Source organism: Euleptes europaea, chromosome 18 (genome assembly GCF_029931775.1).
Source record: "Euleptes europaea isolate rEulEur1 chromosome 18, rEulEur1.hap1, whole genome shotgun sequence".
Lineage (NCBI taxonomy): Eukaryota > Metazoa > Chordata > Lepidosauria > Squamata > Sphaerodactylidae > Euleptes > Euleptes europaea.
Genome location: NC_079329.1, coordinates 24,142,919 through 24,268,961, shown reverse-complemented (window position 1 = coordinate 24,268,961; position 126,043 = coordinate 24,142,919). Strand labels below are relative to the sequence as shown.

Here is a 126,043-nt window from a genome sequence, read left to right as displayed (position 1 = left end):
CGCTTAACCTTGAACTAGAGTTGCCAGCTCTGGGTTGGGAAGTACCTGGAGATTTTGCAGGTGAAGCCTAGAGAGGGCGGGTGAGGGGAGGGACTTCTGCAGGGTATAATGCCATAGAGTTACGGTTGCCAGGTCCCTCTTCACCACCAGCAGGAGGTTTTGGGGGCAGAGCCTGAGGAGGGCGGGGTTTGGGGAGGGGAGGGACTTCGACGCCATAGTGTCCAATGGCCAAAGCAGCCATTTTCTCCAGGTGAACTGATCTCTATTGGCTGGAGATCCGTTGAAATCCCTGGAGATCGCCAGCCACCACCTGGAGGCTGGCAATCTGACCTTGAACATATCCAATAATAAGTCAGGCCAAAGGCTACTGGGGTGCTTTTAACTCCAGCTACTACCTGGAGGTTGGCCACCCTACATAGAGTCCACCTTCCAAAGCAGCTGTTTTCTCCAGGTGAACTGATCTCTGTCGCCTGGAGATCAGTTGAAATCCCAGGAGATCTCCAGCCACCACCTGGAGGCTGGCAATCTTACCTTGAACATGTCCAAATAATAAGTCAGGACAAAGGCTACTACGGTGCTTTTAACTTTTGGAAGAAAAAAAAAGGAAAGAAAGAAAAAAGAATGTCTGCTTGTGGAGCCTGTCGTACAGGGAAAGAAAACTTATATCTGCCACTATTCTCTCTTTATACAATTACTAAACATGAAGGTACTCTGTCCTCCTTTACAGTGCAATTCTAAGAACACTTTCTTGCGTAGGAGTCTGAGTAGACTTGTTGAGGATTGCACTGACAGTCACAGGAGCTGAGCCTTTTGGCCTTACTGAATTTGTCCCTCCAATCAGTGAGTGCTTACCTGCATCGAACAGCCAGGCACATACACAAAACAAGCAAGCAACATTTTTATTTTTATTTTAATTATGGTCGACAAAGAGGGAACTTGGTGTGAAGAAAAGGCTGTGTAAATAAGGTGAAGCGGGTCGTGCTGTTCAGATGACAGGCTCTTAGAATGTATCACTTACTGAGAAGTGAAGTTATCTTATTCAGCCAGTCATCGAGTAAGCAGGACTCAACAACTTTACCTACTTTTAAAAAGCAAGTCTTTTTATTGATATACTTCTAGTAAAATATGTGTAAATGCAGATTATCAAGTCTTTAACACTTCTATAAAAACTCTTATCAAAGTACAATGTATGTATTTACAATGTATGAAGTAAAAGCAAGCAAGTCTTACATACTATTCAGTTTCAAAATCCAACTTCTAAAATATAACAGTCAAATTATTCTGATTCAGTTCAAAGTATCTAATTCATAAAGTCTAGAGTAATGTATTCAAGCCATACATACCAGTCAGCCTTTTCTTGAGAGCCTTTGGAAGGTTCTGATTCTCTGGGCTTACTGTGGCTGTATTTATACTGTTTCAGACTCATTAAGAGTGTTGATTTTACCATCAGGAGGGATATCTTCCTCCCCACTTTCAAATAACATGAGCAGGGCAATAATGTACAGTTGCAGCTGTTCAGGTTATTAGCTTCTCCCCATGACCAAATATGGGCTTCCTTTCCTTTCAGTCTATTTTGCTTAAAGTATAAACAATTATTTCTGAGCTCCATGATCACTCCATATACTCAATTTCCATACCATTCTCATCTTCAGTACATTACGCATTAAATGAGACTATTTAGAAATTTACAATACAATATATAACTATATAAACCATAAAACACAATTATTGCTCACATTGTAACATGTAACCATCCGGTCAGTAGGAAACATAGCCTTCAGCAAGGTTATAGAAAGCAAGAAGCTTACTGCACTTATAGCCTTGAGGTCTTTGAGTAGGCCTTCTCAAGGTTTGAGGATAGCAGGACTTTTCTGCTCTTGAGATATGAGCAGCTGACAGCTGGCAGCTGAATCAGGAAGGGTAATTTCAGATACACCTTTCTGGCAGATAGTGAAGAATGACTCTGTTCTTCTCCCTTCAAGGACAAGACCAGGGTAAATTAGTTAGCTCTTGAAAGAATTCAGACCTTGAAAGAATTCAGTCAGCCTGTTCTAAGGACATTTGCATTTTGCAAGCTGTTGCCAGGCTCTTCATTACACAAACCTCTGCAGTTTGTGGTTCAGTTTGTATGTTGTGTTCAAGCTCTACATGGAATTAATTCTGCACATGTACACAAAATACCATAATTATGTCAGAGACCGTGACAAAGGATATTGCTGTGACTTGATGACAGCTTTTGATGAGGGGGAATAACTACAAATGTTATGCATCCCCAGGTCTATTATAACTACATTTATAAACATTTTAGATTTTTTTACATACATACAGTCATTATTAATCATGCATTTCACAACTGTCATTTTATTCTTTCTCCAACAGCCACAAAAACAGTATACATTGATTTATTAATTAGAAGTGAAGCCCAAAGACTCAACTTATGAAAACCCTTACAAAGAATAAATAGAGTTGCCAACCTCCAGGTGAGAGTACAGAGAGAAAATGGCTGCTTTGGAGGTTGGACTCTAGGGCATTACAATTTATACCCTGCTGAAGTCCCGCCCCTCCTCAAACCGTACCTTCCCCAGGCTCCACCCCCAAATCTACAGGAATTCCCCAACCCAAAGTTAGAAGCATAACGATAAATGACAACTCCCCACACACAAACATGAGAAGTTTTACATCAGTCTTAGCATACTCCAGTTGTTCCTAGATTTTTTTTTATTTAGACATGACCTAGCCCCCACAAAGTACTTTTTATTTCATTCTTGTCAGTGAGACAAATACACCTTTCCAAACCCACTGACTTCAATGGGTGTAACTCTATTTAGGATGGCACTGCAGTGCTTAACACTGGTTGGGTCAGGCCCTTTTTGTTGAGTTTGAAAATATTTTCTACAGAAATGTAAGCTATATATACACACACATCGGAATAATATAGATTTAAACAAGGCGATCCCTTCCCCTACTACCCACAAAAATCAATAAAGAAAATTATCTGATGGTAGGCTATTTTTAGTTCAGTGAAAATGAATCTGTGTAAGCATACCGTTTCCTAAAGCTGTAATCTTATGAACACTTGGGAATAAGCCTTACTGTAGGGCTTGCTCTTGAATAAACACATTGTCAAGTCCCTTTTTCCTATGTAGTAATAATAATTGTGTGCCCTTAGGTTAGGGTTGCCAGTTCCCTCTTCGCCACCGGCGGGAGATTTGGGGGGAGCAAGATCTCCAGGTAGTACCTGGAGGTTCAGCAAAAAAACAGTATAAGGCTTAAACAACAATATCAAACTTAAGCATTTATACTGAAACAAAATATTCTTTTTGTAAGGAATAAGTAAAGAATATTTTGTTTCAATATAAATGCTTAAGTTTGATATAGTTGTTTGAGCCTTATACTGTTTTTTTGATGAACCACTGTATAGGTGATGATTTACTTTGTAGTACCTGGAGGTTGGCAACCCTAGGTTAGGAAGCTGCCTAAAGGCAGCTCTGCCCCCAGGAACACCCCAGGAATGCCTCCCAGGACGCTGACATGAGGAGATATGCCAGGGAAACGTCTGAGAGCCACGCTGCCACAGCGGTCCAGGGGGGGTCAGTGTAAGTCGCCCTACGCTGGCATCCATGCCAGTTTGCACAGCGCAAGTGGCATGGACGCCAGCGTAGGGATCACAACGGCTCCTATGGGCATACACCCCCCTTTAGGATTGCATGGTTAATCGCCTACAAGATTTAATACAATTTTTGTTTATAATTCCAGAGTATAGCCAGTTATATTTATAATAATATCCAAGCTCTCCGCATGTACAGAGAGAATGCGGGGTGCTCCCTTACATCCTGCATAAACTCTGCAGAAAACATGGGAATGGGAGGCTGGAATGTGCAGTTGTTTTTAAGACTTTTCTGCTATTTTAAAACATAGACTGCTGCTGCCTGGCTGGTTCCCCCCTCCCCACTCACCCCAATTTTTCACTTTATCTGATATTCGATTCTGGTTGGAATGTATTTTAACAATGATGCTATAAGGCAACATGGGCCCTTTTAATGGAGAGTGCAGGGTACAGGTATTTTAAATAGACTGATTTGTCTTTCTCGACCATTGAACCACACCTTTGAAAAATCTTAGTGTCTTGCTAAACCAGAGAACTGCAAGAGTAGCAGAAGGCCCTGCTTACGCTGCAGGACACACAGATAAATAGTGCCTTGGGCACAAATTGGGTCGCATGGGGATCCCTATAAGGGAAAAGCGTGCAGCATGTGTTGCCACATTGATGGATGTGGTCATTTGTTCCCCATGCAACAATCCTACTTGCAGAAAGCTGTTTCTGGCTGTATTCCTCAGAGAAGCATCCTAATGCTAGACCAGCGTGTAGGACATTCTGAGACTTGTCTAAAGGTATCTGTGCTTGATTTTTGCTTAGATTACCTGGAGGTTGGCAACCCTATTTATTTACTGCATTTATTTCCTGCCTTGCTCATTGGTACTCAAGGCGGAATGCAGAGTTATAAGAACAATGGGGGTGGGGGAAACCCCACCCATATAATATAAACAACGCAATAAAACTACATTATACAAGCCTGTTGAATAGACTTTTACAGGATTCTGTGTCGACCTGATTAGGGTTGCTCTCCCGTTTCCTCTCTTCATGTGGCCCTGATCCAGATTGGGGCTGCACACGTGCACAATTTACCTTTCACAGACAGGTAGAGTTCTGTGCTCTTCATTTCATCTATTTTGGCACCAAGAAAAGTTGATTAAAAAGATTACTTCTTCCCCTCCCCAAGCATTCTAAATTGGCTCATATTTTCCTTTTTTTAACACATGTATGTTCTCACACTGCCCCTTGGGAATTGTAATACGGGAGCCAGATAAGGAAGGCAGCTCATTGCCTAATTAACTATACAATAATCCCAGAGTCACAATGTGCTTTTTTCTTAAAGGTCATATTTTCATTAAGTGTGCCCTACTCCTGTGCCTACATGACCCTCCACCCCACCTCAACTTGGCAATTCCCAACCTGCTAAATTGATTGCTAGAGTCTACAGCCGGGTTATTTGCTTTGTAAATTACAATCTCAACTTTAAAAGTTCCAGTCAGTTTCAGCAATCAATGACCCTTTCATAGAAACGGAATAAAGTGTTTAAATTAATCAGCTTCTAAGCAGGTGCCAACACAGGCTGTCAGCTTTGGGCACCTACCACACAGGCATAAAATAAAATGTGCTCATAATATATCTTGATTTTAACTATGAGTCGACTAAGAATTTCAGGACAAGGCTGCCCAGTGTACAGTATGTTTCCTATATTGCGAGCTGAGATCTTTCTTGTTTCCAATCCATTGTGTTCAAACTTTGGCACTGCTGTTAGCTCAAGAAATTATTTTAGTAGTTATTCTTATGAAAGATAATAGGTTGGATCCACTTTTTTTGCTCAGTTCTGTTTCTTATTGCAGCCCCCATCCCACAAGGCTCCCATATGTGCAGATTTTGTTATCCACAGCAAAGCCTTTTTAGGTGGTCAGATGGGACTTCTCCTTCATTTTTCACTAGCAGAGAAGTTGGATGGATCCAACCCAGAACTGTGAATGTTGTACATTAACTGGTAGATATCCCTGGTGACTAATCATGCTCTAACACAAGGGAGGGGAGGGACTTCAATGCCATAGAGTCCAATTGCCAACGTGGCCATTTTCTCCAGGTGAATTGATCTCTGTCGGCTGAAGATCAGTTGTAATAGCAGGAGATCTCCTGCTAGTACCTGAAGCTTACTCAAAACAAGCTACAGCACACACAATACTTAAGCAAACACAATTTTATATATGACAAGAATAGAGCAACAAAACAGCTAACTATCTAATAACATGCAATAAGTGTATAAGAACAAAGTGTGGTCCTGAACAACAATATATACAAATATATACAATGAACGAATTTCACAAAATAGTCCCACAGCAGGTATGCAAGCTCAGTCAGTCTTGAGAATATGGCGAATCTCTTCCGTTTCACTCGTAACGCCGTAGCTAGCAAAGATCCCTTAAAAGGGTAACATCTAACATCTAGTGGGACTCACAGGTAGAAATTGATCAGGACTGCATAAAAGGATGCAAATCCCAGGTATTAATTGCGTTTCACCAACGAGGCTTCATCAGCCTTGCATGTCTCAAAGAAATTCACAGTGCCTTGAATAAAGGTCCAACCTTTCCAAGAGAAGAAACGTTTCTGAAGGTTGGCAACCCTACCTGGCACCCACCAGGTATCTTTGAAAGTCAGTGGGGTGGGGCCAATATGATTCCTATCCTGCAGTAGTTCTGATTGGCCAAGGAAGATCTGATTGGCTGGGCAGATTAAAATAACTTTGTTTCAGCAGATGCTTCCACCACCGTGTTGGTTTTATTCTCTTGCACGTCTCTTTCCCAGTGTATTTTAAAAATTACTCCACATGTCCCGTGCACTTGGGCTTTCTGTGTATGTGTGGCACTCTGCCTCCCACAATGGCCATTTTGTGGTTGTGCCCACTGTCTTTTGTCAGATTTCTAAAGACACCTGTAGGCTCAAAAAGGTTGGGGACACCTGATCTAACAGAAAGTAATCAGCAGTGAACAACATTGGGTGAAGATATGTTAAACTGAGAAAGTCAAACACTTTCTCTGCCCATGACAAGGCAAGTTAGCTCAGATCAGCCTCAATGGTCCTCAGAGGCTTAGGGGATAAATGTTAACCATGACACATTTTTCCTAAAATGCTTCTGGGTCCGAAGGCATGTCCCTAGGTAATAACAGTGGAGGCCACAGAGGGGCTGTGGCTCAGTGGCAGAACATCTGCTTGACATGCAGAAGGTCCCAGGTTCAATCCCTGGCATCTCCAGTTAAAGGGACTAGGCAAGTAGGTGATGTGAAAGACCTCTGCCTGAGACCCTGGAGAACCGCTGCCGGTTTGAGTAGACAGTACTGACTTTGATGGACCAAGGGGCTGGTTCAGTAGAAGGCAGCTTCATGTGTTCACAGTCTTCGGAAGTGATCCTCACAATACATAACTACTGTAGACATTTTCGAACTGGTGTCCCTGCGCAACCCCCAGAAAACCTCCGTTGCCCTAGCACGAGGTTTAAATCCTTACTGAGCACTTAAAGAATGACAGACAGGTTGGGTCCCCCCCTATCCGAAAATCTGCAGCAAGCCTTGTGAGCATCAACATGTCTTTGGAGATGTCATTTCCACAGCCTTTTATTTCTAAACCAATGTCATTGAAAGCAGATGCGTGTATGGATTTTTAACAGCACCGGCTTTTAAAAAATATTCACTTCCTCTTCAGTTTTTAATTATTTTTTGTTCCTCTGTTTTTCCCTTTCAATTTACTAAAAACCTAGAAATGTAATTAGAGGGAGGCCGGGCTGCAAGAAAGCTGCCAGCATTTCTACATCATGATTAAATATATCAGCCGTTTCTTTAGTGAGAGAATGGAAGGGGGTGGGGGGAGAACCAGGATTCTTGTAATTATCTCTCCGTTATCCAGAGAAGAATCGGTAACACGTACAGATAGACTTATTGAAAATGCAACACTAATTAAAAACTCATATAAGCTCCTGACGATCAAGACAGTACCGGGGAAAAAAACCCACAGTTATTTAATTATTTCCCTCTATTTGCTTACCTTTGTTTTAGCAAAACAAACAAAAAAGTATTCCAAACAAAACCCCACCACTGGTACACTGGAACGACTTAATAGGACTTTTATCTATGCAACCGTCAGAAACAGACAATGGAAACTCAATTTGATTCACCTCCCCTTATGCCAGTGGGAAATCTTCACAACTGGTTTTCCGAAGGTAATCTAAAAAGGAATGTGTCCAAAAGCAATGCTTAGCTACATCCAGAATTCTCTTTTATTTCTAAATTCCATTTGTTTATTTGTTATTCACTTACTGCTTAATTTCTTAATTAAAAAAAGGTCTTCTCCTGAGCCCAGAGGCACTGGCTTATCTTTTATTGTTTTACATGTTGTCAAACTGACCTCTAGAGAGCTCATCCCAGTGTAACCCATGTTTTCCCCTGTCTCCATGTGGGGTTGGAGGGAAAGTGGCATGGTATAGCCTGTTCTGGTCGGATCTTGGAAGCGAAGCAGGGTCAGTACTTGGATGGGAGACCACCAAAAAGACTCTAAAGAGCAAGGTAATGGCAAACCACATCTGCTTCTCACTTGCCTTGAAAGCCCCTTGCTGGGATCACCACGCATCGGTTGCAACTTGACCACACTTACGTATGTATGTGTGGTTAAGTCAGAATCAAAACAGCCATCAAGGTGAGATGCTAATAACACTCTCCCTACAGCAGGAGTTCCCAGCCTTGATGAACATGTGACATTTTGAATCGGGTAGTAGGCATGATCACATTAGGGTTGCCAGGTCCCTCTTCGCCACCTGCAGGAGGTTTTTGGGGTGGAGCCTGCGGAGGGCAGGGTTTGGGGAGGGACTTCAATGCCATAGAGTCCGATTGCCAAAGTGGACATTTTCTCCAGGTGAACTGATCTCTATCGGCTGGAGATCAGTTGTAATAGCAAGAGATCTCCAGCTAGTACCTGGAGGTTGGCAATCCTACTTAATTGCCTTAGCAAAACTATGGAGTTTCATAGTTCATCGCTTTTGCAAATGGCCTCTGTACTTTTCTACATCCCATCTGAATTTTAGTCCCTGCATTTCATGGCCCTTTGACCCTGCTGTTTTAAACTTTTTTTCTTCATTATTATATAATGAATTATAAACTTTTTTTCTTCATCATTATATACACACACACACACACACACACACACACACACACACACACGTTTTTTCTTCATCATTACATAAAGAATTATATAAGCCTGATACGTGGGGATTTGCCTCGTGCATTTGATGAAATAGGCTCTAGTCCAGGGGTGTCAAACATAAGGCCCTGGAGCCGGATTTGGCCCCTTGAGAGCTTTTATCCAGCCCGCAAGTCAGCCAAGGCACACACACCCCATTCCGATCTGGGCTGGTAAGCCCGTTGCAGGCTTGCCAGCTGGGGCAGCCTCCCCACCCCCACTCCCGAAGTATTGTAGTGCTCCCCCCATTCTCGTAGAGTCCAATGAGCAATGAGGGCAGGAGGTTGGTTTCATTACAGCTTGCTTTACTGGCCAAGAAGTCATAACTGGGTGAGCCAGGATACAGACAACCAGCTCTGCGATCCTGTCACACCGAAGCAGGGCAAATGCAAGAGGTTTTATAGATATTTGACATTCCAATACAACAATGATACATTTTCTTGACATCTGATTTTAGCTTGTCAATGCAACGTCATTAGTTTCTTCAGTGCATGCGCGAGCCTTGCTACATTAATGAATGGAGCCTATCTTATTGAGCAGTTCAGAGTGTTCCCTTGCAGGGTGAAGCGAAAGTATCAAAAAGGAGGAATAGGTGGGAGGGAGGCTGTTGGAGCATTTCCTTATGTGAGGGGAAAGTTTCCAGACTTTGGAATGTGTGTGTGCCTACGTGCTTGGTGCTAAAGGAAAGGTGGGGCCACTGGGAAGCGGCTTCTGCCAGCTAATGGCTTTTGCGAGTCAGTGGCTTATGCGTGTATCTTGCATGTATATCATACCTGTGATGCAGGTATGATTACTCAGGCACTACAGTATCACTTATCAAGGACTGTTAAATAAAATAAAATACTGTAAGAGTGTTATTATCTGTATTTTAAGTAAAAAATAAAGTTTAAAAAAACCATTAATTGGCTTTGCCTTAGGGTTGCCAACCTCCAGGTACAAGCTGGAGATTTCCTGCTATTACAAGTGATCTCCACCCGATAGAGATCAGTTCATCTGGAGAAAATGTCCGCTTTGGCCATTGGCATTGAAGTCCCTCCCCAAACCCCGCCCTCCTCAGGCTCCGCCCCAAAAACCTCCCGCTGGTGGCGAAGAGGGACCTCGCAACCCTGCTTTGCCTGTGCCTTCTATAAAGTTTGTATCGCTGGTACCTGGCATTAAATTTTATGGTACACATGGCCCGGCCCGACCAAGTGACATTTATGTCATATCCGGCCCTCGTAACAAATGAGTTCGACTCCCCTACTCTAGCCCAACCAAACTTAACACTAGAATAACCATTTGTTCATCTTTAAGATGTAACAAGACTCCTGTTAATGTCACGAAGGTGTCGTGGGAATAAAAGACGACCCCGGGGGCAGGCTTCTAATATAAGGAGCAGTGTTTCTCCGAGGCAACCCTCCAAGCGGGATTCAACCCTGTCCCCTCTCTGACAAATTACACTAAGCCACAGGTATTGATGAGAGGGTGGAGAACTCACTCAGGAAACCTCTTACTAAACTATCAGAATGTGCGTTTCCAGCTGTGGAAGGTCTACACAATGCTACCCCCAGGAGCATGGATGCTGAGATTGTAATCGTTGCAAGGGGTCTGGCCTTGTTCAGTTGACCTTTAGTTTTTTTTTTATTTTTAATACCTTTCCACGAGATCTAGAGATTTTAATTGTATTCCATTTGTGTGATGCCCTGTATATAACATTTCTTGGGGCAGGGGGAAGGGCCTCATAGTTAATTTCTTAAAGAGGCAGAAATTATACTTTAAAATATGCAGTTGTGGGGAATCAACTCCCTGGTGCCTTTGAGTCCGTTCTTTGTTTCTCATTAGAAGCATCGCCGTCCTCTCTTCCCTGGTGAGACTCCCTCTTGTTTTCCGCGACTGGTTGCCTTGAAGATGCTTTTGATCCTGGATTCATTAAAAGTTGGTCCTGCCGCTTCCCAACAGCCGTAATGGTGTGTGAAATTATTTCCCCCTTCTCGGAGACGCCGCTAATTCAGTTGGTGTCCGTACAGTTTGGGGAGTTTTTTGGGTTTTTTTTTTAAATGGTCAGAGCCTCTCTCAGTTATTCTGATCTGCTCCCCTCTCCAGGAGAGAAATTAATCTTCATCGTTATCTTGGCAATCTGCTTTTACAAAGGAGAAATGGGGAACTGACGAAGCCGTTGGAGGGGGGAAAAATCTTTTATTGGTGTGTTTTCCTTCTAGCTTCAGGTAAGCACGGAGGGATAATTGGCCGAAGGGCATAGTAGAAGGAAAGGAGGGTGATCTATCTAGTATGACAAGTGGTGAGCAACCATTAAAAAAAAAAACCCTCCACAAATAAATGCAAGAAGAAAGGATGCCTTTATGGAAAGACTGAGAAACGAAACAGGGGTGGCAAAAATATTGTGCAGCTATTGATTTGCCAATGCCTGAGAAATATGAAATTTGGTTAAAGGACCAGCCACTATTAAAAGGGTTCACATACAGAACGTTCTTGGGAAGGATCTGCAACAGTGAATGAATTTCACCCACATTACCTGCAGGGTAATAGTCATCCTTCCTTGCTAGTAGGGTTGCCAACCTCCAGGTACTAGCTGGAGTTCTCCTGCTGTTATAACTGATCTCCAGCCGATAGAGATCAGTTCACCTGGAGAAAATGGCCACTTTGGAAGGTGAGCTCTATGGCATTATACCCCACTGAAGTCCCTCCTCTCCCCAAACCCCACTCCCCAAACTCACAGGTGCTGCTTGATAAGGTGTGCCTCCTTATTAGGAAGTTGCACATAACATTGTTTTAATTCTAGAAAATAAAGCACAGGAGACCCCAGAAAAGTGCTTTGTCACGTGGGCTCCTGGCTGCTTAGGGTTGCCATCCTCCAGGTGACAGAGATCAGTTCACCTGGAGAAAATGGCCACTTTGTCAATTGAACTCTATGGCATTGAAGTCCCTTCCCTCCCCAAACCCCTCCCTTCTCAGGCTCTGCCCCCGAAACCTCCCGCCAGTGGCAAAGAGGGACCTGGCAACCCTACTTGCTAGGTGGGGCTGCAAGGGTTCCAGGAAGCACCAGACCCTCCCTGACAAATTGAGGGAAGGGAGCAGTGTTGTCATGAGTGAGGAACTCCATCTCCCAAACAACCAGGACAAGGAGGATTTAGCCCCCAGACTTGGGGGTGGGAGCACGAAGCTGAGGTCATTGGTAGGGATGCCAGGTCCCTCTTCGCCACCGGTGGGAGATTTTGGGGGTGGAGCCTGAGGAGGGCAGGGTTTGGGGTGGGTAGGGACTTCACTGACATAGAGTCCAATTGCCAAAGCGGCCATTTTCTCCAGGTGAACTGATCTCTTATTGGGTGATCAGTTGTAATAGCAGGAGATCTCCAGCTACTACCTGGAGGTTGGCAACCCTAGTCATTGGATTTAATATAAACAGATCCCAGTTAAGTAATGAAAATCTCTTACATAAATGAAGGTGGGATATGCATTTTTCTTGGTATTTGGGTATTCAAATCACCAAAAAGGTTAGGCTCTGTATCAAAATATATTTGATCCTTCAGTGAGAAGGATTAACTGATTTGGGTATGTGGTTTGCATTAAGATTATATATTGTTTAGGATGTATAAACACTATTAACATGTCTACTCTTCCAGTATTGTTGTTCTTTTTTTGAATTTTTACAACAGAAGAATTCTAAAGAGGTGGCAAAATATTATTTCCAACTTGGTTTGGCTTGGTAAGAAAACCTAGGATTGATGGAAGGCTTGGCCAAGATAAATGGGAAAGGGGAGGGTTGCAGAACAAAAAGATTATTAAAATCCTGCCACCAACCTGCTCTGCAGGGAGAAAAGTAATTTTTGCCCTTGTAGTACAAACAGATGGCAGGGGCGCAGCAATTATTTCATGACATGCTCAGCTAGCCTCTTGAGCCACACGTGCCACATTCCTGCCCACGTTCACTTCTGACACCTTTGGGAGGTCATGATAAATGCACAATCAGTTGTACACTGGCTGTGTGTTGAAGCAATGGCATAACAGCAGCAACGGCACAGCAGCTGAACTCTGTACAAACCTCACCACCAACATCTCAGTCCATCTTTCATGGCACAACACCCCCCCCCCCCACACACACACACTGATTTCAAGGGAACTACCACCTATTGTCTTGAGGTATAGGGTTGCCAGCTCTGGGTTGGGAAATACCTGCCGATGTTGGGGGTGCAGCCTGAGGAGGGCTGGGCTTGGGGAGGGACCGTGGCAGGGTATAATGCTATAGAGTCCCCTCCAAAGCAGCCATTTTATCCAGGGGACCTGATCTTGGTCATCTGGAGATTAGTTGTAATTACGAGATGATGAAGAAGAGTTGGTTTTTATATGCTGACTTTCTCTACCACTTAAGGAAGAATCGAACCGGCTTACAATCACCTTCCCCTCCCCTCAACAGGCACCTTGTGAGGTAGGTGGGGTTGAGAGAGTTCTGAGAGAACTGTGACTAGCCCAAGGTCACTCAGCTGGCTTCGTGTGTAGGAGTGGGGAAACCAACCCGGTTCACCAGATTAGCGTCCACCGCTCATGTGGAGGAGTGGGGAATCAAACCCGGTTCTCCAGATCAGACTCCACCCCTCCAAACCACCGCTGTTAACCACTACACCATGCAGGTTCTCAAGGTGGCTGGAGGTCTCTAGGTACCTGGAGGCTAGCACCCTAATTGAGAACCAGCCTTGGATTTCCCCGTGCCATGGTGCTGGCAAGGAAGAAACATTTCCTGCTTCCCAGACTGGATAGGAAAACTCAAAAATTTCCCAGTATTCAGTGTGAAATCATGCCAACCTCCCCTTGCCCAGCGTAGCACTGCCACACACACATGCTCTTTCCAAAAAAAATTATTTATTAAGAATTTGAAGCTGCATCAGGGACCAGCCAAGACAGGGTAGGATGAAAGGCAGAAGAGAACACGCTGCCAAGCGCTTCCCTCCGTAGAGACCCCATCGTAGTTGGCTAACTGATAAAGCTTCACCTTTCATAGCAGATCTATCGGACAGTTCCTTCCCCTAGAAAGGGCCTGCTGACCCAGAAGCATCACAATCTGCCGTTTGGTTCGGTATCCATGAGCACAGTCCACTCCTGACTCTGGAACGGCCGAGAACTGACAAGGGTCCTCCGAGGGTTCAAGCTGAAGCGTGTGTGTTTTTCCCAGAAACGAAACCAGCTCACGCCATCTTGACAGCAGGCATGGCGTCTCCTGTCCAGCTCCTGTCCAGGTAAACCTTCCATTTTTGTTACGCAGACCTCAGCTGAGCCCGTAGCGGTGGGTGTTTGTACACAAAAGAGCATCTGAAGAGGTCAACACGCCATCTTCCTCACGGAGAGGTCTAATAACCGTCAACTTGGACCACTAGGAGACTGGCTGAATTGCAGTCAGGGCTGAAGACCAAGGGCTGATCCCTCAATAGCCACCAGACCCTCCTGCAGCCCCCAGTGTTAGGGTTGCCAGGTCCCTCTTTGGCACCGGTGGGAGGTTTTGGGGGCAGAGCCTGAGAAGGGCGGGGTTTGGGGAGGGACTTCAATGCCATAGAGTCCAACTGCCAAAGTGGCCATTTTGTTCAGGTGAACTGATCTCTATCAGCTGGAGATCAGTTGTAATAGCAGATCTCCAGCTAGTACCTGGAGATTTGGAAAACTCAGCAGCAAAAAAAGCAAAGCCAATAAAGATTATAACATATATTCAACAATCATACCAAAGACATGTGCATAGAAATTTTGTGTACAGACACGTGCCTAGAAATCTTGTGTATCACATATAGAACAATAATACAGACAATATACATACAATAAATATACAAAGTTAACGAAGTCACATTAACAGTGTGTGTTATATAGGCTGGATCCTCTTATTTAGTAGAAAATGTCCTTAAAGTGCTTCAGTTGTAATAAAATACTGTTTATTCTAGCAAATAAACACGGGAGCCCCGTGGTGCAGAGTGGCAAGCTGCAGTACTGCAGTCCAAGCTCTGCTTACGACCTGAGTTCGGTCCCGACTGAGGTTGGCTTCAGGTTGCCGGCTCAAGGTTGACTCAGCCTTCCATCCTTCCGAGGTTGGTAAAATGAGTACCCAGCTTGCTGGGGGTGAAGGGAAGATGACTGGGGAAGGCACTGACAAACCACCCCGCAAACAAAAAAGTCTGCCTAGTAAACGTCGGGATGTGACGTCACCCCATGGGTCAGGAATGACTCGGTGCTTGCACAGGAGACCTTTACCTTTTTATTCTAGCAAAACAAAACCCAGTGGCACCTTAAGCTACCATGTGTGTGTAAAGTGCCTTCAAGTCGCAGCTACCATAGCTGCCCCTTAATACAAAGTCCTGGCAGGGTCACACAGACTTAATGATGCTGGGTGCAAAAGAGATTTCAAGTTGGGCTACAGATGGACCACCACTCCAGGACTGCTCTCCCTGGGAAAATATCCACTCCCCTCTTTTTAATTAAGCACTGGCTGGATCCAAAATGGGGAAGGCACCAGTTGAAACAGCCTCCATCGAGATTCTCTTTCTTCCCCAATCCTGCTTTCAAACCAATCAGCTCCTTTGCTCTTCCTGCCTGGCTCCAGGAGGAAACAGTTCCAAATTTTTGCCGCCGGCATTCCCTGGAGGAAGGAGAACTTTCATTGAAGAGAAGCCTATTTTCCCATTGGCTGACCTTTAGGAAAATAAGACCAGGGTTTTTTGGGGGGGATTATAGCAATGCCGCCCAGTTTAATTCCTTCCTCAAAAAAATCTCCTTGTCCTTTAGAAAAAGGAAAGCCTAAGGGGGGGAAGGGGAGAATAGTGTTCTTGGGGTAAAGATCAGGGACAGCTTAACATAAAAGTCAGTCGAAAAACTGGAGAGGGATCGGAGAGGGTGGGGAGCGCAGGGGAAAGTCAGCTTGGAACAGCCACCAAGGAAGGGAGATCAAGGTCCCATCTGGAGGGGCGAGAGGCCAAAGGCACAGAGCAGATGGAGGCAGGCAGCAACAGCTGGTGGAGACGGGCTTTCATGTGTAAAGTTTGCTCCGCAGAGAGCTCTGGCACTTTGACTTCGAAGGCATCCTTATGTTAACAGCCCCTCCCTGTGCCGGTGCCAGGGAAGGGGGCCTGAGGGGGTGCAGAGAAACAGCCCCCCCGCAGTTCTCAGGGGCTGCTAGTTAATTAAAAAGGGACTCCTTTCGAAGGCGCTGTAATGTCAGCCTTGGCCCGAAGTTTGGTGGCGAGCAGGAGGGAGCTGAGCTGGTTTTTCTTCCACGGCACGGTGGAGCAAAGCCGGCTGAAAGCGAACTCCGTCTGCCTTCATTTCCTCTGCCGCAAGAGAGTTGGACGGCCAAGTGTAAGATGCAGATGCACGCCATAAACCAGGAGGCAACCTGTTACGGGTGATTATACACAGCGCAGGATCCCTTTAGTGGTTTAAGGCAGGGATGCTCGAACACCCGTCCGCTTCGCTCACGGCCCATTTGCTGGCTGCAAGCAGAGTTCCTTTCTCATCAGTCGGTTTGGTTGCCTGCGAACAGTTCAGGCCTGTTCATCAGGCTACTTCCCTTGTATTCTGACAATACAGAGAAATGGCAGTTTTATACATCTATATTCTCACACCAGGAAAGGGGAGCCCCACTTTCCCCCATCAAGCTGTTTGGTTGCCACATCATATGGTGGAAAGTGCCGTCAAGTCACTGCTGATTTATGGCGACCTCATACGGTTTTCAAGGCAAGAATCAGAGGTGCTTTGCCATTGCTTGCCTAGCAACCCTGGACTTCCAAGTACTACCAGGGCTTAGCCTCCAAGATCTCATAGTTGGAAGGGACCACTAGGATCATCTAGTCCAACCCCCTGCACCATGCAGGAAATTCACAACTACCTCCCCCTGCACCCCCAGCTCCATGCCCAGAAGATGGCCAAGATGCCCTCCCTCTCGTAATTTGCCTAAGGTCATAGCATTGCTGACAGATGGCCATCTAGCCTCTGCTTAAAAACCTTCAGGGAAGGAGCGCTTACCACCTCTCGAGGAAGCCTGTTCCACTGAGGAACCACGCTGTTAGAAAATTATTCCTAATGTCTAGATGGAAATTCTTTTGATTTAATTTCAGCCTGTTGGTTCTGGTCCGACCTTCTGGGGCAACAGAAAAAAACTCGGCACCATCCTCTATATGACAGCCCTTCCAAGTACTTGAAGATGGTTATCATATCCCCTCTCAGTGTTCTTCTCTTCAGGCTACCCAGCTCCTTCAACCTTTCCTCATAGGACTTGGTCTCCAGACCCCTCACCATCTTTGTTGCCCTCCTCTGGACACGTTCCAGCTTGTCTACATCTTTCTTAAATTGCGGTGCCCAAAACTGAACACAATACTCTAGGTGAGGTCCAACCAGAGCAAAGAGAGATCATCACTTTGCGTGATCTGGACACTATACTTCTGTCGATGCAGCAGAACACTATACTTCTGTTGTGGTTTTGGAAAACTCTCAGCCTTTCAGTTTCCTATGTGGGAGCTACGGAGACCTTATCTTTCTGGGACCAATAAAACCACAAGCTCTTTTGAATGCTTGGCTGTTTTTGTATGTCGAATTTGGTTATGCTGAGGTTTTTATATCAGTCTAGTTCTCACTACAGGTTGAGTATCCCTTATCCAGACATCCGATATCCAGACTGGTCTAAAAACCGGACCTTTTCAGCGAGCATGCAGGCATCACTCACAGGCCCTCAGCAGTGCCAATGATGGTTTAATGTACACAAAATTATTAAAAATATTGTTTCAAATTACATTTAGGCTGTGTGTGTGTGTGTGTGTATAGATAGATAGATAGATATAGATATGTAGATATTCCACAATATTCCCAAATACAGAAAGATCCAAAATAAGGACCACTTCTGGTCCCAAGCAGTCCGGATAAGGGATACACAACCTGTAGTACGTTAACGGTGAGGCGGTATCATTTCAGACTGCAGGAAAGAGCTTGCATGATTGAATATTCCTCCACACAAAAAATCCAACCCCTTCCCTGTTGACATCAAACCGGGCTTAGAATCCTTCTCCCTGGTGCTGTTTCCTTTCTCCCAGGATTTTTTTTTCTTGTAAGGAGGAAGATTTAACCATATGAACTGGTATTTTCAGCCTGCAGGAGAACATCCTTGGTTTTATCACCTTGCTAAAAACCGTTTGTTGTTCAGTAGTTTTTTTATGCCTTTCTGGTGGGGAGGAGAGAACAAGGCAGGATTGGAGCTGGAGGCCCCGGGGACAAGTAACGTGCCTCAGGTCAAGTACAGGAGCTGAAGGAATGTTTCCTCTTGTGTCTCCTTGCCTGTGTTTTCATCGAAGCGACCCGCACACCGACTGGGGCTAAATACTCATCTGTTTCATAAATTACCCGTGAGACACTCGGGAAATTCTTCTCCATATACCAAATCCCATACTTGCCTCTCATTGCACAAAAATAAGCAGGAGCTTCAGGGCAGGGCAAAGGAATTGTCAAAAGAGTAGTAATTTTCTGGGTATAATCACAAGGCAATCGTGGAGGAAGACTTAAGTATATGCCCTCCCCCTATTTTTTTGCTTAGCCCACAGCCTGTTAGGAAAATCTGGTGCTCCTTATAAGAACAGCATAATCCTTAGTGCCCGTAAAGAAAGCAAAACATGAAAAGATTGTGCCAAGAAAAGCCACCAAATTCTGAAACGGCGAAACCCAAATCCTGTATGTGTCTTGTCATTAACAATTTCACCGCTTCCTTAAAGCAGTTTTGCTATTCAAGCCACTGTTTGTTTGTCTCTGGACACGATCTTTCCCTGCCTACACAGAGGAACTGCCCATATAAATTGGGCTATAGGGGGTGGGATTGGGATGTTTTTTGCATAAAACTACAATAAAGGACAACCAAGAAAACTGAGAGGAAGAAAGTAGATTCCTTTGAAATGTGGTGTTGGAGTAGAGTGTTACGAATACCGTGGACTGCCCAAAAAAACAAATCAGTGGGTTATAGATCAAATCAACGCTGATCTGACCCTAGACGCTACAATGACTAAACTGAGGCTACCGTACTTTGGTCACATTATGAGAAGACATGAGTCACTGGAAAAGACAATCATTCTAGGAAAAGTTGAAGGCAGCAGGAAAAAAGGAAGACCCAACAAGAGATGGATTGACCCTCAATTTGCAAGTCATGAGCAAGGCTGTAAAAGATAGAACATTTTGGAAGACATTGACTCATAGGGTCGCCATGAGTCGGAAACAACTTGACGGCACTTAACACATGCACAATAAAGGCCCTTTTAAGGAAAGCGCGCCACTGCGCCACTTTTGAAACCGATGCTTTTGAAAGCAGGGAGGGAGCAATCTCTGCACTGAAGCGGCTGCCCCGGGGAACTCGACTCCCTTGCCATGTTAAACTAGGGATGCTGTGAATCCTGCAGCAAATATACCATGTTCATCATTTGAGCTGAACCTTTAGACTGGCTGTGTGGTACTTGCAGTGGTGGGGTTCCATTTTTTAACATTATGGAGGCTCTTTGTCATCTCTATGGTAGCTGAGATGATTCTACTGAGTGGCATGCTCAGGACAGGTAATTAAATGACATGGAGGGGGGAACTATGTTCTCATTTTTGTACGTGTGGGCCATCAAGTCACAGCTGACCTATGGCGACCCTGTAAGGCAGGGTGTCAAACATAAGGCCCGGGGCCCAGATCTGGCCCCTTGAGAGCTCTTATCTGGGCCACATGGCAGCCACCCTTCCACTCTTGATCTGGATTGGGGAGCCTGCTGTGGGCTCGCCAGTGGAGGCAGCTACCAGCATCCCGGATCTAGACTGGCAAGCCCAGGCAAACCTCTCCCCCCACCCACCCACCCACTCCTGATCTGGACTGGCAAGGCACGGTCCAGGCCGACCAACTGACATCTATGTTCATATCCGGCCCTCGTAACAAATGGCTGCGACACCTCTGCTGTAAAGTTTTCAAGGCAAGAGGTGTTCAGAGGTGGTTTGCCATTGCCTGCCTCCGCATCACAACTCTGGGTTTCCTTGGTGGTCACTCATCCAAATACTAACTGGGGCTGACCCTGCTTAGCTTCTGAGATCTGACAAGACGAAGCTAGCCTGGGGCTATCTATCTCATGCTTTCCATCAGGCTGTACAAAAATATGCATGTATGGAATGATGTCTGTAATATGTACTTAAGCAAATAGAAAATGATTCATTTCTCACTGTTTATATGCTGTTGCCCTGACCTGGGTGGTCAGGCTAGCCCAAGCTTAGCAGAGCTCGGCACCGCAATTTAAGAAGGATGTAGACAAGCTGGAATGTGTCCAGAGGAGGGCAACGAAGATGGTGGGGGGGTGACCTTGATGGTCCATTCCAACTGTATGATTCTACGATTCTAATTCGGCCGGCTATTAGTTTCAGCATCCCAAATGAAGCCCGACTGTCAAGCTCCGCCAGGGCAAAACGATCTCCTCGGAAAAGGGTAAAAAGACTGCCTTGGAGAGGGAGTGCAGCTCAGGGGTAGAGCATCTGCTTGGCACGCAGAAGGCCCCAGGTTCAATCCCCGGCAACTCCAGTTAAAGGGACTAGGCAAGTAGGTGATGTGAAAGACCTCTGCCTAAGACCCTGGAGAGCTGCTGCTGGTCTGAGTAGACAGTACTGACTTTGATGGACCAAGGGTCTGATTCAGTATAAGGCAGCTTCATATGTTCATATGAAAGCCCAAGGGAAAAAAAGACTCCTTAAAGGTATGGAAAAAGCGGGGTATAAAAACCAACTCTTCTTCTTTTCCTTCTAACACCCAATTCACAAGACAGTACAACATTTCTTGCTGCAAGAAGAAGAGTTGGTTTTCCTCTACCTTTTAAGGAGAATCAAACTAGCTTACAATCGCCTTCCCTTCCTCTCCCCACACCAGACACCTTGTGAGGTAGGTGGGGCTGAGAGAGTTTGGAGAGAACTGTGAGTAACCAAAGGTCACCAGGCTGGCTTCATGTGGGGGAGTGGGGAATCAAACCCCCTTCTCCAGATTAGAGTCCACCGCTTTTAACCACTATACCACGCTGGCTCTCAAGATGGCTCACTGTGCACAAACCCTGTACAGATGACCCCATGGGGAGGGAGGCGCAAGTGTGTTGGCCCCACCCTCTCGCTGGCTAGTGAGCACAGTGCCTACATGAATGGGAAGTGTCAGTGCATTATGCTCCGTTCCCGTGATCACAAATAAAATCAAAACTTGTGCTGCACAGGTAAAGTTATACACAATTCGCAGCCACTATGCCCAAAATACCTTATGCAATCCTACTGTTCAATGTAGCTACAATAAACATAACATCAAAAAGCTCCAAGTTGTGCGTTGTGTATGGTAGTGTATTCACATCCTATCCACAAAACTAAACATCATTATATAACCATTTCACAGTCAAATTAGAGAGTCCACCTCTCAGGATTAGTGGTACGAGGTGGAGTCTCTAATTTGACTGTGGAATTGTTATATATTGATGTTTAGTTTTGTGGATAGGATGTGAATACACTACCATACATAACACTCAACTTGGAGCTTTTTGATGTTATGTTTATTGTAGTTACATTGAACGATAGGATTGCATAAGGTATTTTGACCACAGTGGCTGCGAATTGTGTATAACCATTCCTGTGATCAGCAAACACTGCTCTTCATGGGGAAGAAGATGAGCAGACGCTTCCTTCACACAGTGCAGACGATCGCGCAGAGGCAGGCATAGGGCCAGCACACTTGCGCCGGCTCTCCCACCCTGCGCATTCAGTCAACGTGCACGCGGGGGTGGGGGAATCATCTGTACAGGGCCACAGCCCGCCCCCCCCAAAGAAAAACAGGAAAAACACACCAGGGAGCACCGAAACGGAGGACCAGCTCTTGTTCCCCTCTTTTTAATTTGTTTCAAAGCATTCCTCCCATTCTGTCCCAAATTTCTTCTCCTTGTTGCCATCCACGAACCCCGACTCTGATTCCAGGGAGTGCAGAGTAGGCACAGCAAGTGGCCAAAAAAAAAAAAAAAAAAAAAATCACCTCCTTGATTGTAATTAAAACAAAAACAACAACCCCAAAACATTAAAAAAAACACACACAACAGTTTGGAATTTAAAAAAGCAAGAAACAAAAAGCGCACATTCACACCTAATAAAACCCCATCCCCTTTCCCCAAGCACTCATCCTGAGTCCGTTCCAACAACGGTCACTGAGAAATAAGACAATAAGTTAACAGTTTGTTATGCTTGAGGTTCTGAAGAGAGAGCTACCCAGCCAACTTCTTAATGTGAGGTTTTCTTGGAAGCTTTCCCAAATTTGGCATCCAGTCCAAGTCCTGCAAAGAAACCAAGGGAAAACGTTGTTTGAAGGTTGAACAGAAAGGTTGAATGAAGAACGAAGACCTTAGGAGCCCAGCTGGATCAGACCAGCGGTCCATGTAGGCCAGCATGTGGCTCAGTGGTAGAGCCTCTGCTTGGCATGCAGAAGGTCCCAGGTTCAATCCCCGGCCTCTCCAGTTAAAGGGACTAGGCAAGTAGGTGATGTGAAAGACCTCTGCTGGAGACCCTGGAGAGCCGCTGCCGGTCTGAGTAGACAATATTGACTTTGATGGACCTTGATGGTCTGATTCAGCATAAGGCAGTTTCACGTGTTCAAGCATCCTGTTTCATACAGCGGCCTGGAAGGCCAACGAACAGGGCACGGAGGCCCAGGCCTTTCCCTCCACGTCATCCCCAAGTGCTGGGTTTCAGAGGTTTATTGCCTCTGGATGTGAAGGTTCCCTTTAGTAACCTAGCTAGTAGCCATTGATGGACCTCTCCTCCATGAATCTGCCTAACCTCCCTTGAAAGCCATCTTTGCTTGTGACCATCACTATGTTCTCTGACAGTGAATCCCACAACTGAATCACTCAATTAGTACAGAAGTACTTCCTGAATCTATGGCCGATGACCTTCACTGGGTACCCCGAGTTCTAGGATTACGGGAGTGGGGGGGGGGAACTCTCTCTAGCCACCCTCTCCAACTCATGCATAATTTTATAGACCTCTATTATGCCCCTATTAATGGTAAAGGTAGTCCCCATGGGGTGACATCACATCCTGACAATTACTAAGCAAACTAACACCAGTGTGCGATTTCCGGGCGCCGGCGGTAGGCCCTTGCGCCGGCGGAGGCATTCGTCGGCCTAAGGCCTTTGGGTCAGGCCGCCGGCGTATTTCAGGAATGGGCGGTCAGTCACCTTTTAGCAGGCAGAAACTTTAAAAGCTTCTAAACATTCTCCTGGTGTGCCCCCCCCTTCCCAGGACACCCAATCAAACCAGTTTCCCCTTCCCACCCTCTTGTGTTCTCACTCCTCCATTGCTCTGAACAGCAGTCCTCATCTGGATGCTTTAGTTCCCTCACCCCCTGCCTTCCTTTTAATTTACAAAGTAGTGTTTTCCCTGCGTATACGGGAGTACCTTTGAGCATGCCCAACCCCTGACTGCGGGCAGCTCCGTTTCATGGCCCTACTGAAAGGCAATGGGGGCCATCAAGCCTGCTATTAGGGTGATGGCAAGCTGGGTCTCCACAAGGAACTGCAGGGAAAAGATAAATAAATTCTCTCCTTCCATGTCCCCAAATCTCCCCCTACAGAATTGCACAAGCTCCCTGGAACCCGAGCATGTTCATTTCTCAGTTTCCTCCCTCACTCTGAAGTGGTTTTACAGCTGCTCTGAACATCCTGGGCCTCCTGAAGCATGCTCAGTCCTCATCAGACTAATTTACAAAGTTGGATTTCTCCGCAGACCCAGAGAGTCATCCAAGGAAGCAGAAACCTCTATCTTGTCAGTGGGTGGCTAGGTTTTACTGCTTCTGCGACTGGGGCAGGGGTCTGGGGCTAACCCCTTTACTAGCAGAGGTAGCAATAGTAAAAAGCGATAGAAAAATGTAGACAAGCTGGAATGTGTCCAGAGGAGGGCAACAAAGATGGTGAGGGGTCTGGAGACCAAGTCCTATGAGGAAAGGTTGAAGGAGCTGGGTGTGTTTAGCCTGAAGAGGAGAAGACTGAGGGGATATGATAACCATCTTCAAGTACTTGAAGGGCTGTCATATAGAGGATGGTGCCGAGTTGTTTTCTGTTGCCCCAGAAGGTGGGACCAGAACCAACGGGATGAAATTAAATCAAAAGAGTTTCCATCTAGACATTAGGAAGAATTTTCTAACAGAGCGGTTCCGCAGTGGAACAGGCTTCTTCGGGAGGTGGTAAGCTCTCCTTCCCTGGAGGTTTTTAAGCAGAGGCTAGATGGTCATCTGTCAGCAATGCTGATTTTATGAACTGGGACAGTTCATGAGAGGGAGGGCATCTTGGCCATCTTCTGGGCACTGGGTGTGTGTGTGGGGGGAGGTAGTTGTGAATTTCCTGCATTGTGCAGGGGGTTGGACTAGATGACCCTGGTGGTCCCTTCCAACTCTATGATTCTAGTTAGTGCGCCTAAACATCTTTCCGTCGGAAACCCTTTGGGGGAGATTTAAGAACACCCCAGTCTGTAATCGGACTTGCTCCATGTTTGCAGAGCCTATCAGAGACATTGACCCATGCGCTGCTCTATTTTGTCTATTATGAGTGTTTACAGGAAGTTCATATTGAACCGCTGATAAAAGATATTTCATCTCTCTCTGCAAAAGACAAAGTGGCTTTCCTTTTGGCTGACCGGTACTCTTGTACCATGGAGAAGGTAGTAAAGTTTCTTCTAGCTGCCATGAGCATTCGAGGAACTAAGCATAACTTACCTGATGAATGAATTTTATTTACTGTGGTTTACTTTATTCATTGGATATCCTTTTATACGATTACTTTTGTAACCAATACGCCAATAAAGGTATTGATTGGTTGACTGTCTATGAAACAGTTACAGCCCCAAACCAGGGGCAACTAGTTAGTATCTTACATTTGGCCTGCTGGGCCTCCTTACTTTCTGAACACGGCGATATGGCAAACTGGTCCCTGTTTTGTGGGCAGGGATTGTTAGAGAGAACATGGGCATGGAGTATGGGTCACTGGGGGTGGGGTGGGGAGGTAGTTGTGAATTGCCTGCATTGTGCACGGGGTTGGACTAGATGACCCTGGTGGTCCCTCCCAACTCTATGATTCTATGATAACAATCTCCTTCCCACTGAAGGGTGCAGGGAGGTCCTAACCAGACTGCCCTACAATGGGAAGCCCCAACACGACTATTAGACTTCTGTCTCGAGCGAGGTTTTCTGGGAAGTGGGATGCAAATCCCCAAAGACAATATGAACAGGGGAAGACAAGCCAGGATTCTGAAACTTACCCAGGAACACCAGGATGGTGCCTACCCACTGCAAGTTGGTGATAGGATTGGCAAATAAGATGACCGAAGCCAAGATGGTGAAGAACTTGCGGGTGGTGGTGACGATCGAGCAGGTCAGGGGTCCAAAGGAGACCACTGTCATGAAGATGAAACTCTGGAACAAAGAGGGAGAAATAAGTTAAGGAGGCAGCTAAGGACCGGCAATGAGGAAACAAACCCCCACCAAGCTTCTGGGAAGGGCTGGAGATAACGGCGCTAGAGGTGCGAAGGCCTGTGTTGTTTCCCCCTCAGTTTTTCCAATCTGAAACAAAGGAAATGTTAGGAGACCAAAAAACAACCACCACCCTCCTAGGAAATATTCTCTGGTTTGGAATAAATGAAATGCTCTTTAAGGCAATGTTTTACTAACTCAAGACATGTAGTGTGAAATGTTTTATCTAAAACCAACAGCATTACAGAATCGTTATTCTTGCATAGACTATATACAACATAGTTGCAAGGATAGTTGGGGAGGGGCCATGGCTCAGTGGTAGAGCATCTGCTTGGCATGCAGAAGGTCCCAGGTTCAATCCCTACCATCTCCAGTTAAAAGGACTAGGCGAGTAGGTGTTGTGAAAGACCTCTGCCTGAGATCCTGGAGAGCTGCTGCCGGTCTGAGCAGACAATACTGACTTTGATGGACCAAGGGTCTGATAAGGCAGCTTCATGTGTTCCTATGGATATATTGTTTAAATGGGACTTATTTTTTCCACAGTGAGAAGGCCATACATGATTAAACATGACTGAAGAGGTCAATGTTTTCACTGCTGATACACTCAACTCAAATCCAAATCTGCAAACAGTCTTCAAGACAGTGACTCTATTAAGCCTGTTCAAGTCCAAGTAATGCCTTTTCTTTGCCACAAAATGTATTGTTTTTATTTTCAACTTCTATTTTTTCCTATATTCCAGATGGCAAAAAGCTATGTGTTCAGGTAGCTGTTTGCACCTCTTTCTCGAGTATTTCCAGTTTTATTTGAACAAAACTCTGGCACGGATACTTGCTTACCAAGCCTACCTTAATCTTGCTGCTTTAAGATCATAAAATCAATCATTTGTCACTTCTGTTAGCATGTAAAGCTGTCCTATTTGGAATACTGATGAAATTTAAGCGAGGATTGCATATATTTACCCCCACCCCAGCCCAATTTCCCTTGTTTTGGTGGGGGTGGGGAAATCCAGGGTTTCCACAATTCTGGAAAATGTAGATTTCTAGTTGGGTACCTGCCTTGCGTGCAGAAGCTCCAAATCCAGTCCTGAACATCTAAACTGGGGTATCAAGCTCATTTGTTAGGCGGGCCGGATATGACATAAATGTCACTTGGTCAGGCCAGGCCACGTGTACCATAAAATTTAATGCCAGGTACCGGAGATACAAACTTTATAGAAGACGCAGGCAAAACCAATTACTGATATTACTTTCACTTTATTTTTTACTTAAAATACAAATATGTTTAAAACAATAATACTCTTACAGTATTTTCTTTTATTTAACAGTCTGATAATTGACACCTTGGGACTGGGGGAGGCAGCTGTCTCGGCTGGCGAGTCCACAGCTGGCTGGCCAGCCCAGATTGGGACTGGGGGATGGGGGGGTGGTGGCCACCTTGGCTGGCTTGTGGGCTGGATAAGAGCCCTCAAGGGGCCGGATCCAGCCCCCGGGACTTATGTTTATCACCCATGCCTCTCACAACTTGAAGCCCACTGAATTAGGAGAGCCTTCACTCTGGCAAGATGGGAGGCTTTGCCCTCGGCATTACTGGATGGCAAATACAAAACACACACACACAAAAAAACACCCATATCTAGAGAGACACTGCCCATGTCCCATGGGAGAGGTGGAGACAATGAAGCATGTCTTTTTTCGATGCCCACATTATAGTGGTCTGAGGGTTAGATTTGTCCATCCTATAATAGTTCAATTCGCAGAAAGTCCAGAGCAGGTATGGCTGGATAAATTATTAATTGACGAAAACCCCATGATCTCAAAACAAGTGGCCAATTTTTGTGCAGGTGTGATTAAAGCTTGGAGCAAGAAAAGGACTGATGGAAAGGATAAGGAAACTTAATAAGCATAGTAACTCTGCTCCAAGTGTTACACTGCTGATAGTATTTTATCTGCATTTTATTTGTCCGGTTACCAATATTTTAAAATGTAAGGTTTTAGATTTTGGATTTGTAGCATAGCAATGCAATATGATATTTACTGGTCTATGACTGCAATAAATTATTATTATTTAACACCCATGATCTATAAGTTAAAAGGCTCAGAGGTGCTGAGACCTTTGTGTTGCCTGGTTCTAATCAAGGTACTAAGCTTGATGGACCAACAGTCCCATCAAGGCAGCTTCGTGTGTTCATTCAAGGAGGAGATGGGTTAGAGCTACCTGCTTTGTACGCAGAAGACTCCAGGTTCAGTCCCTGGCATCTCCGAGTAAAGGGCCTCAGATAGCAGGTATGGAGACCTGTGACCCTGAAGAGCCAATCAGAGAGGAGCAAGTACCAAGCTAGATGGACCAGTGGTTGAACTTTGCAAAAGATTGCTTCATAAGTTCTTGAGAGCTTCCGCCCTTTAGGGTGCCTTCTCCCAGGCGGTTCACTTCAGCGTCGCTAAACCTGGATGTTACTCAGGTGCAACCAAATATCATTTACTACTATTTCTTCCCCTGAGATGTTTAAAAGGCGCAAGGCAGATGGCTCTGGAGCGCAAAGTAAGTCCACCTCCTCTTGGTCCAAGATAGTTGGGCAGAGACTCCTTTCCCAAGACAAAATCTTCCTGTCCTTCCTTCACTGCATGGAAACCTACTTTCCTCCAACACAGGCTATGTGGCTGAAGCAACCCTCAGCAAGTTAATAGGCTGCTCACCTGGCCCAGAGCGCTGGTGAGGCCAAAGAGAAGGATGTTGTATATGATACTGGGATAACGTTCCGTGAAGCTCAAGAACTCCCAAAGCTCTCCTGTGAATAAGATGCCTGCAAGGGGAGGGAAAAAAGAAAAGAAACCAAGAGCACAATAAACTTCTTCGCTGTTTTAGTAAACCAGGTGCCAGGCTCTCAAACCTGCATTGGCCACATATGTGCAAAAAACCTCCCCCAACAGAACTGAAGGAGAAGCATTAGCAACACTAACAGTCATATGCTTCTCAACCTTCCCCTTCCTCCAATGGTTCAAAACAAGACACAGGAATGAAGTCATCTATGTGGCGAGGGAGGGAGGGAAGGTGACATGGTATAGCCCGATCTAGTAGGCTCAGTACATGGAGGGGAGACCACCAAGGAGGACTCTGCAGAGGAAGGCAACAGCACACCACCTCGGCTTAATCACTTGTCTTGAAAGGCCCTTGCTGAGATCTCCATAAGTCAGCTGTGACTTGACAGCCCTTTACACACATGGGACAAAGGGGAACGGCCATGCTGGATCAGGCCAACAAGGCACCAGGCTCAGCATCCTCAGTTTGGTTCTCTCTTTTCCTTGCTGGCTGGGGTGAACCCCTTATAGGTAAGAAGCTGCCTTCTGCTCCACCTCTTACTCCTGTGTACTGGGCTCGCATGCGTGGACAGAACATGCAAAGCAGGGTCCACACACACTGATGCATTATTATTGTCATTTAGCGAGCTCCATCAAGCACCTGTGACACTATACCCAGAAAAATAAGCAATCAATCAAGTGATTGTTCGATGGGGTTATTGTGAACAGAGGTTACCAAAATCCAGTTTTGCAAAAACATTCTGGTGCACTTTTGAATGTTGCTGATGGTTTGGGCAAACCCTTTTCAGAACTGTTTTGTAATTCCAAATTCACCTCTCAGTCTTGTATTTTTCTTGATAGTTCCCCGACAACCAAGACACTCACTCCTTGGATAAAACTTTATTCTCAAGATAGGCTATGTGCTTGTGCATCAGGAGCTTGTGCATCAGGAGCAATCGAGACGATAGATCACCTTCTATTATTTTGTGATCAATGGCCTGCATCCAGGGCCCTATGGACTGCTCCTATTCTATCAAAACATCATCTTCCTGCTGACCCCTGGGTGGTTTCAATACTGATGTGAGACTCGGACCAGAAATAACTAGAGGTGTCGCCAAATATTTGACAATAGTACTGTCTTTAAAGACACGATAAAGTTAAAGTATGTGCTGAACAGAGATATTAGCAACGTACTGTTTATACCGCGATCCCTTTTAAGCTATTTATTTACTGTTTTTTATTTGTGATTTTAAAATGATTTATGAATCCCAAGATTTTAAAGTTATATTGTCTACAATATTTTAACATTCTACAATGTTGTGAACTTTGTTTTTATCTTATGTATGTTGCGCTCAAGATCTTTGGTCAGATCAGCTTGAAATAAAAGGCAAGGATAAAACTTTTAAGCTTAAAACTCTCCCTTCATTCAGAGTTGCTGGTATTTACCCAACAGGTGCCATTTGGATGCAGGCACGTCTATTTCCTTAAAGAACAGCTGCACTCAGATGTTGAGGCAAGTGCAATTTGAACCAATCCAGCTCTGTGCAGTAACGTGATTTGTTGCCGCATTCTCACAGTTCTGCCTCTCCTCCCGCCTCGCTCGGGCAGGCTGAGCTTGACGAGGGAGATTCAAGTGGAGGTGTTTGGCAGAACTGAAGTTCTGGGATGGGACCAAGGCTCAGTGGCAGAACAATGGCTTTGCAAACAGAAGATCCCGGGTTCAGTTCACAGCATCCCCAATTTAAAAAGGATCAGGGAGCAGGTGATGTGAAAGACTTCTATCCGAGACCCTGGAGAGCCGCTGCCAGTCAGAGCAGGCAACACTGACCTTGATGGACCTGAATCAGTATAAGGCAGCTTCATGTGACATTAGATCCAGTGTGGTGTGGTGGTTAAGCGTGGTGGAGCGGTGGATTCTGATCTGGAGAACCAGGTTCGATTCCCCACTCCTCCCTCCACATGAGCAGCGGAGGCTAATCTGGTGAACTGGATTTGTTTCCCCACTCCTACACACGAATCCAGCTGGGTGACCTTGGGCTAGTCACACTCTCTCAGCCCCATCTACCTCACAGGGTGTCTGTTGTGGGGAGGGGAAGGTGATTGTAAGCCGGTTTGATTCTTCCTTAAGTGGTAGAGAAAGTCAGCATATAAAAACCAACTCATCTTCTTCTATTACTACATGGCAGATGTGATTCTAAAATCTAGTTTAATCAATTTAGAGTCTCAGCTTGTGGGAAGTGAACATACTTCACAGTTCTCTAAAACGGCCACCCTTGGAGCATGCAACTTAGCTATTTATATCCTGCTTTCCTCTCCAACAGGGACCTAAAGTGGCTTGCGCAATTCGCCGCCGCTCCACTTTATCCTTACTACGACTATCCTGTGACTGGCCGAGGACACCCAGGGAGCTTCCGTGGCAGAAGTCGAACCCAAGCCTCCCAGATCCTAGTCCAGCACTCTCAACCACTGCATCACGCTGGTACCCTTGCATGAAGGGAGGTGGAAAGAGGGAGGGACGCCTGCAAGTTACAGCTAAATTAGCATCAGTGCCTGTTCAGAGCTGGGCTACATTCAGACAATACAACAAGCTCCAGTTAATGTGGTTGTTTTCTTCGTTGTTAAGCAGGTTTTGTGGGTGGGCAAGTCGTTGAAGAGCTGGCAGCCTTACGCAGCATCCGTAAGAAATTAATTTAATGGCCCATGATCTAGCCTGATCTCAGCAATGCAGGGTCAGCCCTAGTTAGATGGGAAACCACCTAGGAAATTCAGGGTTGCTACGCAAAGGCAGGCAATGGCAAACTACCCCTGTTGGTCTCTCGTATTGAAAAACCCATAAGGGATCTCCCTAAGTCGGCTGCAACTTGAGGCCACTTCCCACCACAATCAGCAGCGTACAGCTCCAATTCTGCTCTCCAATAACATGTGTGAGAAAGCAGGCGGGCAGGCTGTTTGCTCGTGTGCACTCCTAAAAGCCAGCACAGTATAGTGGTTAAGAGCAGGGGTTTGGAGCGATGGACACTGTTCTGGAGAACTGGGTTTGATTCCCCACTCCTCCACATGAGCGGCGGAGGCTAATCTGGTGAACCGGGTTGGTTTCCCCACTCCTACGCATGAAGCCAGCTGGGTGACCTTGGGCTAGTCACACTCTCTCAGCCCCACCTACCCCACAGGGTGGCTGTTGTGGGCAGGGGGAAGGGAAGGTGATTGTAAGATGGTTTGATTCTTCCTTAAGGGGCAGAGGAAGTCGGCATATAAAAACCAACTCTTCTTCTTTAGTCATGTGAATATGAATGGCGTAAGGGCTCTCTCCCACTTCCCAGGGACGGGGAGCTCTAGGACAGCCTCCCTTTCATCCACAGACCCACAATCCTGCTTGCAAAATGCACCCCAGGCTCTTCTCTCCGTCTCACTAACTCTACAACCGCCCCAGCCTCATTCTCCAGCAGCCCACAAACCCTCCCAAATCTTTCTATTCCGTCTCCTCTCTCAGCTCATATTCCTTGCCTTCAGCCACATCCTGTTCCACAGGGCAAACTGGTCCTAATCCAGCCTAATCTAGAGGCTGCTTGCCAGGGGAGCCCGGAAGGAGACGTAGCATCCTTTCTGCTCTCAGCATGTGCCAATTTGGCCTGCCTGGGCGAAGGCATGCTCACACATTAGGTAGGCGTGTTCTGTGCCGGACACATTCCTTCTAGCACACGTGGCGTTTCGGTAGCACACCCGAGCCATAAGCCGCTTCCAAACAGGCACAAATGGAATAAAGAGGCAGTGTGGCGTAGTGCTAATAGCCAAGAGTCAGACCCGGGTACAAATCCCCACTCTGCCAGGAAGCTTGCTGCGTGACTTTGGCCCAGTCGTTCTCTAACCTACTCACAGGGTTGTTGCAAGGATAATATGAGAAGGTGGAAGAAAACCACATACCCCACCTTGAACTCTGATCTGGAGAACTGGGCTGGATTCCCCGCTCCTCCATATGAGTGGCGGAGGCTAATCTGGTGAACTGGATTTGTTTCCCCACTCCTACAGGTGAAGCCGGCTGGGTGACCTTGGGCTAGTCACAGCTCTCTTAGAGCTCTCTCAGCCCCACCTACCTCACAGGGTGTCGGTTGTAGGAAGGGGAAGGGAAGATGATTGTAAGCCAGTTTGATTCTTCCTTGAGTGGTAGAGAAAGTCGGCATATAAAAACCAACTCTTCTTCTTCTACAGGGCTGAGGGTTTTTTTTTTCCGGGGGGGGGGTTGCCTACCCCTGTGATTCAAGCCACACTTTATGGGGAACAGGAGTCTGACACACTCCTGTTCTGGGGGGTTCTGTCGTGGAAGTTTGCAGGCAAGGAGCCTCTCGACACAAAAGCCTCTTTTGGAACTTCAAGTGGAATTCGGCTCAGTGCTTTTCAAATCTTTGTGTTTTTTTTTTTTAAATACTACAGAGAGAAACAATCATCGTCCAAATTACTTTGGCTGCGAGGGACCGCTCCTTTGCATTAATTATCCAACCCTTTCTCCTAGGGCGGCCTCAACAGAGAGGTTTTAACAATGGCACACAAAAATAAATTACGAGGGTTTAACTCCTGCAAATCGAGCGGAATGAAAAAGTGGGAGGGGCCCCCCCCGCCCCATTTGCCAGTGCAAGGGAGACCCCAAACGGCGGAACAGACTGCAAACGCTGGGGTAATGCCAGGCTTCTGCCAGCCTCTGAGCAAAACTGGATTGTGTACAGGAGCGGCATTTTGAGAGGGCGACGGCAGCACCGCTCCGTGGCTGTTTGAAGAATTGAAAAGCGGCTACAGTCCGGAAGGGGTAAGAGATGCTTGCTCGGGGGTTTCCACTTGTTAGAAATGGTGGGGCAGAGCTGAACTGGGGCCGAACGCAAGCAGCATCTGGCTGGGTTTCACAACGCCCTAGTGGCCAAGCTTATTGCCCATCAAGGAAAAAAATCTGCCCTGACCCACGAAATGCGATTCATGCGGGGGAAGCACGTTTCTGCACTGAGCACAAGGGGCGGGGGGAAGATGATCCTCTTTTTTGTAACGACTGGTGTTTTATACAAGGTAAAGGAAGTCCCCTGTGCAAGCATCGGGCCATTCCTGACCCATGGGGTAACATCACATCTTAACGTTTACTAGGCAGACTCTGTATACAGGGTGGTTTGCCAGTGCCTTCCCCAGTCATCTTCCCTTTATTCCCAGCAACCTGGGTACTCATTTTGCCGACCTCGGAAGGATGGAAGGCTGAGTCAACCTTGAGCCGGCTACCTGAAACCCACCTCCGTCGGGATCGAACTCAGGTCGTGAGCAGAGCTTGGACTTCAGCACAGCAGCTTACCAGTCTATGCCATGGGGTGTTTTATACTGTGGTTTTTAACTGCAAAGTGCCTCAAGCAGGACTCTGAAGAGGCAACATAGAAATATTCTGAATAAATAAATCCATTAATGGAGTAACACAGGCAGAAGCGTTTTATGACCTTGTATTATAGGGATTCTTCCAAGTCCTGCCTGAGGCATCTCGCAGTTTAAAACTGTTTTGAGATAGACTGTGATACATCGTGATCTTGTGGATCATAAATTATACACACACACAAAGTTCAAGACACATTATTTTCTTTCGGTAAATATAGAAGTTTACTGTATCAAAAAGAGGATAAACTTGGAATATAAATTAATAACTCATATCTACAATTCGTTTCCTAAACTCTTGCCAGCGTATGGCTAACAGGCTCTAAGGCTTAAAACACGGTAAAGAATATAGTTAACATTATCTTCTCTAGGAAGAAGAAGTCTCTTCTTAACCAAAATGGCAGTTCAACTGAAGCTTTTAGGATCGCGCCAGAACATCATATGACCAACAGTTCTTGATCTGACCAATCGACATTTGCCAAGTGGCTAACACCATCCCCCTGAATCAATGTAAATGAAACTCAAACATTTAACTTTTTTTGTAATCCTGGCAGAGATAAAATTCGTATACTAATTCCCAACAAAAACCACAATATAAGACATGACAGTACAAAAATAGATGTTCTCCCCGCCCCTCAGGCATGGCTGGGCTTGGTGCAGAAATGTGTTTCCTTGAGTGGACTGCATTTCATGGGTCAGCACGCACACAAAGCTCATAAGCTAGGCTACGGGTGCGCAGCACCATGCGTGCAACCTTCCACTGCTCCCGTGCTGGCCGGGACCAGAATCGTCGAACCCAGACCAGGCTGCAGTGCATTTCCCCTGCCTCATGCCACAAGAAAAGTCCTTACCAGCTCCTAGGAATAGTGTGGACCACAGATTAACGTTCAGCATCATGTGGTTGGAGCCGGTCTGGAAGTGTGCCCTCATGTGATCTTGGGACACTCCGGTAAGCCCGTCCAACGTCAAAGACAGCAACTGAGGAGAGGGGGGGAATCACACATGGACACTCTTTCACACATGCGGGTTTAACACAAACAAACGCATGTTCTTCACTAGGGGTCCCCAAAATGGGGCCTGTGGGCACCATGGCGCCCGCCGACAACTTTCCCGGTGCATGCCAAGTGCTTCTAGAAGGTGGGAGGGGCCAGGTGGAGCATTTGCCCAGCAGGGCTTCTGATTGGATGTGCACATTAAAAGGCATCCTGTTAAACAGCGCTTCTGCCTGAAATGTCAAATTGTTAGTACAGGCTGAATGTCCCCTATCTGGACATCCAAAATTTGAACTGACTCAAAACCCAGACCTTTGGAGCCAACATGCAGGCAGATCCCTGCCACTGGGCCACTCCAGCGTGGTGTAGTGGTTAAGAGCAGTGGTTTGGAGCGGTGGACTCTGATCTGGAGAACCGGGTTTGATTCCCCACTCCTCTACATGAGAGGCGGAGGCTGATCTGGTGAACCGGGTTGGTTTCCCCACTCCTACACATGAAGCCAGCTGGGTGACCTTGGGCTAGTCACAGCTCTGTTAGAGCTCTCAGCCTCTCCTACCTCACAGGGTGTCTGTTGTGGGGAGGGGAAGGAAAGGTGATTGTAAGCCGGTTTGAGTCTCCCTTAAGTGGTAGAGAAAGTCGGCATATAAAAACCAACTCTTCTTCCAAAGTCCAGAGAAGCCTGGCGGCGGGGATCTCACTTTAGCTGCCCTGCTGCACTTGAACTCCACATGGAGTTTGACTGCGGTGGGGAGGGACGCTAAACTGAAGGCTGGATGCACTCACAGCATGCCCAGCCTTCAGTTTAGCATTCCCGCCGCAGAGAGCGCACCCAGATTTCAGTTTAGCTTCCCTCCTTGCCACAGTCAAATTTCAGATCCAAAATCTGGACAGATCCAAAATATGGACCACTTCTTGTCCCAAGCTGTCCAGATGAGGGATACTCAACCAGTATTAGAGTTATGTATATCCTGCTCCCTGGCATTTTGTAGTTATTTCTGCCTCCTGTGGCAGCCATTTTGTAATTGGCTCCACCTCCTGTGGCAGCCATTTTGTGATTGTGCCCACCACCCTGTGTCAGAATTCCAAAGGTGCCCATAGGATCCAGAAAGGTTGGGTGCCCCAGTTCTTCACAGTTACAACTGTGTAGCAAGTGTCAAAGGCTTTACAGTGAAGACACTGGTGGTATTGCAGCTTTCGTTTAGGTAGGGACAAATATCTGTCCCTCAAGGAAAGAAAATGGAACCATCTGGGAAGCTGATCGATAAAACACTGAAAAACTGGCAGAGCTTCCCCAACATCTAGCTCCCAAGACACACCTCCTTGCCTTCTCTGCTTCTGTACTTTATGTCCACCTACTAGGGTTGCTAGGTCCCCCTTTGCCACAAGTGGGAGGTTTTTTTGGATGGAGCCTGAGGAGGGCGGGGTTTGGGGAGGGATTTCAATGCCATACAGAAATCATACTGCCCAATTGCCAAAGCGGCCATTTTCTCCAGCTGAACTGATCTCTATCGGTTGGAGATCAGTTGTAATAGCAGGAGATCCCCAGCTAGTACCTGGAGGTTGGCAACCCTACCACCTACCCCTCCACCCCCATAAAAATCTCCAACCCTCCCCTCCTCCCCACCCCCAGGAGACTGGCTTGCTGTCTGCCTGAGTAGCCTCCACCACAGATAATGGGTGACCCTTTAAAGGCTTCCCACTCAACCATCTCTTGCAAGACCTAATAAAGGGCCTAACTGGGCCTGCATAGAGCCTGGCGAGGCCAATAAAAGGGTGGAGGGCAAGGAGGACAGACCAGCTCCGGCTGCTGGCTCTGGGGGAACAGAGCAGGGGAGAGGAGGGGGATGACCAAGAAAACCCTTCCCCTTTTCGTCTGAGGGAGACAGGGTGCAGGACACTGTCATCATCATAACAATCTCCTTTACTGGCATAAAACCGATACACGGCGTAAATACATAATAACATAAAATGTGTTGTATTTGAGCATTGCTGACAAGGTTAGAACATAGATACATAAAAAGATAGGGTGCAAGGCATGAGGAATACAGTCCATGGGGCTGGATATATGATGGTGGAAGAAAAAATGGGACTAAAACCCAGCCTCATTGCTCTACTAGGTTGGTAACTGCACACATCGTATATGAGACACATACAAACCAGTATTACAACTAGAACCAATCTGACCAGATGTTTGAGTAACTGGTAATAGATTTTACAACCTATACACATGCCTGGTTTGATTTTAACTGTTTGTATATGTATTTAATTTCTGTAAATGTGTGCAGGCTTAACATGGGTTTTAATTGACCATTGCTGAAGGCCCAATAGGCCGAAACGCGTCTGGTATGTGGTTATAGATATCAACCCTAGGAAATGCCATTGTACTATTTTAATGTTTTTCAATATTTTTTAACTTTTACATAGCGCTTCGTACCCAGCTGCTGGAAATATGACACCAGGCTTACAAAACATGACATGCTTAAGATGCACACTCTTGCAGAGTGCGGTCCTTGACGCAGAGAAATAGAGGAACCTCCATCTCGCAGAGTCCTGAAAATCATGCAGACTTCCCTGCATATGCCTACTTCCCTCCCGCCTGTAAACTGCCAACAGTTGCAACCACCTCCATGTTACCAAATTGAGAAAGTGACCCACTGCGCCTTGCCCTGAGACGAGCGCTAAGAAACAAAATGGCACCCAGTTAGGCAAGCCTTGTGCTTCCGGCAGCCGCTATCCCTGCCTTCCTCTTGCAAACCTTTCACAACAAGCAGCAGCCCCACCCCGGCACCCCAGTTGCCAACACAGGCTTCGAAGAGGTCAGCGCTTACCAGCAGGAGTTCACCGTACCCAAAGAGATGCTCGTCCACAACGTCACCTCCCTTCTTCGGCTTGTACATGAAAAGGGCCACGCCCGAGACTATCAGTAAGACACACAGGTATTTGGACACAGGGTACCTCTTCCTCAGAACTGTCACCCCTAGAAGCATGACTAAGGAGAGAAAAGGAGCTGTGAGAAATAAATAAAAACACCACCCCCAGAGGGCCCGGTTAGGAAACGTTAACTATTGATCAATGTTAACTATTAATGTTAATGGCCCAGGCTAGCCTGAACTCAGAGCTCAGAAACCAAGCAGGGTGGGTCCTGGTTAGTACTTGGATGGGAGACCGCCAAGGAATGCCAGGGTCTCTATGCAGAAGAAGGCAATGGCAAACCACCTGTTAGTCACTTGTCTTGAAAACCCTACACGGTCGTCATAAGTCAGTTGCGACTTGTCGGCACTTTACACACACGCACAGCCAAAGACCACTGAAATTGTCTGCAACATCCATTTCTCCGCCACACCAAGGATCACATTCCTCACAACAGTGTGTTTGCATGCCAGTCTCAAGAACAGGAACCACTGTAAAAGCCCTTATTCCTCAATAGGGGGTGTCACACTACCATCTCTTTCCTCTCGTGTCTGAATGCAGACTCAAGAGGATCTCTACGGAAGGCGACCCTCTACAGAAGGAACATGCACTGAGCCAGCATCATGCGGGGTACTGTATTTATTTGTTATGGTTTCATCAGATGCTTCCTCCAAACAGCTCAGGTCAGCACATGGTGGGGCTTACAGGCCAAGATGTGCTTGGTGTCCATCAGGGAATTAAATCCAGGGCCTTCAGACCACCCTCAGGGTTGAGCTGGCTACTAGTAAAAGACTGGTAAGGGGAGTTTTGATGTGATTTCCCCGTTGGCATGCTTTTTAAGGCATTGGTCTTTTTTAGTGATGTGACTGGCCTGATGCCTTTTGATAGGGGCAGCAGATAACACATACATACACCCAGCAATGAGACAGATCACTGGATGGAATCAGGCTTCTTGACGGATCTCGACATAGCCTACTCTGCAGGACTGTTGTGAAGCTAAAACTGCAACTTTGGGTTCCTTACAGAAGCGGGATAACAAAGACTTTCCTTGATTGCTTAACTATTAGAACTAACCCCATCACATTGATGGGGGGGATTTTGTTACCCTTTGCCCTCTGCATTGCAGCCACCTAACTCACATGGTTATTAAGTCTATACAACCCCAGAAATCAACTTTCCAGGGGTCATAAGAAACTTAAGAAAAGCCCTGCTGGTAGGCCCATCAAGTCCAGCAGTCTGTTCACAGTGGCCAACCAGGTGCTTCTAGGAAGCCCCCAAACAAGACGACTGCAGCAGCACCATCCTGCCTGTGTTCCACAGCACCTAAGATAATAGGCATGCTCCTCTGATCCTGGAGAGAATAGGTATGCATCATTAGTATCCATTTTAACTAGTAGCAATGAATACCCCTTTCCTCCATGAACATGTCCACTCCTCTCTTAAAGCCTTCCAAGTTAGGGGGGTTGAGGAGCATGTGGGAAAGAGCCAGAGTCCTTGAACCCACAGATCGTAGGTTCTGCCCCATTCTGCTTAATGCACAGAAATGGAATAAAAATAATATAACTAAAATAAATGCGACAGGCAAATGGAAACGCAGCAGTTGCTCCCTCTGTTTTTAAGTTCCTAGTTCTCAACATTCCAGACAGCTCAAAATAGGAGCTTGGTGAACCAACCATGCCAGGACCAAAGATGACTAACTGGGATCTTCCAGTGAGCTGGGTCAAGCAGCTGTATGGACAGAAGGCATTCTTGGCAGCTGATCTTCCTCAACATTCCTCTCCTGCCTCCACATTGCAGCCCACTGAGGAGGTATTACTAAGAATTGAAGGACTTGGTCTGTCAAGATACCATTGAGCGTAAGGGACTGCAGAGAAGAGGGAGTCCAGAAATCATCTCCATCTTGCTGTTGCACTAACGCACAGACTGGGTGAAGGAAGTGGGGCAGAGCGAGGCAAGGATGCTTTTGCCCAATTCCCCTCCTCACTGCAGCCCAGCCGTAGTGCTTTCTCCAGGTGGATTCCAGGATCTCTAAAGCAACGGCTTTCTGGGGATTGGAAGAGGGCAGCTGTAGGAAGGAGAATGTGGGAACAGCTCCACAAGCATGAGCACCTTCAGTGAGGCCCTGTCCGCTTCACCGTATGAGCCACATGATCTCCTGAAGAGCATTATGCTCTGCTGACAATAATCTGTTGGTGGTCCCCGGCCTGAGGAGTGTGCGGCTGTCCTCGACCAGGGCCAGGGCCTTCTCGGCCCTGGCCCCGGCCTGGTGGAATGCTCTGCCGAATAACATCAGGGCCCTGCAGGACCCAAAGGAGTTCCGCCGGGCCTGTAAGACAGACCTATGCCGCCAGGCCTATGGTTGAGGACGGCTGCAGGTGAGATTAAGTAAGAGCAGTGCTGGCCTCCCTCCCCTCCCCCACCCCCAGTTTATGACCTATTTGAGGGTGGATAGCCGAACCAATTATATGCTATGGTTGGCATTATCTGCTACAGTAAGCACTTATATACGGCGACCATCTTTTATATTAATTGGGGCTGTTTTATGGTTTTATATATTTTATTGTTATATTGTAAGATTTTAATGTTGTAACCCGCCCTGAGCCCAGCCTGGCCGGGGGAGGGCGGGCTAGAAGTACGAAAGATAAATAAACACCAATGCCATCCCTTGCCCCTCTGACACTCCAACCCGCTCTTTCCAGTTATCTGGGAAGCACAAGGCAACTGTCAATATGTAAAGCGTGTTCAAAGGGGATACCTGGCATGGTTCACACACAACGACAAGTGACAGGCGAAGAGGTGGCTCACCTGGGATTGGTTTACAGGACTTCCCAAGGACCTACGCAAGAAGAAAATATCGGTTATTTTGCTTGCCAAGACGTCCACGCCACCTTTCTGTTACACTGACATGCAAGGCAGCTTGCCTAAAAATGTAAGGAATGGGACCCCGACAAAAACTCTTAACTCAAACAAGCAAACAGCAGCACCCCAGATGAGCTCCGGCTTCAATGGGCCCTCACCTCTGGCTACATGTTGCAGGGGGCTTGGAGGATCAGGAGGGAAAACCCTCCCTATTTGTGCTGACCTACAGGGAAGGCACAGGGCATGCACCAACTGCAACTTCCCTGGAAACCCAGCACAAAAGAAGAGAAGAAGAGTGGGTTTTTATAATCCGACTTTCTCTACCACTTAAGGAAGAATCAAACTGGCTTACAATCACCATCCCTTCCCCACAACAGACACTCTGTGAGGTAGGTGAGGCTGAGAGATCTCTAAGAGAACTGTGACTTGCCCAAGGTCACCCAGCTGGCCTCGTGGGGAGGAGTGGGGAAACAAATCCAGTTCCCCAGATTAGCCTCCGCCGCTCATGTGGAGGAGTGGGGAATCAAACCTCGGTTCTCCAGATCTGAGTCTGCCGCTCCAAACCACCACACCATGCTGGCTCTCTTCATTTCCTTACATAGAGGGAGGGGGAAGAAAACTCACCCAGTGTCAAGTGGGGTGTGAAACCACTCCATTGATCTGCTCCTTTCTTACCCAAGGGCCCCCCAAAATCCCAAAGCAGGCTTGTTTCAGATACTCTTGAGTGTCAACTATTTCTAGGCCACTTGCTTATAAGGCAAGCAAAAACATCTGCCCCGCCACTGATATAACCTTCGGAGGGCTGCACATCAGCTTTGAGAACATTTGGTGTCTTTGCCCTCATCTATGAATTATACTTGGGCAGCCCTATCTTGTCAGAGCTTGGAAGCTAAGCAGGGTCGGCCCGGGTAAGTACTTGGATGGGAGACCACTGAGGAAGTCCAGGGTTGCGACGCAGAGGCGGGCAATGGCAAATCACCTCTGTTGGTCTCTTGTCTCGAAAACCCTACAGGGGGGCCCATAAATCATCTACAACTTGAGGGCGCTTTCCACCCCCACAAACTAAACAGGGTAAATCCTTCAGCAGCTACATGCCCTATACTGCTTTCAGTACAAGAGGCTGCAGAATTCTCTAAACCAGTGGTTCCCAAACTGTGCTCCATGGAGAACTTGGTGCTTCGCGAAACATCTCCCAATACTCTATGAAGAGATTGGAAAGAAAACTACTACTGTCATTCCGTTTAGTATATAGGTGCTAGGTGAAAATTCATGCTCCGTGACGAATTTCTCTCATGAAAAGTGCTCCATGACTCAAAATGTTTGGGAAACTCTGGACTAGATGACTTAGGGTGTCTTCCAGCTCCACCGTTCTATGATTTTAACAACAGCTGCCAGATCTCTCCCCCTGCCCTTTATTTCAGCCTCTCTAGGGAGGTTGGTTTTCTCTTTAGAGAAGTCCCTTGCCCTACCTTCGCTGGAGCAATGGAAACTTGGGGTAAAAAGTAGAACAGGCTACAGTCTACTTTCGGTAATTGCAAACAGGTGACCCAGGTAGAATTGAAGGTATGAATGAAAATCTCGGTTTTGTAAAAATTAGTGCTCCGTGACGAATTTCTCTCCTGAAAACTGCTCTGCGACTCAAGAAGTTTGGGAACCGCTGCTCTAAAACAGAAAGAGGCCCCTTCCATCTCCTACAGCAGTGGTGGCGAATCTATGGCACACGTGCCAGAGGGGCCACTCAGAGCCCTCTCTGTGGGCACGGCGGCCGTCGCCCCAGCACAGAGTTCGCCTGAGTTCGTTACTAGAAAGCCAGAGGGACGCGGGGCCAGGCTGCTCCCCTCCCCCTCTCCACGCGCGCCTTAGAACATTTCTCACATCACCCGCCCCTCTGTCCAGCAGCCCAATGGGAGCGCTTCCTCCCTCCCCTGCACATACAGCAGGGCGGCTCACATGCGGATTGAGGGTGCGGCGAAGGTGATTCCCGTGGTGGGGTTGGAGAGGAGCTAGGTTGGAGGGGAGCATAGCTCACAGCGTGGCATAGCTGGAGGGGAGAACAGCGCTCAAGCCACAGCGCAGACTTTGCGGGGCCTCCCACCTTTCAGTGAAATTCCCTACTAAAAGAGGAACACCCACTTACCCAGCATGTAATTTAAAAAGTTCGTCTGTAAAAGTTGTTTGTATCATTGAAAGCTCTGTTACTGTGTTTTTCTTTTAAGACAAAAGATGTTAATGTATGAGTTGTTTTTTCTAAACTAAAACCTCAGTATTCAGGTTAAATTGCTGTGTTGGCACTTTGCGATAAATAAGTGGGTTTTGGGTTGCAGTTTGGGCACTCTGCCTCTAAAAGGTTCGCCATCACTGTACCTACAGCCTCCCCCTTCCCCAGCAACCTGTCCCACTTCACCTGCGTTGGATAGTTGACAAACTGCAGGGCCGAGTTGCTGGAGACCATGGCTCCCAGGTAGGAGAGGGAACAGGCGCCATACAGCCAGTGCCGCGTCCGATCCACCTTGACGGTATCGAAAAACTGGATCACTGATTGTAGAGTGGGGGAAAAACACGCAACAGGTACATTGGCTGGGGTTTCAGTTAATGACAAACTGGGGTTTAAGACCGACTGCATGACCAGGACTGCTCTGAAGGGAGAGGGGCAATGCACTTCACCTCCAGGGCCCATCTGAACTTCAACTGGAGGTGAAGCCACCTGTGGCAGGCAGATGACATGGGTGTACTTTTTGTGCTGCCTGCCATCACGTTAGAGTGCAAGGGGTGAACGTACGAGGGTAGATCTACAGCCTTGGACGGCACCTACTCTCTGGGCCAAAGAAGACACTAAATGACTACCTCTTTTTTAAAACACACACACACACAAACAATGTAACTTAACCATTTAGAGCAGGGGTGGGGACATCAGGCCCGGGGGCCGTTTACGGCCCGCAAAATCATTTGGTCTGGCCCTTCGTGGGTCGTGGCAGATCTCTAGCTCAAAAGGATCTAGGACTGGCGATCCGCCCCCTCCCGCGGAAAGGAATAGCCTCTATTCAAGGCGGATGTGAGTTTGTTTTGCTGAGAAAAGGAACCTTTTTTCCCCCTTGCAGAAGAGTTGTTAGCTATGGAGCTGCTAGGACTGCCCAAGAAACTGTATTAACCCTTTCCCACCTGGGCCCTGGAGAAACATATTCCCTCTGTACTACAAGAGGGCTGGGGGTGGAAGTGGTGATAATGGAGGGGTTAAAGGAGGCAGGGCCAGAATGCACGCGGGTGGGGGGAGTTCTTAGCCAGTGTGTCCTCATTTCACCCCTGCAGGTGGAGGTAGCAGGAGCTGTCTGTAGAATCCGGCCCCAACTATGCGGAGCAGGAGCAACTCCGGCGTGTGGATCATAAGAACATAAGAAAAGCCACGCTGGATCAGACCCAGGCCCATCAAGTCCAGCAGTCTGTTCACACAGTGGCCAACCAGGTGCCTCTAGGAAGCCCACAAACAAGACAACTGCAGCAGCATTGTCCTGCCTGTGTTCCACAGCACCTAATAGAATAGGCATGCTCCTCTGATCCTGGAGAGAACAGGTATGTATCATGACCAGTAACCATTTTTACTAGTAGCCATGAATACCCCTCTCCTCCATGAACATGTCCACACCCCTCTTAAAGCCTTCCAAGGTGGCAGCCATCACCACATCCTAGGGCAGGGATCCTGCAGTCCAGTTCAGCCAACAGCAGCCCTTTCCTTCAGCACAAGCAGCCTCCTGTCAACACAAGAGCCTCTGCCAGCACAGATCCATGGACCCCAACCCATGTCCTCCCTAGCTGCTCCTTCCTATCACATGCCCTGGGGCGGATGCTTCAACACCTTAGTAGTTCAAAAAAAGTTTGTTTTTTTAAAGGAAAAGCTAAGAACTCACAGCAGGCTGACTTATGGTTCCTTTGGGAATACTTACGTAGCTTGGCAAAAATGGCGTTGATTACGCACTGAATGAAGACCAGAGAAAGGGCGTAGCGGAACTTCTCCTGCTTCGCGCCTTCCCCATATTTGCCTCTTGTACTGCAGGAAAGAGAAATTGAGACAGGAGAGTCAGAGGTAAAAGGTGGAGCCGCCTTAAAAACACAAGCACGGACTGGCAGTGTATGAAATAAAAAAACGAGACGCCCATCAATGTGTACCTTGTATGCAGATCTTTAACAAAGCACAAGTATGAGCTAGTTTCATGGGTAGGCAGAAAACGGCTCAGCAAGGTACATTTCACTCCTTAATAAGTGTTCCAGAAGCAGCCAAGAGCTACTGGGATCTTGTTTTTTTCTTGAGATCATAGGCATTGGCAAGCATTTTTGGGCACCAAAGAGGAGCCAATTATTCAGAACTACCAGGGCACACATAGTGGAAGCATTTCTTGCTCTTCCCAGGAGACAAACAACAGATCTTATCAACTCTGTTCCATTTTCTCTACGGACCAAAAAACGTAAGAACATAAGAAAAGCCCTGCTGCATCAGACCAAGGCCCATCAAGTCCAGCAGTTTGTCCACACAATGGCCAACCAGGTGCCTCTAGGAAGCCACAAACAAGACGACTGCAGCAGCACCATCCTGCCTGTGTTCCACAGCACCTAAGATAATAGGCATGCTCCTTTGATCCTGGAGAGAATAGGTATGCATCATGACTAGTATCCATTTTAACTAGTAGCCATGAAAACCCCTTTCTTCCATGTACATGTCCACTCCCCACTTAAAGCCTTCCAAGTTGGCAGCCACCACCACCAAAGCCATCACCAAAATATACCAGTTGAAGGGGGAAAGAGGGCAGATGGAGGAGGGAGAGAAACCCCCCCAAAGCAAAAACTTGAGGTGCAGGGGTACAAAAAGAAAAAAAGAACAGGTAATGAAATGCCTGGTAGGTACATAAGCCCCCACACTCACACAGAAGAGGAAAATTTAGAAGAACCACCCATGGAAAGGGTCACAAACAAGGCAATTAAACTGAGAACACAACTGTGCCATCCTACACAGAGTTACACCTTCCTAGTCCAGGGGTCTGAAAACTGCGGCTCCCAAGCCGCATGCGGCTCTTTGGCCCGTTGAGTGCAGCTCTCCAAACTTGGTTCGGAGCCCCTGCTCTTGCGCCTGCTCTCGCCGGCAGCCGGACTGCAGAGCCGGCGCGCCTGAGAGAGAGAGCGAGAGAGCAGGCGAGCGGGCTGTCTCTCTCCCCCCCCCCCCGCCGTGGAGAATGGCCAGGTCCCCCTTTCCCTTGCCCTCAATGGTTGGGAGGCTAAAGCCTCCCCTCCCCTCTAGCTGCGCGATTGCTGGGCAGGCGGCTTGGCGGTTCCTGCCCCCCCCCCCCCGCTTATCAGCTGTTGGGCAGGGCGGGCTTCCTTTGGTAGACCTGGCCTCCGGCTGAGTCCCATTGGGAGGCCATGTCTACCCACTGGCTTTCTTGGGAGTAGACCTGCACTCCGAGGAGGGGGTAAAGTCCCCCTTCAGAGGCCAGGTCTACCAATTGGCTTCTATGGGCCTCCGGAGGCCAGGTCTACTGCCAAGAAAGCCAATGGGTAGACCTGGCCTCCCAATGGGACTCAGCCGGAGGCCAGGTCTACCAATAGGCTTTTATGGCAATAGACCAGGCCTCCAGACGAGGACTCCGGACGGGGAGGGGGAAATGGCAGGGACTTACAATTTAATTTTTATCAATAAATAAGATCACTATTAAGTATGATATCAAGTTTTATTCAGTGTACCTATAGTTTAATTAAGACTTAAAACTTTAATTAAAGTTTATTAAGTTAATAAACAGTGTACCTACCTATATAGTTTAAGAAATTTGGCTCTCAAAAGAAATCTGAATTTTTGTACTGTTGATATTTGGCTCTTTTGACTAATGAGTTTGCCGACCCCTGTGGACCTAGTCAATAGGTTTAGAAGGGTGCAACTCAGTGTGGGATCTGTCTAAAGGAGTTAGCAGTGACTCACAAAAGCTCATATTGAAATAAATGTGGTTCGTCTTTTAGGCGCCACTGGGCTTTTTATTAAGAAGGGGCTGCCAAGCATGCAAAGCCTCCTCCCAAGGCAGCAGGGAGTGCAAGGAGAGGGGGAGGAGTCCCATCAAAAGTAAATAACTCATCCAAAAAAGCCCCCCCCCCCAAAAAAAAGGAGAAAGAAAAAACAAAAATCAGGTCTTTCTGACTGGCAACTTTTGGAATCCACCTTTTCGTTTACCAGGTGTAAAACTTCTTACACACTTAAATGTTCCTGTGAGTTACATTTCGTTTAGTGGAGGGAACCTCACAAATCGTAGCAAGAGCGATAGTCAGCATTGTAAGTACATTGTATTGACTACCCCATCTTGACCTGGATCTAAGACAGGCTAGCCTGATCTTATCAGATCTCGGAAGCTAAGCCAGGCTCAGCCCTAATTAATATTTGGATGGGAGACCTCCAAGGAATACCAAGGTCGCTATGAAGGGGAAGGCAATGGCAAACCACCTCTTTTAGTCTCTTGCCTTGAAAACCCTACTGGGTCGCCATAAGTCAGTTGTAACTTGACAGCCCTTTACACACACACACAGACTACCCCACTTCACTGCACCATTATATTACCTTTCCTTTTCATTACAATAAAAAAAAATGATCTGAACAATGAGGTAGTACTCATCTTGCCTCTGGATATTCAACTTTTAAAATGGGTGGCAAAGTTGTGCAAGAACATTTTTTGTGAAATAGGAAAGCAACTGCCTTAAAAAAATCAGGATGTCTAAAAGGAGAACTCAAGCGTCGAACTGTGCCCTTTTGACCACATAGCAGAAAGCAGACCAAGCAAATGCTTTCATTAACTGTGAGCCTTGCAGGTTAAGGTAGAACACTAACTGAAATCATGGTCTAATTTCAGTTGGTTTTCCACCATACCTTATAAGATCCACAGAAGCTACCTCAAGTGATTCAGCATATACACACAGGTTGATAGATGGCAAACTACAACAAACAAAAAAGTGCAACACAAACAAGCCAAAACTATAAAATCTGGCAAATAGATTTTAAATAAATAAATAGAGGCACACACACAGGTAAGAAACTAAATTGTTAACCCTTTCCCTCTCCTGCACCTGTAACCATTGCATGATAAGCAGGCACATTCAACACAGGTAAATTCCTCACTGCCATGGACTTGCAATGGAGGCTGGATTCACCTGTGGAGTTTCCACCTGTTGTTACACAATTGCTGCACAGATAAAAAGACAGAGAGAGAGGGGGGGAAGGGAGATTTCTTTTCCACGTATAATTCAAGAACTTTGCTGAATGAGACACTAGTACCTAAAGGAAAATGTTTTAGGGAAGGAAGGGGGCGTGTGACGACACGCCAAAGGGCCATCAAAGTCTCTTGCAAAGGGACAACTAGAACAGCTCTCGGTCTTTTTATCTGTGCAGCGATTGTGTAACAGGAGGAAACTCCACAGGTGAATCCAACCTCCATTGCAAGTCCACGGTGGTGAGGAATTGAGGAAAGTCCAGAGGCACTTTAGAGACCAGCAAGACTGTCGGGGTATAAGCATCTAGCATTTGGACGGGAGGCCTCCAAGGAATACCAGGGGCGTGACAAGCAGGCAGGCAACGGCAAACCACCTCTGAACGCCTCTTGCCTTGAAGACCCCACAGGGTCGCCATAACTCCGCTGTGACTTGACAGCAAAACCACACACAAGCATTCAAGAGTCAAAGTACCCTCCGTCAGATAGCTGATACCCCAAAAGTCTCTAAGATGTTACTGGACTGGATCCGAACTGCTCCACTGTGTGATCTATTTCAAATTGTTTGAAGTAATTAAGATACCTTTCCTTTTATCCCTTAGAAGCTCCTTGATTGATCTTGAGCAGCATATATCTAGTGTTGGAGGGATATAAGGACTGAAACAAATCTTGCCACTGACAATGTAGCCTTGGGGTCCCTATCGCTCAGTAAAAAAGGCATTATATCAGTCACCGAGGCATTGGATTTGTATATTAAAAGGGGGGAATAATTAAGATACCAAAGTTAAAGATTAGATTTTAAGATAAGGATAAATGTGGGTTATTATAATGAATTAGACTTTAATTACAAAGAGAGAAATAAAGATGTTAAATAGATAGAGGAGGGGAGAGGGGAAGTTAAATATATACTTTTTTTTAGTGATAAGATAGAAATTGTTCATATCGTATACTACGACTGGAATGATATAATTGAATGTGAATTAGTTTGAAAAATAAAAAAACAAAACAAAAAAACGAACTGCTCCACTGTAGACCAACACCGTCTTGCAAAAGATGCAGCGAGCAGCCCCGACCACCGCGGGTGGAACCGAGCGCGGGAAAGCGTTTCCTCCTCGGGCGGCTTACATTGTCTCCTGCAGGACGCCGTACCAGAAGTAACACACGAAGACGCCCAAGCAGCAAACGGGGAGCCGCAGCCGCTCGGGCAAGAGGGCGCCGCCTCCTCCTCCTCCGCCGCTCACCCCTGTGCCGGCCCCCATGACCGGCCCTGGAGCCCCCTCGGGCCCCGGCAGCCTCAGCGGCGGCAGCTCCACGCAGACATCCCGCGGTGGTGCAGCCGGCGAGGCGAAGGGGGGCCTCATAGAAGCGGCTGCGACTACAGCCTTGAAGGACCCCCCTCCCTCCCGCGCTCAGGGTGGCTGGCACCCTGCCTGATTGCTTCTGCTCCGCAAACGGGCCGAGCGAGAAGGGAAAGAAGCCTCGCCAGGCGAGATGCGGAGGTCTGTGTGCGTGTGGGGGTTTTTCCCCTCGCTGTCCCCGCTCTGTTTGGCGACTCGGAAGAAACGCCCCCCTCGGGCATTGCCAAGGCACCTTTGACGCCGGGGGCCTCAAAGAGTTAAAGGCGACGAGGTTCTACGCCGGCAGATGTGGAGCGCGGCGACTGGGCGGCGGCCGAGGAGGAGGCGGGACCTGCTGGCCGGAGTGGCTCCTCGTGGCAGGCTCTCATTGCTGGTGCAGCAAACAAAAGGGCGGGGTTAAGGGTGTCGCCAGTTGGGGACGGAAGCGAGGCCACGTGGGAGGACTGGCCGGAGGCTGAGAGCCTTAGAGCAGGAAGTGGGGTTGCCAGGTCCCTCTTCGCCACCGGCGGGAGGTTTTTGGGGCGGAGCCGGAGGAAGGAGGGACTTCAACGCCATAGAGTCCAATTGGCGGACAATTTCTCCAGGGGGAACTTCTTTATAAATCATCTTTATAAATGATTTGGACGTCGGAATAGTTTTATCCAAATGTATGCTCTTCCTTTTTATATGCCAATAAAGGCTTGTGTTGTATCGTGTGACTCTCCTTCCCTGGAGGTTTTTAAGCAGAGGCTAGATGGCCATCTGTCAGCAATGTTGATTCTATGAACTTGTTCGAACAAATCATCAAACAGCCAGTCCTTGAGCATTTAGAAATGATGGCTCTGATCACTAAGAGCCAGCATGGGTTTCTCAAGAATAAGTCATGTCAGACTAATCTTATCTCCTTTTTTGAGAAAGTTACTACCTTGCTGGATCAGGGGAATGCTGTAGACATAGTTTATCTAGATTTCAGTAACGCTTTTGATAAGGTTCCACATAGTATTCTAGTTGACAAATTGGGAAAATGTGGGTTAGATCTTATTGTTAGATGGATCTGCAACTGGTTGACAGATCGTACCCAAAGAGTGCTAGTTAATGGCTCCTCGTCCACTTGGAGAGAAGTGACTAGTGGAGTTCCTCAGGGATCTGTGCTGGGCCCTGTGTTGTTCAATATCTTTATAAATGATTTGGATGAAGGAATAGAGGGGATGCTTATTAAATTTGCAGGTGATACTAAATTGGGAGGGGTAGCAAATACGGTAGAAGACAGAACCAAGATGCAGGATGATCTTGACAGGCTGGAGAAATGGGCTAGAACTAATAAAATGCACTTCAACAAAGACAAATGTAAAGTTCTGCATTTAGGTAGGAAAACTCCAATGCATCATTATAGGATGGGGGAGACTTGTTTGAGCAGTAGTATGTGTGAAAAGGATCTTAGACCAAACACTGAACATGAGTCAGCAGTGTGATGCTGTAACTAAAAAGGCAAACACAGTCTTGGGCTGCATCAACAGAAGTATAGTGTCCAGATCACGCGAAGTGATGGTATCGCTTTACTCTGCTCTGGTTAGACCTCAACTAGAGTATTGTGTTCAGTTTTGGGCACCACAATTTAAGAAAGATGTAGACAAGCTGGAACTGGTCCAGAGAAGGGCAACAAAGATGGTGAGGGATCTGGAGACCAAGTCCTATGAGGAAAGGCTGAAGGAGCTGGGTATGTTTAGCCTGAAGAGGAGAAGACTGAGAGGGGATATGATGACCATCTTCAAGTACTTGAAGGGCTGTCATATATACAGGAGGGTGCCGAGTTGTTTTCTGTTGCTCAAAAAGGTCGGACCAGAACCAACAGGTTGAATTTAAATCAAAAGAGTTTCCGTCTAGACATTAGGAAGAATTTTCTAACAGAGCGGTTCCTCAGTGGAACAGGCTTCCTCGGGAGGTGGTAAGCTCTCCTTCCCTGGAGGTTTTTAACAAGAGGTTAGATGGCCATCTGTCAGCAATGCTGATTCTGTGACCTTAGGCAGATGAGAGGGAGGGCATCTTGGCCATCTTCTGGTTACTGGGTGTGTGGAGGGGGGAGTTGGTTGTGAATTTTCTGCATTGTGCGGGGGGTTGGACTTGAAGCCCTGGTGGTCCCTTCCAACTCTATGATTCTATGAAAAGACCATTTTTCTATTCTATGATCTCTATCACCTGGAGATCAGTTGAAATAGCAGATCTCCAGCTGGTAACTGGAGGTTGGCAACCCTAGCAGGAAGTAGGGCTGCCAGCTCAGGGTTAGGAAATGCCTGGAGATTCTGAGGGGTGGAACCTGGGGAGGGACCCCAGCAGGGTACAGTGCCATGAAGCCTAGTTTAAGTTGTGGAACTCCCTGCCCCAGGATGTGGTGCTGGCTGCCAACTTGGAAGGCTTTAAGAGGGGAGTGGACATGTTCATGGAGGAGAGGGGTATTCATGGTTATTAGTCAAAATGGATACTAGCCATGATGCGTAACTATTCTCTCTAGGATCAGAGGAGTTTGCTGAATATATTAGGTGCTTTGGAACACAGGCAGGATGGTGCTGCTGCAGTCATCTTGTTTGTGGGCTTCCTAGAAGCACCTGGTTGGCCACTGTGTGGACAGACTGCTGGACTTGATGGGCCTGGGTCTGATCCAGCATGGCCTTCCTTATGTTCTTAAAGCCCACCTTCCAAAGTAGTCATTTTCTCCAGGGGAACTGATCTCTGTAGTGTAGTTGTAATACCCGATTTCCTGGTGCCACCTGGAGGCTGACCACCCTAGCAGAGAGCACCATCCCTGCCCCCAGCAAATGACAGTGCGGGAGGAGCCGTCTGGACACTACCCTAAGGGAAGCACATTAGGGCTGCAATAAGCAATTTCTGTTTGAGGTCTGCAGTTTACATCTCTGTAAAATGGGTTTGGCAGCGACGCCATGTTTCGTGGAGGTGTCTTCCCCATAAGATTCCTCAGTATCTATGTGAAGGAGTGATGTGTAACTGACAAAAGCTCTTATAGGAAAAAAAATGTCATCAGTACAGTTCCTGATCTCCAGGTGGTTGGCTGGAGATCTGGGATTACAACTGATTTCCAGGTGACAAGAGGTCAGTTTACCTGGAGAAAATGGTCACTTTGGAAGGTGGACTCTGGCATTATACCCGATTGAATTAGAATTTATTTTCATCTGCTTAGGGCTGTTTTGATGCATTATGGGATTTTATTGTTTTATTGTATGCTTGTAGATTGCATGAACCACTCTGAGCCCAGCTTGCTGGGGTAGGGCGGATTATAAGATTGATAAAATAAAAATGAAATGTTACTAAGGTATCTAATGAAAGAGTTCCATCTTTTGAAGGACCACTTCTAGCCTGAGGATTGTTTTAGATATAGAGCTGGTGTTGCATGGTGGTTACAGTGTCAGACTGGAACTTGGGACTACTTGGCTCAAATCCCTTGCTGAACCATGGAAGCCTGCCAGGTGACCTTGGCCCCATCACAAAAGCTCAGGCTAACCTACCCTTCATAAGGTTGTTGTGAGGATTAAGTGGAGCAGGAGGGAATGTTGAATGTCCCCAACCAGGGAGAAGAAGCGGATATAATTTTTTAAAAAGCAGTTCATGGTGCTTAATGCTGTTTCTACTGGTTTGTTTTTACACTGGATAATTTTATAGTGAGACCTGCTTACAGGCAGCCCACAGTGTAAGAGGTGGCACAACATTTTCTAAATAACATATCTCAAAGGGTTGTTGTGAGGATAAAGTGGAGGAAGGGTGGAATGAAGACATCATGAATTCCCATTTTGTGCTCCCCCTCACACTGTTTTGTTTCCAATCCAACCCCCGCCCAGAGATAAGATTAGTGTGCAATAATAGCCGCTAATCAAAGGTCGTCTCCCACAAGAACTGAAGTGGGAATTTTTCACTTGTAGCTTTTCTGATTGCAAAGATGTAGAAAATGAAATCCCCTTGAGAGCAGTGATGCTTCTGGGACTCTTTGTGCATGCAGCCACCTTGTGACTTTAGTTAAGCCTACCTTTTTGTAACTGCACCTGCCTTGGTTTAATTCTATCTAGTCCATGTATATGTGCACTGAACTCTGTATTATCACTTGCACCTTCTTCATCACTGAAATCACCACATGTACTATCCTTTGTGCCTGAGTGTTTGCTCTTATTAAGATTTCTGACAATAAGTTATGGTGCAGCGTTCTTTTTTAAAGATGGTGTGCTCCGTTTCCTCTGTGTATTAGCCATAGCTGAGTCAGACTTCTTTGTCCTACAACCCTTGACTAGATGAAGTGAAGGGACGACAGCCACATACTGACCCACCACTGAGTCAGGAGAAGGAGGAGGAGGGGAATAATAATAATGAGTAGGTTTTTATATGCCAACTTTCTCTACCACTTAAGGAAGAATCAAACTGGCTTACAATCACCTTCCCCTCCCCTCAACACACACCCAGTGAGGTAGGTGGGGCTGAGAGAGTTCAGAGAGAGCTGTGACTAGCCCAAGGTCACCCAGCTGGCTTCACGTGGAGAAGTGGGGAAATCCAATCCAGTTCACCAGATCAGACTCTGCCACTCATGTGGAGGAGTGGGGAATCAAACCCGGTTCTCCAGATCAGAGTCCACCACTCCAAATCACCGCTCTTAACAACTACACCACGCTGGCTCAAAACAACCCGTTCAATTTTGAGAGGTGCTTGTTGTGCTGAGGGTTTTAACCAGTACAATAGCCTGGAGAAATGCAAAAAGTGACATGCCCAGCACTGATTCCCGTCCCACCAATTTATGTCTTTCTGCTCTACCCCCCATTAAAGCTACTAAAGCCTTTAAATGCCTGAAATTTTATTTTTGGATTGGTTTAAAACCACCAAAATCTGCAAAAAACCTCTGAACAAGTCAAGTCAATGAACCTCTCAGGCTAACATTCTTCCATAAGCTTCTGTGATACGTACAATAATATACAAAACTTCAAAAGTAGCTGCAAAAATACTGTCTTCCAAAGAAAATATAATTTCTACCTCAGGTCTGAAGAAACTTTTCCAATGCAATCCTGAGGTTTAGCAACAAGACAACAGATCGTTTTCAATGCACTTTAGAATCAAGGCATCACCAGGTTTAAGGCTTTCCGTGGTGTGGGTGGAGGTGGATGTCTGTATAAGAGAACCTGGGATCTTTGGAGTGTTCATCTTCTGTGCGTGAAGAGTAGGGATAAAGCTGTGCAGATTCTCCAACCTCACTGGCTGGAATAGTAGTAGTGTCAGTCTGGACTGGTCAGTTGTGATAAAAAGGAAGAGAGATATACGCCATAACACTAACAGCTGCATTGTACCAGGGAACTTGAGACACTGTTTTCCAAGTTTCTGAGCAAGCAGACTCTTCAGAGACCCACTTGGAATCCCTGTAGAGGGAACAGTTCCCATTCTCCCTCCTTGAAATGGCAAACCATCTGAAAACAGGGTCCCCCAGAAAGGCACACAAACTGAACGCCTTCTTATTCAACCTCTACCTGGGTACAGCAGCAGCAGGAGAGCATTAAGCAGACTTTCAGGGCTTGCGTTTCCCAGATTTCCCTGCTAAACCCTTGCTCCATGGTTATCTGCTGCAGCAGTACACAGCAGCCCCTCTGGCTGCGTGTGGACTCTCTTTGTCTTCCGTTATCTGCGTGAAGCCAGCGCAACCTCCTCAGGAGCATTCATGACCATGTGAGAGAGCACCTGCCTCACCCAACAAGGGAACGGAGAAGAAAAAGAACCTGGTGGGTAATGGGTTGTGCTCTTCGGACATCGAAACAGCAGAAGGAAAGGAAGTGCTTTAAAGTATCCAGGGGTTGAAGGGGAGAAATCTAGTGGCTAGAGAGCATCCACTGGCAATCTGTGCTTTTAGGCTGCTGGGGGGAGCAGGCTCGTGCACCCGGGGGTGCCCAGTTTCCCAGTTCCAAGGCACTCTTTCTCCATGGGCCAAAGTGCACTGAGGGACTAACAATTTTTTTTTTTTTGCCTCTGCTCTGCCCACTGAGCTTTAGACAACCAGGGAGCTGTGGAAGAGGATAGTGTCTTCGGCCTGGTTCCGCTTCCAGGATTCCAACAGAGGTGACTGAGGGGTCTCGCTGAAGTCGTCGGCCCTCGAGTCTTTCCGCAAGGTGAGGAGCGGGACCTTGGGTGTGGGCTGGCGGGAGCATGTGTCCGGAGGCACGTGTCCGGGAGAGGAAGAGAAGTCTGTGAAAAGGAAGTCCACGTCGGGAATCAGAGGCTTCACCAGGCTGAAACGGCAAAAGGCGGAGCCGGTTGGGTTGAAGTGGACTTTGTTCTTATCAGGACAGGAAGACAGGAAAGTCTGGTCGGGGCTAAGTGGCCTGGAAGGAAACAAAATGGAAGAAAACGAGGATGAGCGCCAGTGAATTCTGACTCTTCCTTAGAAGAAGAAGAGGAACAAGAGGAGGAGGAAGAAGAAGGAAGAAGTGGTTTTTCAACGCTGACTTTTTCTACCACTTAAGGAAGAATCAAACTGGCTTACAATCTCCTTCCCTTCCCCTCCCCACAACAAACACCCTGTGAGGTAGGTGGGGCTGAGAGAGTTCTAAGAGAGCTGTGGCTAGCCCAAGGTCACCCAGCTGGCTTCATGTGGAGCAGTGGGGGAACCAACCCGGTTCACCAGATTAGTGTCCGCCACTCATGTGGAAGAGCAGGGAATCAAACCCGGTTCTCCAGATTAGAGTCCGCCGCACAAAGCCACCACTCTTAACCACTACACCACGCTGGCTCTGATACTTTTGCAAGAGACCGGCACATTGGGATTCTGGGTTTGCTGCTTCAGTAGTACGGGAAGGAGTGACAGAGGGCAAAGTACATGGCTTTGGGTTGTAAGCATCAAAGACTGACAAGACTGGAATAGTACTGTTCAGTATAACATTCTTATTCCAGCCTCAGATGCCTGCATGTGAAAGATTAGGCTGAAGTACAGTGGCTGGCATTAATGGGTGCCTAGAAACATGGAGTCCCATGGCGCAGAGAGGTAAACTGCAGTACTGCAGTCCAAAGCTCTGCTCATGACCTGAGTTCGATCCCAATGGAAGTCAGTTTCAGGCAGCCGGCTCAAGGTTGATTCAGCCTTCCATCCTTCCGAGGTCAGTAAAATGGAAACCCAGCTTGCTGGGGGTAAAGTGTAGATGACTGGGAAAGGCAATGGCAAACCACCCCATAAACAAAGTCTGCCTACTAAACGTCATGAAGTGCCTTCACCCCAGGGTCCTGGCCTATTTTACTTAAGGTCTCGGGCTTTCAGAACAATCAATTAAGTAGATCCATAGCCTTCATGATTGTGGGAGCTTTACAAAAATTAAAATAAAATAAAAATAACAACCATTTTTAGCAATAGGGCTAACCCTAATTTAAAAAAAAAAGTAATAGCGAACTCTGCTGAAGGTTTTGGAAAGAAATGGTATACGAGTGGAAATACGAGCAACCATTTGCTTCAACTGCTACCCCAAAGCGATCCTCCATTCTTCATCTCTCTTACTGCTCTATCTTGCCATGAGGGTACACAGGACAGATGATGGCACCGTTGTGTATTCTTGTACCAACACTGTGCCTTCTAAGAGAAGGGGGGGGAGAGAGGGGGCACTCCTTATCCCTTCTGTCCCAATTCTCAATCGTTTTTACAGACTTCTCTATTTCAACATCTAGGTCAGTTCTGGACCACCCGGTGTTACAAAACGCGGCCTTCCTTCTACTCACGCCACTTCCTCGTAAGCATGGATTTTTTCGCAGCCCTCTGGAGGTTCCCTCTTGAACACGTAGGTGTGGTTGGGGCGAGGAGATAAGGCAAAAGCAAGGACCGGAGAACTGTTGCCGTTTTCTAATGGGAGGGAAAGAGAATTTGATGGCTGTGGAGTCCAGAAAGCAAACTAGGTCTAATACACCCACTTTTAAGAAATGTAGAAGCAAGACAGGCAGCAAGACAGACTCCCATAAGAGGATATGTTTCAGTGCAAGGTTTTGGGGGAGCCCTTTGCAAAAAATACTCAGCCCACTACCAGGCCCCCTACTCAGCAATACTGATTCTGTGAACTTAGGCAGATCATGAGAGGGAGGGCAGGAAGGGTTGCGTCAGTGCTTGGCTCTCATGGCCCTTTTTTACATGTCCAGGAAAATGCCAACCGCCACTTTGGGGTCAGGAAGCAATTTTCCTTCAGGCCAGATTGGCCAGGGATCCTGGAGGATTTTTTTTTTTTGGGGGTGGGGGTCATCTTCTGGGCATGGAGTAGGGGTCACTGGGGGTGTGGGGAGGGAGGTAGTTGTGAATTTCTTGCACTGTGCAGGAGGTTGGACTAGATGACCCTGGTGGTCCCTTCCAACTCGATGAAGAAGAGTTGGTTTTTATATGCTGACTTTCTCTACCACTTAAGGTTGACTCAGCCTTCCATCCTTCCAAGGTCAGTCAAATGAGTACCCAGCTTGCTGGGGGTAAAGGGAAGATGATTGGGGAAGGCACTGGCAAACCACCCCGTAAACAAAGTCTGCCTAGGAAATGTGGGGCTGTGACAACACCCCATGGGTCAGGAATGACCCGGTGCTTGACCAGGGGACTACCTTCACCTTTTTTTAAGGAAGAATCAAACTGGCTGACAATCACCTTACCTTCTCCTCCCCTCAACAGACACCCTATGAGATAGGTGGGGCTGAGAGGGTGTGACAGGCCCAAGGTCACCCAGCTGGCTCATGTGAAGGAGTGGGGAAACAAATCAGTTTACCAGATTAGCCTCCGCTGCTCATGTGGAGGAGTGGGGAATTAAACCCGGTTCTCCAGATCAGAGTCCACCGCTTCCAACCACCACTCTTAACCACCACACTGCTAGAGCAGGGGTCACTGGGGTTGTGGGGGGGGGAGGAAGTTGTGAATTTCCTGCATTGTGCAGGGGGTTCGACTAGATGACCCTGGTGGTCCCTTCCAAGTCTATGATTCTATACTCCTACCTCCCATCCACCTGCAAGACCCCACCCACTGCCCTCCCACCACCCACAATCCTAGCTGCCTACACTGCATGCATGCCGTTTCCCAGTGGTACTGGGCAGGAAGTACCACTGCTGTGGATGCCAGGAATACTACCCCTGTGCGCCACCTACACAACCTGCCCCGGCGTAGGGCAGCATGTGCAGCTGGGATTGTGAGTGGTGGAGCACTTGCTAGCGAGTGAGCGGGCGGGGTGGGTCCAGGCAGCTGCCCCACCTCCAGCTTTGGCAACCCTGGCCCTGTATCTAGTCCTCCGTTCTCTAGTAAAAGAACTTAAAGGGGGGGAATCTCATGTGGAACGGCCGAATTAGAATTCATCTGAAGGTCTGACCCAATTGGGTCAATATTATTATTATTAGTCACTATTGGGGCTAGCAAAACCTGCAACACCCCACCCATTAAAAGTGTCGACTAGCTTAGCACAACTAACGAAGCACAGTGACTATTCCTTATGTTTGAATTTTATAGAATCACAGAGTTGGAAAGGACCACTAGGGTCATCTAGTCCACCCCCCTGTACAATGCAGGAAATTCACAACTACCTCCCCCCACACCCCCAGTGACCCCTCCCACTCCACACCCTGAAGATTGTTCAAAACAACAACAACAACACCCTCCTGGATCCCTGACCAATCTGGCCTGGAGGAAAATTGCTTCCTGGTCCCAAAGTGGCGATCGGCACTATCCTGGGCAAGCAAGAAAGGGTCATGAGAGCCAAACACTGATGCAAACCTTCCTGCCCTTTATATTACATTTCACCCAGCACCTCCTGCATTTCGTGGCCCCTTGACCTTGCTTTCTCCCTAAGCAAGGAGCCACTGCATTGTATTGGAACAGTGTACATTATCCCTTTGCTCGTGCACATGCGAAGTTCAGTCTTGGTCCCAGACTCAGAGAGCCTTTGCAGCTCCCCCCCCCCCCCCCCACTGGGCTTCCCTCTGCAGCTCAGCATGTGACAGGGCTTCCTTTGCTGCCAGAAAGTTTATGAAACTAGTAGCCCATATAAGGAAGGGGAATTTTAAAAATGGGTTTTGAAGCTGGAGTTTAAACACACACCCCATTCTGAGGTGTCAGCATTTCAGATTTCCTTTACAATATCAATGAGTTTGGAATAAAGGGGGGGATGTGCAGAACAGAGTTAAAATCCTGCATAAAACCAGGAGGAAAGTTTGAGAGTTCTTGTTTTAGATGCCAAAGCAACTATGCTGTAAGCTTAGATTGTTATTCTGGTCTAACCAGGCACACCTGACACCCACCCACACCTCCTTTAAGAAAATGTCAATGCATTGTCTGGCTAGGGTGAGAAAGTTAGATGAGCCATGGGAGGGATTTTGGATTTGGGGTGGGTGGGTTATAAATGTTTATTGAATTGCCAAAACTTAAAAACATTTGTGAACAGATCAAGAAGACTTGCCCACTCTGAAGCATTTTGTTGGCTTCCTGCTGCCTTCTACCTACTCTCCTCTTACCCACCCTGGAAAATACTGATGGTATCAGCCCAGTACAGGCTATGATGTTGAACACATGAAGCTGCCTTATACTGAATCAGACCCTGGGTCCATCAAAGTCAGTATTGTCTGCTCAGACCGGCAGCGGCTCTCCAGGGTCTCAGGCAGAGGCCTTTCCCATCACCTACTTGCCTCGTTCCTTTAAGTGGAGATGCCAGGAATTGAACCTGGGACCTTTTGCACGCCAAGCAAATGCACTACCACGGAGCCACAACCCCTCCCCATATGATGCCCGCTGGCTTCCAGACCGATTCTTGGTGGCATGAGAACTCATGAGCAATTTGGGGCTATGAGACGGGGGGGGGGGGAATCTCAACAGGCACAAGAACCCCTGAAGGTCCGAGCTCAGAGAAGACCATGGGCAACCCCACCTTACCTTTTCCTTTGGTTTCTAGCAGGGGTGTTTCTAAGGCACCAGAGGAAAGGTCTTCTGCAGCTGTGCGAGCAGGAGTGTGTGGGGACGGTCCCGGAGCAGTGGAAGGGGACGGGGAGAGAGAAAGGCTGCTGCAGCTGCTACTGCTATGCTCCAGCCGTGGCAGCAGAGAATCGCCAGGGCCCCTCTGGAGAGGGGCCGGGGCCCTGTGGCCATCGGGGACATCCAGAATCTGGGAGAGGAAAGACAATTTTAAACACAGTGGCAGACAGGAGAGCACACGGCAAAGCAGAGGCAATAATGGCGGGCTGAGGAAGACGGACGAGGGGGTTAGCAAACATCTCCTTGCAAGCCCTCTGCAACCGTTCGGTTTCTCAGCAGGTTTGTCAATAAAGTTGATAAACGTTTATTGTTGCGGCCAAGGGCCATCATAATCTATCATTCAAAACATTGAAATAACATGAAAATAACCTTAAAAAAGTCTGACCCCCAAGCAGCAGCTTTGTTTAGTTCTGTAAGGCAGAGAGGGCAATGGTACTCTGGCAGGGCAAAAGACGACTTGCCAAGGGGGCAAAGTTGGGCCTGCAATCGGATAGGCATGCAGCTGTTATGCATTGGTGCAGGGAGGAAGAGCAGCAAGTGTGACTGGGGGTGGGGAGGAATCAGAGGCAGCGGCTGAATGAAGTGTCTGGAATGTACACGCTCATGAAGCTGCCTTATATCAAACCAGACCCTCCATCTATTGAGGCAGCATTGTCATAAAAACATAACAGAAGCCCTGCTGGATCCAATCAAGTCCAGCAGTCTGTTCACACAGTGGCCAACCATGTGCCTCTAGGAAGCCCACAAACAAGACAACTGCAGCAGCACCATCCTGCCTCTGTTCCCCAGCACCTAATATAATAGGCATGCTTCTCTGCTCCTGGAGAGAATAGGTATGCATCATGACTAGTATCCATTTTGACTAGTATCCATGGATAGCCCTCTCTTCCACGAACATGTCCACTCTCAAAGCCTTCCGAGTTGGCAGCTATCGCCATATCCTGCGGCAGGGAGTTCCACAATTTAACTATGTCTATTCAGATCAGCTGCTGCTCTCCAGGGTCTCCGTTGGAGGTCTTCCACATCAGCTACTACCCGATCCTTTTCATTGGAGAAGCCAGGGATTGAACCTGGAACCCTCTGCATGCAAAGTGGATGCCCCAGCCCTGCTCCATGGCCCCTCCTAAAAGGAGCTTTTCAAAGACAGTGATAACTCACTCTGAGAAGTTCTTCATCTCCTTGCTCCTTCACAAACGCCTCTTCCAACTCCCGGTTGAGACCGTCAAGGCTGTTGTTCCAGTGGCTGAACGATACAGCAGCTGAGGGTGGGAAAGGTGCGGGTGGGGAGACCTAAAAACGACAAAATCCAACGATGCGGTGAAGAAGCCGGTGACCCCTTTTATACAAATGGCAAGTACTTCAGGTGGATGGGATCACCATACACTGAATGGGGCCACCATGTGACTCCGAACAATTTTTCTATTGAGCCCAGCGTGGTCATATTTCAACTGGAGGCGCCAGGGTTGAACCTAAGAACATAAGAAAAGCCACACTGGATCAGACCAAGCCCCATCAAGTCCAGCAGTCTGTTTGCACAGTGGCCAACTATGTGCTCGATCACTGAGCTAAGACCCCTCCTTACAACAGCCGGGTATCTCCTAAAGATATTAAGGACCCTTCTTGGGAGAGAGAATTTGACTTGAAAATTGGTTTAGCTAGTTGGTTGACGGGGGGGGATTCAAGGTCTGCCACCACTGAACCCACTTTGGTTCTTTGAAGGAAGAAGCAGCGTTGGTTTTTATACCCTGCTTTTTTCTCTACCTTTAAAGCAGGGATGGGGAACGTCCGGCCCCGGGCCATTTACGGCCCCCGAGGCCATTTTTGGTGGCCCCCGGGAGCTCCAGGGACCTGCCAGAGAAACACAGCGCAGCCCAGCCCTCCCTGAAGTCACAGCATGCAGGAACGCTGCGGCCCCTTTAAACCCCGCTCGCCGACTGTCAGCTGTTAATCAGCGAGAGGAGGGGGAGGGAGAAAGACGCTTCCCCCAAGCCGGCTCTCGCCGCTGAGGGAGGGGGGGAAGAAGAGGAAAAAGCCAGCCGCTCCCGGAGGCGGAGCATGCGCGTGGGAGCCGATCAGGTGGAGGACTTTTGTGGACTGGGTGGGTGGGTGGGAGGTGGGAAGGCTGAAGCCTGGTCGCATGGAGCCGGCTGTGTGTGTGTAGGCTTTTCTCTCTTTTCTTCCTTTTTCTGTCACTCTATTCTTTCTCTCCTCTTTTTCTGTCTCTTTCTTTCTCCCCCTGTCTTTCTCTACTTTTTTCCTCTCCTTCCCTTTTTTTCTTTCTTTCTTTCCTTCCTTATTTCCCTGCTTGCTTCCTTCCTTCCTTCTTTCACTGCTTCCTTCCTTCTTTCTTCCCTTCCTTCCTTCTTTCCTTCCCTGCAGATCGACCGCAGGCTGCAAGCTGCGCTCCCCTGGCACCTCGGTCGCCTGGGCTCGCCGCTGGCTGCCCTCCCACCTGGGAGGAGGGGAAGACCTGGGGGAGCAGAGGAACCCTCCAAGCCTTCTCTGCACACCTCCCCTTAGGGTTGCCAACCTCCAGGTGGTGGCTGGAGATCTCCTGCTATTACAACTGATCTCCAGCCAATAGAGATCACCTGGAGAAAATGGCCACTTTGGCCATTGGGCTCTATGGCTATGCAGTCTTCCTCCCCAAACCCTGCCCTCCTCAGGCTCCACCCCCAAAACCTCCCGCCAGTGGTGAAGAGGACTTGGCAACCCTAGCTTCCCCCCCCCCACCAGGAGATCTACGCCCGGTATGGCCCCCGAATGTTATAAATATGCAAATGGCCCTTGACAGAAAAAAGGTTCCCCGCCCCTGCTTTAAAGAGTCTCAAAGAGGCTTACAATCTCTTCTCCCTCCCCCAAACAGGCACCTTGTGAGGTAGGTGAGAGGCTGAGAGAGTTCTGAGAGAACTGTGACGAGCCCAGAGTCATCCAGCAGGCTTCATGTGGTGGAGTGGGGAATCAAACCCGGGTCTCCAGATTAGAGTCCACCACTCTTAATCACTACACCACGAGGCAGCAAACCTTTGAATCCCATTGATGGGAGGAAACATGAGGGGAAGGCCTTGGCCTCTATGCTCTATTAGCAGCAGCAGAAGAAGAGTTAGTTTTTATACCCCGCTTTTTCTCTACCTTTAAGGAATCTCAATGTTGCTTACAATCTCCCCTCCCCCAACAGGCACCTTATGAGGTAGGAGAGGCTGAGAGAGTTCTGAGAGAACTGTGATTGGCCCAAGGTCACCCAACAGGCTTCATGTGGAGGAATGGGGAATCGAACCCGGTTCTCCACATTAGAGTCTGCCGCTCTTAACCGCTACACCATGCTGGCTCTGCCACTTTTGAACCCTCTTTGGTTGTCTGAAGGCTCAAGGCGAGACGTACCTTGACCGTTGGGAGCACAGTATGATCTCCCTGGACAGGGGAGCTCCGTTCCTTCTCTTTGCCATTTCTGCCACTGAGCTTCGTTCGCTGAAGCTGCTGCTTCAGTTTAGCGATCTAGGGAAACAAGACGTTGGCTTGCGTTTAAAGAGCTCAGAGCTGCCCAAATGGGCACCCTCCCCTCAAAATCTCCTTCCCACACACAAATTATAAAGGTGAATTAAAGATCTGGAGATGGCAGAAATGCACAAATGTACAGACAAGACTCATCGTGGAAACGGTTTTCCCTCCCCAATTAGAGTGGGAGGAAAACTATCTCCATCTGTTCTTTGCTAGAATAGACACTGCGATTACATAAGGAGTGAAATATTTTATGTGGTGATGCTTTTAAATGAAAAGTGTAAGGCAAATTACTACTAAATTTGAGAATCAAGTTATGTTGCCTGGTAGCTGAAACCAAGAACCTTGTGGCACTTTTAAGATTTATTGTGGTGTGAGCTTTTATTGTGATGTGTCCTCTCGATCAAATGCACAAAGTGTTACACTCGGTTGGCAGAAACACACACACACACACCATCCACCCAAAGTACAAAAAGCAGAAGGGGTAGGGCCCTGCGACCCAGGACAGAGGTGTGTTATGTAACACAGCACAGCACAAATAGAAACAAAATCCACTCAGTTCACCTGCATGTATCCCCTTCCCTGTTTACATTGTCCAAACTGGCCAGTCTTCTTGAAAGAAAATAAATGTTAGACACTTTTAAAATGGAAGCACTCAGAAACTGGTGGTGGGGAGCATTTCAATCTCCCGGGACATTCAGTAGACTTAAGTAGTTTCCACACAAGTGTTTTGCTTCGGCTTGGCTGTGAGACTGCAGTGTGTGTGTTTCACTGGCACTCCCACTGTGGTCCAGACCACTGGGATCCGACGCCAGGCTAGCTGAGGAGCCCCTTTCCAAAAACATCCACAACTCCTTCACTTGTGGACAGCTAGAGAGGTCGATGACAAGTATTAAAACAAAGAACAAAAGACACTGAAAGGTGATTCGACTTAGCCAGAGCGCCCTTTTTTAGGGCGGCTGCCAATACCAAGTATATCTCTTGCCCCGTGGCATATATCTCGTCATTAGAAGTAAATACTATTAGGAGAGCATCTACTTTAGCTCACTGTTCGGCTTTGCCCTCTGCAGTAGGAAGGGAAATTTTAAAAGATTCCACATTCACAAAGGCTCTGTAGTGGTGGAGAACCGGAAACACTGGAACGTGTCCTTCTTAGGTGCAGTTATTATAATGAGGACCGGGTGAAGTTTCTAGGCTCTCTTTTGAAAAAGTGTACTGGTTATCCTGAAGCCTATAGAGTCAATATCCTCCTTAAGGATGAATTTTCACAGGTAATAAAGCTGGTGGCCAAGTTCTGTAAAATAGTACGTAATTTCCAGAAATTTAAACAGAATTTTCTGCTGTTAACGGTTGTATAAATCTATGCTCTTTATTAATTTTATTAATTAAATATATGTATTAATCATTTTAATGATATTAACAGTTTGTATTGTGTTTTAACCAAAATGTATCATTTTTATACTATTGCAAGGATATGTCACTGGCCACCAAGACTAGATTAATTCATGCCATCGTATTTCCTATTACTATGTATGGGAGTGAAAGCTGGACAGTGAAGAAAGCTGATAGGAAGAAAATAGATTCCTTTGAAATGTGGTGTTGGAGGAGAGTGTTACGAATACCGTGGACGGCCAAAAAAACAAAAAACAAATCAGTGGGTTCCAGATCAAATCAAGCCTGAACTGACCCTAGAAGCTAAAATGACTAAACTGAGGCTGTCGTATTTTGGTCACATCATGAGACGACAAGAGTCACTGGAAAAGACAGTCATGCTAGGAAAAGTGGAGGGCAGCAGGAAAAGAGGAAGACCCAACAAGAGATGGGCTGACTCAATAAAGGAAGCCACAGCCCACAATTTGCAAGATCTGAGCAAGGCTGTCAAAGATAGGACATTTTGGAGGACTTTCATTCATAGGGTCACCATGAGTAGGAAGCGACTTGACGGCACTTAACACACACACACACAATGGGTAAGGCAATGTAATTTTCTAAAATTATATTTTTGGTCTAATGACTGTAATAATAAATTGAACTTGAAGAGAGGGCTATGAGAGCTGGCATGGTGTAGTGGTTAAGGTGTCCGACTAGGAGCTGGGAAACCCAGGTTCAAATCCCACTTAGTGCCATGGAAGCTTGCTGGGTGACCTTGGGCCAGTCACACACTCTCAGCCCTGACCCTGCCTAGTATTTGGATGGAAGTCCTCCAAGGAACGGCAGGGTCATGATGCGGAGGCAGGCAATGGGGAGGGGCCGTGGCTCACTGGCAGAGCATCTGCTTGGCGTGCAGAAGGTCCCAGATTCAATCCTTGGCATCTCCAGTTAAAGGGACTAGGCGAGTAGGTGATGTGAATGACCTCAGCCTGAGACCCCCGAGAGCCGCTGCCAGTCTGAGTAGACACTACTGACTTTGATGGACCAAGGGTCTGATTCAGTATAAGGCAGCTTCGAGACACAGAGAGAGGGAGAGAGAGACAGAGAGACAGACATGCTGTCTTTTCAGTGGAAGACAGCACTCAGCCACCTCTGCACGGGGCCTCATATCGCATCTGGAAAGCGCCCAGATGGGAAACTTTTCTTATTAGTGAAGCTTTCCTTATTAGTGAATGCACTGGCCAACTTGTGTTACCCCCAGTGAGTGCTGAGTTTAGGTTTATTCTGCACAGAATGCGGTCAGCGCTGCCACATGAGCCCCCGGCAGCTTTGTGATGTTTTGTGCACTGTGTTGTGTGTGTATCTGTGGGGGGGCTGCTTCCATTTAGTTGCCCAGGAGTTCTCTCTTACCTCTCTGCGATGATCCATGCTTCCCCAGGAGGCAGAGCGCTTATGAAGAGCGGCTTTCCCCACCTCTGCTTCATGCCAGGATACGGGAGTCTGAAAAAGGAGAGGGGATTTCGTCAGAACTTGGCCAGGCCGAGATTCCCATGACCTTACAAACAGAAGGGCAGTTCCCAGTGGGGCAATTTCCTCCACGAAAATCAGTTCTGAAGGCATTCCCCCAAGGAGAAAGTATCCCAAGGGCTGCTTTTCACAGAACTTCCCCCCCGTCACTGACACGCGGGGGGGGGGGGGAATACAAGTCCGGCACGTACAGACTGTCATTTTCCACAGGGAGACTGGGCAATCGTTAAATCTTCACTGAGTGTACGTGTGGTAGTGTCTTGGCGTGCGTTTTTCATACGTGACAGCATACATATGAAGAAGAAGAGTTGGTTTTTATATGCCGACTTTCTTTGCCACTTAAGGGAGAATCAAACCGGCGTACAGTCTCCTTCCTTTCCCCTCCCCTCCCCACAACAGACACCCTGTGAGGTAGGTGAGGCTGAGAGAGAATGACTTGCCCAAGGTCACCCAGCTGGCTTCATGTGTGTAAAGTGCCGTCAAGTCGCAGCCGACTTATGGCGACCCCTTATGGGGTTTTCATGGCAAGAGACTAACAGAGGTGGTTTGTCAGTGCTTTCCTCTGCATAGCAACCCTGGTGTTCCTTGGTGGTCTCCCATCCAAATACTAACCAGGGCTGACCCTGCTTAGCTTCCGAGATCTGACAAGATCGGGCTGTACCATGCTGCCTTCCCTCCACGCTGCCTTCCCTTCGTGTGTAGGAGTGGGGAATCAAACCCGGTTCTCCAGATCAGACTCCACCGCTCCAAACCACCGTTCTTAACACTACACCACGCTGGCTCTTGATGTTATACATGCTTGCCTACACAAAAGTGGTTCCTGTGTGGGCAAAATACAGCAGGTTGGACCCAGCGCAGTTTCTACTTGCACAAGAAAATGCCCATGGTAGCCATTCGTGTGAAATGCAGACTTATGGCAACCCCACTTGTGCAAGATCTTGTGCAACCATTTTCTGAGCCCTGTAATACATAGGGAGGGAAGAAGAAGTAGAAGAGTTGGTTTTTATACCCTGCTTTTCTCTACTTTTAAGGAGAATCAAACCGGCTTACAATCTCCTTCCTTTCCTCTCGCCACAATAGGCACCTTGTGAGGCAGGTGGGGCTGCGAGAGCTCTGAGAACTGTGACTAGCCCAAGGTCACCCAGCAGGCTTCATGTGGAGGAGTGGGGAAACCAACCTGGTTCTCCAGATCAGAATCAGATTTATTAGTACGGCATATGCCAGTAAAACATTTGTTATCATCTATACATGAGATAAAAGATTACATAGATTTTATAAAGACAATACCTGGTTAAACTTCTTGACTAATATTTAAGAAACTAAAATTCACTAAATATTAAAATATATATTTTTAAAAAAATCTAGTTGCCATGACCTAACTTTAAGCAGCGGACTTTATATGTGACTGCTCTTTTCTACTTTATATACCCTGCTTTTCTCTACTTTTAAGGAGAATCAAACTGGCTTACAATCTCCTTCCTTTCCTCTCCCCACAACAGACACCTTCTGAGGCAGGTGGGGCTGAGAGATTTCGGAGAGAACTGTGACTAGCCCAAGGTCACCCAGTTGGCTTCATATGGAGGAGTGGGGAAACCACCTCAGTTCTCCAGATCAGAATCCGCCACTCATGTGGAGGAGTGGGGAATCGAACCCGGTTCTCCAGATCAGAATCCGCCACTCATGTGGAGGAGTGGGGAATCGAACCCGGTTCTCCAGATTAGAGTCTGCCACCGCTCTTAACCACTTCACCACTCTGGAAGCCCCGGGTGTTGCGCATGATCCTGCCCAAGTGGAACTGCACTGAGCCTGATTATGTTTCCACTTGTGCATCTCTGAGACCAAGCTACTACATTAAGCGGCCCTGAAAGGAAAAGCTAGGTGTGGTGGTGATGGAGATCAGGAGTCCCCAGCCTTTTTGAGCCTGAGGGGACATCTGGAATTCTGACGCAGCATGGTGGGCTCAGCAACACGATGGCTGCCACAAGACTGCTGCCGCAGGAGGCAGAGCCAGGCACCAAAAGATTGCTGCAGCTTAACTTCATTAACACAGTGTGGATCCTTGTGCTGTGGTGGCAGCTTCTGCCAAAACAACATTAAAAAAAAAATCTGCACAGCCAATCAAATCTCCAATAATCAATCACAAGCCTTGCTGGGCAAAAGCCCTACCTGCTCCCACCTGCTTCCTAAAAACACTTGGCAGGTGTCAGCAGGGACCATGGCACCCACAGGAACCGTGATGGAGACCCCTGAACTAAGTCCTTTTTTCTTGCCTAGTTTTGCTTGCTGATCTTCCTGGGTGGGGGACTACCCCCTAAAATTCCCGTGGATTAACTGCCTCTGCTTGTGTTCTTCTGGGGGAATCACTGAATCACAGGAAAGGAAGACTTACTGGCATGCAAGTTGCCAGTGTTCATCTGCACCTGAGCTAATCTTGTCTTTGCCTACATCCAAGTATGGCCCTTGTCCTTTCGAGAGAGCAGGGTTCCCGGAGAACCCAACAGGCAAAATATACGGGTTTGCACAACTAATCTTTATTTTGCATTTCGGAGCTTCCCCCATCCCAAAGGCTCGACAAGTGCCACTTACATACAAAGGAGATTCAAACGGATCGTCGTGAGCCAAATACTAGAACCCCGCCCAAATACCTTTTCACCAGCCAGCAAACCAGAGCCCAAATAGAACGAATTTTCTTTCACCGTTTGTAAAAAGCAGAGTCTGTTCCCGCCTTCGTACACTTTGCTTTTAGGAGCGTTCAAAGGAAATTCAGGATGCAGGGGAGTGAGGGAGCCGAGGAGAGAAAAGATGGCACTGCTTCTCAGTGCAAACAAAGACAGCACCTTCCCTAAGCTGAGTTACACCCTTCTAAGTCTGCTGAAGTCAATGGACTCAGAAGGGTGTAACTCTACTCCATATGGCACCATTAGTCCGGCAGGAGCTACAAGATAACCGGGGCTTAGCCAAAGAATCCTTGGGTGATCTCTGGGGATTCTCATAAATTCGTAGAGACCCATCTGTAAAAGATTACGCCGTGCCTGCCTCACAGGGCTGTTTCACAAAGCAAGAGACACGGCTGCAATTCAACAGGGCTGGCTGCCCAGACCTCTTAGCATCCGTCCAGTGGCTCCCTGTGCAGACGCAGCTGACTTGTGCTCGGACAGATGTGGCTCAGTGGTAGAGCCTCTGCTTGGCATGCAAAAGGTCCCAGGTTCAATCCCCGGCATCTCCAGTTAAAGGAACGAGGCAAGTAGGTGATGTGAAAGACCTCTGCCTGAGACAATACTGACTTTGATGGACCAAGGGTCTGGTTCAGTATAAGGCAGCTTCATGTGTTCAGTATGGGACTGCCCAGGGGCAAGAAAGGCTCCAGAAGTGTTCCTAAAGTGGGTGTGAGTAGCAAGGATTCCCAGTGGAACTCCTCCTAGGCATAGAGAGCCAGCGTGGTGTAGTGATTGAGCGGTTAAGACTCTAATCTGGAGAACCGGGTTCGATTCCCCACTCCTCCACATGAAACCTGCTGGGTGACCCTGGGTTAGTCACAGTTCTCTAAGAACTCTCTCAGTCCCACCTACCGCACAAGGGGCCTGTTGTGGGGAGGGGGGGAAGGGAAGGTGATTGTAAGCCTCTTTGAGACACCTTAAAGGCAGAGAAAAGCGGGGTATAAAAACCAACTCTTCTTCAGTTAGCTTGCCAGACGTACACGCAAACCTCTCACACACTGCGAGTACAGTATGACAAAGTGCTATTTTACAGGACAGTTAGTGGTATAAGCAGCTAGACACCTCCCCCCAAAAGGCCAAACTTCTGCTCAATTTTGTACTTAACCCACAAAGTTGTACATAAACACGGTCCAACTATCAGCACTGCCTGGCCAGTGAAGACAAAAACGAGATTTTCACCCGTATCTTCCAATTCTACCTGGGTCCCTTGTTTGCAGTTACCGAAGGTAGTCTGTAGCCTGTTCCACTTTTCACCCCAAGTTTCCATTGCACCAGCTGCGAAGGCAGCGCAAGGGACTTTTCTAAAGAGCAAACCAGCCTCCCTAGAGAGGCTGCAAATAAAGGGCAGGGGGAGAGATCTGGCAGCTGTTGTCAAAAGCATAGAAAGACAGAGCTGGGAGGGACCCCAAGAGTCATCTAGTCCAGAGTTTCCCAAACTTTTTGAATCATGGAGCATTTTTCACGAGAGAAATTCGTCACGGAGCACAAACATTCACCTAGCACCTATATACTAAACCGAATGACAGTGGTGTTTTCCTTTCCAGTCTCTTCATGGAGCACTGGGAGATACTTCGTGGAGCACCAACTGCTCCACGGAGCACAGTTTGGGAGCCTCTGATCTAGTCTAGTTTGGGAACCTCTGATCTGCATACACATGAAGCTGCCTTATACTGAACCAGACCCTTGGTCCATCGAAGTCAGTATTGTCTACGCAGACCGGCAGCGGCTCTCCAGGGTCTCAGGCTGAGATCTTTCACATCACCAGCTCGCCTAATCCCTTTAACTGGAGATGCCGGGGATTGAACCCGAGACCTTCTGTGTGCCAAGCAGATGCTCTACCACTGAGCCACAGCCCCTCCCAGATAATACAGGAAATTCACAGCTACTCCCCCCTCCCCATAACCTCTGTTCTATGCCCAACTCAGTTGAATCACCCTGTGGCGACAATTAAATCAGAATAGTTTCCATCTAGAGATTAGGAAGAATTTTCTAACAGTTAGATTGGTTCCTCAGTAGAACAAGCTTCCTCGGGAGGTGGTAAGCTCTCCTTCCCTGGAGGTTTTTAAGCAGAGGCTAGATGGCCATCTATCAGCAATGCTGATTCTTAGACAGTTCATGAGAGGGAGGGCATCTTGGCCATCTTCTGGGCACTGGGTGTGTGTGGGGGAGGTAGTTTGAATTTCCTGCATTGTCAGGGGGGTTGGACTAGATGACCCTGGTGGTCCCTTCCAACTCTATGATTCTAACACAGGTCGCCACAGCTTCGAACAACTGCAAAAGACCCCAAATCCATGGGTCAATGTTCTCCACTGATAAATCCTTGCAAGTAACAAGAGCCGTCCTGCAGAAGGGAAGCTCTGAGCTTTCTGAACCGCAGAACACCCAAAGGCCCCTTGCAGAGGAGATGGGTGCTCACAGCTTAACCGTGGGCGGGGAGGTGCCTCGTCGCAGCCTAGCGAGGTGTTTCCAAGACAGAGGCAACCACATTTCTCACATAGCCCAGCCACAGTGGCTCCAACAAGCTGCAGCAACAGCTCTGCCCACGAGGCGCCGTGCAGCCACCGTATCACGCTGGCTTGGGGGTGGGATCTTCCTACCCTGCTCTGAGCAGTTTTTTTAAAAATCTGCTGAGCTGGCCTGTCTGAAAACCCGTACGATCCCACTGTAGCATGCCTGTGCTGTTTGTCCCACTGTTTCCGTTTGCACTGAACACAACGGTGGAAACCTAACAGAACAGCCAACGCCCGCCCTTCAGCCTTCCAGGCACTTCCGTCACGCTTACAGAGACCAGGGTTTTACACACCAGCTGCTGCCAACCCAGTCCTACCCATGAAGTCAGCTGGGTGACCTTGGGCTAGTCACAGTTCTCTTAGAGATCTCTCAGCCTTACCTACCTCGCAAGGTGTCTGCTGTGGGGAGAGGAAGGTGATTGTAAGCTGGTTTGATTCTCCTTGAAAGGTAGAGACAATCAGCATATAAAAACCAACTCTTCTTCTTCAACCACACAAAATGGTTTATTCGTTTTTGCTTCATTTACACCCAGCCTTTCTCCCCATGGGGACCCAAAAGTGGTTTACATCACATGAACACATGAAGCTGCCTTGTACTGAATCAGACCCTTGGCCCATCAAAGTCAGTAATGGCTACTCAGACCGGCAGCGGCTCTCCAGGGTCTCAGGCAGAGGTCTTTCACATCACCTAGTCCCTTTAACTGGAGATGCTGGAGATTGGATCTGGGACCTTCTGCATGCTGAGCAGATGCTCTACCACTGAGCCACAGCCCCTCCAAATGTCTGTCACATGAAGCTGCCTTATACTGAATCAGACCCTTGGTCCATCAAAGTCAGTATTGTCTACTCTGGCAGCGGCTCTCCAGGGTCTCAGCTGGAGGTCTTTCACATCACCTGCTTGCCTAGTCCCTTTAACTGGAGATGCCAGGGATTGAACCTGGGACCTTCTGCATGCTGAGCAGATGCTTTACCACTGAGCCACGGCCCCTCCCTATTCTCCTCTCCTCCATTTTATCCTCACAACAACCCTGTAGAGGAGGTTAGGCTGAGAGGGTCGCCCAGAAAGCTTCTACAACAGAGCGGAGGAGTTGATCCTGGGTCTCTCAGATCCTGCCCCGACACTCGAACTGCTACACCAAGCCGGCTCAGTATAGGAAGTGATCTAATCCGCACCTCTTCCCATTCACTTGGATCAGGTTATCTTCGATGAAGTGAGCTGAATTGGGGGGGGGGGGCTCCACACTTAAAAGTAAACACAAGTGGGCAGAGCGAGTCTGCCACACCACACTCAAGTCCCACTCTGTTCCTTGCCACTACATGGTGCATAATTATGAGCTCCTTTAGGCTCAAATTTACCCAGGCAGCTGAATGGAGCACTCCCTAGAAGACCCCTTCAGCCGAAGTCTGTTTTGGAAGGCTCCGCTAAGCTAAAAGCCCCTTCCACACAGAAAACCAGTCCAGAAAAGCAGAAGAAGAGGGGTAGAGGCCTTTCTCCTCGTTGTGGTAGTTTCCCTATTTGCTGTTTTGCATTAAATTCGCATTGTAAAGCAAAACTGAGAGCCAGCGTGGTATAGGCTAGGATCTGGGAAACCCAGACTAGGTGTCAGACTGGGATCTGGGAAACCCAGGTTCGAATCCCCAATGTGCCATGGAAACTTGCTGGATGACCTTGAGCCAGTCACACACTCTCAGCCTCGACCCTGGAAAGCATTAGGATGGCAGACCTCCAAGGAATACCAGGGGCGTGACGCGGAGGCGGGCAACGGCAAACCACCTCTGAACGTCTCTTGCCTTGAAAACCTCACCATGTCAGCTGTGACTTTAAGGGAAGAAAAAGAAAAACTGGCAGCTGATTTGGGGAGGGACTTAATGCCATAGAATCCAATTGCCAATGCGGCCATTTTCTCCAGGTGAACTGATCTCTATCGGTTGGAGATCAGTTGTAATAGAAGGAGATCTCCAGCTAGAAGAAGAAGAGTTGGTTTTTATATGCTGACTTTCTCTGCCACTTAAGGGAGAATCAAGCCGGCTTACAATCACCTTCCCTTCCCCTCCCCACAACAGACACCCTGTGAGGTAGGTGGGGCTGAGAGCGCGACTAGCCCAAGGTCACCCAGCTGGCTTCGTGTGGAGGACTGGGGAAACAAATCCAGATCACCAGATTAGCCTCCGCCGCTCACGTGGAGGAGTGGGGAATCAAACCCGGTTCTCCAGATCAGAGTCCACCGCTCCAAACCACCGCTCTTAACCACTACACCATGCTGGCTCTCTAGTACCTGGAGATTGGCCACCCCAGGTGGAGGGGAGGGGGAATTCCACTCACAACAGCTTGTTCTGCCATAGGGACTGCCCCCCCCCAATGCCGAGAACCCTGCCTTCGAAGCCAAGCCTTCTGATGTGGAAGGAAGTTTCCAAACATGTTATGCTAACAGTGGTCAAACAGCTTCCTCTGAGCTGTCAAGAAGGGGGAGGGAAGCGCTTTGAGAAGCGACAAGCTGGAAACCGCAAAAGGTCAAATCTTCCGCAGGGCAAGCGCGCCTCAAGTCTCGTACCCCGAGGCTGTGAAATCATTTCTGCCTGCCGGAAAAAGGCTGCGGCTGCAGGGCCCACAAACGCAGCAGTGTCTGCTGATACTCATCTCTCTTGTTGCGCAAGAGGAGGAGGAGGAGGCAGAAGAGAAGGTGCTTCCGCAAGGCAGAGAGGTCTTCTAGGTTTGAAACGTGTTCACGGCAGCTGGTTCCCCACCTGCGCCGCCAGCGTGGCCTACTGGTTAAGAGCGGCGGACTCTAATCTGGAGAACCGGGTTCGATTCCCCACTCCTCCACATGAAGCCTGCTGGGTGACCCGGGGCTAGTCACAGTTCTCTCTGGACTCTCTCAGCCCCACCTACAGTGAGGGAAAAAAGTATTTGATCCCCTGCTGAATTTGCCCGTTTGCCCTCTGACGAAAAAATGACCAGTCCATAAGTTTAATGGTAGGTTTATTGTAGCTGTGAGAGAGAGAATAACAACAACAGGAAAAACCCCAGAAACCCAGAAGACAAAAATCAGAGATTGATGTGCATTATAATGAGTGAAATAAGTATTTGATTCCTTTGCAAAAGATGACAGTCCTTGGTGGCAAAACCCTTGTTGGCAATTACAGAGGTCAGATGTTTCTTGTACGTGGCCACCAGGTTTGCACACATCTCAGGAGGTACTTTGTCCCACTCCTCTTTGCAGATCCTCTTCAAGTCAGTAAGATTTCGAGGCTGATGTGTAGCTACTCGAACCTTCAGCTCCCTCCACAGATTTTCGATGGGATTAAGGTCTGGAGACTGGCTAGGCCACTCCAGGACCTTAATGTGTTTTCTTGAGCCACTCCTTTGTTGCCTTGGCCGTGTGTTTTGGGTCATTGTCATGCTGGAATACCCATCCTCGACCCATTTTCAATGCCCTGGCTGAGGGAAGGAGGTGCTCACCCAAGATTTGACGATACATGGTCCTGTCCATCGTCCCTTCGATGCGGTGAAGGTGTCCTGTCCCCTTAGCAGAAAAACACTCCCAAAGCATAATATGTCCCCCTCCATGTTGGACGGTGGGGATGGTGTCCTTGGGGTCGTAGGCAGCATTCCTCCTCCTCCAAACACGGCAAGTTGAGTTGATGCCAAAGAGCTCGATTTTGGTCTCATTTGACCACAACACTTTCACCCAGTTCTCCTCTGGGTCATTCAGATGTGCATTGGAAAACTGCAGACGGGCCTGTACATGTGCTGTCTTGAGCAAGGGGACCTTGCGGGCTCTGCAAGATCTCAGTCCTTCATGGCGCAGTGTGTTACCAACTGTTTTCATGGTGACTATGGTCCCAGCTGCCCTGAGATCATTGACAAGATCCCCCCGTGTAGTTCTGGGCTGCTTCATCACCGTTCTCATGATCATTGCAACTCCACGAGATGAGATCTTCCATGGAGCCCCAGACCGAGGGAGGTTGACAGTTAGGGTTAGGGTTGTCACCTTCTCACCAAGCTGCTTGGCAATAGTCTTGTAGCCCAGTCCAGCCTTGTGTACGTCTACAATCTTGTCCCTGACATCCTTGGACAGCTCTTTGGTCTTGGTCATGGTGGCTAGTTTGGAATCTGATGGATTGCTTCTGTCGACAGCAGAACCCTAACCCTAACCTGGCTGGTTGATAGGGGATCAAATACTTATTTCACTCATTATAATGCACATCAATCTCTGACTTTTGTCTTCTGGGTTTCTGGGGGTTTTCCTGTTGTTATTCTGTCTCTCACAGCTACAATAAACGTATCATTAAAATTATGGACTGGTCATTTCTTCGTCAGAGGGCAAACGGGCAAATTTAGCAGGGGATCAAATACTTTTCCCCCTCACTGTACCTCACAAGGGGCCCATGGGGAGGGGGAGGCAATTGTAAGCTGCTTTGGGACTCCTTAAAGGTAGAGAAAAAGTGGGGTATAAAAACCAACCCTCCTCCTTCTTCCCTTCCCTCCTCCTCCTGGAGAAGCAGGACAGTGGTGTACCCCACTGAACCCAGAACCAATATGGCCTGGGAGATAGTGTGTTTGGATCATGCAGGGGAACCCACTGGATGGTACGCACCTGTGCAAAAGGCACACGAAGCAGGCCTTGAACCCAGGCTAACATAGCCCAGCCTGAGCACCTTCCAAGATGTGGCTGAGTTATGGGGTTCCATCACCCCAGCGAGGAATAGAGGGAGCATCTCTGAGCTACCCCTCTTCAAACTGCGACTGGGGCTTGCGTGATTGGATGCTCCTCCCTGCAAGGTGGAAAAAAGGGGTTCCCTGCACAGAGAAAGGTAGCATGTCCAACCTCTTTACCCTGATATGATAGCTTTCTATGTGTAGGGATTTAAAAATAAATAAATAAGGCAAACATTAAATCACCATAAAGATTGTTCCCCCCCCCCCCACATTTTAAGGATGGCACATTTATTTATTTATATTTCGCTTTTCTCCCCAATTGGGACTTAAAGTGGCTTAGAACGCTGTCCTCTTCCGCTTTCTCACAGCCACCACCCTGTGAAGTAGGCCAGGCTGAGAGTTTGTGATGGGCCCAAGGTCACCAAGTGAGCTTCCATGGTAGAAGAGGGGATTCAAACCCAGGTCTCCCAGGAGCCTAGCCTGACACTGTATCCACTAAGCCCCCCATTTGGTTCAAGACCGGTAGCGCTTTTAGTTGCTGTACATTTAAACAGCTCAGAGCATCCCTGTAGCTCGAAAGCCGCTCAAGGAAACGTTTAGATTAAAAAAGCCAAATCCTGCAAGAAGCCAATGAAGTCTTATGAACACATGAAGCTGCCCTTATACTGAATCAGACCCTGGGTCCATTGAAGTCAATATTGTCTACTCAGACCGGCAGCTGCTCTCCAGGGTCTCAGGCAGAGCTCTTTCACATCACCTACTCGCCTGGTCCCTTTAACTGGAGATGCCGGAGATTGAACCTGGGACCTTTTGCATATCAAGCAGATGCTCTACCTCTGAGCCACGGCCCAGCCCCTACTGTCTACTCAAGACCAGCAAGTGGCTCTCCGGGGTCTCAGGCAGAGGTCTTTCCCATCACCTACTTGCTAGTCCCTTTAACTGGAGATGCCGGGGATTGAACCTGGGACCTTCTGCATGCCGAGCAGATGCTCTACCACTGAGCCACGGCCCCTCCCCAAGTCAATCTCTGCCAGGACGTCAGTTGTTGGAACATCCCTAATTTTGTTATGTCTGTTGTTAAAAAAAAAAGATTTGTGTAAGAAGAAAACAGACTGCTGAATCTGTGCCCTGACTGAATCAGCTGGTAGGGTTCTCTGTGGCTCAGAAGAACCATTCCTTGTGCCACAGAAATATTTACGGGTTGCTAAGAGTTCCTCGAGGGCTGGAGGCTTCCCACTCCATCTGGGAGCACACAGACGCCTCGTGCTGAGCAGACTCCTCCAAAGCAGAGCCCTCCTTTTGAAAAGCAGTGCGTGGCACGCAGCCCGTGCACGTTATATAAGGGTTTTTGGCCCGGGGTGGCGAGTGGAGCTGAAAAGGCCTCTGAGCTCTGAGCCCCGTTCCAGAAGGAGAGCGCTAAAGGCCAGCTGCCTCGGCCGGGGAGCCAAGGAAATTCAAGCCCTGTTTCAAACCATGAAGCACAACAGGAAAGGCTTTCCCTAGAAAGCTGCAGACAAAGAGACCAGCGCTTGATACCATGGGGGCACTCTTGGGGGTGGGGGGAGGCGCAAAGAGATGAAAGAGCTTGTACTGAGCTTACAGATTGACATTGACACAGGAGTTTGACACCCAATATGATTTCTCAGAAGTGCAAAAATCTAAGCTTCTCCCCCCCCAACCCCCCCTCCCACATTTGGCTTTACAAGACAATTGCAAACAGCTACAAGCCCTAAAAGGTTTCTTTCAGTGTGTGATTTGATTGGCTCGAATCCAGAGAACTCTTGCCCCAACAGTTAAGTGGCACAGGTTGCTTCTCAACGGGGAATCCCTGTGGGAAAAGGGCTTGGGGTTTCACCAGCTTGAGAGATCCAGCCAGGTCCCCATGTGCAGCACACGAGATCCACTGTGTAAACTCCATTAACTACGCTTAGGTTTTGTTTTTTGCTGTCAAGTCACAGTTGACTTATGGCGACCCCATAGGGTTTTCAAGGCAAGAGACGTTCAGAGGTGGTTTGCCATTGCCTGCCTCCGTGTCACGCCCCGGTATTCCTTTGAAGTCCCCCGTCCAAATACCAACCAAGGTTGAGGCTGAGAGTGTGTGGCTGGCCGAAGGTCACCCAGCAAGTTTCCATGGCAGAATGGGGATTCGAACCTGGGTTTCCCAGATCCTAGTCTGACGCCTTAACCACTACACCACGCTGCTTAGTTAGGGTTTGCTAAACCAGAATCTGAAAACAAGAAATGAAGTTAGTTTATTAACCTGGATAGCCCCAGGCCAGCCCAATCTTATCAGATCTTGGAAGCTAAGCAGGGTTGGCCCTGGTCAGGACTTGGATGGGGAAGGAAGGCAAAAAAAAGGTCTGAACTAGAGTTTAGTGTGGCGTATGAATGCAGATGTCTTGGCTTGTTCCCCAGTACCTCCCTCGCACACCATCCCACTAGAGACACCCAAACAGAGCAAAGGCACTGAAACCAGCATTTCCTGAGGCATGCCACGATTTGAGTGATCTTCTGCAAGCACAATCCTGGTTGGACAATCTAGCCACGCAGCTAAAATAAACCACGGTTTTGCATTATGTCTGAACTGAGTCCATGTCTGTTTACTATTTATTCTTTATACTGAAGTCATCTGTACTTTGGAGTCAATGAAGACAGGGCCAGAATCCATCTTCCACTTATGCTGTATTGTAAATCACCTGCCCCCACCCCCAACACACACACTGATGGCATGACAAAGAATCAACACAGATGATTCTTCACGAATGGGGAGGGGCTGTGGCTCAGTGGTAGAGCATCTGCTTGGCATGCAGAAGGTCCCAGGTTTAATCCCTGGCATCTCCAGTTAAAGGGACTAGGCATACAAACATACATACAACCTTTATTGGCATAAAGACTAGGCAAGTAGGTGATGTGAAAGACCTCCACCTACGATGCTGGAGAGCTGCAGCTGGTCTGAGTAGACAATACTGACTCTGATGGACCAAGGGTCTGATTCAGTATAAGGCACCTTCATATGATCTGCATAGTAATGGGATATTTCAACATTTATTGTTATCTGCCCTGAGCCCCAAGGACAGAGCCCCAAGGACATAACCAATCAGAAGGTCAACAACATACTTGCCTGCAATGATCATGAGGAAGAGGGGGTTGGATTCAACCACAGGCTGCAGGATTGGAAAGGATGAGACGTCCTTTCACCCACTAGCCTCAACAGCCAAAGCCTAACTCACAGCGGACTAAAGGAGATCAGGGTAGAAGACATACATGTCTTGAAGCAGTTGTCCATTTTTCTTTAGGGAGAGCAGGACTTCCATATGCACACCCCTCATGGTGTACACTACACCAGCGTGGGGTAGTGATTAAGAGCAGTGGACTCTAATCTGGAGAGCCAGGTTTGATTCCCCATTCCTCCACATAAAGCCTGCTGGGTGACCTTGGGCACGTCCCAGTTCTCCCCGAGCTCTCCCAGCCCCACCTACCTCACAAGGTGTCTGTTGTGGGAAGAGGAAGGGAAGGAGACTGTAAGCCGGTTTGATTCTCCTTAAAAGGTAGAAAGTCAGCATATAAAAACCAACTCTTCTTCTTCCAAGACCTCACTAGGCACCGTCTGCCTGATACCAAACTCATTTCTGCAACTATATGGGCTGTAGCGGTTCTTTCTTCAAAATGAAGGCAGAGCTCCTTAGGACACCAAATTCTGTCCCGGATGCCAAGTTGTGAGGGCTCTACCACACAGCTGCTGGGAGATCATAGGCAGGCTGTCTTACCCACACTTGAGAATAGTTATCACTGGGAAGAAAGGGTTGGATCCCAAGATCCATCAGCAGAAGGCACTGATCATTGCTGATCTTCCCAGCTCATCCTTTCCACCCCTGGGAAAGTTGATCACTGGAATTGTGGGGCCCACATGTAGTAAAAGCAGGTGGATCAGGAGACTGCAGTGGGGTGGGGGAGACAGGACAAAATGACTCCCTCCCACATCTCACACAATAAGAGCCCTGCTGACAGAAAATTAAGGAAGGACGTGACATTCCTGGGGCTGGAAAAGACTGCCAGGAGAAGAAGAAAACCGATTTACAATCACCTTCCCTTCCCCTCCCCACAACAGACACCCTGTGAGGTAGGTGGGGCTGAGAGAGTGTGACTAGCCTAAGGTCACCCAGCTGGCTTCATGTCTAGGAGTGGAAAACAAATCCAGTTCACCGGATTAGCCTCCGCTGCTCATGTGGAGGAGAGGGGAATCAAACCCGATTCTCCAGATCAGAGTCAACCACTCCAAGCCACTGCTCTTAACCACTACACCACGCTGGAGCAAGAGAAAGCCAGGAAAGGTCAGTTATCCTTCAGTGGTCATTGCAAGATCCTTGTTCTGAATTCAACACAATGGAAGATCTTTATGGGGATAGGATTGTAGGGGATTTTGACAATTCTAGGCAGCTCGCATTAAGTTAGGCAAGTAGAAGCATGGAAGAAGGACACTTTTAGAACTTACTTTAAACTTTTGACCAATCCAATCAAGACACATGGTTTAACGTTCTCTGGGGCATGTCCAAATAAGCAAAAGAGATACCCTGCAAAACATGTAACTTCCTTTCTCCAGCAACCGTCACTACTACTCTGGAAAACCAGGGATGCCCTTGCAGGTCAGGAGAAATTGAAAATATAAATCATGTCTTATTCAGGTGTATCTATTATGAGGGCATTCCTGACCCATGCGGTGACGTCACATCCCGACGTTTACTAGGCAGACTCTGTTTATGGGGTGGTTTGCCATTGCCTTCCCCAGTCATCCACACTTTAACCCCAGCGAGCTGGGTCCTCATTTTACCGACCTCAGAAGGATGGAAGGCTGAGTCAGCCTGGAGCCGTCTACCTGAAACCCACTTCCATCGGGATCGAACTCAGATCGTGAGCAGAGCTTGGTCTGCAGTACTGTAGCTCACCAATCTGCGCCACGGGGCTCCTAATTAAAATCCATTCAGAAAAGGTCACAAATGTTAACTTTAAATGATAACATTTGATCTGTATTCTTACAAAGAGATTATTTTAACATGTAATGGGTTTTATTGATATGGTTTGTATCTTTGCTGGATAAGGCTGTAATTATCTATCTATCTATCTATCTATCTATCTATCTATCTACCTACCTACCTACCTACCTACCTACCTACCTACCTACCCTGGAAGACCCCGCCCCGTGTCCCATAAGCCCTCCAGACCCCTTTTTAAAAAAGGGTAGCTCTAGTACCTGTGTAGATTTGTCGCTCATGTGCGAGACAGCTGCTCCTTCAGCATCCCGAGGCCACTGACCGAGGAGGTATGAGCCGAGGACGGTGTCCAAGGAAGAAGTGCGCTTTACCCTGGGAGGTTTGTTCCGGAAGGCCTTCTCAGCAGGACCAGCAGCACACGGGACGCTGGCTGGGCGGGAAGGAGGAGAAAGAGAAGTGAGAAACATGGGCCCTTCTGGGACCGGGGCTGCGCTGCCGGGACCTTCTTGCCGCAATTCATATCCTCCCACCAGCCTCCCCTTCAAGGGACAACCTAATGGACGCAGGGAGGGGAACTTGACAGCAAATTAATGTGCTTTTCCTGCCCCTAAGTGCCCTTAAAAAAAATAATTTTATTGTTTTATTTATTAAATAAAAACACAAGCTCCACATACACACAACAAACATACAGCAGTTTCCCCTCTTCTAAAAAGTGCCTACACCTCATAGCAAATAACGCAGCCCACTTAATGACTGATGAAACCCATATTGCAAAAAACTATGCTAAGAAATCACCAAGATCCTGCTAACCCTATATAACTATTTTTATGTTCTAGTTTTATACTTGCTATTTTACCTCTTAATACTAATTCAATAACATTCTATATAGAAAGCTATTGAATAGTGGATTTACTATGTTTAACATCTCCACTCCGTCAATACCTATTATTCAACCCTTGTAAGATACTTATATCGTATCTGCATAGCAGTAAGTTCCCCATAATTACAATTTTGCATACTCGAAATAGCACTTCCAATTATTATTTTTTTGCAACTCCTAAGGCCTTTTGTTCAACAAATGCGTCAGCTTGACCATCACTGCAGATTCAGCCAGTTTCTCTCACCATCTTTCAATCTCTGGGATTTCATCTTGCTAAGTGCCCTTCTTGTATCATTGTTCCTCTCTTAAAACACAGGGAGGGGGTCGGCTGACCGCTTTGTGTTTTGAGGCAGCGGCTTGGGGGAAAACCGTCCCAACCGATGGAACGCCCCAGTTCAAAGTATGCCGACTCCTGTACCTGAATGCAAGAAGCCGTTCAAGAAACCAAACCCCAAAGCCACTGGGTTAGTTGGGGGCCTTGAGAAATTCATCTTTAACCCCTGCGCGGGCGGGTTAAGCACGAAGTACGGGCTGAAAACTTTGCTCCAGAACCAGATTAACTCAGTGTGGTAAAGAAAAGGCACACTGTCCATGCTTCACAGCGCTTAAAGCTTATGTGCCAGGGCTGAGCAGCGTATCAAATTAAGCCTACACAAAGGGCATGAGGGAACACACATGAACACATGAAGCTGCCTTATACTGAATCAGACTCTTGGTCCATCGAAATCAGTATTGTCTATTCCGACCGGCAGCGGCTCTCCATGGTCTCAGATAGAGGTCTTTCGCATCACCTACTTGCCTAGTTCCTTTAACTGGAGATGCCGGGGATTGAACCTGGGACCTTCTGCATGTCAAGCAGTTGTTCTCATCAACGTCTCTAAACTTCATCTCCCTCACAAAGCCACGCTGAGGACCGAAGAGACAACTGCACAACAAATGTACCCAGTAGAAGAACAAATGGCTTGCCATGGGTAGTTTGTAGTACAGTATTGGGGTATGGTTTTTCCTGGGCATCTTGCCCCCCCCCAAGAATTGGAATCCAGATGTTGGCTGGACCACAAGTGTTGGGGAAGGAGGGGAGAAATCAAAACAGGCAGCCACCTTTGTTGGGCAAACGGGCTATAATTAAGTTATGAACGGTTGAACAGCAATCATTCACAGCTCAAATTAAAAGGTAATCATGCTCTTTAATGGTTACATAAGGGTGAACTGATTTAAAGTTAAGGCGATATGTGCAAAGGAAACCCATTATGAACATGTTTTCTGCATGCTGAGACACTTTTTAAAATTATGTACTTTAAGGGGGGTTCTGTATATCTCAGTAATGCAGCTGCTAATGAGTGGAAAGGATCCTGGCCTCATTGCACTTTGACCAGGTGACCTGCGTGGAACAAGGATGACACCAAAGTACCTAGGTCAGTCCGTCCATGCCAAATCAACAGAATTTGGCACAGGAAGGTTGCGTCATTATCAGGAATTTAGCTGAGTTGGCATACACGCTGATATGCATCTACAGCCAACCGGGAGGAGAGCCACATCCCTCCAAAAATGTCTTCAGGATAACAATTCTCATAAAAGGTGTGCTCATTCTTGTTGCCCTAGAAGGAAATGTACCCACCCACTGCAATAACTGAGGCCTCGTTTTGAAGCACTCCTGCACAAATGGAGGGCACCTGCCCGCTGCCTTGTTACATGGAAGACTTCATAAAATCCCATTTACGAATAGAGTTTGCCCTTGCAGGAATGGAGAAATAGAATCACGTGCCCATGTCTTTTTTAATTGCTCTTTTTATGCTTGCAGCTGATCCCAATTCATTGACCGGCTGTTTGTAAATAGGGAATGGCTTTCTGATGAAATTAGGACATCCTACCTCATGACCACACAAAGTCCAAAAATAACTGATTCACTTGCAAGGTTTTTACAGTTAGCAATCAAATATCATGAATGGTATGTAGCATTCCTTAATGGCTGATTCGGGATTGTTTTATCCAATTTTATCTATTTGTACTCGGATCTATCCTAATGTACATTTTTCTTTCTCTATTCCAATAAAGGCGTGTGTATGCAAATAGAGTGCAGTATGCTAAAATTAGCAGAAGCGACACAGGAACTGATGGAGTTAGGAAGCTTCCACATTTTCAGGGATTCCTGCATCCCGTGTGCAAGTAGATCTGGTAATGGGCTCGGTTATGTTGATTCACCTACGGTACTAGCGATCGGTTCACCCAGAACATTTAATTGTAGTTTTCCTGCACGCATGATGCTTTGGGCTGCCGAATTCCTGAGAAATGCAGAAAAAACACTCTATTTACCATCCCTTAGAAATCAGCATGTGGAGTCCAGAGTTCAAAATGAAACTTGTTTGGTGAATTTCTTATTATTTGCTCCTCCAATAACCCTGACAAGCATTGCACGTAGATTAATAGTGATGATCTTGGTAGCTCGGAGGTACAAGGTAATATGAAGCCAACATACTCCGAGACATACCCACTGGTCTTGGTGCTGTTTTTTCTGGCCAACATCTGGGACAGCCAATGCCCATGCGGCTTCCCCAATCTTGATCTCTTAGATCAGGGGTGTCAAAGTGGCGGCCCGGAGGCCGGATCCGGCCCCCGGAGGGCTGCTCACCGGCCCGTGAGCTAAGCCCATCCCCCCGCTGCCCCCCACTCTCCCGTGCGATCTTGGCCCCGGCGAGGGCCAGGCTCGCTTTCCCTGCCACTGCCCCCCTCTCCCCCCCCCATGCAGGCCAGGTCTACTCATTGGTTTCTATGCGCAGAGAAACCAATGGGTAGACCTGGTCTCCATGGGGGGGCTTAGTCGGGAGGCCAGGTCTACTGCTATCCAAACCAATGGATAGACCTGGCCTCCGTGGGGGGGGAAACCCATCTCCATCCGGAGGCCAGGTCTACCCATTGGTTTGCATGGCAGTAGACCTGGCCTCCCGACTAAGCCCCCCCATGGAGACCAGGTCTACCCATTGGTTTCTATAGAAACCAATGGGTAGACCTGGCCTCCGTGACGGGGGAAGCTTCCCAATGGGGACTCCTCTCCCCACGAGGCCACCCATCTTCGGCCCGACCAAGAGACATTGATGTTCAATCCGGCCCTCCTCACAAATGAGTTCAACATCCCTGTCTTAGATCCTTTCTACATTGCCAAGAACTGACCCTAGAACCTTTTTCTGCCCAGCATCTGGGACAGCCAATGTCCAGATGGCTTTCCCAATCTTGATCTCTTGGATCCTTTCTAAATTGCCAAGAACCAATCCTAGAACCTTCTGTATATACTTGAACACATGAAGCTGCCTTCTACTGAATCAGACCATCGGTCCATCAAGGTCTACTCAGACTGGCAGCGGCTCTCCAGAGTCTCAGGTGGAGATCTTTCACATCACCTACCGCCTGGTCCTTTCAACTGGAGATGCCAGAGATTGAACCTGGGACCTTCTGCATGCCAACCAGATGCTCTACCTCTGAGCCACGGCCCCTCCCCACCTACATACTTCACCTACATAGCTAGAGGCCCTCATCTGTCAATTCAACATATACCCACTGACTATCTTTAGCCGCAGGAGAGCAAAAGGCAAACAGAACCTGCAGGTTTCACTCACACCTGAGGACCTCTGCTGATGGTCCTTTTCTCACCCAATGGATGTGTAACTACCCATCATTTGCTGCAAAGGATGCAGGACTGCTCTGCTTTGTCAATCATCCATTTGTATGAAAAGGGTTTTTCCCCAAAGGGTGTGCATTCCGTTTACGGCAGTGACCCTCGGGGAGTGCCGTGGTGCCTTCCACTGCGAGGTTTGGGAAGGGGAGGGACTTCAATGCCATAGAGTCCATTGTTAAAGCGGCCATTTTCTCCAGGTGAATTGATCTCTATCGGCTGGAGATCTCCAGCTTAGGGTTGGCAACCCTAAACTGGCTCCATGTGTAAAAAAAAAAAAAAGGTAAAGGTCCCCTGTGCAAGCACAGGGTCATTCCTGACCTATGGGGTGATGTCACATCCCGACGTTTACTAGGCAGACTTTGTTTACAGGGTGGTTTGCCAGTGCCTTCCCCAGTCATCTTCCCTTTACCCCCAGCAAGCTGGGTCCTCATTTTACTGACCTTGGAAGGATGGAAGGCTGAGTCAACTTTGAGCTGGCTACCTGAAACCAACTTCCGTTGGGATCGAACTCAAGGTCGTGAGCAAAGCTTGGACTGCAGTACTGCAGCTTACCACTCTGCGCCATGGGGCTCTTCATGTGTAGGCGTGAGGAAACCAACCTGGTTCACCAGATTAGTGTCCACCGCTCATGTGGAGGAGTGGGGAATCAAACCCGGTTCTCCAGATTAGAGTCCACCGCTCTTAACCACTACACCACCTGGACCTCCGTTCATCAATATGCCATAACAAGCTGGAGTCATAGCAGAAGACTCCTTAAACAGAACTTCAGAAGGCTAGAAGAAACAAGCTTCATAGGGGAGGAAATGCCACAGTCCTGATACCACCACCAAGAAGGCCCTGCCCCATGAAACCACTCACTCAACTTTTTAATGCAGGAGGCAATAAGGCAAGACAGGCCGTTCTATAGATTGGGTAGTGTTGGAGAAGGCAATCCTTCAGATATCCTGGTCGCAAGCAGTCTTTGAAATTAAAGGTATATGTTCTTGCCACCATCTTAACCATGATCAAAACCGAGCCCAGAGGATCCCCAGCTAGTGCACCTTGGGGTCTTCAGGGAGATACAACTCCATCCAACCCAAATCGGATTACAACACTTGGTGGTCTTAGTGCTTTACCCTTGTTTTCTCAGCAACACAACACCCCTGTAAGACAGGCCATGCAACTGGGGTGGGGAAGACTGAAAGAGAGGCTTCCTCCAAACCACCCAGCAAGTTCACAGCTGAAGGCAGCAAGCTCTGAAGCCAATATTTTCTTGGCTCCAGCTCATTAGGCTTCCAGCTAGCACATCCATGTCAAGGAAAATGCCAGCCGATGCCCAGGGCTGAGGATTGTTTGCTTTTCATTTACACGTAAATTAATATGCAATCATCGTAACCAAAGCAGGGATCTCCTGGTATACTGCCAAGGAGATATCTGGCTGCTCTGATCCAGGGCGCTTGACTCACAGGAGTTCAGCAGCTATTTAAGGCCTCCCTCGGCTGGCTGTTGACGGCACATCTGTGTCTATTTGAGGCACACGATACTTGCGCAATTCCCAAAAAAGCACCCGGACCTGAACTCGCTCAGAAGCCTCCCTTCTCCAACCTAAGAAGCGCAGAAGAAGAGTTGGTTTTTATATGCTGACTTTCTCTACCACTTAAGGAAGAATCAAACCGGCTTACAACCACCTTCCCTTTCCCTCCCCACAACTGACACCCTGTGAGGTAGGTGAGGCTGAGAGAGTGTGACTAGCCCAAGGTCACCCAGCTGGCTTTATGTGTAGGAGTGGGGAAACCAACGCAGTTCACCAGATTAGCCTCCGCTGCTTATGTGGAGGAGTGGGGAATCGAACCCGGTTCTGCAGATCAGAGTCCACCGCTCCAAACCACTGCTCTTAACCACTACACCAAGCTGGCATAGCCTTTCCTACCAGAGGAGTTACAGTTACTTACTGGCAATGGCAGCCTGCACCGCCTCAAAGATGACCACCACTGCCCTATATCTCAGGGCCAACCCCAACCCCATATTTCACTCCTGCCTGACTGGAGCAGTTCGCATTCAAGGCATCCGAGAATCCCGTGGCCGCCCACCAGCAGTGGCGGAGCTAAAACGAACGCGGGGCCGCCGCATGGCTGAAGCCGCCCTCCCCGCGTCAAAGCGCCGTGGCCTAAAAATATACCCGAGGCGGCGAAAACAATGCTCGCTGCGAGACAAAGATGGCTTGTGGGAGAAGCAGGGTGGAGCATCCTGTTTACAGTGCAGCTCCGCTATCATCCTCGCCCATGAGCCTGGGACCAGCCCTGGCTGAGCCCCACCTGCAGATCCTGGGACCAGTCCAAGTTCTGATCCTCAGCCAGAGGGATCCCATCTGCTAGCTAGGTCATGTAAAACTCCGACGCACCTCCCCGAGATAAGAGCAGCCTCCTATCTCTGCCTGCCACTCTGGCTGGCTGCCTCACCTCTTCAGCCCAGACTGCTCCCCCCCACTTGTTAAATTCCCTTCCTTTGAGCTGCTTGAAGGGGAGGGGCCGTGGCTCAGTGGTAGAGCATCCGCTTGGCTTGCAGAAGGTCCCCGGTTCAATCCCTGGCATCTTCCAGTTAAAGGGACTAGGCAAGTAAGTGATGGGAAAGACCTCTAGCCTGAGACCCTGGAGAGCCGCTGCCGGTCTGAGTAGACAATACTGACTTTGATGGACCAAGGGTTTGGTTCAGTATAAGGCAGCTTCATGGGATCAAAAAATGAGAAGATTTGCAACAAATTCATATCAAACTAAGACTCAGAGCACTTTCACACGTGCAAAATAATGCACTTTCAATCTAGTTTAATGATTGTTTGCAAGTGGATTTTGCCATTTCACACAGTAAAATCCAGCTTCAAAGTGCATGGAAAGCAGATTGAAAGTGCATTATTCGGCATGTAAAAGTGTCTCCTGAGAGAGATGTTAAAGGCCTGGATTGGAGGGAGATGCTCTACTTCCAAACAGATTCTTTAAAAAAAAATTGCTATGGAAAAATTCCAGTGAAGCATTTGATCTTTTTGGAATCAGTGAAATGCTTTTTAGAACCAGGTTTTGAAAACTCAGGATTTACAGCAGGAAGGTTATGCAAGACAATATGCAGTATTTAATACTGTGAATTCCTATGCATATTGTAGAGATGTACACCATATTGTTTAAAAGTGACAAGGTTTGTCGGAAATTAATTTACCATAATGCAGGGTTCTCCAAATAGGTGTCCGTGGGCGACCGTGGCACGGCCCCCCGTGCTTTTCAGAAAGTGGGTGGGGCTGTCTGTCCTCATTCAAATGAAAGGGTCTTCCACTGGAGTCAGGAGGACTAGTAAGCACCTGGGCTCTCCTGGATCAGCGTGTGGTTTCATTCCCCTTCAGGATTTCCTTCTTCCCAGGAGGTGTTAGCTCTGCCTCCTGTGGCAGCCACTTTGGGGCGCCTCTTCCTTAGGGTTGCCAACCGCCGGGTGCTATCTGGGGATCTCCTGCTATCACAACTGATCTCCAGCCGATAAGAGATCAAGTTCCCCGGGAGAAAATGGCCGCGTTGGCAATTGGACTCTATGGCATCAAAGTCCCTCCCCAAACCTCACCCTCCTCAGGCTCCACCCCAAAACCTCCCCCTGATGGCAAAGAGGGACCTGGCAGCCTCTTGCAGCTATTTTAGGGTAGCGTTCACCACCCCGCTCAAAAATCCACAGGTGCCCACAGGCTCAAGAGGGTGGGATTCCCCAATATAATACGCATGATAATACTCCATCAAATAATCCAGTATTTTCAAGTGCATAAAATTCAACGAGATATCTAAAAAGAGAGCCAGCGTGGTGTAGTGGTTAAGCGCAGTGGTTTGGAGCGGTGGACTCTGATCTGGAGAACCGGGGTTGATTCCCCACTCCTCCACATGAGCGGCGGACGTTAATCTGGTGAACTGGATTTGTTTCCCCGCTCCTGCACACGAAGCCAGCTGGGTGACCTTGGGCTAGTCACAGCCTCTCTCAGCCCCACCTACCTCACAGGGTGTCTGTTGTGGGGAGGGGAAGGGAAGGTGATCGTTAACCGGTTTGAGTCTCCCTTAAGTGTAGAGAAAGTCAGCATATAAAAACCAACTCTTCTTCTTATAAATATGCTGCTAGCTATATTATGACTTTCTGGGAGAGTCCAAATTGCACACTTGTTATTTGCATTACTACATCGTTTGTGTTCATTTCAACTTCTATTTTTTCTTAACCCTCAGATGGCAAGAATTAAGAAAAAGATACTAAGCAGCAGCTTGCAGATCTTTCTCTTTAGGATCAGGTATATCTACAATTTTGCTTGCAGACACCAACGTGTTTATATTTATATGTTTTACGAATGTGGGGTAGGGTTCAGTTGAGTGTGTGCAACCGGCTAAAGGTCACTCAGGGAACTCCATGACCGAGTGTGGAATTTGAACCCCAACCTCCTGGGTCCTAGTCCAACACTCCAAACCGTAACACCCCTTTGGCTAGTATGCCGCACAACAGCTCAAGCAGAGCATTACGTATAAACCTATACCAGCGTGGTGTGGTGGTTAAGAGCGGCGGACCCTAACCGGGAGAACCGGCTTTGATTCCCCACTCCTCCACCCAAGCGGTGGAGGCTAATCTGGAGAACTGGGTTCTATTCCCCACTCCTCCATGTGAAGCCTGCTGGGTGACTTTGGGCCAGTCACAGTTTTCTCCGAACTCTCTCAGCCCCACCTACCTCACAAGGTGCCTGTTGTTGGTGGGGGAGGGAGGGGAAGGGTCGGTGATTGTAAACTGCTTTGAGGCTCCTTACGGTCGAGAAAAGCAAGGTGAACGGACATATATGGACGTAACAGGGATAGGATCCAAAGTACTATAAATGGGATTCAGGTCATGGAATAGGAGTCCTCCCTCTTTCCATCGCAGCACGCGGAGTCCTCTGCAATTCTGCTTCTGGGGATCATAAACGGCATGGGGAGGGGGGAGTGGGAGTTCACACTGCGAAGGAAGAATCTGCAAAAACCGCCCCAGCCTTCTGCCAACAGATGTGCCACTCCCATCAGAAGAGCAGAGTTGGACCCAACCCTATGCGAGCTGCATACAAATATAACCAACGAGAGGCTATGATACAACCCCAAAACACAAAGCCCAGAACGCTCTTTTGCTGATGATACTTGGGAAGCTAGTGAAAACTTTCATGCTCAAATGTGCTTTGCACACTTGATCCAGCCATGCTGCCCCGGCGGCTTTCATATACTGTCTTCTGCAATGGTGGGTTGGTTGTGTTTTGAATAATTTTAAGTTTTGTTGTTCAACCGCCCCTGCGTGCAAGCGCAAATACAACAGCAACCACGCGTCATGGAGTAACGAGAACATCTAGTTTCAATAAAACCAGATGTAAAAGATCAAGGCTATTGTACGGAGTCGACCGCAATTTTTAGTAACTCAAGGGAAGTTGCTTAGTTCGCTACAGGAGGGGACAGACTGTGCTGTTAGTGCAGTTTAGGATTGCATGTTTCCTCTTACTTGGAAGCCTCTTTTATAAATCCAAGATTATAAACCGTAAGATTAGGTTACTTCATGCCATCGTATTCCCTATTACTTTGTATGGGTGTGAAAGCTGGACAGTGAAGAAAGCTGATAGGAAGAAAATAGATTCCTTTGAAATGTGGCGTTGGAGGAGAGTGTTACGGATACCGTGGACGGCCAAAAAAACAAATCAGTGGGTTATAGATCAAATCAAGCCTGCACTGACCCTAGAAGCTAAAATGACTCAACTGAGGCTATAGTATTTTGGTCACATTATGAGAAGACCAGAGTCACTGGAAAAGACAGTCATGCTAGGAAAAGTTGAGGGCAGCAGGAAAAGAGGAAGACCCAACAAGAGATGGATGGACTCAATAAAGGAAGCCACAGCCCTCAATTTGAAAGACCTGAGCAAGGCTGTCAAAGACAGGACGTTTTGGAGTACATTGATTCAAAGGGTCGCCATGAGTCGGAAGCAACTTGACGGCACTTAACACACACACACACACAGGGATCTGTAAAGGACTCGCTCCTCCCAAACTGTTCAATCTGCCAACTACGATCTTCCGCCCAAGCCCCATTCCCTGTGCCCCCTCCTTCAGAGGCGAGGCAGGCAGCAACCAGAGACAGGGCTTTTTCAGTGGTGGCACCTGTGGAATGCCTTTCCCCTTGAGGCTCACCTGGCCCCTCTCTTTTACGTGGCGGGCAAAATCATTTCATTTTACCCAGGCTCCTCATTAAGGGTAATTTTTAAATATGTTTTTAACACCCTGAGAACTGTTGTTTTGTGACTCCTTTTAAGCTGCTTGCTGTTCTACGCTATTTTTTGCATTTTCCTTTGTAAGCTGCCTCGACTGGGTTCTCTGGACAGGAAGCACATACATTTTCTAAATAATCTCAGTTGTTTTTTTTAATTGCTTTGATTTATACTCCACCTTTCTCCCAGGGTGGAACTCGAAGCAGCTTATATCATTCAAGAAGAGTTGATTTTTGTATGCCAACTTTCTCTACCACGTAAGGGAGAATCAAACCGGCTTACAATCACCTTCCCCTCTCCACAACAGATACCCTGTGAGGTAGGTGGGGCTGAGAGAACTCTAAGACAGACGTGACTAGCCCAAAGTCACCCAGATGGCTTCATGTGGAGGAGTGTTGCTCTCCTCTTCAATGTTCCTCTCTCCTCAACTCTCCTGTTTTATACTCGCAAGATAGATTAGACCGAGTGTGTGTGACCGGCCCAAGGTCACCCAGCGAGCTACCATAGTTGAGTGGGGATTTGAACCTGGCTCTCGCAGCTCCCCGTCTGACACACTAACCACTACTCCACACTGGCGCTCCAGTTCGAGGGAGAGCTGCCTTACCGGCTTCTGTTAGGCCCACAGCATGCTAAAAACAGAGACACCCACACTATGCAACCAGACAAAGAGTCTGCTGATCCCAACATAGAAGGCAAACTTGGCCTGAAGTTCATAATCACACAAGTATGATAACCATCTTCAAGTACTTGACGGCCTTTCACAGAGAGGATGGTGTAGAGTTGTTTACTGTTGCCCCAGAAGGTCGGACCAGAACCAACGGGCTGAAATTAAGTCAAAAGAGTTTTCGGCTAAACATTAAGAGCAGCTTCCTCGGGAGGTGGTGGGCTCTCCTTCTTTGGAGGTTGTTAAGCAGAAGCTAGATGGCCATTTGACAGCAAGGCTGATTCTGTGAACTTAGGCAGATCATGGGAGGGAGGGCAGGAAGGGTTGCATCAGTGCATGGCTCTCGTGGCCCTTTCTTACATGCCCAGGAAAATGCCAATTGCCACTTTGGGGTCAGGAAGCAATTTTTATCCAGGCCAGTTTGGCCAGGGAACCTGAAGGTTTTTTGTTGCCATCTTCTGGGCATGGAGCAGGGGTCACTGGTGGTGTTTGGGGGAGGTAGTAGTGAATCTCCTGCATTGTCCAGGGGGTTGGACTAGATGACCCTGGAGGTCCCTTCCAACTCTATGATTCCACGATTCTAGGAAATGGGCAAACCGGGAATATCTAAAGCTGCATTACTCATTCAGTGGCTCAGGAGCCACCTGTGGCTTGGACATGTCACCTGTGGCTCTTCTTAGATACTGTACCCCAGTTTGGCACCTGCCCAGTGTTTCGGGATTGTGGCCTAAGCCCTTTCCTGGAGGGGCTGGTCATAGGCGTGTGGTTCCCACCTTAACCACTGCTGCCAGAGGAACAGGTAAGCTGCAAACCTCCTTCCATGGGTGGAAGAAAATGCAGCTCTTTTGGTTTATGACAACCGTGCACACGGCTCTCTACAACTTGCAGAGGGTATAACACTGATCTACAGGTAGTTAGGAAATAAAGAAGAAAAGTTGGTTTTTATATGCCGACTTCCTCTACCACTAAAGGAAGAATCAAACCGGCTTACAATCACCTGCCCTTCTCCTCCCCACAACAGACACCCTTGAGGTAGGTGGGGCTGAGAGAGCTCTAAGAGAGCTGTGACTAGCCCAAGGTTGCCCAGCAGGCTCCATGTGTAGGAGTGAGGAAACAAATCCAGTTCACCACGTTAGCATCCGCCGCTCATGTGGAGGAGTGGGGACTGAAACCCAGTTCTCCTGATCAGAGCCCACCGCTCTAAACCACCACTCTTAGCCACTACATCACGCTGGCTCTCTGCAATTTCCTGCTTGTACAGAGAGGATATATTCTAGAATTACCACCTACGTACCCCGAATCTTTGATATCTGCAATAAGTACACCACAAGGAGACTGCCCACTAGAGGCAGGCAGGGGATTAAACTCTGGCCATTTCGGGGCCCTGAAGGACGTATGCTCCAATCCGTGCCAGGGATCACCAGGAAAGCGGGGCCCCAAAAGCAACTCAAGTCTGAGCCCATCCATGAATATATCCTACAGATCCTCAACACGCTAAATCGTCTGGCATACAGAGAATCTCTCTCGCTCTCGTTTTACTTTTGTCTGAGAGCCTCGTTGCTACTGGCAGCGGAAGAGCAGCAGTTGTTCACAATACCAGGCTCTATTCCATCAGCTTCGCACAGCTATGTCCACCCACACGGATGCCGAGTGGAATTTTGCTCTTCGGCATCCAAACATTTTCCCCCTGCCAAGAATACGCCCCAGCCCGTTCCGTCTGTCAATTAGCATCCCAACCATCTTCCCCCCCTCCCCAAAAAACTACCCAACTTGTCCAGATTTTTTTTTTTTTTTTGCAAACACAAAGCAAAGGTTTCTACACTGGCACAGCCTGTTCGCTCCACTCTTGGACTGGTCTGCAGCACCTAGGCAGCAAGGAAAGTATTTGACGGAGAGCCCTCTGGCGAAAACCCCCAGCTAGAGACGAGTGAGTCACCGCGGCTTAATAGCCCGTTCCTGAAAAGTGAAATATCACCACAGTATGCTATAAACCAGGGAGTGGAAGAAATTCTCCTTTGCCCTGGCGGGAAGAGGAAGGCTGCCAATCCGTTTCGCGTCCATTTTTCGCTTCCCCACTTTGCCAGTTTCCATAACCGACTTTCTATCAGCTTCTTAGCAGACAGGGACCAGCAGAATCTATGATTCGCTGGCTGGCCGGAGCCAGAAGCCTGGAGCCTTGAGTGGCATTGTGCTAGTGACTATACAAAGAGACTCGGTTTTGTTCTTGTGTGTGTGTGCGCGCTGTCAAATCACAGTGGACTTATGATGATCCCGTAAGGCATGGGTGTCAAACATGACCCAAGGGCTGGATCGGGCCCCTTGAGGGCTCTTATCCAGCCCCCAAGCCAGCCGAGGAAGCCCCACCCCAGTCCCGAGCTGTCAATGATCAAAGACTGCTAAATACAAAAAAATGCTGTAAGACTGTTATTGTTTTAAGCATGTTCGTATTTTAAATAGCCAACATGCTCCCCTCTTATTTTAGGTTTACAAGTTAAATATACTTGAAGAACCCTATCAAAGGAGGGCATTTATGCTTGCCAGGCTGAATGCCCTCCCTTCAGCAGTACTAAATGGCAGGTTTAGAAATATTCCTTTTGAGAAAAGATTATGTGTATGTGGCTTGAGTCAACATAAGCTACAGCATATAATCATAAACTGTCACCTGCACGACGGTCCTCGTAAAAAAACAATTCTACCCTTGATTGATAAAATGAAATCTAGCCAAGAATTCTCTGTTTGCCAGTTTTTGTTGAATGAGACTATTCCTGAAATAACTTTAAAGGTGGCGGAATTTTTGATGGAAGTTGTCAATATAAGTTCAAACCATATTTAAATCGAAAAGGTATGGACAGTGAATTTTGTGTACTGCTTACGTCATGTTTCAGAGTATATGCCAATAAAGGTCGATTGATTGATTGACTGGTATTTTAAATAAAAAATAAAGTAAACAATAATAATATAATTAATTGGCTTTGCCTGTGTCTTCTATAAAGTTTGTATCTCCAGTACCTATATCCAGCCCTCTTAACAAATGAGTTCGACATTGCTTGCCTCTGCATTGGCTTAGAGCAGGGGCATCGAACTCAACTGTTACAAAGGCCGGATATGACCTAAATGTCACTTGGTCAGTCCGGGCCATGCCTTGCTTCCCAGATCGAGAGTGGGGTGGGAGTGGCTGCCTCGTGAGCCGGATAAGAGCTCTGAAGGCCCCGCGGGCCTTATGTTGGACACCCCTGGCTTAGAGAGTTCTGAGAGGACTGTGACTGGCCCAAGGTCACCCAGGAGGCTTCAGGTGAAGAAGTGGGGAATCGAACCCGGTTCTCCAGATTAGCCTCTACCGCTCTTAACCACTACTCTCGTTTTGTTTCTACAAACACATAATTGCAGACTACAGCATAAGGGTGTTGAGGGGGGTGAGAAGAGCTTTTTCTTTGGACAGCAAGACGTCACAGTTCAAATAGGACAAAAAGGGTCATGAGCCACTACATAAGAGGATGGTTATTCACCATTACCTGCTTCTTTAAAGCAGCCAGATCTCTCCTAGAACAAGAGAAGCTTGCCTATGGTATTAGGTCCTGTGGAACACAGGCAGGATAATGTCACTGCAGTCGTCTTGTTTGGGGGCTTCCTAGAGGCACGTGGCTGGCCACTGTGTGAACAGACTGCTGGACTTGACGGGCCTTGGTCTGATCCAGCAGGGCTTTTCTTATGTTCTTAAGGCCACAAGCCAGGGCTTCATTTGGGAATGGAATCAGCAGAGCTATTTTTTTATAAGAAGCCAGTGTGGTGGTGGTAGTGGTGGTGGAGGAAGAAGAGTTGGTTTTTATATGCTGACTTTCTCTACCACTTAAGGAAGAATCAAACCAGCTCACAATCACCTTCCCTTCCCCTCCCCATAACAGACACCCTGTGAGGTAGGTGGGGCTGAGAGAGCTCTAACAAAGCTGCAACTAGCTCAAGGTCACCCAGCTGGCTTCATGTGTAGGAGTGGGGAAACCAACCCGGCTCACCAGATTAGCATCTGCCGCTCATGTGGAGGAGTGGGGAATCAAACCTGGTTTTCCAGATCAGAGTCCACCGGTCTATGGGACTGGGAAGATCTTGCATTCAAGCCACTGCTTAGCCACAAAGCTCACTGGATGACACTGGGCCGGTTGTCCTAGCTGACAGGATCATCATATGAGCAAAAACAGATGGATGACATATGCCACCCTGAGCTCCTTGGAGGAAAAGAAGGATAAAACATCATAGGCAAATGAGTTTTTCAATACCAGGGCTCACCTGTGAAATATGCACAGCAGTGAGCAAATCCTGAGCATGTACAAAGAATCTTTATTGAGAAACCACAGTTCAGCCCCACATATCCTGGACTGCAGAGGAGAGGAACCTGATACACACCAGCCCCTTAGTGAAATTCCAGAAAGGAAGCATAAAAGAAGAGTTGGTTTTTATAAGCCGACTTTCTCTACCACTTAAAGAAGAATCAAACCGGGTGACAATCACCTTCCCTTCCCCTCCTCACAACAGACACCCTGCGAGGTAGGTGGGGCTGAGAGAGTGTGACCAGCCCAAGGTCACCCAGCTGCCTTCATGTGGAGGAGTGGGGAAACCAACCCGGTTCACCAGATTAGCGTCTAACGCTCATGTGGAGGAGTGGGGAATCAAACCTGGTCCTCCAGATCAGAGTCCACTGCTCTAAACCACCGCGCTTAACCACTGCACCGCGCATAAGCTCCTATCCACACCTCTTGCAAGGCGCATGTCCCTCCCACTGAAGGCCATGGGTCCGTTGCAGCTAGCAGCCACTGCTTGCAAGTACAGCGGCGCATTCAGAATCGGTCTATAAGATGGATTCGACAGAGCAGTAAAGCTGTTTTCATTAAGCAGCGGCTACCCTCTCCGGTGCTTGAGCAGAACTCCTACTTGGCCTTTCAACTCGACGTTTTTAAAAGGCAGATTTAAACCAGCTGCAGAGGGGAAGAAGCCAGACGAGGCTGCTTGGTTTTCAAGCCAGGACACCGGAGGGTACTAAAAGCATACAGAAAATGCGTGCTTTGGAGCGTAGGGAAGGCTGACTGCGGGGAGATTTCTGTAGTTTACAGAACTAAGAGTAATAAACTAACGGATTATAGCCTACAGTTCTACTCAATTCCAGGCTGAAAAAAAAATCACATATTGATGAGGCAGAGAATTTTTCTTTTCTAGATTGCCGGACGCTTTCCGTTTGCAGCTATTCTGCAAACATTATTCTGCAGCGCGCCAAAGGAAATGGGTCAGGTATATAGCACAATCGGATCTTTAACGTCACTGGGAGTCTCAACACAAAGCAGCCACTCCATACAACCTACCCATCTCGGGGGGGGGTGTGTGTGTGTGTTTCTCCCCATCAAGATACAGCCAACTTACGGCAGCCCCAGAGGGTTTTCAAGGCAAGAGGCATTCAGACACGGTTTGCCGTTGCCTGCCTCTGCGTAGCAACCCCGGACTTTCCGGGTGGTCTCCCATCCAAGTACTAACCAGGGCCGACCCTGCTTAGCTTCTGAGATCCGACGAGATCGGGCTATCCTGGGCTATCCAGGCCAGGGGGTCTCAGCATAAACGCCTCCCCATCTTGCAAGCTAGAAAGGCAAGAACAAAATAACTTTCCTCTTCCTGGAAAAGAGGCCGAGGGCAGAAGGACAGATCACACGCAGGCAGGTGTTAAAGAAGACCAGCTGCTGGTTTTCCAAGCATTCTTGCCCTTGCTTCGGGTGTGCATTTGAAGAAGCAAATAAGTATTTGGAAGCCCGGGAGGAAGCAGTTAGATCAATTTGGAGTAGAGCGGAGAGAAGGGTACTTTGCCACAATTCTATTCCAAATCTTTTTCCTGAAGATCCTTCTCCCTAAGAAAAAACAACTGTTAACATCCCTCCCAAGTGTTTGCATATGATGGTTGTTAACTCCAAGGATCCTTGCTACCTTTTGCTAAGCCAGAGCTATAGACATGAAGCAGCTTTGCCTGGACCCCTTGTACACACAAGGCATTGTGGAAGGAGACTATTCTGCAAGCACACTAGCACCACCAGCGTGGTGTAGTGGTTAAGAGCAGTGGTTTGGTGTGGTGGACTCTGATCTGGAGAACCGGGTTTGATTCCCCACTCCTCCACATGAGCGGCAGAGGCTAATTTGGTAAACTGGATTTGTTTCCCTGCTCCTACACACGAAGCCAGCTGGGTGACCTTGGGCTAGTCACAGCTCTCTCAGCCCCACTTACCTCCCAGGGTGTCTGTTGTGGGGAGGGGAAGGTGATTGTAAGCCGGGTTGAGTCTCCCTTAAGTGGTAGAGAAAGTCGGCATATAAAAACCAACTCTTCTTCATCTACATTCCTCCGCCTGTTGTGCCCTAGCAGTCTTCACTTCTGCTGCCTGCCTTGAACCAGAGGGACCCAGGAATCACCCCCCACACACACACACACACATACTGTTTCCAGGAGCAATTCCACAAGATCACCTCTGTCTTACAGGTGGGGTCTTTCCAATGCCATGCCCAGTGGTCAAGGATTTCTCCCTTCTGTATGCCTCTCCCCCGGGAGGGGCAGCCACTGGATCAAACACACAAAAGGATGCAATGGCAAAGACCAGACCTCTAGTTCAGGGTCCCCAGAGCGGTGCCCATGGGTGCCAGGGCATTCACAGACACCATTCCTGACACCCACCAAGTGTTTTTTAGAAATTGGGTGGGGCTTTTGTCCAGCAAGGATTCTGAATGGCCACTGGAGGTCTGATTGTGAGTGCAAATTCGAACAAGCCATTGCTTCGGCAGCAACCGTCTCCACAGCACAAGGACGTTCACTCCGACTGAAGGTAAACGCTATGTAAGCAGGTGTACAATATGTTCATTTAAAAGGGCATCCTGCTAAGCAGAGCTTCTGCCTGAAAGGATAAAAATTTATTATTAGAATTATGCATAACCCCACTCCCCGGGAATGTTGTGGTTGGCTCCGCCTCCACAGGCAACCATTTTGTAGTAGCGCCCACTACCGTGTCATAGAATCAGAGAGTTGGAAGGGACCACCAGGGTCATCTAGTCCAACCCCCTGCACAATGCAGGAAACTCACAACTACCTCCCCACCACACCCCCAGCGACCCCCACTCCATGCCCAGAAGATGGTTAAGATGCCCCCCCCCTCCCATGAACTGCCCAAGTTCATAGAATCAGCATTGCTGACAGATGGCCATCTAGCCTCTGCTTAAAAACCTCCAGGGAAGGAGAGCTTACCCCCTCCCGAGGAAGCCTGTTTCACTGAGGAACCAATCTAACTGTTAGGAAGTTCTTCCTAATGTTTAGCCGAAAACTCTTTTGATTTAATTTCAGCCTGTTAGTTCTGGCTCGAACTTCTGGGGCAACAGAAAACAACTGTGCACCATCCTCTCCCTGACAGCCCTTCTAGTACTTGAAGATAGTTATCATGTCCCCTCTCAGTCTTCTCCTCTCCAGGCTAAACATACCGAGCTCCTTCAACCTTCCCTCATAAGACTTAACCTCCAGACGCCTCCCCATCTTCGTTGCCCTCCTCTGGACATGTTCCAGCTTGTCTACATCCTTCTTGAACTGGGGTGCCCAAAACTGAACACATTACTCTAGGTGAGGTCTACCCAGAGAAGAGTAAAGCTTCCTCCAGAGCTACCTGCCACCGGCTCTCTGGAGCCAAGGCAGGAAGGCTTGGCAGGAGCAGAGGAGCTTGGCGGCAGCAGCAGCTGTGCATTGCTCGCCCTCCCATTTCCCTGCACGCCCAATTCCTTCACCAAATACTGGAAAACAAGCACAGGGCTCAGCCCTCCCGTACGTGCTGCAGGAGCTCACTGAAAGATTTCGCCATCAATTCTGCTTCAAATAGCGCCTGCTAGTCTCTACCCAAGAAAATGTCTCAGTGCCTGAAGCATGACAGCCAGAAAACGGAAGCTGGACATTCAGACGTAGAAAAAGAAGAGTTGGTTTTTGTATGCCGACTTTCTCTACCACTTAAGGGAGACTCAAACCGGCTTACAATCACCTTCCCTTTCCCTCCCCACAACAGACACCCTGTGAGGTAGGTGGGGCTGAGAGAGCTCTAATAGAGCTGTGACTTGCCCAAGGTCACCCAGCTGGCTTCGTGTGTAGGAGTGGGGAAACAAATCCAGTTCACCAGATTAGCCTCCACCGCTCATGTGGAGAAGTGGGGAATCAAACCTGGTTCTCCAAATCACCACTCCAAACCACCGCTTTTAACCACTACACCATGCTGGCTCTCCTTTTTTTGGGGAGGGGACCACATAAAACACACAGAGCGAAGTTACACGCGTATGAAGCCAACCTACTCTGTTTTCTGCTAATACCACTCTGCCATCAGCGTCATCCCATCTCTTCTGACTTTCTGACTTCCACCCACTCTGCTTGAAATTTAAATAAACGCTCATGCCTCTAGGGCACTTTGCGTACTTTCCGTTGCATTATAAATGCTACTTGTCTGCAAATGGAGTCATCTGCCAAGACATGAAAGGAAGTTGCCCTTGCTAACTGGGGCACCAAGAGGTCTTCTTCTCCAAAACCTCCTTCTGCAAGGACAATAAAGTATCAACATTAAGCTGAGAAGTGGACAGTGAAGGAGGACAGCTCTGAAACTCTGGTCTCACTGAGAAAAAAGGTAACTCCTACTCTCCTCTATTTTTGACAGGCACGCTTGAGGGTCTTACACTAGTAGTAAACTCTTGTCCAGCCTAAATGGTTATCTAGTTACTCCTCCATACATACACTTCTTAGTTGCACATGCAAAACAGGGAACAGGAAACTGGAACTTTAAGTTACTTGCAACTGAGAGACCACGACGCTGAGACATCAGAAGATCTGGGTGTTTTAAATCCAGATCAGCTAAAAAGCACACCAAACTTGCACTTGGGGGGGTGGGGAGAGAAGGATGACTTAAGGAGCAAACCAGGCACATGTTGTTGTTGGTGGAAAGTGCTATCAAGTCACAGCTGACTTATGGCGATCCCATAGGACTTTCAAGGCAAGAGTCGTTCAGAGGTGGTTTGCCACTGCCTACCTCCGCGTGGGCTGACAGAGCTCCAAGAGAACTGTGACTAGCCCAAGGTCACCCAGCAGGATTCATGTGGAGGAGTGGGGAATCGAACCCAGTTCTCCAGGTCAGAGTCCGCTGCTCTTAGACACTACACCATGCTGGCTCTCATGAGCATGTTAGAGCGGTGCAAATACCCATCCACAGCCGACTTCCCTATGGCCGCTGTCTCCGGACATTTTTCTCCTAGCTGGAGTATCAATACTGGAAAGAGTTTGGCTAAGAGAAAAGGGCTTAGAGAAAAGGACTGCAAAGACATAAGCCAGTGTGGTGTAGTGGTTAAGAGCGGTGGACTCTAATCTGGTGAACCAGGTTTGTTTCCCAGCTCCTCCACATGAAGCTTGCTGGCTGACCTTGGGCTTGTCACAGTTCTCGCCGAACTTTCTCAGCCCCACCTACCTCACAAGGTATCGGTTGTGGGGAGAGGAAGGGAAGGTGATTGGGGAGGGGCTATGGCTCAGTGGTAGAGCATCTGCTTGGCATGCAGAAGGTCCCAGGTTCAATCCCCGGCATCACCACTTAAAGGGACTAGGCAAGTAGGTGATGGGAAAGACCCCTGCCTGAGACCCTGGAGAGCCGCTGCCAGTCTGAGTAGACTATGCTGACTTTGATGGACCAAGCGATTCAGTATAAGGTAGCTTCATGTGTAAGCCGCTCTGAGACTCCTTAAAAGCAGAGAAAAGCAGGGTATAAAAACCAACTCTTCTTCTTCCCTTCATGCTTCCACCCTCTTTGCTCCTTAAATCAGACCCACCCAGATCTGCAACTGCAGTTTAAACACGTGGATTTGCCAATGTCGTGTCTCACTTGGCCCCAACAGGCCTCACTGTTGCTATAAAAACACTCTAAGCTTGCCTCATCTTCTGTTCTAATGGAGCATAAGGGAAGTCCAAACTTGTACATTTGCTTTTAAGACAGACAAGCAACGCTTTCTCTCTAAGAAGAGGGCAGTGAACTGTGAGGAATGATTCTAGAACAGAATCCTAGAATCCACCTCCCACAACCTGACTTCACTGGGTATTACTTTCTTGGTTATAGCAGACCAGAGACAGTGATCATGGATCTAAATCAGTGGTTCCCAAACTTTTCGGGCCACCGCCCCCTTGGGTTCCACAAACTCAACCCCAGCACCCCCTACCCTACCCTATAAAAAGCATTTTTCAAAAGAGGGGTTTGCATGACACACTAAAGAAGATAATAACAATAACATTTCAAAACAGTAACAATTAATTGCACATGTATGCAAAATCAAATCCAACTTTTTAGTTGAAATGCATTCAACAAAACTGATGAACTTGATCCAGCGGTACCAGCTCTTCAAAGTCTGGAAAAAAATGCAGATAGTTTCCACCAAATTTGCCAGCATGGTGCCATAGCTTGATCTATTGTCAATTAGTGAACAACACAGTTGAAGCGGCCCACCTCTAGTGCCCCCCTGCTGCCCCCTTGCCTCTTAGTGCCCCCCTAGGTAATCCCACCGCCCCCCAAGGGGTGGTACTGCCCACTTTGGGAACCACTGATCTAAATGAATGTCAACTGTCTAAAATAAAGTACCCAGGAGTTACGCAGGAGGAACTTACTCTGCACCACAAATAACTTCCCTTTTCTACATCCGGATCTAATGTACATTTGGATCTAACCCCTCCATTCACAATCCGAGGGCTCACCAAAAGGCTATCGAGCCCCCCAAAGTGAAACGTCAGGATGCAATCCCTTTGGGAAAAAAAATTATACTGAAATCCAACCTAAGTCTATTTAAAGTCAAACGTTGGCAACAAGGCACACTAACACAGACACAATAAAAAGGCAGGTATATATTGGGAATTTTATGGAACGGCCTTGCCTAGCCAGGCGCTGGAGTGGTTTCTTTGAAGCGCAGCCATAAGACGGCACTCTGTTGATTTCACGATCCGACACTGGCAGCCAAGAATTATACATGTGTCAACTGGCCATGAGGCAGGTGGTAAACTAAGAGAACCTGGAGCTGTTTTACAGCTCAAGCCTAAGCCCACTGGGCACCCCCCCCCAATAAACGTAGGGCCAACAGTTCTCCCAAACTCACATGCTGTTTTAAGGCAGCCTTCGTAGAGAGCAGATCCACCTTCACAAAGTTGTCGTAATTAATATTATTGGCAGGTATAGTACGCTTTTCAAAAGGTGCATCGCTAGATCAGAAGTCTTGCCTTGAGAATCAATGCAAAGCCTCAGATTCTACTGGAACTCATTGCAATCCTATAGCCCAGCGGTTCCCAAACTGTGCTCCACGGAGCACTTGGTGCTCTGCAAAACATCTCCTAGTGCTCCGTGACAAGATTGGGGGAAAAAAATGTGACAAGATCTCAAAACTGTGAATTTTGAAACAAATAAAACTTGATGTTTAACATGCCCAAATGCTTAAACTACCTTCCATTGTCAATACTACTGACATTCGGTTTAGCATATAGGTGCTAGTGAAAATTAATGCTCCATGAGGAATTTCTCTCCTGAAGAGTGCTCCGTGACTCTAAAAGTTTGGGAACCTCTGCCATAGCTCATTTGCAGGTAAAATGAGCGAGAGATCCCTTGACTAGAATACACAAAAATCAAGACAATGCAGCCAACTTAAAATACAGCAATATGAAACTTACAAACCTAGCATAGGATAAATTGGACAGAAGCCCAATGTACTCCCCTCACAGGGTGCCCACAGACATCTCTCCTTTAAACCCACCAAGCTTAGGAAGTAGGTGGGGATTTTGCCCAGCAGGGTTTCGGATTCACCGCCGGAGATCTGATTGGCTGTGCAGTCAAAAAAAACTATTTTAACCAAAATCAGAGGAGAAAACCCAAATCTGCTTCCCTGAGGTGCTCGCAAAAGGAAGCAAGGTTGTATGATCCAGAACTAAAAACCCAATCTATAACAGACATCAGCCCCCTCTCCTTTAAGAGAAGGCGCACCACAGCTGTCACAAGTCCCACTGGAGGAAAGCACAAGTATTAGCAAGGCTATTAAATATTAACAAGGCTGAGCTCCACACACCGACTTTTTGGTGGCCCGAAAAGTTTGGGAACCACTGATTTAGAGGAAGGGAAGTGCAAGCCCAGGGCTGCTGCAGCCACAAGAAATCCTTCCCCGTTTCTAACCTCCCTTGGCCAGCCCTCAATAAGCTTGCAACAGCACGGCCAGTTTTAGCTTCCTTTTTTTTTTTTTGTTATGCCTTCAGAATAACCTGAGCAGGCCAACATCGCTGTGTGTACAGGAACATTGGCGGAGGAATAGCTTGCATTAAATCAACATGACCTAGATAAGGTCAGGTCCCAGAAGAAAACCCCACGAGAACACAGAGTCTGATTTTCTGACCATGGCCCAGTCAGACTATACAGCAAGTCTTAATGGACCCTAACATGTGTGTGTGTGTGTGATGTTCTGTCAAGCCACAGCTGACTTATGGCGATCCCTTTCAAGGCCAGAGATATTCAGAGGTAGTTTGCCATTGCCTGCCTCTGCATAGCAACCCTGGTATTCCTTGGTGGTCTCCCAACCATATACTAATCAGGGCTGTCCCTGCTTAGCTTCCAAGATCTGACAAGATCAGGCCATACCATGCTGCCTTCCCTTCCAGACCCTAACATAGTCTCACATCAAACTCTCTCCCCTCCCAAACACCTGCACACTGCTCTTTTCCATGTATAAAAATAGCATGTAGACCCTCTTACACAGGTGTGTGTTCCTCGTTTCACAACCTGGCCACTGCTCCCCAACGGAGCCATCCTCCATCTCCCCAACGGAGCTACCAGCCTGGTTTCTTCACATGCCCTGTTTGACCTGCCACTCGGTTCCTGTTCTTCCCTGCTTCCTGACCTACAGGGCTGCTGAAGCATGTGAGGGTACACGGGCAGCACGTAGGGGCGCTAAATTCCAGGGGGTTTGGTCACCCTGGTGCCCCAAGAAGTAGGACAGGTCATGCAATGTCCTTACATACTATACTTGGGTCAAGTCCAAATGGTGTGAGGGAGATCAAGAAGGCATCCGAGAACCACAGCAGTGTCGCGGTTAGAATGCTGGACTACAACTGGGAAGATGTAGGTTCAAACTTTCACTGTGCCGTGGGGTGATCTTGGGCTGGACAGTCTAATCTCTCAACCTAATCTACCTTCCAGAAGTTGTTGAGATGACATGGGAAACACATTAAGCTGCCTGATACTGAATCAGACCTTTGGTCCATCCAGGTCAGTATTGTCCACCCAGACTGGCAGAGGCTCTCCAGGGTCTCAGAGATGCCAGGGGTTGAACCTGGGACCTTCGGCAAGCCACACAGATGTTCTACCACTGAGCCACAGCCCTTCCCCAGGGGGAATTGGGCCATATATGCTTTGGGGCATCAACTCACTAAGTAATTTTTTTATCTATGTTCCCTTGGCAGCCCCTCTTTCCACAGTCCAGTGAGTCATCCAATTCCTAAACTTTGGTTGCTGCCACACGACTCTCCCCCCTCCCAAGTTCATCTGTTCCCTTCTCTTCCCAACCACTTTCCCAATAGCTGAGCCTCCCTCTTTTTCCCACGTAAGACTTCTACACCACACATGAACACACAAAGCTGCCTTCTACTGAATCAGGCCCTCGGCCCATGAAAAAGTATTGTCTACTCAGACCGGCAGCGGCTCTCCAGGGTCTCAGGCAGGGGTCTTTCCCATCACCTGTTTGGCCAGTCCCTTTGACTGGAGATGCCGGGGATTGAACCTGGGACCTTCTGAAAGCCAAACAGATGCTCTACCACTGAGCCACAGCCACATGCCTTCTCCTGCATCCACCTGTTGCTCATATTGCTGACCTCCCCCCCCCAAAAAAAACGACCAGCTGCACCCATCCAACAGACCCTTTTCTAACAGGCCTTTCCTCACACCCTCCTTATTTTAGTCACCCTTCCTCAAACCTTATCTGCTCCCCAGGCAAGAGACCCATGGATTCTCCAGGGAATTGTGGGTTCCCTGTGCCGCCACAAGCATTCATCCAGAGAGTTTAGAGAACCGCCTTAATGGCTGTCACAGTTTTAACACTGCACTGTTTTTCACTCTCTTGGCTTTGTCATCCCCCCACCCCCCCGCTGACAGTTGCAAATCTTTCCACCCTGACCCCCAAGATTCCCTTTCTTGGGTGGACACAGCCAATTTATCCGCAAGTACGAAGGCCAGAGTTGTTTTGCTCCATTATAGGGGCATTCAGCAGATTTCTGTTGCACCTTCCCCCACTTTGGAGAGTGACCCCTCTTCACAGCCCGCTTGAAGGTTCGCCATCCCTAGTGACGCCTGCAATCTGGACTACCTACAGAATCATAGAGTTGGAAGGGGCCACCAGGGCCATCTAGTCCAAACCCCTGCACAATGCAGGAAATTCACAACTACCTCCCCCTGCACCCCCAGTGACCCCTGCTCCATGGCCAGAAGATGGCCAAGATGCCCTCCCTCTCATGATTTGCCGAAGGTCATAGCATTGCTGACAGATGGCCATCCAGCCTCTGCTTAAAAACCTTCAGGGAAGGAGCGCTTACCACCTCCCAGGGAAGCCTGTTCCACTGAGGAACCATGCTGTTAGAAAATTATTCCTAATGTCTAGATGGAAATTCTTTTGATTTAATTTCAACACGTTGTTTCTGGTCTGACCTTCTGGGGCAACAGAAAAAAACTCGGCACCATCCAATATATGACAGCCCTTCAAGTACTTGAAGTTGGTTATCCTATCATATCCCCTCTCAGTCTTCTCCTCTTTAGGATAAACATACCCAGCTCCTTCACAAATCCTTCACATATCACATATGCTCAGAAGATGGCCAAGATGCCCTCCCTCTCATGATCTGCCTAAGGTTATAGAATCAGCATTGCTGGCAGATGGCCATCTAGCCTCTTCTTAAAAACCTCCAGGGAAGAGCTCACCAAGGAAGCCTGTTCCACTGAGGAACCGCTCTAACTGTTAGAAAATTCTTCCTAATGTTCTTACTAAATTGTATAGGCCAATTTCATTATTAAATGGGGACTATAAGATCCTGGCCAACATACTAACAGAGAGATTAAAGAAGAAAGAAAATTCTTCCTAATGTCTAGACGGAAACTCTACCTCTCCGATCGGCCCTTGATGTTTTCCCCAAATCTCTTTTCCTACCCTCTTCCACCTCCCAGATCACCCCCCAGCTCCTTGCACCACCAGGCACGTGCACCCCCCCTTTACCTATAGCCCAACACTGGGCACTCCTCCCATTGCTTCCCCTTCACCTGCCCCTACCCACTCCATCTTCAAGCACCACCCCCTCCTCGCATGGCTCCGCCCAGCACAACCACTCCTCCATCCCCCTCCCACCCATTTCCTCACCATATCTCAATTTGAGTGAAACCGAATAAGATTAAAAAAAAAAAAAAAAACATCCCAAGAGCCCTGCAGCAAGCACCTTCCGGCCTACCAAACTCCATTACAGCAGAAGTTTTCATGAGCCACAACTCACTTCATCGTCTCTGGTTGGACTAGACTGTGCGACATCTCTCTTATTGCAGAGAAGAAAAGAGCAAGAGTCTAGTAGCACCTTAAAGACTAACAAAAATATTTTCTGGCAAGGTATGAGCTTTCGTGAGCCACAGCTCACTTCTTCAGGATCTGAAGAAGTGAGCTGTGGCTCACGAAAGCTCATACAATGCCAGAAAATATTCTTGTTAGTCTTTAAGGTGCTACTGGACTCTTGCTCGTTTCTACTACTGCAGACAGACTAACACCGCTACCCACTGTGATTTATTGCAGAGAAGGCAGTGAGGCGTAGTGGTTGTCAGACTGGGATCCGGGGGGAGCCCGCTTCCGACGCCCACCCTGCAACTCACTAGGTGACCTTGGGCAGTCATAGAATCAGAGTGGGAAGGGAACCCGCAGGGTCATCTAGTCCAACCCCCTGCGCAATGCAGGAATTGCACAACTACCTCCCCGCACACACACCCCAGTGACCCCTACTTCATGCCCAGAAGATGACCTTGGGCCAGTCACAGAATCATAGGGTGGGAAGGGAACCCGCAGGGTCATCTAGTCCAACCCCCTGCGCAATGCAGGAATTGCACAACTATCTCCCCGCACACACACACACACCCCAGTGACCCCTACTACATGCCCAGAAGATGCCGCACCCGCTCAGCCTAGCCTACCTCACGGGGTTGTCGTGAGGATAAAATGGGAGGCCGGGGAGAGCGAAGCCGCTTTGGGTCCCCGCCGGGGACGTCAATTAGCTGCACAAACACGACGCCGCTTCGACTGGGGGCGACGGGACAGATCAACCCAGCAGAACTAAAATGCAACGAATGCGGTTCTCCCTTTCCCCCCCCCCTGCGACCCCTCTCCCCCCCCCAAATACCTGCCCCGCTTTTGGGCCTCTCGGCTTCCCCCCCCCCCCTTTACCTGCCCGGCCCCCGTCTCCGCCTCGCCGCTGCTGCAGCTGGAACGGGACGGTGGCTTTGAGCGGCTGCAGCCCGCCTCGGCCGCAGGACGACGAGGAGACCCCTGCCGCCATCCCTCGGCTGAGCCGACGCGCCCCCCTCCAGGGAAGCGGCAGCGCCGGCAGCCCCCCTTCCACGACGGCCGCCCGGTGGCGACTGGCTCGCGGGGCTCCTGCGGCGCTCGATGCCTTTCCCACAGCCTCCGGGGGGCGGGGCCCGAGGGGCAGAGCCGGAGCGGCTCATTGGACGGCGGCGGGCGGAGGGGGGCGTGGCTCCGCGAAGGCACGCCCGCAGAGGCGGCCCCGGCGCGGGGTCACGTTCGCTCGTTCAAAGGATGCGGGAGGGGAAGGAGGAGTGGCCAATGGGAAGGCTTGGGCTTTCTTTTTCTTTTTTTAAGATCTCATTTTTAGACTCTTCCCAACCTTTTTTTGACCAGGGACCACTAGGACTTTTTTGTTTGGTGCAGGGAGCCCAAGGTTCAAAATAAAAATTCCGAGATGTTGAAAATAAACTTTAATCATAACTGTTAGTTAAACATTAAACTTAGAATAATATTTGAATATATATTTTTATAATAGAGAACTTTTAATTGAAAATATTAATTTATTATGGGTTTATAACTTTGTTTCGCAGAACTTAATTTAGTTCTCGCGGACCCCTGGGGGGTCCGTGGACCCCCAGTTGGGAACCAGTGCTCTACATAAAAAGATAAGTCACAGTGGGTAGCCGTGTTAGTCTGTCTGCAGTAGTAGAAAAGGGCAAGAGTCCAGTAGCACCTTAAAGACTAACAAGAATACCAAGACCACGGTTACACAGCCTGGATAACCTACAAGAACCAACTAACAAGAATCTTTTCTGGTAGGGTATGAGCTTTCGTGAGCCACAGCTCACTTCTTCAGATACCAATTGGATACCAGGTACCAATCAGATACCAGTTGGTATCTGAAGAAATGAGCTGTGGCTCACGAAAGCTCATACCCTACCAGGAAAGATTCTTGTTAGTCTTTAAGGTGCTCCTGGACTCTTGCCCTTTTCTACTAAAAAGATAAGCAGCATTGTCCGGCCTGTGTTCCAGTTGGAGATCTGCTATTACAACTGACCTCCAGCCAACAGAGATCAGTTCACCAGGAGAAAATGGCTGCTTTGGCAATTGGGCTCTATGGCCTTGAAGTCCCTCCCATCCCCAAACTCAACCTTTTTCAGGCCCCGCCCCAAAAACCTCCCACCAGCGACGAAGAGGGATCTGGCAACCCTAACAGGACCTAATATAATAGGCATGCTGCTCCGATCCTGGAGAGAATAGGTATGCATCATGAATGGTATCCATTTTGACTAGTAGCCATGAATAGCCCTCTCCTCCGTGGTCACGTCCACTCACCTTCCAAGTTAGCAGCCATCACCACATCCTGGGGCAGTGCTGGATAGGGAAAGCAGAAATAAATCTGGCTAGGAGCATTCGTGTGGGCCTTGCACCCGTGGGCCAGATTTGCACAGTGACTGACTCAGGGCCTAAAGGAATTAAATTTAAGATGTGCTTCACCCAATGGAGCAGAATCCTGCTTGCAAATGTAGCTGGATATGCCAAAACACCATAGCTTTGAATGAAATGAGACATGCAAGCCGGAGGGAATGTTGATGGCTTGCTGTATGGCTATTGGATGGCTCCTTAAACCACTGGTTTCAATTACTGGGCACTTGTGGGAATTTCTGAAGATGTGCAGAACGTGCCTTTACCATGCAAAGTGCATTTTCTCACAAGTAACAGCCACAGTGGCACAGTGGTTAGTGTTGGACTGGAATCGGGGAGACCTGGGTTCGAAACCCCATTCTGCAATGTGAAGCTCACTAGGAGCCTGGGGACCAGTCACAAACGATCAGCCCAACCTACCTCACAGGACTGTTGTCAGGATAAAATGGAGGAGAGAATAGCTTTGGGTCCCCACAGGGGAGGAGGGTGGGGTATAAATGAAATAAACAAGGAGTTAAGTCTGCTGACATCAATGCTATTTGTTTAAAACATTTATATGCTGCCTTTCCATCCAACTCAGGGTCCCAAAGGCAGCAAACACTAAAATAGAGATCAAAATACAAACATATAAAATATTTAAAATAAATGAAAACAAATACACAAACAGCTGGAGAAAGATTATAGGCGAATATCTTCCTGGGGAGGGAGGGCCAAACTTTGGGCACCACAACCGAGAAGGCCCTTTCTCGGGTTTCCAGTTGTCTACCCTTAGATGGTAGGGGCACCCAAAGCAGGGCCTTGAAAGATGGCCCGTTAAATAAGTGTGCATCAGACTGCAGCCTTGGGCAGCTACACCCCCATAGGAACACCACAGCCATGCAAGGTTTTAGATGGCGCCTAAAAGGGAAGAGACAGCATATGGTGCAGGAGTGGACATGAGGGGTCACCTTAGTTTCCTATGCCAAACGCCGGAGTGTAATGCTATCGCGTACCTGTGCAAGACGGTGTTAAAGTGAACTCCCTTCAAGTGCAGAGAGAACAGAGCAGAATGCCAGCCTGGCATCAACACAAGCAAAAGACAGGAAGGCGACCAGAGAAGCTGGAGGACAGGACACTGACTAGCTTGCACAACATGTATTTTTATTCATGTTCATAGGCCGCCTTTCTCCCAGGAACTCAAGTTGGATTACACATTGTGAGTCAGTACAACAAAATGAGACATTCAATAGCCAATGCACTAGGATTTTAGAAGTCTGGAACCACCAGAAAGAACTGAAGTGTAGCATAAGTATCCACATTACACATTAAGCGGTTCAGAAATTATACAATAGGATCTTGCTTACAATAAGCTTTATGCAGCGGTATAGAGCACAGTCCCTAATCTTTTATCCAATCAAGCTTGTAAAACCATTTTGTACAGCGCAATCCTATTACATGTGCAGAAAAGCCCTCCTGAGTCGCTCAGTTTTGAATAGTTTGTGGAATGCCAGGAGAGTGGTAGCTTTCCTGACCTCCTCGGGCAGGCCGTTCCACAAGGCGGGAGCTGCAAAGGAGAAAGGATGTGTATATAGGCAGTTGTTAACGTTGCCCATTTGCAGGCTGGCACTTGCAGAAGCCCCTGCTGACGTGAACAGTTGTCATGGCAGAGTACAGGGACAGTTAGTGAGTGAGCTCCAAACAAAGCAAAAAAAAAGGCACCAGCTGGTGAAAGACAAGTGCAAACCAGAGAGCACTAGTGGCCACCTCGAAACGTAGGACTGGGTTGTGAGGAGAAGAGGCTCAGCACTTCTAATATCAGCAAATTGACTGCAAAGTCTCCCCCCCACCCCCCACCAATTCACTTGCCTAGCAAGGACCCACTACATTGCATCAGATGAAGTGCTTATCCTGGAAGAAAATCGTGCTATGCTTTGGTTATTTTTGCTGCCAACGATTCAGACAGCGATCCCCTTCTGCAATTACGTGCAAGTCTGAGCTTGTACTTGCATCCTCAAACACGACGAGGAGCGACCCCTTCTGTTTGAAAAAGTTTGGCTTTTAACGGGCATTTTTTCATAAAAATAATCTATAGGCGCACTTAAGCGTATCATAAAGCAAGTTTTGACAGCCATCCTAAGACAGTTAAAGGGCCAGAGGCAAGACGGAGTGCCGAGACGTGGGCTACTTCTCAGCCCTGCTTTCCACCCTTTACGGAGCGCTTATTCTACAAAGGAATGGGCGTGGTGAGCGTATCTCTTAGTGCAGCTGCAGTAGACTTTCTACTACTAAGCTATGCCTCTAGCAGATAAGAGGAGAAGGCAAAGGAGCAGGTGCCCCTGTCTTGGCTGTGCTCCAGCCTGTCTGGAAAGGTGATAACCTCAACGCAGCTCTTCCTTAGAGACAGGCCAGCTCATATCTAAGTCCCCACGAGCTTGTAAAGAGACAGGCAGCAGCTAGGTGGAAGACTTGCGAGGGGATTGGCAGTCCCTGTCTGGATGGACTTTGCAGTTTTTCTGTAAGAGCCAATAAGCCTGAGACCTCAGCCCCAATTGCCTTTATTTGGAAACGAAAGCCGTTCATTTCCGTGGAACTTGTATCCAAACAAGCATGTAAAGAATTGAAGGCTGAGTATCATCTGCACGCTTACTGGATGACCAGTTCCAGAGAAGCTGATTTTGATACCCCGCTTTTCTCTACCTTTAAGGAGTCTCAAAGCCGCTTACAATCACCTTCCTTTCTGCTCCCCACAACAGGCACCTTGTGAGGTAGGTGGGCTGAGAGAGTTCAGAGAGAACTGTGACTGGCCTGAGGTCACCCAGCTTCATCTGGAGGAAAGGGGAATCAAACCCGGTTCTCCAGATTTAGTCCACCACTCTTAACCACTAAACCATGCTGGGTCAGAGGAGCTGCCATGGTAGCGTACTGTAGCAAATACAGCTGCGAGGCCACCTTAACAAATAAAATATGTTATCCTTTAAAGGTACAAGGCTCTTGGTGGGTTTTAACGTTGGGTTCCCCCCCCACTGCACAGTAGAACAATGCAGACAAATAGGCAAGCTGTTTCATGCACATTATGAGCAGCCCACTCCGATGCTGTAGCCGACAGCCAAGTAGGATTCTAACAGTGCAGTCCTAGGCAGAGTTAAATCATCTGTCCCATGGACTTAGACGATTTAACTCTGCCTAGGACTGCACTGCTAGAATCCTACTTGAAGTCAGTGTGCTTCTACGGATGTTGCTCTTAGAACGGCACTGTATGAAACCTAAGAGGCCGCTGAGCCCAACCCCCTGAACAGTGCAGGAAATCCTAATCCCTCACAGATGGCTGTCCAGATTCTGCTTGAAAAGCTCCAGAAAAAGGGAGGGGACGTCCCGGCTAATTGGTTCCATTGTCGAACTGCCCTTACTGTTGCCTTTGTGAAACCTGTCCCCAACCAACTAAGATACCAACAGCCTTCTTCATGTCAGTTAACTTTTGCTAGTCTTCTGATTCTGCTTCCCCAGTGAGGTCTGTTTTCCACTGGGAGCCCTTGTATATCAGGGGCTCCTAAAGGGGCTGTATGGATTATTATTATTTTCGTTCAGAGTCACACATGAACATATGAAGCTGCCTTAAACTGAATCAGACCCTTTGTCCATTGAAGTCAGTATTGTCTACTCAGACTGGCAGCAGCTCTCCATGGTCTCAGGCAGAGGATCTTTCACATCACCTACTTGCCTAGTCCCTTTAACTGGAGATGCCGGGGATTGAACCTGGGACCTTCTGCATGCCAAGCAGATGCTCTACCACTAAGCCATGGCCCCTCCATGTCCAGCTTCCTCACTGGGACTCAAGGTGAATTACAGCATGAAAAAAAAAGTTCAATCAGTATGTATGAGATATGAATTTGGTGGCCTTTGCACTCTTCAGCCTTGTTGGGGGGGGGGGCAGTACCTTTCCTTTGAGCTCTGAGTCATCACACGAGTATCCGAAGTATAGCTGCAAGGAAGGGTCCAGCTCCTAGCTAGGATGCTAACGTCTCTCCTTGTGTGGCCTTCCTACCCCACACTCTGGCTCCACCCACTTGCAAAGTGCAAGCTCACAGGGCAGCTGAAATCCTTGCACCAGTGGAGGCGGATGGGTCTTCTGGCTGAACCAATGCAAGGGTTAACGTTGGCTCCTTTGCTCTAGCGCAAGGCCACTCTGAACTCCTTAAAGGAAGGACAAGATAAAAATGTATTTAATCAACAGAATCTTACCCAACTGGGCTACACTTTGAGGACTGCAAAATGACTTACTTTGGGTGAGATGAGCTTCAGCCACCACAGTATAAAGAGGCCCTAGGGCCTAGTTTATGTTTCTAACGGGTTTTGGTGGAATTTTATATTTGCCTTCCATATAAGATCTAAGAAAGAATATTTGTTTAAATTCATAACAATCCAAAAACAACCCCCAGCCAACATAATATTTAGAGGAGGGTGCCAAGTTGTTTTTTGTTGCCCCAGAAGGTTGGACAAGAACCAACGGGTTGAAATTAAATCAAAAGAGTTTCCATCTAGACATTAGGAAGAATTTTCTAACAGTCAGAGCAGTTCCTCAGTAGAACAGGCTTCCTTGGGAGGTGGTAAGCTCTCCTTCCCTAGAGGTTTTTAGGCAGATCATGAGAGGGAGGGCATCTTGGCCATCTTCTGGGCATGGAGAAGTCACTGGGGGTGTATGGGGGAGGTAATTGTGAATTTCCTGCATTGTGCAGGGGGTTGGACTAGATGACCCTGGTCCTGGTGGCACCTTCCAACTCTATGATTCTATAATATTTTTATTATGACAATGGTTTGTGTTGGAGTTTTGAACCAGTACTGCAGCAAACAATTTTTGTAAATTAAGCACCAAGTGTATTGCCTGCTTGGGAGTTAAATGCCAAGGAAGCGTAGCCTTCCCAGAAGGTTCTACCCTTGAAGCTCCAACACAGGGATAAGCTACTGATGGCCTGGATCTGAAACCCAGAGCTACTGTTACCAAAATTGCTCTTTGGATGGGGAATTAGCTTGAGCAATTGATAACTATGTATTTATTAAGCTGGGATCGCCCTATGTCTACGAGGGTTTTTCTCAGTGACTCCCCAAATAAAGACAGACTCAGGAATTCCAAATTAAAAGGTTTATATATATATATATTCATTCATTCAATGTTACATATAACACACGTACAAGAAAATAGGAATAAAGATAAAGGAGGTAAGTAAGAGATATTGAGGGAGTTATTAATTAGGATACTTTACCAATCTCTAGAAGTGGAGATGTTCCAAAATCCGTGGCATAGAGGTAGACAGAATACAGCAGGGAGGGGGGGGGGTGTATGGAACTTAACACACGAGGGAGACATGGCAGAGTGAAGGGGGAAGATCTGCTCTGAGCCTTGTTGGGTAGGGCAAAATATACCCTTTTCTGGGGGTGGGGGGGGGAGTGAGATTCTCCAGATGGCTCCTTTCAACAACAAAAAGAGATTAAAAAGACTTTTTCTATGGCTGTGACTATTGGGCCAAGTGACAATTTGTTTTCTAAGCTGGCACCCCTTGATTTATACATCCTGAGATGGTCCTTCTCCGGAGGTTGTAAATCTTCACATTCCAGGGAGGCGGCAGGGGGAATCCTTTAATGTAGATAGCTGAGGATGTTTTCCAGGATACACAGGAGGGGGGGGGGAATATACAGAGAAGGGCTACGTGATGCTCTCGCCTTGCAATAATGGCTTCTCTTTGGCTTAGGCTTTTGGATCAAGAGGCAATCAGGGATCATGGCAATTGTTCTGCTGGTTCTGCAGAGGTGATCCGGCCTCTTGTCCCTGGAAAGTCTGGCTTGTACAAAGCTGGGGAGAGCTAGCCCAGAGCAGCAGGCTATTAAGGTGCAGGCAGCAATGTTTCAAACAGTTCAGTGAGTCTCTGTTATGGGTGCCATCTCCAGGGCTGGAGCTGTTAGGTATCAATTCCCCCCTTTGGTGGCTCCAGAACTTCGTGACGGGGCCACCACAAAAACTGGATCTTAGGAACTGCTGGAGGCAGGATAACAGGAGCTCTGAAGCAGGAATGCTGGAAACAGGAGGCAGCGGGTTAGAAACAGGAACGGACTGGAACACAGGAACTTGGAGTCGCTGGAACTTGCTTGTAGTGTTGATTGGAGACCCAGGAGACGTATAAATCAAAGGGAAGTGTAGGAGCCATTTTGCAATCTAAGCTAAAAACGGGCCAGATTAAAAAAGGTGACAGCCATGGGAATTGGAAACACCTGGGTGCTATATTGGTTTTGCTGTTACTACTCGTGAGAAGTAGATACATTGAATAGAGATGTGCTAGGAGGTATAGATATATATGTACAATTATTTACACTTGTTGATTTTCTAGCTAGTTTAAAGATAACAAGAAGGAAAGAGAGTAACTAAATAGGCTATCTGCTATTTACAATACATAGAAAACTGTACAGGGAAAAAAACTCTGGATGTTGCAGTTTGCAGAGAAAAAAACTGTCAGTCTTCTTTACAAGGTTACAGTTAGTAGGAAAGGAAAGTTTCCGCTGGCATCGCAATTAAGTTACAATGTAGGAAATAGGAAAGCACCCCCCTTAGAGCACTTCGTGAGCTCATATCTATATCAAGGAGAGGGTTAATTAGCTTAATTAGGTCGCTGCAGGCTGGTGACAGAGACGCTTGCAGGGCTTCAGGTGCTTAGAGGCTCGGTATCACTTTCACTTTTTGGTTACAAAAAATAATAATAATAACATTGCTGAAACAATTCCATAAATTACAGCTCTTTTACGGCTGTTCATGCTTCTTGCTTGGATGTATACCCGGAAGACTGTGGAAGGGGTTAATTGGTTCACAGTGAGCTGGAAATAGAGCGGGCTGCAAGGCTAACACAAAAGTGAGCTTTCTCATACACACTTATATCCTTATACAAAAGAGAAATTGGTGCAAAATCCCGTGCCCCAGAGGGCCTGGCACATGCAGATCTTCAAATGCTGGAGCATGATGGGTGCCTTACTGGCTTTCAGGGCAAAAGCAGGTGTCAGGGAATTGACACATGAAGAAGCAAAAACACATTTTCAGGTGCAAAAAGAGATTGACTGTCCAAGGGCAGGACCTTTTTAGAGGGGAAGGGGGGTCCCTCAGTCCCTCCCTTTAATTTTTGTCTAGGGGATGCCAAATGTTGTCCCCACCTTGGAAAGTCAAAAATAGAAAATAATAAAAACTTAAGAGCAAGCCTAGGGGTCACACAGGTCTCTATATTGCTTTTAGGAGAGCTGTGTAGCCTGGTAGGTGACTGTCATTTTGCTGGGCCATTTTTGCATCCATCTACCAAAAACTCATAGATGTGTGAAAGCATAGGTAAAGGAAGAATGGCAGCTTGCATACATATATATATCCAATGGGATCAAATCATAACATTCATGTTTATACCCAATAAAAGAGACTACACATATAAATATCTAAAATCTATTCCATCAATGCAGTGGCTGAGATAGGTCGTCATCTTAATCTTTCCATCTTGGGCAGTCAACTGTTTCAGAAAAATCCTAATACTAACATACATAAAACTTTGCAAGTATGTAAACATTACTAAACCATTAAGTCTAGGCATTGAACTAATATAAAACCTTGGAAGGTGAAGCAGGTACAGACAAGTAATGGATGTAGGATACCAATTCAATCTGGATTAGTATACTAAAGCTATCAGGATGACTGCAGGGAAACCTAAGTATCTGTGCCTACAAAATAACAAGAAATCATAGGGCTATAAGTACTGGAAAGGGTTAAGTCAATTTGTTAATGAGTCCTTGTGAGAAAGGACAGTGCAAGAACATTGCTAGTGGAAGCGGTAGTTGGCAGTTGTCTGGATACCCAATGTTTTGGTTGGGGGGGGTGTTCCTTACACGGGAGGTTGGCACAAGGGGGAGCCCTGGGTTTCAAATGTCAGCGCAGGGTCCCATCTGAACCAATCACATCCTTGCATTAATACATACATCATAGTAACCTGGAACTGAATGACTCATATATACCCAATAGCATGTTTGTTTCGAGACAGGGATTCATTTCCTAAGTATGCCCCTACAACAAGCTCCTTGTTGACTCTCCTCCTTTCTCCCCGCAGGTGGGCTGAAGTAGCATTGCTTCAGATCAAGAGTCTCCTGCCTGGGAGGTGACTATGGGGGGGAGCACGCAGCAGGGAGTTCCACCAGTGACTGATAGCAGAGACCTGTATATTTAGGGATAGAACTTATACACATTAGTGGTTGGAGGATCACTCCAAGGACAGCTGCTCCTTGACGCAAAACAGAAAAAAACTCATTAAGGTGGAGAGAAAGTTAAAACACTGCACACAAAACAAAAAGTTGGTAGTGGGTTGCCTCTCTTCCCGGTTTCCTGGCTGGTTGGCATGGCTTTCAGGAGGGAGGGAAAACAGGAGGCAAGATTGTTAATGAATACCAGGCAATCTTCATTTCAAGAAGAAGGGGGGGGGAAGAGACCCTTCAGGTGGGGGGGGGCTCCCCCCTTTCATATCTCTGATAGCCATATTCATTGGTACTCCGCAAGGGGAATGAAAGAGCTAGGTTGAAGCATTTAAAACTCCTCAAAAATAAAATTCAAAAAAAATGGAAGAAGGCCAAAATCATATAAACTAAATCACAAACTTAGGCTGGATTCTTAGAAGGACAATGATTAAAATGGATCCATTGCAAATGATCAGGTATTGTTCAGGAACATCAAAAAAAATCCCTCAAATTCAAAGTCCAAAAGTAAATAAAAATTGGATCATATCTCCCTTTCCTTTAAAAGTTTTCAGATAAAAAAACAAAAATGGACCGGACTGGACCGGGTGCCCTTCTCTCCCCACTTCCTTTCTTCTGATGCAATCAGATGAAAGGAGTATAAATGGGGCTTTGTGGCAGCACTTGGGCATGTGCAAAGTGCTGCTTGGAAAAGTACAATGCAAGTCCTGAACATTGATTTAAATGGGACAGGACTGCTTTTAACCGTTTTATACATACAAATAACAATACAATCTTGGGATGGGCAAGACCATTGTTTACATATAATATTACAATCTTGGGCTGTGACCATTATTTTGTGGGGAAAGTTTCCTTCCACTGCTGCATCAGTTCAGTGCAGCCCCTCTGAAACACATAGACACCTCTGTCAAATCCTTTTATTTCCATACCTTCAAAACCTTCCATTTACGAAAACACACCTTAACAGGCATCTGTTATGAATAGCAGCCTCACACTAGATGCCATGCCATTAACCATCACTTTCTATAAAAATCCTGTCTTTCTACATACTTTTACCATTCCTTTTTCCACCACAATAAATGACCACAAGACCCAGAAAATATCGAGTGTGGAGCTGAAAGGGGGGGGGAACAAAGCATACTAAGCTCTCCCTTCCCTCATTCATTCCATAGGGTAAAAACAAACAAACAAGGAAACCTTTGCTCTGATGCACTCACACTGACTCTTCACTGGGTCACATATTCCTAACTGGCTGGAGAACACATCACATTTTATACAGTGGTCCACACATATATTCACATAAAGACAATAATAAAAAAACTTTCATTGCGCAATGACATAGACACTCCATATTCACTTCATTCAATACACTCAGAAAATATCTCATTCCAGTGCCTTCCCCTGGTACCGTGGGGTAGACACACACACAGACACACATACAAGTTTCAATATGAAGCAGACAAGAGGGGGGGCACATATACACATGTACTTTCACTTCATTTTCCTCTTTGCCAAATTGTGCGAAAACCGCCTTTATTTTGGAGAGGTGGACGGGGGTTGATGATATTCTTGGGAAAGGCTGGCCATACCTTTCTCAAGAAACAAGCCCCGGTAAAAATCTTTACTTAAAACCATCACAGGGTGATGAGAGATACACAGAGACATGTCATTGTTTCCTGCAAAGGAAAACAAGTTGTTTGGTACTCTTTATGGTTCAGACACACTTCCCTGAGCCAGGGAGGCTCTGCTATAATTTAAAGAACAGTGAGAGAGCTGCACAGGGATCTTCCCTCAAGATCCGCTCCCCCATGGCAATACAGCTTGACTTGTTAACTCTTTCGTTGCCGAAGAGGCTATACATCTTAACATTGAGTTGCAGAGATTTTAGTTCTTTCATTACATAGTTAAAACTAGGCACACACTTCTTTAACCATTTCCCTTCCTGCACTGAGGAGGCTTTTTGCATGTTCGTTCAGTTGACTAGGAATAGTACAGAATGAAGTTTAGAAAAGAGAGAGGGGGGTGGGGATGCGCGCGCACACACACATTCACTCAAAAGGGGGAAAGAGGTGGGGCAGATTGCATGGCAAGAAGAGATGCACATTGCATGGTAATTTTCAGACAGAGGCTTGAAACGGCATCTTTCCTTCGTATTGAACCGAATCACAATGTTGGATTTTGATTATGAAGTTACTACAATTTTCCTTCGTGTCTTGCCGCTCCCAAGGCGGGGGTAGGCAGGTCGCTGCGTTTATAGCTAGCTTTCCTCCGCGGGGGGAGGAAGCCAATAGTTCCCTTTTGTCACTCGAGGGAATGAGCAGAGGCAGTTTTGCCTTGCTACAATCCCATGGGATCTTCTGCTGTTCCCTCATTTGGGAAGGGGCAGCAGAGTTTCTGCTCTTGTCTTGGGCCATGATTTGCTCTTGTAAATACTGGATTGTGGCCCTAGAATGGTCTAGTTCTTGCTGAAGTGAGGTGATCCTGCTCTGGGCAGCTTTCATTGTTCCTTTCCCTTGATTTAATTCCTTCTGTGTTTCAAGGAGAGCGTGGGACAAATCACTCCTATCCTTCATTAGTCCAGTATTAGTTGCCTGGGATCCAACAGGGTCGTGTTTGCCGATATTGTGCCTTGAAGGATCACCATGACTTAATTTTGGCAGCCATCTCTTTAGTTTGCTTAGGCTGGGGTCACTGTTCAATTTTCCTGCCATGATGAAAACTATAGCTCTGGGGGAAAGGGTGGATCGCTCTGGCTGATCCTGGTGAGGCAAAAGAAATCCGTTTCTCAGTAGAGAACCAGGGGAATGGGTTTGAGCCTGATCTGCACTCTTGGGATAAAAGCGCCACTTGCGGGTATTTCAAGGCAGCGGGGACAAAAATGTTTCACAGCAAGGGAGGGGTTGGAGTCGATCAGGGCTCTCTGGATTTTTAATCGCTGGCTGTTGGGGTGCAGCCCAGCGCGGAGAGAGGTGGAAGGTGGGGTCGCTCGGGTTGATTTTGGTAAGGCAAAATAAAAAGGTTTCCCAGTGGAGACCCAGGGAATGGGTTTGAGCCGGACCTGCACTCTTGGGATTGAAACGCCACCTGTGGGTATTTCAGGGTGGCGGGGGAAAACGTTCCATAGTCCACATCAAGGGAGGGGTTTGAGTCGATCCGGGCTCCTTGGATTATTAATCACTGGCTGTGGGGGTGCAGCCCAGCGTGGAAGAAAAGTTCCGGGATTCAAGTTGAGCTATAATTGCTACAATTTCTAATTAGATATTTTTGCAAGCACTCTTTTATTGCTCTGGGGGTGGTTTTAACCCAGGGTCCATTGCTTAAGGCAGGCTAGTGCAGTCTGCTGCAGCCAGACTACACAACCCATATTGTTTCAAGGGGATACTCCCCTCCAGGGTTCTCTATTGGAAATTCTGTGCATTCCACTCCAGACTTTCCAATCTCAGTTGCTCTTGGATTGGGGCCTCGACGCACCTCGCTCTCGAGCCCATCCTATCAATTACTCAGTAGCAGACAGCCAGTGCCGTCGCTCCTGGGGTTCAGACTTTGCAGTTGCTCTTGGATTGGGGGGGCACCTCGCTCCCGGCCAATCTTTCAGTTTCACTCAGTAGCAGACAGCCAGTGCCGTCGCTCCTGTTTGGGGGGGGGCTTAAGCTCACCCCGGCTATGATCTGCGTCCAGATCGCAAGTTTTCAGGTACTCAATATTCAAATATGCAGTTACTCAAAAAAAATTCAGGTTCACAAAAAAGATTCAGGTTCACAATAAAGATTCAGGTTCACAATAAAGATTCAGGTTCACAATAAAGATTCAGGTTCACAATAAAGATTCAGTTTCACAAAAAAAATTCAGTTTCACAAAAAAAAAAATTCAGTTACTTAGCTCTGGTGGTGGCTGGAAAGTAAGCGCACCATAGAGAAATCTCAAGAAGAGAGGGACTAGTTACACAAAGAATCTCAAAAGGGCTCCCCTACAGAGAGTTTCCCAGATGGGGAGGGAAGCCAACCCACAAGATAGTGCTCTCTAGAGCCAAACACACAGTTTACACACACACTCTGTTCTTTTAATATGACAATTTTGTTCAGGTGATGCATTCAGTCAAGATTCAGAGAGTCACCGAGACTTCCCCTTACGTCTGCCATGGAAATGCTTGTGCGTCGACTTCACAAGGCATTCACAAGTGCAGGGGCTGCCCGCATTTTCTCCACCAATAAACTGTTACCAAAATTGCTCTTTGGATGGGGAATTAGCTTGAGCAATTGATAACTATGTATTTATTAAGCTGGGATCGCCCTATGTCTACGAGGGTTTTTCTCAGTGACTCCCCAAATAAAGACAGACTCAGGAATTCCAAATTAAAAGGTTTATATATATATATATTCATTCATTCAATGTTACATATAACACACGTACAAGAAAATAGGAATAAAGATAAAGGAGGTAAGTAAGAGATATTGAGGGAGTTATTAATTAGGATACTTTACCAATCTCTAGAAGTGGAGATGTTCCAAAATCCGTGGCATAGAGGTAGACAGAATACAGCAGGGAGGGGGGGGGTGTATGGAACTTAACACACGAGGGAGACATGGCAGAGTGAAGGGGGAAGATCTGCTCTGAGCCTTGTTGGGTAGGGCAAAATATACCCTTTTCTGGGGGTGGGGGGGGGAGTGAGATTCTCCAGATGGCTCCTTTCAACAACAAAAAGAGATTAAAAAGACTTTTTCTATGGCTGTGACTATTGGGCCAAGTGACAATTTGTTTTCTAAGCTGGCACCCCTTGATTTATACATCCTGAGATGGTCCTTCTCCGGAGGTTGTAAATCTTCACATTCCAGGGAGGCGGCAGGGGGAATCCTTTAATGTAGATAGCTGAGGATGTTTTCCAGGATACACAGGAGGGGGGGGGGAATATACAGAGAAGGGCTACGTGATGCTCTCGCCTTGCAATAATGGCTTCTCTTTGGCTTAGGCTTTTGGATCAAGAGGCAATCAGGGATCATGGCAATTGTTCTGCTGGTTCTGCAGAGGTGATCCGGCCTCTTGTCCCTGGAAAGTCTGGCTTGTACAAAGCTGGGGAGAGCTAGCCCAGAGCAGCAGGCTATTAAGGTGCAGGCAGCAATGTTTCAAACAGTTCAGTGAGTCTCTGTTATGGGTGCCATCTCCAGGGCTGGAGCTGTTAGGTATCACTACGTTGCCAGAAGGCAACATTTCAAGAAACCTCCCAGACTGCTAGGCACGCCTGTTGCATTCTTTAAAAAAAAAAAAAGTTTATAACATACAGACTGGTCTAGTAAACAACTTCAGATTGATTTTAGCTTGCCATCTCAATGGGAGTGAGACTGAATTTGGTTCTTTTCAGATTATTCATTTGGGGCCAGACACACTGCTAGGGTTCAAGAATGGCGTGGGTGGCCTAAAATGCAGTGTGCACAGGGAGTCAAATCCACATTGTCAGCTACATAGGATTCCCAGGGTCACTCTGCTTGTGGGCTGGACATAATCAAATCTCACAAGGTAACATCTCACCTGGAGTTAGCATATGAACTGAGACAGTCCGGGCCTACTTAAGCTTTGAAGCCTCTCCAATTGTAATGCTGATTCTGTGACCTTAGGCAGGCGATGAGAGGGAAGGCATCTTGGCCATCTTCCGGTCACTGGGTGTGTGTGGGGAGGTAGTTGTGAATTTCCTGCATTGTGTAAGGGGTTGGACTTGACCCTGGTGGTCCCTTCCAACTCTATGATTCTATGATTCCATGTTCAGGATTCATACACACATACCCTGGGTAGACTGATTAAAAAAGGTAATGTAAATCACCAAGAACAAAGAAAGATGGGTTTAAAATAAAAACTTTCCATTAGCAGATACTTCCTGCATAGTAGTTGGTTGCTATACCCACATAAACATATTGAATTAAAACTTAGTTTTTAATATAACCTCAGAGGGTAGACCATGAGTTTCTTAAATACTGATTACTTTACAAAGTAATACACAATTCATTGCTTTTTATATATATAAAAAACAATGCTTCTGACCTCAGATAACTTGCAGTCATGACATTTTTTTTTAGTCTGCAGCCAACTGGAATCAACACAGTTTCATTCCAGCATTTGGTTCTGCTTTAGCCTGCCTCTGCCATAGCTGGCCTGCGCCATGCTACAAAGAGTAAACAAGAGCTGATAGTAGTTACTGGGCAGATCAGGAGTAAAAGGTAACCCAGATGGATCAGTGGGTAACATCTGTGGGGTCTTGTCACATCACAATGGGGTCATAACTTCAGTTATGTTGGTTACATGTTTGCATTAAGTTCAGATTTCATAGACAACTAGGCTCTTTTTAAAAGTGTGCGTTTATAGCTGAAACCAAAATAAACCCAAGTCCATAAACCCATTTTAAAAATGGTTATCTACCCTGTCCATACCTATGAATTAAATAAGGTACTAGAAACCATAGGCCTGTTGCCCTGCGGCATGATTCCAAAACTATTTAATCAGAAAAGAGGAATGTATGCATGCGTTCTTGAGAACAGGCCCCACTGAACACAGCAGGGACTCACTTCAGCACAAACATGTATGTTGTTTCTGAACAGCGCATCTATAATTATTTTGGAGTAAATCCTGTGGAACTTGGTGCTAATTCCAAACAAACATGCATAAAACTGGGTTGAAGATCCTACGGTTGTTCATGTCACAATAATGGGGACACACACACACAAAGATGCATTATTAGCTGGTGTGCAGTATTGAGGCTAGCCTTAACACCACTTTCCTGGGATGAAACCACACTAAACAAAATGGGACTTGTTCCCAAAACGATCCGCTTAGGATCGATGACTCACAGGGCAATCCTATGCAGATTTTGGCTGACTGAAACCTACTGAAATCGACAGGTTAAAAACCTGCCGGCCGACTGAAAAATGTGCCCCGGAGAATTTTAAAAATCCTGCAATTTATAAACATTGCAAATGATACTAAAATGGTTCTTATAAGACGATGTCCACCTGCAACTTAATCTACAAAGAATGGTCTCCTTTTAGAAGTATTCCCACAATGTTAATTGATGAAGATGCAGTCGAGCAAATAAATATCTTCTGACCGAACGGTCTAAGATCTCTTGAACAGGGTTACAATTAACTAGCTCTGGCTAAGAGCCACACAGCGCCTCGTGGCCACTCAATATTCCAACCACATCATACAAACATAGCTAACACACCAATCAA

At 47.6% G+C, this 126,043-nt stretch overlaps 2 protein-coding genes across 2 annotated transcripts; both read right to left on the bottom strand.

Moving 5' to 3' along the window:
* Positions 1-21,974: 21,974 nt before the first annotated feature.
* On the bottom strand, positions 21,975-48,905 carry SLC35B1 (solute carrier family 35 member B1). Its single transcript, XM_056863332.1, has 9 exons — positions 48,637-48,905; positions 44,221-44,324; positions 42,687-42,817; positions 40,229-40,259; positions 37,342-37,502; positions 34,373-34,499; positions 28,026-28,132; positions 25,121-25,274; positions 21,975-22,143 (listed from the first exon to the last, which is right to left on the bottom strand). The coding sequence occupies exons 1-9, from the start codon at positions 48,870-48,872 to the stop codon at positions 22,091-22,093; spliced, it is 1,104 nt and encodes a 367-aa protein (XP_056719310.1). The 5' UTR covers positions 48,873-48,905; the 3' UTR covers positions 21,975-22,090.
* Positions 48,906-54,870: 5,965 nt separating this feature from the next.
* Positions 54,871-109,216, bottom strand: FAM117A (family with sequence similarity 117 member A). The gene is made up of 8 exons (XM_056863764.1): positions 109,086-109,216; positions 81,376-81,545; positions 66,124-66,213; positions 63,226-63,339; positions 61,003-61,134; positions 59,746-59,974; positions 56,586-56,706; positions 54,871-55,204 (listed from the first exon to the last, which is right to left on the bottom strand). Exons 1-8 carry the CDS (start codon positions 109,195-109,197, stop codon positions 54,871-54,873), a joined length of 1,302 nt encoding a protein of 433 aa, XP_056719742.1. The 5' UTR covers positions 109,198-109,216.
* Positions 109,217-126,043: the final 16,827 nt, after the last annotated feature.

Excerpts from the sequence above, each read along its gene's own strand:
- SLC35B1 (XM_056863332.1), bottom strand. The coding sequence starts at position 48,872 with ATGAGGCCCCCCTTCGCCTCGCCGGCTGCACCACCGCGGGATGTCTGC. Across the intron at positions 40,260-42,686 it reads TTGTCAACTATCCAACGCAG|GTCCTTGGGAAGTCCTGTAA; the intron begins GTGAAGTGGGAC and ends CTTCTTGCGTAG. Across the intron at positions 22,144-25,120 it reads CACCATCCTGGTGTTCCTGG|GACTTGGACTGGATGCCAAA; the intron begins GTAAGTTTCAGA and ends GTTTCTTTGCAG.
- FAM117A (XM_056863764.1), bottom strand. The coding sequence starts at position 109,197 with ATGGCGGCAGGGGTCTCCTCGTCGTCCTGCGGCCGAGGCGGGCTGCAG. Across the intron at positions 81,546-109,085 it reads CGGAGACGGGGGCCGGGCAG|CCAGCGTCCCGTGTGCTGCT; the intron begins GTAAAGGGGGGG and ends CTTCCCGCCCAG. Across the intron at positions 66,214-81,375 it reads TGAGCGACAAATCTACACAG|ACTCCCGTATCCTGGCATGA; the intron begins GTACTAGAGCTA and ends CTCCTTTTTCAG.